We start from the raw sequence: 144,179 nt of genomic DNA, 5'->3' as shown, positions 1-144,179 counted from the left end.
CCCAGAAGTTGGTCCAGAAAAATCAGAATGAGGCCCCTGACAAAATGCCAAGAAGGAAAATGTCTGGGTCACTGCTGTGAAATATTAATGGAAAATGAAATAACATCTGGGACAGCAACGGTAATAAGAGAAATTTTTGATGTATGGCTTGCTGCACCTACATCCTCAAAAGCCCAATCATCAATCCGGCCATTAGCGTCACCACCCCTTGGAGACCATATTAGCCCTTCTATCATACCGGAAAACTTGTTTATCTTGTCCCCAAGAACAGCTAGCTCCCTCCACCCTCTCTGGCCACGCATCATCTCATCCATTCTGCAAAAGCAAAACCAAAGCAATCCCAGATGTCAACAAAACTATGCATGTGAGTCTGTCTCATATAAAATAAATGCAGCAGAACTAATCATCCCAGTAGAGCCTGTAAAAATTCAAACCGCATCTTGCAGATCTCAACATATATGAATCATCAGACATATTCTGCAGTACAGAAGCTCTACTAAGCGAACTTTAAACACAATCTGATCAAGCATTTATTCCAGAAGAAGCATTGAAGTTTTCCACCCATATTTGGTCAGAAGCTTTGGTTGATGATCTTGCCCACCATTTAGTCTGTTGATGTATTGTACTTGATTTACAATACCCATTTCTTCACAATTTAAGCTCTTAGAAATGGCTACATATCCTGGTATTTGAGTATGGGTCAAGTTTTGACACCACCACTCTGCCTTATTAAACTTGTCTTTTACTCTATTCATCCATTGTTCGTTTGACATGATTATGTACGTTCTGAGTTTTACATGTCACACTCAACTTACATAGAAGAGGCAGCACTACGATATCTTGACAGATTCTGGTCCAATCTATAGAACTTTTCTTTTTCTTTTCAGTTTGAAGCAGCGGCCCATTAGTGTTTTGACTTGTTAACTGTCATTAACGATACAATAATGACATGACAGAATAGGATGTCGTCCAACAGAAGTAATAACCAGCTGTTTGGTTAAAGTCAGATCATTGAGGACTCACGTCTTAAATCATAAAAAAAAAAAGACAAAACTGGACAGAAAGAAAGATTTAAGCAAGCAACTATGCCCTCCATTTCATGTCTTAACTTTTGGGAACTAACAGATTCAGCCATACATATTCTGCACCCCATCCATAAAAAAGCATGCTTGCAATGGAGATCAAGGCCACACAAGCAGTAACCGCAGACTAAAACTCAATAAACCATATATGCAGAAACCTTGCTAGAAAGCAGAAATGCGAATGCACAACAACACATTCAAACTCAAAAATTGATGAGCAGCACCTGAAAAATGCCTTCTGAACTGAAGTTCCAATTTCCCCAGCTGAATAAGCCTCCTCCTTCAAAACCTGCTGGTGAAGATATTTGGCACAAAACTTGGCAACCACCTTACCTGAAAGTCATGGTAAATTGTACTCTGTGATGCAAATATCGTTATTGCAAACAAATAGAGAATTCAGGAAAGTTGCTGATATTGAGAGTATACCAAAAGCATGTTGTTACCTCCGTGGCCATCGTAAACACCAAAGAACGAGGTGGAAGAGTCCAGATTGGGATAGGCAGCATGCTAGCGGCAACACATACAGTAGTAGTAACTAACCAACGTTAGTAATGGCATCAGCACCAAAACTCATCAAGTACAATCTCAAAGGCCAGATGGCAAATGATGATGAATTCACTCACGGCGTCTTCCATAGTGGCACGCCACCCTTGCATCGACGACAACCCATATCTAAGCCGGTCGCCCTCGCCATCTTCAGAGAATTTCTCAGTTTTGGGAGTGCTCAAGTATACTCCCATCTCTGCTGTTCACCCAAATTCAACACATCAGGGGGTTGTAAATTGTCGCTTTCACAAACTAATTATCATCGGCTGTAACCAGGACCTCCTTTCTACGGTTCAAAACTCTTTTAAGTCCACACGATTCAATCCCTCGTCAAAAACCAAAAAGAGAAATTTAACTAAAAAACGTTTTCTTGCTAGAAAAAGATGTACGATCCCGTAGCCCCTCAATTCTACAGAATATACAGTGACCAAAAGAAGAAGCCTTTCCAGAAAATACCACTCTTTACCCAATTCGAGAATTGCGATGCTCGCAACCGTACTCGTCACCGAACATTAAAGAACGACAGGAAAAGAAAATTCGAATCCCCGTACAGCAGAGCAGAACCCAGAAGCGCCACTCAGGGCAAAGACACAGACAGATCGGATGAGGTAAAAGCCACGCGATCACACACCACTTACCGACCCAGAAGAGGAGACGAATTAAGGCCTCGCGTACGGGCACCCGCCTGACTCACACGCTTCGAGTGAGCTCCGAACAGAGCCGGGGATTCCAGAGAACGAGACGGGTGGCGAAGAAAGCAGGCGAATTTTCCCCCACGAATCCGGAAAGTTCGAGGAGGAGGAGGAAGGGCCGAAAGGAGAGAGCTTTATAGAGTCCCCATGGGAGGCGACGACGAAGAAGAAGACCCAGAAGGGAGGAAGGAAGGAAGAAGGAGATGGAAGATGGAGATGGGAGATGGGAGATGGGAAGGGTCGTGTGTGTGTCTTGTCGGGTAATGAGTGGGGACTGTTTAATCAACTTCGAAACGTGTGTCAGCCAGAACTGCAAGACTCTCTCTCTCTAATGACTGCGTCGCAGTACAGCGACACGTATAAAAAGATTATTACTTTTGTCATCTAGGCCATTGAACCTATCCACTTACCTTTGAGTTTTTCCCCTTTTTTCATTTGTCTATGCTCTCTTTTTTTATTTCCTTTTCAAGGCTGTCTCCGTTTTACTACAGATTTCATGGTGAAAAAAAAATTGTATATTTTTCATGAAGATGGTTTAAGAAAGTAAATAGTTTTTCATGCTTCAAACGTGGATGAAAGAGCTGTGAAATTTTGTGGAATTATTGTCAACTTTTTTAAAAATTTAAGTTGTTATATGAAGATGTATTTTAACATTTGATGACTCTAATACTCTCCCACACGGATAAGTTGAATTTTGGCCTAAGCTTAACATGTGGAAATATATAATTAGAGAGGAGATTGGAAATGATTTGAACTCGAGATCTCCTATTTTGATACTATGAAAGAACAAAAGTATTTGATTCTTGATCTCAACGTACAATTATTGAGATGCTTTCTATTATATATGGATCTTATAAATGAATGGAAAAATAATAAATGAAGAGATCATTATATTATAAGAGTTGTCAATCCCTTGATTCTAGTATCCCAAGAAAGATTCTGATTGGATTTTCATTGATATTTCTAGATTATTCTTCTTTGCTTGATGAGCCGGTGCCTTTAAAAGCTAATATACCATTAAAAATCTTAAGTCAATATTCAAAATGACATGTTTATTTTAAAATAGTTTTCAATTTACAAAACATTCAAAATCGGTAATGTTGTGGCATATCTAATCCACGTGATGAATGATTGCAGATTAGACAAATCTGACGTGGAGAATGATAGATCCAAAATGAGTTTAACTAATGCTACTGGTCTTTTCGAAAGCAGAGTAAATTGTTATATACTCAAGAGTTATTTATTATGCTTCACTTCTTAAAAAAGCATATACTAAATAATGTCGCTTATTGAAGTTATAACCGAAAAAAACAGAAACTTCCCCAAAATATTCATCTATCACTTAATTCCGAGAACGGATTCTCTTTTTCTTCTGAATTTTCTGTGGTCCAGATAAGAATCCTAGTTAATCTCTAATCACTTCTTTTTATCTCCAAGAAAATATCCCCAATAGTTTTTCGGACGTGTTTCCTTTCCCATATTCCCCACAAGATCCATTGAATGACTGGATTTGGCCAGAGTTAGGCTCGTTCCTACATGGAAAGAAAATGATTCTCTCCCTTTCTTTCTCCATCTTTGTCTGGGCTAATCGGAAAGAAAATGATCGGTGCCCACCAATCAGAGAAAGGAAATTTAGACCTCTCCTAGATAATATTATCATGTATTTGAGCCACACGCTTTGCCCGACAAACTGCTAAAAGCAGCAGAAAAGGAAGGACCTTTCTCCATTGTCGAATTCACACTAATCGCCCTTATATGTCGACCATGGACCGGGATTCATGTTTGAGAATGCCTTACCAGCAGCAGAAAAAGGAAATATCTGCCCCCAGATTTTCTCGGGCAGAATTGGGTTATGCTTGTTCAGCTCCCCTTCCTCCCCTTCTCTCTCTCTCTCGAATTTTCAAGAGATTAGTCTTTTTCAGCGTCGTTTTCTGACTTCCCTTGTACTTCAGGAGATAAAAAATCTGGCTTCACACGTCACGGCCAAGCATTGCTGCGGCCTTATCATGTTTTGGTTCACATTTCCCCTTTTGTCCACACCCTTCCAAAATCCTTCTGTCCGCTTGTGAGTTACCAAACGCCGAGCAACCTCCAATTCAAGAAATAGAACGCATGAAGTATTCCATTTCTGTCCATTGTCTTTTCACTGCAAGTTCAGTCATTTTTAATCTTAAGCAACGTTTGCTTGCTTCAACTCAAAATCATAATGAATTGCTTATGTGATCGCCAGATTTGGATTGGGTTGCATCGGTAAAAGCTCCACGGTACAGGAATAAAGTCAGTTTTTTTGGGGTGGAAATTAAAGGAGGGACTTCTTTACGGGGGGGAGAGATCGATGGGTTATACCTGGAAAAGCGAACTGTTCAATCATGTGAACGAGATCTCTCGCATCGGAGAGGACAAGATTTGCCACGGAGGCTGAAAGAGTGACGTTGGGAGTTATCGGCTCCAAACGAAGAATAAATAATCTGGTACTAGTTAGGTGGGACATCGACTTTACAGGCATATTAGAATAGACATGAAGTGGTATGATGAAGTGTTAGACCAAAAAAAATAAATGGACATGAAGTGGTATGATGAGAGAGAGAGAGAGAGGGGGGGGTGAGGGAGAATTCAAGGATCAGAATTATTCTGTGTGCTCAGGATACTATTGCAGTGAATCCAAATGAATGGCATGGAGTCACTGAGGAAAAGTCATGTGTAGAGTACGATAGAATATTGCCATTCCTATGTGCGGATGGATCAGCCAAGCGGACTTGTCTCCTAACAAGATAATAATGAATATATTAAAGTAGCAGGAGCAGGAGCAGGTACAGGTGACTTGGACCGTATGGGCAACTTGGTTGACTTCAAGAAACTAGGAGGTGAAAATTCGACGAAAGGTTAAGGAAAATAAGAGGGAGTGATTCTAGCTAGACACTCCTTTGTAAGATAGACTCGGTCTAACCATATCAGTCTAATTTTGACCAAATCAAAGAGAGAATTTTGTAAGCTTGACAAAGCTGGCAGGCTATTTAGTCTTAGTCGGATTGGAAAATTACCACTTCAACGAGCAATTGCACATTACACGCACCGCCAATATCTAAGTCATGGATTGTACGGATTTTTAATAAGGCCTTGTTAACGAAATCCTTCTTAAAAAGCCAAATTTGACCCAATCAATTGACTTTTAACTGAGTTTTACTCTCTTATGTGTCTCTCATTTGGCGCAATAGTCATATTAAAAAATATGTCATCCACGACGGGAAGAAACTAGAGACATTTTAAGCTTTAGGGAAACCATAACTTACAAACGTTGGTAGTCTCATTAATGGGTTTGTCAGATGGTCACTTGATAATTTGCCAATCTAATTGGGACTGAACAAGTTTCCTAGGTCCAGTAATTATCTTAATTCAATGCTGCAGCTTAGCTCACGATGAAGCTTTAATAAGAACAGGACAGCTAGAACAGAGCGGACTCCCAATAAAATATTCAGCGATCCGCTCGTTTCAATTAGCTCACGAGGAACTACTCTACCGATCTCTTCTTTAATCTTACTCATTACAAAATCTGAAAAGAGGAACAACCGGCAAAGGAAAGATATACCAAATTATTGGCATCTCATAATTATTGAGTCCCCGAAAGTGACATAAATCGATGGCGATGAGGGTAGCTCAAAGGTACCTATGGATCTTGTTGCAGACTATGGTCCATCCAGCACAGATCAACCTCTCATCAGCCCAACTCAAAGGACTCAGGGTAAATCTGAACACTCCCATGCGCATGTTCATTACATAAGTTTGTACCGGGAAAAAGTGGATCAGAAGAAGACTCGCCAACACCTAGTGCAGCAAGGGAGAACATGGCAAGGAGACTCATCTTCACAAGCCCAAGCCCAAGCCCAAGCCCAAGCCTGATGAACCTGCTCAACAGGACCACACTTCTTTTTGGGCAGCTTAGAAACTCATTCCAGGCCCACTTAGGACATAATCCATTAACAAGATTGTGGGACTTCGACCGGGTTGGGCTGCCTATGATGGGCTGACCCCTCTGGCAAGGCCCCAACTTAGGACATCAGATTATTACTTTGGATAGATTTGAAACTTCTTCTTCTCGAGGAGAACAAGAAATTGGGTGAGAGATTACTAATTATTGATTAGTACACATTTATTTTCCTGATATTACAAAATTGCTAACCGTGTCAGCTACTGTAACTAGTAGATATATATTGATGTTTTTCATATGACAAGTTACCTTTGCTTTCGTTTTCAGTTGTTTTGACTAACTTGAACTCTATTTTTTACATCAACATGAAAAGCTTGAAAAGAAAGGCTCGAACGATACAAAATGAGAGGGATAATCTCAAAGTGCTTGGTCTGTAAAAATACTTTGATAGGTGCATAGATACTCCATTTTATCATTATTTTTTCATTGAGATGAAACCTTAACATGTGCTCAAGAGATAGTTGTTCATACACTAATGAGAAATTTATAGCTTCTCAAGAAGAGACAAGTTGTGGCATTGTGGACCTCTTTGTTGAGAAAGGCCATATCCTAAGAAATATCGAATTAGACACCTTGGGAAAGCCCTAAAGGCATAAGGAGCCCTTGCTTTAAAAAAGATTTTGCATGGATCTTGCTAATAAATAGATGGTTCTATGTGCTCTGACGCACTACTTTGGTTTCAATTCAGAAGCATTATCAATGTATTTAAAAGAAGGGTTATCTAGACGGGGTTTGCTTCTTATCAAGTGAATTTAAATCGAGAACCTTTTGTTAGGTTATTTTATTATTATTATTATTATTATTATTATTATTATTATTATTATTATTATTATTATTATATGGTTTGTTGTTGTTTGATATCACTGGTTTTGGATTTTGGATCTTTTAAATCATTTGTGCAGGAGATTTGGACCCATTTTTTTTTTCTCGAGATATGTTCATTGAAAATCCTAAAACTTGTCAAGAAAATACAATTGCGTTTTAAAACTTAAAAAAGTGTAATCAAGTCTTAAAATTTGTTAAGTTGGTTTAATTGAGTTCTTCAGTTAACACCGTTAATTTATACTAATGAAATTGCTGACATGGCTTATTTTAATCATTTCTCTCTCCTACATGGCAACTAGGGCAAGGAAAATTGTCCAGATCAGCAAAATGACATAGTTTTGGATATTGCTTACTTATCCAAAACGACGACATCTCTTCTCTCCTATTTTTACGTTTTCCTTCCATTTAACCATTCCCCTTGCGTTTTCCTTTGGTCCCTTCTTCTCCGTCCAAATTAACTCTTCATTCGTACAAACCCTAAGCCCTAAATCTAAACGTAGATCACGATCTGGTGTCTCGTGAGTTGCAGTTCTTCATCAAATGCAAGTACATGCAACACTCGTCCTACGAGAGCCTTGATGGTGGATTGAGCAATGTCGAAGATGGAGGTTGTGGCACCCCTCGACGGCCCCCGATCCGATTAGGGTCACCATAGTTCGCTTACCATTCACTATTCCTATGTCATGTTACTTCGATACCATTTCAATTGCGGCGGATCCATACAACATAGGGGTTTACACTTTTTTTGGATAGGTCCCTTGCGCAATTCATATACGGAAGCACATCCAACAAGCTCCCTTCCCTATATTCAGAAAACGATGCACGCCTACTAAATATCTTATATAAGTTAAAGCCGTACACTTTTATTTACATAAAGCAGATGGACATCTTTAGTCGGTACATCAAAATGCCATAGTTTCCTATACATGGCTATACTTTAAAAGATAATCGACATCCCCTCCAACAATCGTACACTTAAAGTCCATCGATCAGTGTCGGTGTCTAAAAGCTCATTCCTTTGCTATCCTCCTCCTCACGATCATATCCAATCACTCGATCCGTCTACTAGTAGCAATGGCAGCAGAGGCATCTTATCTAGTCTGAAATGTTGGTCCCCAAAAGGGGTGAGTACAACCACTCAGTAGGTAAATGACCAATAAACCACTCAATACATCATGCTATGCAATCATCACAATCATAGCATCACATGTCATACAAGCATCCATGCACAACATACCATGGCATCATGCACATGTCATCATATCTCATGTACCATCATCATCATATAGACATCACCATCATATCATACACTTACCATCATCATGTCACATATGGCATCATCTTTACCATGCATCCATGCGTATAACATCATCATCATATCACCATATCACATGTACCATCATCATTACCATGCAACCATGCACATCTCATCATATCATGCATATATCATCATTCATAATTCAATTTCAATTTCATTTTGGACCGCCACATTTCTCATTCCCGGGACCAATGTTTGCATCCCACATTCATCACTCGCGCCCAATCTTGGCATTGCGAGGAACCTCCGGGCATGTATCCAAGATACAACTGGGCATCGGGCACCCCCACATTCCGGGCATCTCGTATCCCAACTGGCATCACGAGGAACCTCCGGGCATGTATTCAAAATACAACCAGGCATCCAAAGGGCATCGACTCATTCAAACCTCTGGGCATCTCGCATCCCAACTGGCATCACGAGGAATCTCCGGGGCTTGCCATGAAAATGGTTACCCCTACCCTCCGGGCGTGCATCATGATACAACCCCTCACCCTCCGGGCATGTATCATAATACAACCGGGCATCCCGACACTCCCGGGGAAAACCTCTGGGCATGTATTCATAATACAACCAGGCATCCCGACACTCCCGGGGAAAACCTCTGGGCATGTATTCATAATACAACCAGGCATCCAAAGGGCATCGACTCATTCGAACCTTTGGGCATCCCGACTCCTGGGGCATCGTCGGCTCACACCTCCGACGGTATCATCATCACCACGATGCATGTTCTTATACATCTCATTTTCAATTTCACAATCACAATTATGGCTCAATTTCAACATGGTATGCGATGTGATGGCAACCAAGATCATATTCATCATTGAATTCATACATGCATCTCAAATCATTATCGTACATGCAGCAAGACACCATCATCCATAACAATACACTTCATGGAGTCCATGCAATTTAAAATGGTCCATATTTCATGCCTTTTTCAAAATTCCAGCATGTACCATTTTTTAAAATACTTAAATTAAATATCCATGTGCTTCTCAAAAGTCATGAAATCAAGGCATGTGATAGGCAAGACAATAAGATAATAATTTCATGAGAAATACATGCCCAATAGAGTTCCACACAAAAGATATGATTTACACCAACACAACATACAATTTCGGATAGAAACAGAATGTGCAGTTCTCGAAATAATTTGATTAAAATACCCGAACGACCTCCGAAAATTATGAAATTTTACCAGGTTATATTTAAGACACTAATTTAGATTTTTCATGAAGACTTCTAGGCCAGATTAGTTTTAGATAATTTTCTATAGTCATACGAAGCTTCTGGTTCTAGTACCGAAACGTTCAGTGTAGGTATCTCCGAAATATCGAGTTTTCACCTACCTATTCTTCTTATTTTCATCTGAAATTTGGATATGTTATATATCAAGATGTTATCTACAAGTTTCATGAAGAGATCTAAGTCAAAACTCCAGAGTATAGTCGTCGTTTAGGTCCATGAAGCCTCGGGTGTCCTGTACTACATCTCCAGAATTACCGTCTCCAAGATTTAGTCGATTTACTAGGTTATACTTGTTCATTTTGCTTCAAATTTGAGTATGTTGTATTTTAAGATGTCCCCTACAACTTTCATGAAGAAATCAAAGAGAGATTCTTAGTACAACTCAACATGCAACCACAAATCCATCAAGAGGTCAGTGAAATCGTTCCAGATCTGAGGTCTCCGTAGAATGAGAGTTTAACCCCTTAAATCTCTATCATTTTACACCAAAGTTTAGTATGTTGTAGTTTAAGACGTTAGGTACAAATTTCATGAGAGACCAAAGCCAAAATCGAACTCTAAACATGCATGCAAGCTCTCACAACATTCTGACTCGAGCGGATTCATGCGAAAACATTCCAGATCTGACATCTCCGTAAGATGAGAGTTTGACCCCACAAATATCCACCATTTTCCACAAAATTTTAGTATGTTGTAGTTTAAGATGTTAGCTACAACTTTCATGAAGATATCAAAGCCAAAATCGAACTCTAAATATGCATGCAAGCCCTCACAAGATTCTGGTTCAGGCGGATCTCACGAAATCAGCATGCAAAGTCAAGAACAGCCACATTCTAGCTCCGATTTTTGCCTTCCCTATGATCCGAAACCTACCACAAACAAATCATACATGCAAGGCACATATGCAAGGGTGTAAATCAGTCCCAACTTGCCTCTAAGACCGAGCAAACACGACCACACAGACGGCACACCAGCGACGGACGAACGGCGTGCGGACGGCGACGGGCGAGCTCCTCCTCTCTCGGATTCCTCTTCTCTCTCGCAACTCACTCTCTCTCACTTGGCTTGGCCGAATGCCACTCTCTCTCTCTTTTTGGTTGTATTTATATTGCATGCACCCCCTCTTTGCATGGGGGACACTTGTCCCTAAGAAGGAGACAAGTGTCTCCTTGTTGAAGACACTTGGAGGAAGCCATGCGGCTCCTCCTCCACCCCTCCATGCGTGACAGCCCAATGGGCTTCATGGGCCGGGCCTCTTGGCCCACTTTAGGCCCATCTCACTTGGGCCTAAAGCCCAAACTTAAATGGCCCAAAATTTTCTTAAATAAGTCCATTTTTACTTTTAATAATTTACCTTAAATCCCAACTTATATAAATACTAAATTACAATTTCATATGGCCATAAAACTTGAAATCATAAATCCATAAATTCCAATTTATAAAACACATGGCCAATGATAGAATTTTCTTTCCTATCACATAATTATCCATTAAAAGCTTGGCCATAAATCTTATTGCAAATTATGGATTAAATGGCTATAAAATAACTTAATGGTACTTCCATCACCTATTCATAGACTTTAATGTAACTAGAGGTCATTATGAATTTTGGGATGCCACAGAGGTAGCCCCTATGACAGAGCCACTCTTTTCCTCACTCGTTTGAGCTAGGTTTGTATCTTCACCGTCAATTTCACCACAGCTTGTTGATTCCAAATTTTGGGTTTTTAGTTTTTGAAATCTAAGCCCTAAATGTGATATGTGTGTCGACTTTCCCCAAAATTTCATTTTGAAATTCTTGATTCAAAAGAGATTGGTGAAGAAGATGAGCAATCTTGTAAGAAAGGAGCACAACCCCAAAATTTGTGTTAATTGTTGCTTGTTCTACTGTTTTTTTCTCTCTGTTGAATCGGTTTTTGGTGTCAAATTTTCCTGGTTCTCTTCACTTCTCTACCTAAATTCTGGACAAAAATCTTTCAAGGGCCCTTCCTTACTGTGGAAATAATCTAGAGATAGGAAAAAGTTTTTATTTGCAGATATCGTAGTTTATGGAACTTTTTCTTATTTATGAGAAGGATTCTAATGTGAAGTTGGTCTTCCTACAAGACATTTTTGTTTTTTGTTTTGTTTTTTTAATGATTGTTAGGGTGCGTTTGTTTGCGTTTCTGTTTAAAAATTGTTCCGGGGAACAGAAATAAAAAAAAAAAAAGTGTTCATTCTGGGAACAATTTCGAACAAAAAACGCGTTTGGTAAACTTGTTCGGGAACAAAAAATAAATAGAAACACGTTTGGTAAATTTGTATAATTTTTTTATTTCTTTTATTTTTTCTCTTTTTTTTCCTTTTTTTTTTTTTTCTTTTTCTTTTTCTTTTTTTTTTTGGCCGGTCGCGCCTCGGCCATGGCCGGCGACCGGCCGACGAGGGCCGGCGGCTCGCCCGAGCACGGTGAGGCTCGCGGCCCCCGGCGAGGCCGAGCTCACCCGGCGCCGGCGAGGCGAGCCTCGCCGTGCTCCGGGCGAGGCTGCCGGCCCTCGTCGGCCGAAAATAAGAAGAAAAAAATAAAAAAGTGTTTCTAAGTTTTGTTTCTGTTTTTTTTGTTCCCGGGAACAAAAGAACAAAAAGGAACAAACGCACCCAACGCGTTGTTCCTTTTTGTTCCCAGAACAAAAAAAACAGAAATTTCTGTTCCCGGGAACAGAAATAGGGTGCAGCCAAACGCACTCTTAATAGCCCACCAATTTGCACAAGTGGAAATTTCAAAATCGTTAGCCTTGAGATTTTCTTTCAATAGACTTTTTTTTGAGCTGTGAAGATTGGTAGAGTTTATTGGACTTAGCTTGGATCAAATTCTTTTCCTGGTGTACCATTTACGGTTGCGCACTCACATACAAATATTTTACAAAATGTTTATTCAATATATTAATATACTTGCGCAGCGAGGTAAATTATGTTTTGTTAGCTTCTTTGATTGCATTTAAAGATCTAGTTTTTGGTTAACATATTATATACAAGGGGGCTAGGAATATACAATACGGGAAACAATTCTAGAGCTTTTGGGAGTTGGATGGCCTTTCCAATGTCTAAATCTGAGTTGCAGATGGTGTACTATGGCTTAAAATTATTGTTAATTGTTTACAAATTTTGCATTGGTCAATCATTCGAAAGGGTAAACAACCCGTAAATGTCTGTAATTGAAATAATTCATATCAACCATAGCTTAATCAATCTCCATATATTTACTCATTCAACATCTTGCGAAATGAGTCCTTACTTGAATGAAGACACATTCTTTTTTGTGATTCAAAATGTGACATGAAGTTGTGGATTGAAAAAGAAAACGGCAAAATGTCATATTGATAAAAAGAAGTAGAAGAAGAAAACGACAAAATATCCTTACCCCATACTTGGCATGATTAAGAGCTTGGACCATAGTGATGAGAGCTAATCCTGCCCCAACTTCCTCGTATACACTAGTCAAATAATTGTGATGAATTGACTTCCTAAATGGGTTATGCTGCAATAAATTCTGAATAAGTTGAATGTTGTTGGTACTTAATGTATTCAAAGAATTTCTCTCATTATTTAAGATATCGTTTAATGAATTAACTTGCCTTTATTCTCTTGTGGTGTAGCTTCGCTAGTTTGCAACTGTGATATGTTTTTTTAATATGACAATAAGAAGAATGAGGGCAACAACTTCTAAATCAAGTGGTGTAACTCCTAATGAGGTCGAATTAAAGTTAACCTGCTATTGTGGTCTTCAATCACCACTTCTTATTGCAAAAATAAAGAAAAATGCAGGAAGGAGGTTTTATGGATATACTAAATTTGATTATCCAAGTTACTACAATTTCTTCATGTGGGTTGACCCAAAAATATCGGGTCAAGTGAGGGACATGATAGTCGACTTACTTGAAAGAAATCAAGCACTTTCAGAGTCAAGCCAATTGAGATGCAACAACGATTATGTGGGCTCATTAATAGCTAAAATGAAGGCGCAAAAGGCGAAAAATAGACTTTTAAAAAGGAGCTTGCACAAGTGAAGAAAGGAAAGCCGCTCTATCAATTGGCATTTTTTCTATGCATGTATTATATTATTATGGGAATTATATTTAATGTGAAAGCTAGTGAAAAGTTCAACTACCGAAGGGATGAGACCCTGATAAAAAAAGAAAAACAAAAACAAAACGTTAATTTTGGAAATCATTAGATACATTGTTACAAACAAATTCAAGATAAGAAATAATAGTATTACATACATTTTGTTGGTAACTTATTAAAGCCCAACCATTACCATTATCCATGTCAAGATCTTCTTTCAATAAGTTGATAAACCAGGTCCATGTGTTCTTATTATTAATTCTTACAACTGCCCATGCTACTGGATACATTTTGCTTGTTGGCATCCCTCCCTACACCACACAACAACTCATCTCTCATCAATCCCCTAAGAAAACATCCATATAATCTAATGATCTTCTAATACCCTGCCACAAATCATTTCTTGCAAGTATCAAAGCAAATATAAGCTTTATCAAATAATAGTAGGGAATTTGGTAGTGATCTTTCAATTTTCATTTTAAATGTGCTCACGTGGCTTGCAATGTAAAGCTCTCCTAAGTAATCGTACATTAGTGCATACTCCTTTTTATAATTGCCTTGCAATTCCTTGAACACTTTTAGTTTTGTTCTCCTGCATTGACTTAAAGTGACATTCAACCCCAACTATTCTCTAACTAATTTATTCAAATGAGGTGCATTGATTTTAGGTATTGCAGAAATGAGAATCATGAAGTGTTTAATTAAGAAAAAACTGTAAACTCTCTTATTCTCAAAAGTAATAACACATATATACTCATTAATATACTTTTTCAAATGAAATGATCTAGTTTTGCTATCGAGAACACCATAAATCATCCAGTTACAATTAGCTTGGACACACCTAGCTCTTACAAATCTAGTGGCATTCTTGGTGTATTTAATTGCTTTTTGTTTAGCCATTGAGTACCTCAAAATTGCATCTTGGAACTCACATGAATCTTCAAATGTCATGCCAACAATAAATATTGGATTCTTACCATTTCGATCATATAATGGAAACCTACTCCTCATTCTTGAAATAACATCATCTTCTTCTTTTTCACTCTCATCATCTAAATCTGAATGGAGACTGATAACTCTATAAAAATAGAGTTATTTTACCTATTTTAGGTAACAAATAATGTAATATCTATGAGAAAATATTTGGATTTCCTTTTGATTATTTAAATTTTCTTTGTTCATGCAGAATAATGAGATATGTAAAAGATAAGGAAAAGAATGGCAAAAATCAGGAATTTAAATCAAAAGGTAGTGGAAGATGGATATTAAATTAGGGAATCATTGATTTTGTTCCCTAATATTATTTGCAAGCATTGGGAAATAGATATCAAATCAAAGATCCTCTGATTTACTCTCTAATTTTATGCGTAATTGCTTAGGGATAAGAATCTTGGATATATCCTATGAATATGAGAACATTGAGAGCCTAAAGAGCAGTTAAGTTTTTGCTAGATTGTTTTTCTTTATTTTGAGAGTTTTTCAAGAATTTTCAAAAGAAGACAAAAGTTGTGACAGAAATCTTGTTCTTTGATTCAAGATGCTGGGTTTGATTTATATTTTGATTTATTCTTATATTTTTTTATAATTTTCTTTTTATTAGGTACGGTGTAATCTAACCATGATAATGTGAATTTCATGATTTTTATGTTTTGCAATTAATTTCATTCATTTGAGTTATATATTATTGTGCATGATGCTTTTAAGTGACTGACTACTACTTGAATGATCTGATGTGTATGTTTGAGATTGAGAAGTGATAATATGCGATTATTCATTATAATATATAACCATGAATTAAACGTGAATATAGATATACTGTGTTATTTGTGTAACTTTCGGTGATAAAGTGATCCAAAAGACTTATTGTAAGCCGGGAATATTCATAGTTTTTAATGCATTTATGTTTATTTTAATTTACATAGAGATATAATTAATTAATAAACTGAGTAGATTTGCCATACCTAGATATAGGATAGTAAATAGATTAAGAAATTTCGCTATCACATGTTTGATATCGTTCTTGTACTCACAACAATCTAAAATTCATATATAGTGGTTATGATAAAATCGGATGCTCTAACATATTTATCTAATTGATTTACTGCATTTAGTCTCCAATTTTTATTTTTAATTTATTCTTATTTATATTTTGATCTGTTAGATAAATTTTAGAATTAATCTATTTTAGTATTTAATTAGTTTATTAATCATCGATCTCCATAGGAAAATACTCTTTCTTATCGTTATATTACTTGTTCGATACGTTCACTTGTGTTTAGAATTTTATGAACAAAGACTTTCTTCTTCATTTAAATCATAATACTTTGTTTCGTACCTAAAAGCATCCACCAATAGAGGATCAATTAATAACTCTATTGAAGAGTTAATGTCTAATTTGGAAGTTTCTTCAATTTTAATTCTAATTTTGAGTCTATGTCTTACTAAAATTTCTTTAAATTTTTTCATACATTAACCAATTTAAAATCATTATTGTCACTCAATTGTTCCATATCCACCAAATTACATGCATCGTCATTCTCATCATCCAAATTCCTACTTTCACCCTCAACCCAATTCCCGTCACCATCGGCATATAATACATTATCAGCTATATCGTTAACACTTTCCATATTCACATCAAACAAACCTCCAGTTTCCATCTCAACTCCCCTTATCTTAGCAAGCGTCTCTTCATCGTCGACATGCTCAACATACAATTCAATATTTTCAGAATGAAGATAATGATAAAATTGATCTATCACACTAGAGTTGTCTCATAAGCACTTAAGAGTTACCCCATCTTCAAAAATATTACTTCCAAGAACTCTATAAAAGAGTTTTTCTATTTTACGTCCACATAAAACCTCAACAGATTCAATTATGTTGGATAATGAACCCTTACTTAAGTTTACTTTAATAACATCAACCCTTCCATCTATGTATTTTAAAGGTGGTCCAACTTGAAATTTACCTCCAAAGGAAATAGTGACATAAACTTTGTTGTTGCCGCCCATTGGACCTACAAAAGAACAAAAACAAATAACACTTTCAATCGTAAATTTCAACTAAAAACTACTAATCACTTCACTCGTAAAGAGACAAGCAACTGAAACCATTAAGAAAAATTATATTAAGAGGGGAGAATGAACACCATATAAATTGCATATATTAGAAATCAAGTCTTGTCTAAAATTGATGCACAACATGATCATTTTGATAGGTTAATGAATCACGGATCAAGAAGATTGACACAATTGGCACATGAAACTTCACCATAAGATAAGGGAAAATTGAGTGCATCTACTTTTATTGGATAAGTACTCTATGTGTGACATCCCAGGCCATCACTCTAGACCCTCAACTATAGTCTATAATTTCTATTACGCAAGCGGAAGAGTATACACTTTTCATATAAAGAGATTTCACTTAAGAATAATTTTAACATAATAATATCATGCTTCCATTCATTCATCATAAGCATGGATTACAAGAGGAAAACGACATCTTGACAATTACATCATGGCAATACACACATCAAGATGACCCAAACAAAACACCCGGGAGATGCCAAAAAGGTGCCTAACTCCTCTACCTAGTAGTTTTCCTCATCCACTACAATCCTCCATACCACGCGCCATTCCTACTCTAAGCTTAGAACATCACCACAGGATGGGGCCAAACATCCTCCCATTCACGTTGAATACACGGACACAAATTGCATAGGAATCTGATTAGGGTGTCCATCATCTATCCAGACTGTACAAATATAACGAGTTAAAACAATGCCAGAATCTCAATCCTCAAAATTCCTGTACACGCCATCTACTCGCACAAGCGTGCCATAAGTCGCCAAAGGTGTCACGTCCATAGTTAATGATCTAAGAGGAAAAATAAGAGGTGAGCAATAATGCCCAGTAAAAGATAAAGCATGGCATTAAACAATGAGATCCTAACTTCGCTCATTAGTGAAAATAACACAAATATAGTGAATCATCGTAACCATGGACTACATCAAATAGGACAGCATATGATACCGATAATATCATGTGTACTAGACAAGCTAAAGTGAGCATAATGAATAAAGACTACACTGCAATGTGCATACAAACTTCGTTCATGCATCAAACGGTACACATAATCCATTTATGCATCTCATGACACACAGCAACACCATCACATGTACTCACACGCCTTGTTGATTAATTTCAATGTGTGAACATTTCATATCCACCCTCAAAACAGATTGAACCCGGGACGTTGGCTGGATCCATTTGAGTTACTTTCGGTCGCTACCCAAACTTCCAAGGGACGCTAGCCCTAGGCATCTCCCTCTGAGGCATCCTGGTGTCCAAGGGTCGTTGACCTTGTGACTTCAACTGAGGCATCCCAAACCTCACTATTTGGGGCATCCTCTCCCCAAGAGTATTATCGGAATGCTATCCGATGGAATATCTCTTAATTTGATTCATCTACACATTCACCACATCAAAATCTTCCATTAGGGCACATTTTTGACACCTCTAGCACACACATGTATCACCACACAGCATACTTAGTGTGCTGAGATCACAATGCATCAGCATGCACAAAACAGAATTGCCCTTCACACGGCCTTACAAACTTATCACACATAATTTCGCACATATGATAAGCACCACTCACACACAGCCATCAAGCATAAATTCTCAGCATGTCAAAATCATCCAAAATCACGAAATATGCAATTTCCAGTAAGCAAAATACCAAGAACAACAACAAGACCACAACCGGCCCTCACTAGCAGAAACTGAGTTCACATGCACAATTCTAGGATTAAATCTAGAAACATAACCAAATTAGTTCAGAAAATTCTCAAATTTAAATATGTTTTAAAGAATACTTAAAAAAACATTTTTCATGAAGAAACTTTGATCTAATTATTTCTAGTATAGAAGCAGTAAATCACTCAAACAGTTACCAAAACAGTGTTTTTTTTTTTTGTGACTCGGGGAATCTCGTAAGCCGACATTACCAAAACTGTGTTTGTGTCCAGAAATCACATTTTTCAAAACTAGTTTGGTTTGAAATCCAAAACTCATCTATTTGCTCTAAAATTTGATTATGTTAAACTTCAAGATGTGGTGAAAAGCTTTTGTGAAGAAACTATTTTGAAAATCGAATCTCAAGAGTTGATAAAAGTTCTTTGAACACCAAAAAGTCATGGATTCCAGCATAGAATGAGATTTTAACTTGCATGCAACAAAGCTGAAAAGTTATTCCTTTAAATCCATAAAATCTTGAGTAAAATATATATCATAGATAAATATGTTTAAAACGTTTTTCAAGAGAAAGTAATCTCAAATTTGTAGCACATTCCAACCCACGAAAACAGAAAACACAGGGGGTCCGGTAAAACAGATTATAAGAAAAATCCAACCTCAGCTCCTTTGAGCACGTCTCTTGCAAGCTTAGCAACCAAAAGCCTTTGAAAAAAACTCACATGCAAAACTTCCCACACATCACAACATACATGCAAGCTAAAGTCATCCAAAGATTTAGCTCCTATAACCCAAAAATCCACTAGATCGAGCTAATCCACCATCAAGCATTGAGAGGATTTCGAAGTTTAATACCTAACTTATTACATTACCTAGTTTAGGACTCAAAAACTGCTTTCTTGAGCTCTCTTGAAGGCTGGGTACTTCTCTGGTCGTTGGTCCTTCGAAGAACAACAAGGAAACAAGATGAAAATGAGAGAGGGAGGCGTTAGGCGAGTGAGTGGAAGAAGGTAGAAGAAGAACAAATGAGAAGGGAAAAATAAAAGTAGAAGTTCCTTGGGAAATTTTCCCTTATTGCAGCCATGCAAAGGAGGAGATTGGCTAGGGAAATTTTAGGGCCATCATGAGGTTTAGGGGTTGAAGTTTCGGCTGAGGGAAGGGGAAGAATCGAAACTTTGCACGGGGAATCCAAGACTTGTTGCAGAAAATCCTAGATTTCGTCCTTTTTCCCTTGGCTTACATGCCCTAAACAAAGCTTAATCTAAACAAAATAAAAATAATCGTTCTCCTAGCCTAAAGAATTTGGCCACCTCCAATACCAAGCACTAATCAAACAACTTTATTCCAAGATCCTTCATTATTAACATGACCAAAAACTTAGTGGACTAGTACACATCTTCAAGTCGCAATTTCTAATATCCAAGGATCTTACATCCACAATCAATTTCATATACATCACAACATCACTAATTAAGTTATAAGAAAATACCATTGAAAATTCGAAATCACTCGAATTCACGCAAGATGAACATTGGCCAAAAATCTCGGCATTAATCCTCCTTAACTGGGCCTTCCGCACAAATCTAGCCCAAGGGCCTTATTCACGGTCCACCGTCCTCTCTCTCTAGTCCAAACTCAACCCAAAATTAGGCCCACTAGGCAATCACATGCCTAACCCACACACAAAGCCCATTAGATGATTCACCTATCCCGATTTCTCTTCCGTCGACAAGCACAAGCTTAAGTGGAATTCTAAGGCCGAAATTTCAGGATGTCACATTGTGGCTGATATGAACTACTTCAATTATAGACATCTTTGGGTTGTTTACCCTTGCGAATGATTAAACAATGCAAAACTTGTAATCAACCTATAATAATTCTAAGCTATAACACACTCGCTGCAATTCAAAACCAGACATTAAAAAGGCCATCCAACTCCTAAAAGCTCCATAAATTGTTTCTCATATTGTATATTACTAGTCCCCACGTATATGATATGTTAACCAAAAAATAGGTCTTTAAATGCAACTAAAGAAGCTAACAAAACATAATTTATTTTGCTACTCAAGCAAAATAATATATTGAATAAAAATTTTGTAAAATATATACACCAGCAAAAGAATTTGATCCAAGCTAAGTCCAATCAACTCTACCAATCTTCACAACGCGAAAAAAAGTCTACCAATCTCCCAAAAGAAAATCTCAAGGCTAACAATTATGAAATTTCCACTTGTGCAAATTGCAGGGCTATTGATAGTCATTAAAAATAAAAAAAAAACAAAAAAAGCTTTGTAGGAAGACCGACTTCACATTAGAATCCTTCTCATAAAGAAGGACAAGTTCCAAAACTACAATATTTACAAATAGAAGCTTTTTCACGTCTCTAGATTATTTCAACTGTAAGGAAGGGCCCTTGAAAAATTTATATACAAAATTTGGGTAGAGAAGTGAAGAGAATCAAGAAAATTTGATGCTAGAAACCGACTCAACAGAGCAAAAAAAAAAAAAAAAAAAAAAAAAAAAAGCAGTTGGACAGTCAACAATTAACACAATTTTTGGGGTAATGCTTCTTTCGTACAAGACTACTCATCTTCTTCACCAATCCATTCCGAATCAAGAATTTCAAATGAAATTTTAGGGATAATCGACACACATATCACATTTAGGGCTTAGATTTCGAAAACTAAAAACCCAAAATCTCATAATTAACAAGTTACGATGAAATCGACGGCGAAGCTACAAACCTAGCTTAGAAGAGTGAGGAGAAGAGTGGCTCGGTCATAGTGGTTGCCTCCATCGTCAATGCTGCTTGATCCGCCACCAAGGCTCTTGCGGGATGAGTGTTGCAATACTCGTGTTTGATGAAGAACTGCAACTCGTGAGGCACCGGATCATGATCTGCGTCTAGATTTAGGGCTTAGGGTTCATATGAAGGAAGGGTTAATTTGAACAAGGAAGAAGGGACATAAGGAAAATGCAAGGGGAAGGGTTCAACAGAAGGAAAATGTTTTGGAATGTAAAAATAGGAGGGAAGAGACGTAGTTGTTTTGGATAAGTAAGCAGTATCCAAAACTACGTTGTTTTATTGACTTAAACAATTTTTCTTGCCCTAATTGCCATGTAGGAGAGAGAAATGACTAAAATAAGCCATGTCAACATTTTTCATTAGTATAAATTAACGGTATTAACGGAATGACTCAATTGAACTCTACTTGATTACATTTTTTTGCAAATTTTAGAACTCAATTGCATTTTGATTTATGGAAATCAGTGGATATCAATTCGGTTTCGGTTTTCGTGCGATTCACCCACCAAGACGGATCGGTTATATTATAATAATATATTAATTTTTAATATTGAAAAAAATCAAAATCAATAAGTCTAAAATTTAGGATTCACGTTCTCTCTCAATTCTCCATCTCGTCGCTCTCGAAATCGCTCAAGCTCTCACTGTCTTTGTCTAGGGCTCACATTATGGTATTACCTAATTTGCATAATCATTGGATGCTTCTCAACTGGAAGGGTGGCAACATTCTTGAGGTGGATAGAGAATTTCTTTACTTTTGTGGTTGAATTATGAGAAGTTGCATTGTTAGTTTAAGTTAGTTTGAGAATTCATAATATTGCATCTTCGTCGAGAAAATGTTATTATGAGCAAATCGTGACTAAGATATGAGGATGACTTTTTTCTTGTGTATTCTCATTTTTATGCTAGAGTACCAAATTTGCCCACTTGTTCCTTGCAACATTATTAAGCACGCAGTATTTTTTCATATTATTTTACCAATTTTGGTTTCCCTCATCTTGGTTGCGCAAGTCTAGATTGACAATATTTAGTTAATGTTTGGTGAGACCGGTTTCATGAATCCACCTAGGAACTGAACTGGGTAGATCCATACAACCAATGGGCGGTTTTCGGTTTCAATTTTTCAGAATCGATTTTTAGTGGGCGGTTTCCGATTCTAGGATGGGAACTGCCCACCTAAACCATGCACACTCTTAGCCGAGGGTCACAGGACTTGTACAAGGGGCGTGCGATTTGGGTCACACGATCTCCATGGGATTTGGGTTGCAACGACCTCCGAGAGAGGCCACGCGACCTCCACACAATTTAGGTCGTGGCAACCTGCAATCTAGGTTGTGACGACCTTTGCATGAGGCCATGCGATTTAGGTCGTGGTGACCTCCGTGAGGGACCCTCGCCAAGGGTCATCTAACCCCAGACAGCCCTCACCAATAGTCTCTAAGCGCCATTTGAGATCTTGCAACCTCAAATGATGGCCACTTGTGCTTCACTGTTGCTGCACTTGACAAGCTAACTCTTTTTTTTTTATAATAAAAATTCTTTATAAATATAATTTCTTCAAATATTATTTTGCTCAAAAATATTTCACCATAAATTTTTAGAATGGAATTTATCAAATATGATTTATATTTTGAAAAATTCCTTCGACTTAAAGTTTTTAGCATTTTTTTTTAAAGACTTTTTCCAAAAGTCTGCAGCCACAATGTCCACGTGGAACAATGGAAAAACCCCACCGTACAAAAAAATTGACCACGTGGAACAACACCTCCCACTGCCCAAAGTCCACAAATTCCAGCCACCGTCCTCCTCCTTCCCCTCGCCGTTCGCCATTTCTGCTTCGCTTTCTTCCCCACTCCATCGATCACTCTGCAACTTCCCATCGATCTTCCCCTCGCGAAACCTCAATTTCGGCAAACCCTCTCCGAAGGAATGGCCTCGGCCCCTTTCTCGGCCGCTTTCTCCGCCCCTTCGTACGGCTTCCGTCGAGCCGGAACGAACGGGAACTCCCCCTTTCCGACCTCCCTTTGGTCGCCGGCCGCTCTTCGCGTGCCGTCATCGGTTCGATCCTCGCTCGGTTCGTGTAATTCGGCTTTTCTCGTTAATGGGTTGTCGTCGTCGTCCCTTCCGAGTTCGTCGCGGCTCAGCTTCAGTTCTCGCTCGTCGGGTGTTTATGCTAGAGCTGCCACTGAGAAGACCCTCTACGATTTCAGCGTGAAGGTATCGAATTTCTCTTCTGGGTGTAGCTGAAATTGGTATTTGGAGAGATCTTCTTTTTTGGGTCGTCAGGGAACTTTGTAATTCACTTAGATACGGTGTTTTTATGTATTTATTTATCTTCGGTAGAATCAAGCAATTCTGATGGCTTGCCCAAGCTACTTTGGAAATTAGAAAAAAAAATATATCTTAATTGTCTCAGCCGCCACACTGTTTTTTTGCATCTTCTCTGTTTTATTGTTACTTTTGGATGACGAGGAAGCACATTTTAGCTACTTAACATTGGTGCTTCCAATTTGGATTAAAAGAAATCAAGCTGGAGTTGAGGTCGCTTATTTGCTCTTTGTTCATGAATTGAACTAATTTGCAAATTCTCCACGGTATGCAAATCCTTAGAATTAAGATTCATGCTGTTGTGGCTAAAAATTCTTCGTTGTTTTGGCACCTGCTATGTTTCGGTAATTTATGTGGACATTATTATACTATTCATTTTTCGGTTTACATACTGAATTTTGGGTAAAGCTGCTTTATTCATGATAATTGCTAATTGCTGCACACATTTTTCTTCACGGTTCAGGACATTGATAGGAATGATGTTTCATTGAGCAAATTCAAGGGAAAAGTCTTATTAATTGTGAACGTAGCTTCGAAATGGTAATTGCTTTATCTCCTTCAGTTGTCTGATTTAATTTATCAGATGTACAGTCTCATTGAAGAATTTTCTTGTGATTCAGTGGTTTAACGACATCAAACTACAAGGAGCTCTCGCACGTATATGAGAAGTACAAGACTCAAGGTGAGATGAGATTGTGAGGAGAGTTATAGAATTCCTTAAAAGCTTCTCCTGTTTGAAGTTAGACTACTATCTTTGAACTAGGAGGGATCATTAATTTGTAAATATAGTAGATGAAATCATGATTCAGCAAAGGATGTGAATCACCTTATTATATCAGTGTCTTTTTCCAATCATCGGAAAATGTACAATATCAATGGAGTTTTGTCTGTCCTACACGCCAAAAGATTCAAGTGGAAGTTCTGTTCAAGTTCTCAAGACCATCTAATTAGGAGCTGAATTTCCCTTAACAACAAGTCACGTCGATCATTATGCTTCTCACTTATAGTTTTTTTAATGATATGGGCTCCAACCAGAATTTAATCTTCTCAAGCAAGCTTTGTTTAGTTTGTCCTGTGGTACTGGGTCTTACACAGATTGCTAAAGGGATTGTCCAATGGTCTTTGCTGCGGTTGAGTGTAACAGTGTGCTAGAAATCAGTTGTCCTTTATTTTTCCGTGGGACTTTTATCAGTGTTTTTTCCAGTCCATTTTCAGGTGTTATATTTTGTCAATCATGTTTGTTACATCTTCTTTTTGGTACTCTTGCACATTTACAAAGGGCACAGTTAGAGATGCTTCCTTTGTGTGTGTGTGTACGAGTGAGAGAGAGAGAGAGAGAGAGAGAGTAGTATATCCTGGATGGATGGATGAATGGATGGGGTGATAGGGGTAGAGAAAGAGAGATGTACCTCCACTGATGAAAAGGAAGGGTTCTTTGTTTTGATGCAAGGAGAGAGACATAGAGAGGGAGAGGCCTATTGCCTCTACCGCAAGGGTGGGATGGCTGTTTCTTTGCTGGGATGGAAACAGTGGGAGACCTCCACTGATGAAAGGAAAGGAGTTTTTTTTTTTTTTTTTTTTTTTTTTTGGTGGGGGGGAGCTATATATTTTGCTATATCCGAGAGACAGGAAGAGATCCACTTCTTAGAGAGTGAAATAAGTTCTTTGCTTTGATTCAAGGAGAGAGCTATAGAGAGGGAGAGACCTATTGCCTCTACTGGAAGGGTGGGATGGCTGTTTCTTTGCTGGGATGGAAAGAGTGGGCGACCTTTTTCTTCTGATCTAATGTATAGCTTGAATCTTCTATGCAGATTTGGATTTGGTTAGTCCTCTTTCTATATCTTTAAAATTGATAAGAAACACCTTGGGCTGTCCATGTTACAGGTTTTGAAATTCTGGCTTTTCCTTGTAATCAATTTGGTGGCCAGGAGCCTGGTTCAAATCCTGAGATTAAACAATTCGCTTGTACAAGGTTTAAAGCAGAGTTTCCGATTTTTGATAAGGTTTGACTTCCACACATACATTCTTTCCTCTATTTTAAGTGATGGCTGGAATGAACAACCAAGCTCAAGTCTGTTGGAAACAGGTTGATGTTAATGGACCAGGTACAGCTCCTGTGTATCAGTTTCTGAAATCGAGTGCAGGAGGTTTTTTGGGTGAACTGGTCAAGTGGAACTTTGAGAAGTTTCTGGTTGACAAAAATGGCAAAGTTGTGGAGAGATATCCTCCAACAACGTCTCCTTTTCAAATAGAGGTACGTTTTTTAAGCTAACTTGTGAAGTTCGGAGATATGCCTAAGTAATCGATGTTCTGAAGTATGGCAATTGCTTGCTATCATGACTGCATGGAGATGGTTACGGTCTTGTATGTTGTGTGACTGTATATCTGGTGTGCTTTTGTAATCGTTCACCATGCCGTTCCCATAGAAAAAGCTGGTCCCTATTCTTTCCCTTTCTGAGGCAGAGTTTTGTATGTTCATTGTAACTTCAGTGTGTTCTCAATGCACTAATTCCCCTGGGTCACCGACAATGATAAGTTTTTACACCTCCCATTCACCAGAAAGGGGGTCTATATGTCACGTTCAATAATTCTAGAAGAAACAGCTAACAAAAGACTTTGGTGCACATAATCTTTTGAAGAGCAAGCCTCAGAACGATTTGAGCAGTTCTTTCAATTAACTTTCTCGAGTCTTCTTGCAGAAGGACATTCAGAAGCTTCTTGCTGCTTGATTGCTTCTCCAACGGTGGATCTCTCACTGAACGAGTCGGGGTTAAAGGTTGTGCGGCACCTCTCCTTTACTATTAACATGTAATTGTGACGTACATTTGGACGTGCTGAACTGGAGTTAGTGGGTTGTTCGTTCATCTACAATTGCCTTTAGTGCTCTTACATCGTATGAATATGAATGCTGTAAAATCGATATCCGCCAGACGGGTAAGCCATGTAGCATGTACTTACGTTTGAGTCTCTGTACAGCCTAAGGATGTACGGTACTGGATTTAGTCTAGCAATTGAACTGCCGCTTTGCATTCAACCTTTTCCTAGAGACTGCATCTCTTTCTACATTAGGATGCCGGGGAAAAGGCAAGAAGTTTTAAAGAGTCGGCTCTCGACCCCGTGTGCATAGACCTGAAAGTTCGGTTGATGCGCGAGTAGAAAGAGACTCGAGTTGCGGCGAGTGCTTATGGTCCCTTCCATAGTAGTGAGAAAGATGCTCGAGACTTGACAACGGGGTCTGATTTGGTGTAGTGCATTGACCCTGTCGGGGTCTTGGAAATCTAGGATCATGGCACGATCCATTACCGACTTTTCTGTTCTTACTCGCGATACATTCATGATGCTGAGTCAAGCGTAATGGTTCAGGCGGCTTAAGATCGATTTGACATTTCTTCACGGATCAGCTCTCTAATCTTCTTTCAAGATGCTGCCAATCGCATTACAAATATGGTAACGATGGCAAGCTGCCAACGCCTATCAAGAGCCGCCCTCTTTTAATATTTTGCGGCAATGAGCACATCTTGAAAATCTTTTTATAAAGTTTTTTTTTCCTTTTAAACAAATGACATAAATGGTTCATGAACCTTGATCTAATGTGCAATATAGTTTATACATTTTTAATTTGTTAAATGTTGGTCTTGAATTTTAACTTAATGTGTAATGTTGTTTTTTGAATTTTTAGTATATATTCAATTTAGTTTGTAGAATATAATAAGTTTATGAATCATTAAAATTGAGGAACTATTTGTGTTATTATCTTCTTCTTTTTTTATTTTTTTTTTCTCCTTTTTCCTACCGATGCAAATCTCTCGACGATCAACATAGTTTTCCGTTTATTGACAAATAACGGATTTTGGACATTCAAGTGTTGATATACAAAATCAAAGGGAAAAGTGTCAAAAAAGTCCTAAATCTTTTGTCTTTGTGCCGATTTAGTCCTAAACCTTTTTTTGGTGCCGATTCAGTCCTAAACATTTTTAAGTTGTGCCAATTCAGTCCTTTCCGGCCAATTTTGGCGGATTTTTGCTAATGGATGCTGGCCGGTTGGCGTGGCCTAATCGGCGCGACGTGAATAATTTTTAATAATATTTTAATATTTTTAATATTTTTTTTCTTTTTATTTTTTATTTTTGTCTTTTTCCTCCGGCCGGTTGCCGAGGTCCGGCGACCGGCCGAGGCCACCGCCGGCGGGGCGAGGCTCGCCCATGGCCGGATCCGCGAGGCGAGCCTCGCCGGCCCTCGCCGACCATGGGCGAGCCTCGCCTTGCCGATCCGACGAGGGCGAGCCTCGCCCGACCTCGCCGAGATCAGCCATGGGCGAGCCTCGCCCATGGCCTGATCCGGCGAGGCGGCCATGGGCAAGGCTCGCCCTCGCCGGATCTCGGCGAGGTCTAGCCTCGCCGGCCCTCGCCGTCCATGGGCGAGGCTCGCCTCGCCAGATCCGACGAGGGCGAACCTCGCCCGACCTCGCCCTCGCCGGCGGTGGCCTCGGCCGGTCGCCGGACCTCGCGACCGGCCGGAGGAAAAAGACAAAATAAAAATAAAAAGAAAAAAATTTTAAAAAAATTAAAATATTATTAAAAATTGTCCACATCAGCGCCGATTAGGCCACGTCAGCCGGCCGGCGTCCAGTCAGCAAAATCCGGCCAAAAGGACTGAATTGACACAACTTAAAAGGTTTAGGACTAAATCGGCAACAAAAAAATGTTTAGGACTAAATCGTACAAAGGCAAAAGGTTTAGGACTTTTTTGGCACTTTTCAAATACGGTAATAAGGGCAAGCCAATGCCAATCAGAGCCGCCCTCTTTAAATATTTTGTGGCGATGAGCACATCTTGAACAACTTTCCATAGAGTTTTTTTATTTTATTTTATCTTTAAACAAATGACATAAATGGTTCATGAATCTTGATCTAATGTGCAATGTAGTTTATAAACTTTTAATTTGTTAAATATAGTTCTTGAATTTTAATCTAATGTGCAATGTTGTTTTTTGAATTTTTAGTATATATTCAATTTAGTCTATAGAATATAATAAGTTTATGAATCATTAAAATTGATGAACTATTTGTGTTATTATCTTCTTCTTCTTCTTTTTTTAATTTTTTTCTTCTTTTCCTACCAATGCAAATCTCTTGACGATCACTAGAGTTTTCAATTTATTTACAGATATCGAATTTTGGACATTCTTTAAGTGTTGACATACAAAATCTTTCAAGATACTGCCAATCGCATTACAAATACGGTAATGATGGCAAGTTGCCAACGCCAATTAGAGCCGCCCTCTTTTAATATTTTGCGGTGATGAGCACATCTTGAAAAAATTTCTATAGAGTTTTTGTTTTTAAACAAATGATATAAATGGTTCATGAACCTTGATCTAATATGCAACGTAGTTTATAAACTTTATTATGTTAAATGTAGTTCTTGAATTTTAACTTAATGTGCAATGTTGTTTTTTGAATTTTTAGTATATATTCAATTTAGTCTGTAAATATAATAAGTCTATGGATCATTAAAATTGAGGAACTATTTGTGTTATTATCTTCTTCTTCTTCTTTTATTTTTTATTTTCTCCTTTTCTTACCGATGCAAATCTCTCGACGATCAACATAGTTTTCTATTTATTTACATGATTTTGGACATTCTTCAAGTGTTGACATACAAAATCTTTCAAGATACTGCCAATCGCATTACAAATACGATGGCAAGCTATCATCGCCAATCAGAGCTGACCTCTTTTAATATTTTGTGGCGATGAGCACATCTTGAAAAAACAAATGACATAAATGGTTTATAGTTAAAACTTTTAATTTGTTAAATATAGTTCTTAAATTTTAGCCTACTGTGCAATGTTATTTTTTAAATTTTTAGTATGTATTCAATTTAGTCCGTAGATATAATAAGTTTATGGATCATTAAAATTGAGGAACTATTTATGTTATTATCTTCTTCTCCTTTTTTTTTCTTTTTCTTTTCTTTTTTCTTACCGATGCAAATCTCTCGACGATCAACACAGTTTTCTGTTTATTTACAGATATTAAATTTTGGACATTCTTCGAGAGTTGAAATACAGAATCTTTCCCTTTTTTAAAGTGGTGGTTGCATTTGATTATGTTGTACCAACTGTCCTCTCGTCCTTGAAAATTGGGGGGGAGGAGTTCCTCTCCACTTTCCAAGTTCCAAGCTCAAGAAATGATTTTTTTTTCTCATTTTCTCCGAATTCGACGTCATCGATGAGTCACTCAGACATGATAATAAATAACACTCATCAGTCCTCACCTGTGCTAACAAATTATCAATACATATTAATTGCAAGCATCATATTATAATATAAATGATTAGATCATATCTCATTCTAAGATACGGTGAACAAATATAAACGAAACATATATATTATTTAGCGAGCACTACTAAAAATTAGTGTAAATAAGTAGAGTCGTGCTCACAAGATCGCGATCCTTTCAATAACCAATTATATAGAATAAGCATAAAGTAGCGTGGTTGATAATTGTTATATAATTTTTTTAAATTATTTATATGTTTTTAACGTGTAATTCTAAACAACTAATAAAAGTTTTCCTGCACGGGACATAGGCTTGTGATGATATACCCCACCCCACCATTTGCGAGGCACGGGGCAGTGGCAAGGACGAGGAATGCGATCCCCTAGTCTTGGTACGTGCCGTGCCCATCCCTACTTTACATAAATATCGATATCTCTTTTGAGAGATGGATAGTTAGACCATTTTTCCTCTCGTGCTTTTCATATACAAATATAAACTACTTTTCAATTCTTTTCGACAAATCCTCCAAATCCCTCCTTCACATGTAGAAAGGAGCAAGTATTAGTGAGTGATTACTATATATATCAAAATAAATCTAGACCCATATGAATTTATACAAGTCAAAATTCGAGAGGAGAACTCATATAAAGAGCAGGGTGATCCTTGAACCAACTTTATTTATTTGATTTCAAATCAATCGGAGACGTGTAGCTTATGCCAAAAAAAATTATTCCCACAAATTGTATTCAGATGCACGAAGCACAATGCACGTCCGAACCCTAGTAGGTATTTTATTACTCTCCCACGAATAACTTTGCATATATGTGAAATTGTTTATATATGTACGTATGTATGTCTGTATCGAGAAGGAAAGGAACCTCCCTAAGTTCAACCTCTTTATTGATTAAAGAATTCAGTTTTGCATCTCAAACCTTGCACTGGCATCAATATCTCTCCCAATAGTCAACATTTCCCTATGAAAACTCTCTCTCTTTCTCCCTGAAACCTCCGCAATGGGTTCCCTAGAAACCGAGAAGCTGGTCCAAGACTCCCTCTCCGACCACCACAAGCCTCCGCCGCTGCCGCCATCAGCCGCCACCTACTTCCAACCGAAAGCTTCCAAGAACCGCCTCCTCTCGCTCCTCCTCGAGCCCATCCAATGGCTCCGGATGCTGTCCGACAACCTCAACCCGACCTTCGTCCTCGGCGTCTTCGTCGTGTACGGCCTCAACCAGGGCTTCGCCGGCTCCTTCTTCAAGGTCGTCTCCGACTACTACTGGAAGGACGTCCAGCGAGTCCAGCCCTCCGCCGTCCAGCTCTACATCGGTTTCTATTACATCCCCTGGATCATGAAGCCCCTCTGGGGCCTCCTCACCGACGTCTTCCCCGTGATGGGCTACCGCCGGAGGCCCTACTTCGTCGCCTCGGGGGTTCTCGGGGTGGCCTCGGCGATGGCAGTGGCAGCTGGGGGAAGCTGCTGGTGCCTCTGGCGCTGACATTCCTGACGGGGCTGACGGCTTCCCTGGCCATTGCCGACGTGACGATTGATGCGTGCGTGGCGCACAACAGCATCAAGATGGCGGCGCTGGCGCCGGACATGCAGAGCCTCTGTGGGTTGTGCTCGTCGGCCGGAGCATTGATCGGGTACTCCACCAGCGGTTTCTTCGTTCACCACATCGGAGCTCAGGTCAGGTCAAAGTTTCTCTTTTATTTTATTTTTTTTCCCTTTAAAAGCTTAGCATGGTCAAATTAGCTGGCCTTTTCTATTAAATTGCTTAGACTATCAATTAACTAGATCTTGGACAAACGGGGTTTTCTTGGCCCTACACGTGAAAGAAAAGATTGACCACTCACAGTCAAATTTAGCTACATGTAATCATATCTCTTGCCTCATAGAGTTTCTTAAAACTCTATGCTTTTATCAACAAAAGATAAATAGAATTACTGGCTTTTTAGCCTTCAGTAAAGAAACTTTAAGCAAGTGCGCGTGGTAATCAATCTCACATTTTGCAAGAAACTACTCTGTTCTTTGGGAAATTGCTAGTAATTATATGTGGATAATGTAATTTTTGTGGGCATTTGCAGGGAGCTCTGGGTGTATTAGCAATTCCGCCAGCCTTGTTGATAGTTCTTGGTTTTGTAATTCATGAAGTGAGAACAGACGTTCTAAATTCCGAGAAGAAGAAAAAGGTCAGCATCATTTTTCTATTTATTTCATTTTGCAACGCGTTTCTCATGGTTATATTTTTATCTATTTTTTGCGTAGCTATTCGTGCTATAAACTGACCCTAATTTATATCTGGGCCATACCAAAAAAACCATTAAATTATTCACTTCAGGCCTCTCTATTTTATAGCTCAACTGGGTGTGACCCTTGGAGCTCGGCTTTAGCTAATTTAGCCCTAAAGAATATCAAGTGGATGTTTATTTACTCAGACCTCATCTGGGGTTTCGTTGACATAATGACAGCAACCGATCCGAATCGGAGAAGTGCATAGCGTGAAGGTTTGGACGTTCAAATCAACTTTTCTTCCGGGGTCAGGGTCAACGAGGGTATTTAGGTAACTTCGGTTAGAGCGTCCTTAGCAAAATTCACCAGATTAGTGGGACAGGTGATGTAAATACGCGATGGCAACATCTGTTTTTTTTTTTTTGGAACAGGATGGCAACATATGTTAACTACTAACAGATCTATAATATTTTTGCCATCAAAGGTTACAACCCCAGAAGTAGCCTGCCTCAGAAACAGTTCCTTTATTTTACTTAAAATTATATCATTTGCTAGATAAAAATGATTCCATTGTTGACTGCTATAGCTCCATTTTTCTATCTATAACCTTCCCTGTGTTACTGTGACCTCCAGCTTGTATTATTCTTGAAAGAAAGCGTGTGATCTCTCTCGAGATCCTCTAGGTTAAATTGCTTAATTAAAAAGTTAATGGATGAAGTAGGAGATTGGCATAGATTGAATTAAATGAAATATTACAAAAAAGGTGATGTTATCTTCACCGGTGGATTCACCGCGACTCTGACCAGCGATCTCATTTTGCCAGAAGATCTTACGAACTAATCCTGTGACTTGACCACCGTATCTCAGGGTCTCTATCTGGGTTGTTTTCAGTAACTCATATGCTTTTGATCGTGTTAATGTGCGAAGATGATGCGAGCGACAATAATATACATAAAACTACAGAAAAATTAATCTGTCATGTGACGCTTTGATAGACACCCAAGAGGAATGGCGTGTAGATTATATGATGCTCTAGTCTCGACTCTCGAGGAAGTTTTAGATTATAGTTTGACTGGCTAAATGTCATTGTCTGTTAATATGAACAAAAATCTTATCAATCGTGATTGACGTTAGCTACCAAAACATATTCTTTCTTTATTTGATCTACAAAAGATGTTTACTACATGATAGCTTCCATCTATAATAGCATAATTGTAGTATTCGGTGTGTTTTTTTTTTTTTAAATATAATTCTCTGGGGTAGGATTTGGGTTTTTGGGTGGTAAACTCAATAGTTGCCATTGTAAATATCGAAAAAGGCTGGTGGTAAGATAAACGACCGGCGACTTTTTTTTTTTTTTTTTTTTTTTAAATGTAATTTGCTGGTTACTTTCCGACGAAGTCATTAACCTTTTTAATAGTTTGTAGGTTTAATGATTTTTGTCTTAACTTATCAAATATTATTTGCATAACCTCACCGGCACTTAAAATTTACTAACCGTTATATGAAATTACCAATCTAAATTGGAGTGATGTTCCACTTTTTTATCGGTTTATATTTGGACTGCCAATTCTCATTTGAGTTATCTACCTTGTGGTACATTAAGACGCTTTATTATTATTATTATTATTATTATTATTATTATTATTATTATTATTATCTATAGAAAGACCTACTTTGATTTAACCTTGCAACGTAATTTGCGCATAAGCATCGAAATCCAAGAAAGACATTTCATGAGGTGCATTAAGGTTAAATCAACGAACCAAGCATTCTGACTCATTCATTGCATATCAAATGAGAGTAAACTCAAAAGTTTGAAAAAAAAAGATCACTAGATATCAAAACATTGCATTATACAGATTTTCTTTCTCAAGGTATTGACTATGATCAATGTCCAGGCGACGGAGAAAATAGGAGCGGCGGTGAGAGGCATGTACGAAACGATAAAACTCCCCCAAGTATGGAAGCCATCTCTCTACATGTACCTGTCCTTCTCTCTCAACATCAGCACGCACGAAGGCCAGTTCTACTGGTACACCGACCCGAAAGCCGGCCCCGCCTTCTCCCAGGAGTTCGTCGGCATGGTCCACGCCATCGGCGCGCTCGCCTCCATGGTCGGCGTCCTCATCTACCAGAAGAACCTGAAGGACTGCTCGTTCCGGAAGCTCCTGTTCTCCGTGCAGTTGCTGTACGGCGTCACCGGGATGCTCGACCTCATCTTCGTCCGGCGGTGGAACCTGGCGCTCGGGGTGCCCGACTCGTTCTTCGTCATCGCGGAGGAGTGCGTGTCGCGGGTCGTGAGCCGGATCCGGTGGATGCCGATGATCGTGCTCAGCACCAAGCTGTGCCCTCTCGGGATCGAGGGGATGTTCTTCGCGCTGCTCATGTGTATCGACAGCCTAGGGTTCCTGAGCTCCAAGATGGGAGGAGGGCTGGTGCTTAACCTGATGCACGTCACCAGGACGGACTTCAGTAACCTGTGGCTGGCCCTCCTGATAAGGAACGTGCTGCGGCTCGCCACGCTGGGCCTGATCTTTCTGGTCCCGGAGGCGGAGCAGTCCGACGTCATCGTTGCCTCCGGCGCGTTGAGCAATAAGAGAGGACACGAGAATGGCAAAGACGCCGACGACGATGACGACGACGGCCACCACCACCACCGCCATGAAGGGTTACAACTTGTTCCTATGAGTGAGAAAAGCGAGGTTTAACACTAATCGATTTTGTACAGACATCGAGGCATCTATTACATTAATTGATATAAATTTTAAAAAAATTTCGTTGCATATCATTGAATAAGATGAAAGGCTCTCTTTTTCTTGGTTGTCCAACTCTAGGGTTTGGCATCTTATGCTTTAGTGCTGGAGAAAACGTGAGATTCTCTGAAGTAGAAGATAATTTCAATATTCTCATATTCATGTGCTTTAAGCGAGATTAATTTCGTTTTTTTTCTTCTTTTTCTTGGCATTTGGCCTGAAATACCCATTATCCACGAACTAAGTTCCGAAACAAAGGATAGTCCATTTTGACTTGCGGGATTCGGTCTCGCAAGGTTCATTGCAAACTCAACCTGGGAGCTCCTAGGGTGGGGGGATCCGACTCCCGTGAAATTAGAGGTGATTGATTTTCTATTCAATTCGATCTCACCTAGGAATTGAGAATCTAATCGGGAAAACCGGTTCTCTAGTCAATGAAACCGATCACTTAATAAATAAATTTATTACTATTTTAGAATTTATAACTATTTTGGACTAAATGCGTGACCTGGTGCCCCCTTTTGAGCTTTCGTTGACCAAGAGAGGGGCATATACGTCATTCGATCTTCCCTCTTTTCCATTGCGCAAACGCGTCATGGGACCCAGCCAGCTGCACCTCTCTCCCTTTCTTTCCCTGACCCCCCGGCTCCAGCTGCATTTTGTCGTCTTTTCCGTCCTTTTTAGCTGATTTAGAATCATCGTCGCGTTTCCAATGAGATGGATGAAGGAGTCTCCAAAATTTACCTAAACGTGACGAAATTAGATCTAAGTTGACTGAGTCGAGGTTTCTTTTTCGATTTTGTTTCCTCCACGACCTTGGACGCGAGAATCATGGCCGGAGGCCGAAAAGGGCAGTTGGCATCATGGAGTTGCAATTGATGCTGTGCGGAGTTGACTAGAATTGGATATGAGCGTGTTAAGATACGCTTAATGACCATTTTATTTCTATTCAAGAATTATGTTTCTATTCTAGAAACAAGTTTAATTTGTGGAAGATAAATTTATTTAATTATCATTTTTCTATTTCTGAAATTATTTTTTTTGTTCACAAATAGATTTAAAATATAATTGAAAAGTAAATATTTTCTACTTTTTTATTTCTAGAATAAAAATAAAAATAAAAATTCTTCTAATTGCTCACCGTCGCTACTGGTTGATTGCCCAGTTGCCACCACCCCTTACCCTGCCCATTGCCGCCTGCAGCTTGCTCGCTTGCCGTTGCCCATTAGATGTATGTCGTCTACCCACTCGTTTGCTCATCGTTTGCTCACCCCCTCATCGTTCGCCCACCCCCATCCATCGCTCTCTATCCACCTGCGCCCCCACCGATGCTTAGGAAGGATAAACTTTATATCATATTAAAACATGTATTTTTACTCAGAAATTTATCCATAAATAAGGATATGAAATTTATTTATATTTAGAAATCAATTTATGATATTTCTTAGCAAATATATAAGAAGCATGTCCTTACTTTCCACTTCCCAACACCCAAGTACTAGGGGTGTCCAAAAACCCGATCCAACCCGACTCAACCCGAACACGAAACAAGTTGAGTACATGTTTCGAGTCTTAAAATTATTTGGATAATTATAATGAAACGAGAAAACAAATATGTTCCGGGTCGGTTAGGGTCAAAACAATGTTTGGCCCGAACACATCATTGGCCTCTCACCCAAAGTCCTTAACTCAAACACTCTTCACTCTTCAGTCTTCACACTCTTCACTTCACGCAAACCCAAACACGAAACAAGACTCTTCACTTCTTATTAACTTATATATATAAATATCAGGTCAACATAAGAGTTTCGACTCCACCACCACCGAACTTGCCGCCGCCGCTGCCGCTATCAACGACTACATTGTCTCGTCGATTTCGCCGTCGCCCTCTTCTTTGCTCCTTGCATTCTAGGGTTCCTCTCGATCTGATCTCGCTCTTGAACAAGGAAGGTCTCTCGGTGTCGTTCTGGATCTGTTTCCTCCAGGTGCTCCGAATGTAGCTGGTGTTCAACCTGGTTCTGGAACGGTGTGGGTTCTGATCTGTCTACTTTGCAAGAGCAGGTTAGTCCTTAAGCAATGCCGGTGATATCCTCAAGCTAGCCAAATCCACTCTTGGGTTGAACCACGTCCTTGGCATGAGCGTCGCTTGGCTCTTAAAATCCGATCTTTTGAATGCCTTCATCGAGCTCAAGAGACAGAACAAGATGGATTTGGCCCTCAAGTTATGGAATTTTTCGCGCTTGGGTTCTTCCCTTGTTGGAGTCTGTGGTTCTAGGTCTTCGTTTTCTTTGCTTTTCTTGTTGGTTTTCAAATTCTCTCTTTGTAAGTTTGGCGTATGGTGGGAACAATATTTGCCTGTGAAAATAGGGATTGGAAGTTTAGAAGGCCATTTTTGCCGTCTCTGTGAGTTGCATTCTTTGATTAAATACTCTATACTTCTTGAAGTTTGACAGAAATTTACAAATGTAAGTGTGGGTTTATAAATAAGTCTACAGATTTTAAGTTTTGGGTTGAGACAGGTGATTGTTTGCTGTCTCCAGAAATTGAGTTGTGGCAATATTATTTTCCCTTTTGGATGTTCTTTCTACTTGGATCTTTGCAAGTTACTAGAGATGAACTGCCTCTTGATGGAATTGGTTAATTCTTTTCTTAACTGATGCGATTTATCTCGTCTCTAACCCTGTGTATGTGCATACTAGAGAAATTAGCTTGAATTTGGTCTACTGTTTCATGTTAATGAGTTTTATCAAAGATGAATAATTGCTACTTTGGACTGGCATAAACTGGCATTTAGGTTGTCCAAGTAAATTTTCCTTCCATCATTTTGTCTTCCAACTTTGACAGATTTTTTTTTTTTCATAAGAGTAAACTATTTGATAGGTCTATTACTTTTTCTGTTTCAACTTTTATGGATGAAGTCTGGAGGCTTCTCTTCCTCTGGTGCAACAAACTAATAATATTCTTAAAGTTATTGCTGTTACGTGGCTCATCATAGGTTTCATCTTCAAGTTTTTATTTTGTCTAGAGCATCTACCTGTGCTAACTTTTATGCAGTTATGTGATGGATCAATTGTTGCCGTCACTGTTTTCCATAATGTAAAATGTAATCGTGGGCTCATATATGTGACCTCATAGGTTAACGCATAGCGTTTTGCAGGCTGATTATGTGCAATATCAAGTTCAGAATCTCTTCCTTTTTTTTACCTCTAAAATGTTTCGACATTCCAAGGTGTTCTAAAAATTTGTCAAGTGCCATCTAATTCAAGCTATGACAACTATTGGCCAGTACAAAAGGTATTCCTTACTAAAATGCTAGTTAACCTTCTTGCTTATGATGCCAGGGATCATTTACTTTTTATCAGATTCCACTTAAAGGAACTCCACATGAAGTTACTTACTTTGCCGAGAAGAATCTGTACCCACTTATAGTTTCAACTCCAGTAAGTAATGCTTAAAACATTTTCTCATTCACATTCTTTTCTCCGGTATTATAGATGTACTAGAAGCTTATGCCTCCTTCTGCATAACATGTAATTTCCTCACTTGGCAGCATCACAATATCAAACTAGGATATATTTGTACATACATTTATAGACGACATTGATCATACCTTAGTTATTATACTCTCATTTATGATGTACCTGTGTTGTCCATTATTATTATTATTTTTTTTTTTGGTAAGGTAAGAATATATAAGCTAATAACCAAAATATACAAGAGGCTCGACACCAAAAACTTACACTCATAAAGACAACAAGTCAGGACGAGTGGAAGGGAGCCGAATAAAAGAAGAAGGACCGCAAGACAAGCGGACCAACCAATAAAAGCAAAGCAGCCAAAACAAAAGACAACAAAACTGTAGCTAGGACGGCAGCACAGTAGCAAAATGGCCGGAACAACTCAGGAGCAAGCAATCGCCAGATCGCCAAAAGGAAGACCACGAAGGAGTCGCAGCAGAAGAGCCCACCTACGTAGGCTCAAAAATATAAGTATCAAATCCCCAGCATCTTTGAAGTCTTCTATTCTTGTACGAGTTGGGCACATTCTTGTGAGTCAGAGCTTTGTCCTTGACAACCTTAATAAGATGGTTCTTTAACGCTGAGATAACCACAGCTTCACCACGAAAGATGACATCATTCCTTTTCTTCCAAATAATATGGCACAAAGCCCCAAAAGAAAACCGAGCCAAGGAATGGAAAAAATCATTTCCCGAGAGGTACTTCATAAGCCAAAGGAGGTTGTCCATCCAGGATCTATTTCGCCACGGAATGTTACATCTTGTGGCCCAAAAACGCAAGAGTTGTCGAAGTATGACATTCAAAAACAGATGATCTATAGAGTCGGGCTTATCTTTACAAAAGACACAACAAGTGTAGTCGATTCTCCCGTGAGACAGAGGCAAGCTTGGGTAGGTAAACGATTTTTAGTAATAAGCCAAAGATGGAATTGATACCTAGGAGCAATAGCGTTGTTCCAAACAAAGGAGGCCCAGGAACTCGGCTCCTCTTTCTCCTCATAATTTGCCAAGCCGATGCAACAGAGAAAACACCGGAGGAATCACCTCTCCAACGAAACCTATCCCGACTCAAGGAGAGAGCCGGAAGGGCTATACCCCAGCAATCCAAAAGGGATCTGAAACTACGACCCCGCGAATGGAAGAGGTCGGTGACAGTCGAGTATTCCTGGAGACCAGAGGCATCAATAAGAGATTGTGGGAATAAGTCAGCCAAAGGACCGATAGGAAGCCAGTGGTCAAACCATAAAGACACCGACAATCCATTACCAATTTTCCAAACAAAGTTCAACCGAAATTCCTTCCTCAATTGCAAGATCTTTTCCACGCCAAGAGCATGTGAGGGGAGTATGTGAAACCCAAAAGTTCTCATTCTTTAAGAAATTCAAATGGATCCACCTGCACCAGAGAGATTCCTTATCCGTGAAAATGATCCAAATATATTTAAGCATGGCAGCCTTATTGCATTCTTTAAGTCTCCGAATACCAATACCACCTTCATTCTTGGGGAGACAGACGTCCTCCAAGCTACTTTAGCCCTCCAGAGCCAAGGGAGGAACCCTTCCACAAAAACTGTCTCAATATCCTCTCAATACGATCCAAAACCGAGGCTGGTAAAGAAAAAACACTGGCCCAAAATGCCTGAATAGCATGGAGGACTGATCTGATCATTTGAAGTCTGCCTGCGAAGGAGAGAAAGCGGTGGGTCCAAGATTGGACCCTGGCAGTAATACGGTCAATTAAGGTAGTACATGCCGCCTTTACCCACTGGAAGAAATAATAGGTACCCCTAAGTAACGAACCGGAAGCTTACCTTCCTGAAAACTAAACGCCTAAATGATACGGTTCCTCAGGGAAGGCAGACCACCTGAGAGAAACACTTCACTTTTATTCCTATTCGGTGATAGACCACTCCAAGAGGAAAATATATCCAGACCTCTTTTCAGTAAAGCCACTGAGGCCCGGCCACTGACAAAAGGAATACATCATCGCGAAGAAGAGGTGGGACAAGCTAACCCGTTTGCATCTCCAATAATACTTAAAGTCCTTCGCAGAAGTGCGATCATTAATAATCCCCGAAAAAATCTCCAACACAATGGTGAAAAGATAAGGAGACATAGGGTCTCCCTGCCTAAGGCCTCGCCTCCCTGGAAAGAACCCATGTAGCTCACCATTAATAGAAATGGAATACTTTGGAGTTCGAACACATACCATAATAAGATGGACCATCCACTGAGGGAAGCCAAATGCCAATAGGGTTAACTCTAGGAAATCCCAATCTACTGTATCGTATGCCTTTTGGAAGTCCACTTTGATTGCACACTTCGGCGTATAAGGATCCAAATGGAAACCAGCAAAGAGTTCCTGAACCAACAGTATGTTATCCCTAATTCTACGACCTTTCACAAAAGCGTTCTGAGAGGGACTTATCAGGTCACTCAATACAGAAGCTATACGATTGGCCAGAATTTTGGAGATAACTTTGTAGATGGTATTACAGCAAGCAATAGGTCTAAAATCTGTCACTGAACAAGCATTCGGAACTTTAGGCACAAGTGCAAGGATAGTATTGTTTACCTGTTTAAGCAACTGTCCAGAAGAAAAGAAATCACGCACCGCCTCTAACACCGAAGGCCCAACAATATTCCAATTGGTTCTATAAAATTCAGATGTGAAGCCATCCGGCCCCGGGGCTTTACCACGTGGAAGGGAAAATAATGTGTTACGGATTTCTTCATCAGAAACAGGAGAAGCGAGGTAAGCCACCTGATCTTCCATAAGAGGACGACGAATAAACTCTTTTAAATATTGCATAGAAGGCGTAGCAATGGCAGCCTGCGAAGTGAGGAGCTTCGAAAAGTAAGAAACAAAGACTTGCGGTACTTGATTTGGGTCTGAATTGAGGAGACCAAAAGAATCTCTAACCGAGAGTATCCGGTTTACCAGTTGCCTTCTACTAACCGAGCGATGAAAGAATTTGGTATTGCGATCGCCTTCCTTCAACCATCGGATTCTCGATTTCTGTCTATAAAAAGACTCCTCCTCTCTACGCAGGTCCACAAACAAACGACGCTGAGTTTTTTCAATGTCCGCGAGGGCAACATTATCCGGGTTTTGCTGAAATTCCACCTGAGTACGATATAAAGTCTCCCTTGCTTCCGCTGTTCTAGAAGAAATATTAGAGTAAGCATCCTTGTTAAGTTGTTTCAGCTGGCCTTTCAAGATCTTCAACTTGGTCACAAGTCTGAACATGGGTACTCCATGAACAGGGCTACCCCAAACTTGGTGAATAATAGATTGAAAATTCGGATGTTCGGACCAGAATTCAAAGTATTTAAAAGGTTTCCGCGTATTAAGAGGGTTAAGAACTTTGACCACCATGGGAGAGTGATCTGAAATGCCCGGATTGAGAAAATTTGCTTCCGAAAAAGAGAACTCCAAGTTCCACTTCAAATTCACCAAAACCCGGTCTATCTTCCTCATTTTCGTTGAAGTAGACCAAGTGTATCGAAAGCCAATATACCTAAGATCCAAAAGAGCTCCGTTTGCGCTAAGCAATTAGCAAACTCATCAAAATAAGGAATCCAAGAGTTTGAACTACCAACTCGGTCAGACGGATCTTTAATGACGTTGAAGTCTCCCACAACAAGCCAGGGTGAGTCCTGCAACAGATTATTGAAATGGAGGAGGTTCTCCCATAAAGGTCTTCTCCGCACAAAAGTATGCTCTCCATAGATTGCAGAAATATAACAACTCAGCCCCGAAAGGTTTAATTTTAAACAACCATGTATAGCCTGGGAATTGGTAGAAATAGATTCATAACTAACCAAGTCCGGATTCCACCCAACCCAAATTCTACCACCAGGGGCATATTCATAGTTGGCACTCCACCTCCAACCCCTTATCAAAGTAGAGGAGATAGACTCAAATAAGGATTCGGGAACCTTAGTCCCAATTAAGCCGACAAGGCATAAACCGTTAGCGTGACATAAATCTCTTGATTTCAGCCCGCCTCACGGGATTCATGATACCTCTAACATTCCAAAAGCCTATATACATATTTACAAAAGCACACGGGAAATCACCTTCTTTTGGAGCCCTACGACGGCTAGCAGCCGCTTTAGGCTTCACAGAAGGAGGTGGGTCAGGGTGAAGTAGCAGAAGTTGCTCTTGGACGGATTCAGGCCCTACACTCTTCAGGGGAGCCTTTGGAGAAGGGAATCCGACAGACAAGAGGTCTTCATCATCCGAAACAGCTTGAATGCTGGAACTACAAATATCCTTAGAGCACTCACGGGATATTGAGGCAGTAGAAGTGTCCATCTTCAACAGGTTTCCCGTAGGTTCCCGATTTAACAAACCATCCGGCTCTTCAGAGTTTTTTAATTTCAGGGGCTGCCCTTCTTCAGCCCGGCGGGGCCGGCCAAGACAAGCATCATCTTTGTCCACATGCATGTTCTTTTTGCCCTTTACTTGCTTCCAACCCCGATCAACATCCAGGAAGAGCTCAGCACTAGCAGGTACAGAATCCAACAAAGCCAAATCACGCTCACCACGAGACCCGGAGCAATCATCACCACCCTTCTCCAATTGTGGAACATTATCCTTAGGAATCGCATCCAACAAAGAAACCAAAGATCCGGGAAATATCCGACCTTTATGAATTTTGCTTCAGTGATCCAAGGCTCCGCTTGGAGCAGGAGAAACAAGGGTTGTTGCATTTCCTTGAGAAGAACAGAGCCATCAGCCACATGCTTTGTGGGATAACTCTTACAACATCAGATCTAGCATCCAGAGGAGAAGGAGCAAGCATTTCGAGTAGCTGCAGGTCTACACTTATGTCCAAACATACCACAGCCGGAGCATGGAAAGGGTCTCCATTCGAATTCCACTCCAACTTCACACGATTCTCCATTATGCACCACCTGGATGGAGTCACAGATAGGTTGATCAGCTGTGATTTCCACACACACCCGAGCAAACGATAGCATATCCATTTGCTCCGTTCTCTTGTCTACATACAATGGCTTTCCCACAGAACTTGCGACTTTCCCAATCGCTTGGGCAGACCAAAAGGTTGGAGGAAGATTCCACAATCTCACCCACACTGGAACGGATAAGTGGGCATCATTTCTCGCCTAGCGCCGGTCTCCATTGTTGAAGAACCGAGGGACTCTAGCAACTGTGATAGGTCCCCCTTCGAGCAACTTTCTGCGAAACTCACTATCCGAAATATGAATGAAGAAGAACCCTTGTCCATTAGCCATAACTTTCGAAATATGCAGACCCCAAGCCTTCTTGAGAGCCATCTCGTGACTCGAAGGTAGACGTCTGCCTATATAGTAGCCCACGAGGCAATCATAAAGCATAGGATCAGCAGCTTCTACATCCGAGTCATTCATTTGGACCACAGGTTTGTTATTGATAATAGTTGGAGGGGAATAATCCAAGTCATACCCCTTCGTCACTACTCTCGCTACAGCCGCCCAAGTGCGGTTATTCGGAATTTTTGATTGACCCCTAGGCTGAGGCCGTTTAGATTGCGATCTCCCCCTGCTTCTAGCGCGCTGACCGGCAAGAAAACGAGGGGTTTCAACAATTCAGATTTCTCCTTCGACCCAAATAGAGCCGGGTCCTTACGACCAAGGTTCACATTCAAAGCTTCTTGTAAGGTAGGAAAACCAAGACCAGGGAGGAGAAGTGTTGCGAGAACTAGGCCCTTCCCCTCCATTATGGGCCCGAAATATTGCAGATTCCATCAGAACAGCAGAAGGCGCATCAGCAGCAAAATACCGAGCGAAACCCTAACCATATTCAGCCATCGAAGCCCAAAAGAGAGACCGCACCAGGCTCTAAGAAGAGGGGTTTTGAAGAGAGTCACCGACGCTCGATTACCCCAAAGCAAGGCCCCAAACTTCGGAGAACGGCAGCGCACCAGGACCCCGAGACGACCCACTCTGAAATCGCAGACGCAGACCCAGGGCTCACGGAGATCAGGCCCTGAACCTTGGCCTCGTCCTCGTTGATCCTCTGGTCGAACCCTCGCGGACCCGCCCTCGCCCTGACCCTCCCTTCTTCCCGCCTTTCTTCTTCTTCCCCGCCTCTTCCTTCTCAGCTGTGTTGTCCATTATTTTTTTGAAGCTCTCACTTCAACAAACTTTACTTTTATAGCTAGTGATACTTCTACCAGCTATTCTTTTCTTCATATTTTGCTACTTCATTGTCTCCACAAGCCTGTAAAGCTAATAGAAACTGTGAAGAAACGTTTTGAAGCACTTGGTGGAGTCATCTTCGAGGGTTGCTCGGTGTTTGAAGATTTTCTGAGCTAATATTACTAGGGGCAAAAGGAAAAAAAAAAATGTGCTAAATCAGAGGTACAAACTGATCATGTGTTTCAATTTTGCAAAGAAATAGTAATGCTTGTAATCTGCAACAGAGGATGAACTCATGACTATTTTTTTTATGCCTTCCAAATGCTAGCTTACTATAAATTATTGAAATAATAATTTGCACGCTCTAAGTGTTCTAAATATAAGGATTGCTAAATCTCTTCAGTGGGTGGTTCTATTGTCACAAATAAAAAGAGGAGATCTACAATGTGGGAACATTTTAAGGAGATTCTTGGTTAAGAAAAGGTTGAGTGTTTATATTGTAGCACCCTTATTGGTTATGCTAGTAGTCAAGAGACTAGCTCAATGTATCATCATCTAGCTAGATGTAAGGAATATTCATATGTTAACGTCGGAAAAAGGCAAAAAAGTGCCTCAAGTCAAGTTGTTGGGGGTGGTCAAGTCCTTGGAAATTTGATCAAGATGCTAGCAAAAAAGAATTAACGATTATATTTATTCTTAGTGAGTTGCCTTTTAAATTGGTGAAGCATGAGAGATTTCATCGATTTGTGAATAGAATCCAGCCAAAATTCTTAATCCCGCCGCATAACATATTGAGGCATGATTGTTATGATTTATACATTGAGGAAAGAAGCAAAATGAAAAAATATTTTTCCGAGACATCTTCTAGAGTATGTCTAACAATTGATACATGGACATCTTGTTAAAATCTAAGTTATATGTGTCTGACTACTCATTTTGTTGATGCCGATTGGAAATTGCAGAAAAAGATATTAAATTTTTATCATATCTCATCTCATTTTGCTGAGATAATAGGAAAAACAATTGATAACTGTTTGACTAATTGGGGGATCCAAAGTGTTTTTTCTATCACTGTAGATAATGCTAGCTCGAATGACTTGGGAGTTCAATACCTAAAAAGAATACTTAACTCTTGGAACTCTCTGTTATTGAGAGGTGAGTTACTCCATGTAAGATGTTATACCCATATATTAAGTTTGATTATTAGAGGAGGGTTAAAGGACATAAACGATTCAGTTGCTAGAATATATTCAGCCGTACATTATATGAGATCTTCCCCTAGCAGGCTAAGAAAGTTCAAGGGTTTTGTTGAGTTAGAGAATATTGAGTCAAAGAGTTTTGTGCGTTTGGATGTGAAACTCGTTGGAACTCAACATATACGATATTGGAATCAGTATTGAAGTTTGAAAGAGCTTTTAGCAATATGGAACTTTGGAATAGCAAATATGCCCAAGAGTTTTCCAGGGGAAAATGGTTGCCCACTAGTGAGAATTGGAATTATGTACGCCATTTTCTTCATTTTTTGAAGTTGCTCTTTGATACAACTATAAAAGTTTCAGTTTCTTCTTATGTTACTAGCAATAATACGGCAAAGGACGTGTACCGATTTATATGATGATTGAGAGATATTGTGGAAATGAGGATCAAAACTTGCGAGAAATGACTCAAAACATGAAAATGAAATTTCATAAGTATTTTGGCAACGTGAACAACATAAATCTCACTTTATTCATTGCTTGCGTACTTGACCCACAACATAAGTGGGACTATGTGAAGTGGATGATTAGTCGTGTTTATGAAAGCAATGAGGCAGAAAATTTACAAGAAAAAGTGATAACATCTCTGACATTATTGTTTGAGTAAATATCGCACGGGCATATGCCCTCAAAGCAACTTGAGGCTAAAGAACACAAGAATGGTAAGCATGTCGAGGTCCCATGATTGGTCATCATGGTTGGTGCTAATATTATGACTGAAATGTATTTTAGCCAAACTGGACAACAATATTTGGATGAAAAATCAGAACTGGACAAGTACTTGGAGGAAGCATGTGAATGTTATAACTCTAAATTTGATATCTTAAGTTGGTAGAAAGGAAATTCATCGAGATATCCTATACTTTCTATTGTTGCTAGAGATATCTTGGCCGTGCCCATCTCGAATCAGAGACGGCATTTAGCACGGGGGGTCGTGCGCTTGATGTGTTTCGTAATTCCTTGACCCCAACCATAGTGGAAGCTCTTATATGTGCTCAAGATTGGTTACAATCTGCGCCACTTTTACGTTCGATTGAGGAGGACTTAGAAAACCTTGAAATCTCTGAGTCAGGTGAGAAAATATGATTATAGAATATTTATACATTTCTTTATTTTAATGCATATGTTAATTCTCATTTTCGTCGTGAATTTATTGTAGAATTGTCAAATACAACCACGGAGTCAAGCTCAATGTTGACTTCTCTCGACGATTGATGTATTAGAGGTAAGTATTTTATAATATGCAATTTAAGTAAGTCCTATTTCGCTTTTTGCACTCCTAACAATATCTTTTGGCTCGTCTATGGGTAAGTTAACATCGAGCTTGACTCCGTGGTCGTATTTGGCAATTCTATAATAAATTCATGATGAAAATGAGAACTAACGTATGCATTAAAATAAAGAAATGTATAAATGTTCTACAATAATATTTTCTCACCCGACTCAAAGATTTCAAGGTTTTCTAAGTCCTCCTCAATTGAACGTAAAAGTGGTGCGGATTGTAAATCTTGAGCACATATAAGAGCTTCCACCATGGTTGGGGTCAAGGAACTACGAAACACATCGAGCGCATGACCTCCCGTTTTAAATGCCACCTCCGATGCTATAGTCGAGATGGGCACGGCTAAGATATCTTGAGCAACGGTAAAAAGTATAGGATATCTCGACAAATTTCCTTTCCACCAACTTAATATATCAAATTCAGAGATATAACATTCACATGCTTCCTCCAAGTACTTGTCCAGTTCTGATTTTTCATCCAAATATTGTCGTCCAGTTTGGCTAAAATACAGTCATAATATCAGCACCAACCACCGGGGACCTCGACATACTTACCATGTGCTCTTTAGCCTCAAGTTGCTTTGAGGGCATATGCCCGTGCGATATTGTTCAAACAATAATGTCAGAGATGTTATCACTTTTTCTTGTAAATTTTTGCCTCCTTGCTTTCATAAACATGATTAATCATCCACTTCACATAGTCCCACTTATGTCATGGGTCAAGTATGCAAGTAATGAATAAAGTGAGATTTATGTTGTTCACGTTGCCAAAATACTTACGGAATTTCATTTTCATTCTTTGAGCCATTTCTCGCAAGTTTTTGTCCTCATTTTCACAATATCTTTCAATTATCATATAAATCCCGTACACGTCATTCGTCATATTATTGCTAGTAACATAAGAAAACCGGAAACTTTTATAGTTGTATCAAAGAACAACTTCAGAAAAGGAAAAAAGTGACGTGAATAATTCCAATCCTCATTAGTGGGCAACCATTTCCACTTGGAAAGCTCTTGGGCATATTTGCTATTATGAAATTCCATATTCCTAAAAGCTTTTTCAAACTTCAAAACTGATTCCAACATCATATATGTTGAGTTCCAATGGGTTTCCACATCCAAACATACAAGACTTTTCAACTTAATATTCTCTAACTCAACAAAACCCTTGAACTTTCTTAGCTTGCTAAGGGAAGATCTCACATAAGGTATGGTTGACCGTATTCTAGCAATTGAATCGTTTATGTCTTTTAACCCCTTCTAACAATCAAACTTAATATATGTGCATAACACCTTACATGGAGTAACTCACCTCTCAATAACAGAGAGTTCCAAGAGTTAAGTATCTTTTTCAGGTATTGATCTCTCAAGTTATTCGATCTAGCATTATCTACAGTGATAGAAAAAACACTTTGGATCCTCCAATCAGTCAAACATTTCTCAATTAATTTTCCTATTATCTCAGCAGAATGACCTGAGATCTAACAAAAATTTAATAAATTCTTCTGCAATTTCCAATTGGCATCAACAAAATGAGTAGTTAGACACATATAACTTAAATTTTGACAAAATGTCTATGTATCAGTTGTTAGACATACTCTAGGAGATGTCTCGGAGAAATATATCTTCAATTTGCTTCTTTCCTTCATATATAAATCATAACAATTATGCCTCAATGTGTTGTGTGACAGGATTAAGAATTTTGGTTGGATCTTATTCACAAATCGACGAAACCCTCATGCTCTACCAACTTAAAGGGCAACTCACTAAGAATAAACATAATCGCTAATTCTTTTCTGCTAGCATCCGATCAAATTTCCAAAGATCTGATGAACTACCACCCCCAACAACTTGACTCGAGGCACATTTTTGCCTTTTTCCGACGTCTGCATATGGATATTCCTTACATCTAGCTAAATGATGATGCATTGAGCTAGTCCCTTAACCACTAGCACAACCAATAAGGGTGCCACAATATAAATACTTAGCCTTTTCTTGACAAGAAATCTCTTTAAAATGTTCCCACATTGTAAATCTCCTCCTTCTATTTGTGACATTAGAACCACCCACTGAAGACATCCAGCAATCATTCTATTTATAACACTTAGAGCTTGCAAATTATTATTTCAATAATTTATAGTAAGCTAGCATTCGAAAGGCATAAAAAAAAAATAGTCATGGGTTCATTCTGTTGCAGATTACAAGCATTATTATTTATTTGCAAGATTGAAACACATGGTTAGTTTGTACCTTTGATTCGGCACAATTTTTCTCTTTTTGCTCCTGGTAATAGCAACTCAGAAAATCTTCAAACACTGAGCAACCCTAAAAGATGACTCCACCAAGTGCTTCAACTCATTTCTTCACAGTTTCTATTAGCTTTACAGGCCTATGGAGACAATGAAGTGGCAAAATATGAAGAAAATAATAGCTGGCAGAAGTATCACTAGTTATAAAAGTAAAGTTTGTTGAAGTAAGCTTTAAAAACATAATGGACAGCACAGGTACATCACAAATGAGAGTATAATAACTAAGACATAATCAATGTCGTCTATAAATTTATGTACAAATATATCCTAGTTTGATATTGTGATGCTACCAAGTGAGGAAATTACATGTTATGCAGAAGGACACATAAGCTTCCAGTATATCTGTAATACCATAGAAAAGAATGTGAATGAGAAAATGTTTTAAGCATTACTTACCGGAGTTGAAACCATAAGTGGGTACAGATTCTTCTTGGCAAAGTAACTTGATGTGGAGTTCCTTTAAGTGGAATCTGATAAAAAGTAAATGATCACTGGCATCATAAGCAAGAAGGTTGACTAGCATTTTAGTAAGGAATACCTTTTGTACTGGCCAATAGTTGTCATAGCTTGAATTAGATGGCAGTTGACAAATTTTTAGAATACCCTGAAATGTCAAAACATTTTTTAGGTAAAAAAAGGAGGAGATTCAGAACTTGATAATGCACATAATCAGCCTGCAAAATGCTATGCATTAACTGTGAGGTCACATATATGAGCCCACGATTACAGTTTACATTATGGAAAATAGTGAAGGCGACAACTGATCCATCACATAATTGCATAAAAGTTAGCACAATTAGATGCTCCAGACAAAATAAAAACTTAAAGATTGAACCTATAATGAGCCACCTAACAACAATAACTTTAAGAATATTATTAGTTTGTTACACCAGAGGAGGAGAAGCCTCTAGACAAACAGAAAAAATAATAGACCTATCAAATAGTTTACTCTTATGAAAAAATCTGTCAAAGTTGGAAGACAAAATGAGGAAGGAAAATTTACTAGGACAACCTAAAGTGCTAGCTTATGCCAGTCCAAAGTAGCAATTATTAATCTTTGATAAAACTCATTAACATGAAACAATAGACCAAATTCAAGCTAATTTCTCTAGTATGCACACAATATTATGCAAAGGCATTTGTTCCCAAGGACAATTGAAATCTTAAGGTAAAGCCCGAAAGGCTTAATCAAACTTAAGTACAATTCTAAATTGAAAGGGTTCCTATTTTAGGGGAAAATTACTCTAAAGATTAATTTCAACCTTTTTGAGGAGATTTAATTTTTAATTTTTGATTTTTTTATATTTTCTGTTCTTTTAAAACAAAACATTCGAATTTTCCAAAAAAAAAAGGGATTTTTTAAAATTTTTGAATTTTTTTTAAAAAATTTAATTTTTTTTAATTAATTTTTTAAAGGTCGAATTTTCAATGTTTTCTTAATTTTTTAATTTTCGGAAAGTTTTTTTGAATTTTTACAATTTCTCGAAATTTTTATTTTTTTTTTGAAAATTTTTGAATTCTTGAAATTTTTAATATATTTTTATATTTAATATTATTATAATCGGATAAGGGGTTCGAGCGAGTAGATCCGACCGGCCATTGACTCGACCCAAAACCAGATTCGCCCTTTTGGAAAAAAAAAAATATCATTTTCAATTTTTCAATTTTTTTATATTTAAAAAATTTCTTTCTTTTGTCTTTCTCACTGCGTCGTACTGTGTCCTTTTCCTGCACCTCCTGTTCAACAGCCATTCCCGAAGCCCACTTTCATTTTTATAGTTTTCTATTTTCATTTTGCTTTTCTTTTCTTTCTTTTGATTGATTTTTTTGTTTTTTTTTTTCTTTCTTCTTCCCTTCTGGCCTTTTCACCGAACATCCCCATCTAATGTCTTTTCCTTCCCTTTTTTTTGGGTTTTCCTCTTTCGTTCTTTTTTTTATTTGCTGGTTCTTCTCTTTTCTTTGTTCTTATTTTTTTTATTCTTTCCTTCCTCCCTTCTGACCTTCTTCATTACGCTTTCATGCCCGACTCTTCACCCAGGACATCCTTCAAACGAGACCTCACCGGCACGACAACACCAGTGAGCAACCGCCGTCCTTTCCACCCGCCAAAACACCACTAACACACAGGGTTACAGATAAGATAAATCGCATGCACCCTACGACACATACTAGAATAGCTAGCAGCTTTCAAGGAGGACCGGCTCAGACCGAAACTCGCACGAACTAGTCGGCACGAGCTCCGGCCTAACGCTTCCCGAAAAAACAGGTACACACGGTCGAGACAAAAGCCTACCTGGTTCGAGAGGAGGACCGCGGCGAATCGCAACTGACGAACGAACCTCCGGCAACGACCAACCACTCTCTCGAGCTTGCACTTTCTCTCTAGGTCACTCACTCGCTCCCTCTCCTCCTCGGTCTCTCTTTGTCTCTCTGTTTTTCTCCTTCTTGGGTCCGCCCCCCTTTTCTCTCTATAAATCTGCCGTAGGTTGCCCCCTTTTGGCATCCCTCCAGAGCGGTTCTGGATGGCCAGCGAAGCCAGCTGCCTTTTCCTTCCATCTCCATCTCAAGACTGTCGTTAATCAGCCTCCTCTCCCTGCCTGTGTATGTGCCTGCAGCTATTTCGGTTCTTGGGGGCGAGTTAATGGTATTTTCGGCTAAGTAGTTAAGAAAAGAATTAGCCAATTCCATTAGGAGGCAGTCCATCTCTAGTAACTTGCAAAGATCCAAGTAGAAAGAACATTCAAAAGGAAAAATAATATTGCCACAACTCAATTTTTTTGGAGACAGCAAACAATCACCCTATCTCAACCCAAAACTTGAAATCTGTAGACTTATCTATAAACCCACACTTAAATCTATAAATTTCTATCAAACTTCAAGAAGTATAAAGTATTCAATCAAAGAATGCAACTCACAGAGATGCCAAAAATGGCCTTCTAAACTTCCAATTCCTATTTTCATGAGCAGATATTGTTCTCACCATACGCCAAACTTACAAAGAGAGAGTTCGAAAACCAACAAGAAAAGCAAAGAAAACGAAGACCTAGAATCACAGACTCCAACAAGGAAAGAACCTAGGCGTGAAAAGGGCCATAACTTGAGGGCCAAATCCATCTTGTTCCGTCTCTTGAGCTCGGCGAAGGCGTTCAAAAGATCGGATTTTAAGAGCCGAGCGAGGCTCGTGCCGAGGATGTGATTCAACCCAAGAGTGGATTTGGCCAGCTTGAGGATATCGCTGGCATTGCTCGAGGACTAACCTGCTCTTGCGAAGTGAATAGATCAGAACCCGCACCGTTCCAAAACCAGCTCGAGCGCCAGCTACATTAGGAGCAGCCAGAGGAAACGGATCCAGAACGACACCATCTACATTGGGAGCAGCTAGAGGAAACAAATCCGGAACGACACCGAAAGACCTTTCTCGTTCAAGAGCGAGATCAGATCAAGAGAAACCCTAGAATACGAGGAGCAAAGAAGAGGGCGGCGGCGGAGTCGACAACGAGAGAAGTGAAGAGTCTTGTTTCGTGTTTGGGTTTGCATGAAGTGAAGAGTGTGAAGATTTGGGTTTTGGACTTTGGGTAAGAGATCAATAATGTGTTCGGGCCGAACAATGTTTTGACCCTAACCCGACTCAAAACATGTTTGTTTTCTTGTTTTATAATAATTATCTGAACAATTTTAAAACCCGAAACATGTACACAACTTATTTCGTGTTCGGATCGAGTCGAATTTTTGGACACCCCCAGAAGGCAACATATTCTTGATGAGGCATGATGACTTCTTGTTTTCTTCCTTAAGAGATAAATCACAAGTCTTTTGAATTTGGTGTGTGGATCCAAAGTTGGGTTTAAATAACCCCTAAGAAGAAAAGGTAAATAAAAAAAAAACCTGACTCAAATTTTCAATGAGGGTCTAATGTGTTTCGAGTCGGTTATGATTCGGGTCAGGAAGGTAACATAAAAACCTGACCCGACCATTGACACCCCTACCAAGTACGACACATTTCCATGATTTTTCCAAAAGATACGGGAGGAGGCAGTTTAAGCTCATTTAATGTCGCGATATATTTGAGAAAGAAAGACTAAGGGTGCGTTTTTATTTTCACTTTAAAAGTATTTTATTCCAGGGAACAATTTTTGAACAAAAAAAACGTTTGGTAAACTTGTTCCGGAATAAAAATAAATAAAACACGTTTGGTAAATTTATATAATTTTTTTTTTTTTTATTTATTTATTTTTCTTTTTTTTTTATTCTTTTCATTTTTTCCTTTCTTTTTATTTTTTCGATGAGGGCCGCCAACCCCGACGAGGCCAAGCTCGCCGAATGGGCGAGATTGAGCTCGCCCAGCCCGTGAGGTCGGCCTCGCCTTGGCGACGAGGCTTGGCCTTGCGGATCTAGGCAAGCTCGAGTTCGCGCGCCAAGGCAAGGCCGAGCCTCGCCCAGTTACGGTGAGCTCGGCCTCACCGTGGCTGGGTAAGGCCACAGGACCTTGTCTGCCGGTCGCCGACCATGGCCGAGGCCAGCGACCGACGAAAGAAAAAATAAAGAAAAAAAGAAAAAAATAAAAAAGTGTTTTTAATTTTGTTTTAAACAAAGAAACGATTTTTTTTTTATTTCTTATTTCATTCCGAGATGTGTTTAAAAAAAATAATAATTTTGAAACAAAACGCACCCAAACGCTTTAATTTTTCTTTTTTGTTCAGGAACAAAAGAAATTTTTGTTCCTGGAAACATAAACAACTTGCAACCAAACCAACCGCAGCCTAACTTTACCATTTTTTTATTTACTATATAAATCATAATAAAAGAAACAGAGAAAAAGACAAAGAAAAGCCCGGCACATAAAAACACAAACAAATAACACTTAAAAATAACATGAATGATCAATTTAAAAGAAAAGAAAAGCCCCATAAAATAATTCGTCGCAGTTAGGAAAAAAAGGGTAAAATAATTCGTAAAAGTCAGGAAAAAAAGAAAGGCCAAAACGTTAAAGTTAATTTCATGAAAAGAAAGCGAAAAATCGAGCAGGGGCGAGAAACGAAAAATCTTAGGCTCAGACCAAGTTTGCAGGTTACGATCGAAGCCGAAGGGCAGAGACACCACCCAAGAAACGCCGCACCGCCGCACCGCTCTCGGCTGCGACCAGACGGTTGCCGGCGAAAAACGAGGACGGAACCGTCCGTTTCCGTTCACTGGCCATCCGGGTCGCCCCGCCGGAGGGCAGAAAATGCGGGAGGTGGGCGAGTTGGGCGCTCCCTCGATGCCCCGACCCGACCCGACCCGACCCGACCCGATCCTCCATGTTCACGCTCTTACAAACTTGGGAACAACCGTCATCACGGCCTCTATCGTGCGGTCCGGTTCGGGGCCGCGCGGTCGGAGTCCGACCGCGGCGGGGGGGCGATTTTTAACATCATCAGAAAAGATGAGGAACAACAGCGAGAAGCCAAGAAAAGGAAGAAGAAGAAGAAGATTCTCAACCAGCACAGGAACACAGAGAGAGAGAGAGTCCATGGTTCATGGCGTTTCAGGGTCGCCCGTGAAATCACAGGCTTCGCCATCGGATCGCGGAGGAGGGAGAGAGAAAGGAATGGTGCCTCATTCGAGATCGAGCGCGTCCGACGAACCCTAGAAACGATGGGTTTCGCTTCGGGGGAGGGTTGGGTCGATGATCTTTGCGGTTTCCGTAGATTTTACCTTTCGAGGCCCTTGTGGATTTTACCTTTCTGCCCTCCGTGCCCTCCGAAAAGGACAAATTTGACCGGAGGGCATTTCGGTCTCCACGGTGGGTGGTTTTCCTTTTCTGAACCGGGACTCAGCGACGGTGGTGATCATCTGATCTTAAACGGACTGGATTTTGTCGACATTAATTAAATTAGCTACATTGAGAAATTCATGCAATTTTTTTAAAATGTATTAATTATTTTTCTTGTTACTTTTCAAAAATAGATCATGTAATGCGACTGTATTCACTGAGAAATATATCAAAAACAACCCTTGGAAAAAAAGGGGTGAAATTTCAAAGAACATAGCAATCTGCAGGCAAGACTTTTCTTGTTTTTGGGTCATATGCAGGCCAGATTACATAGGGTAAAGAAACAATTTTCTTTTTACGATGGAGAAATAAGAAAACTCTGCAGTAGATCCAGATCTTCAAACAAAAAAGATGGAAAAAGAACCCAAAAAAAAAGAAAAGAAAAGCAAGCTCGTGAATAACAGAGAGAGGGAGAGGCTCAGATTCGTTCAATGATCAGGCAGATGAATAAGGAACCCCGCCATGGCTGCGGCCGGCTCTGGCCGCCCCGCCAAGATACGGTCGGTTCTCAGCGCCTGCCACACATTCATTTCTCCGCATTTCGTCACAGCCTCTCTTCACTTTACCCTTTTTCTCTTCTTTTTTTTGCCCTAGCAAACCCAGAATCTGCGGAGATCGGAGTCGTAGTTTGGGGGGTTGGTGCTGGCGGTGGTGTGTACGAAAATGGAGAAGCAGATGAGACGGGATCGGGAAGCAGCTATGGCGTGCTTTTGCTGTTAATGTACATTCCCCTTTGTTTCACGGAGCGGCTGTTTCTGACGGGCGGAAACGTGCGCGGAGGCACGCTCCCCGTCGCGGGCCGGCGAAATCATCGGCTCCGCCGTCGACCGGAGAGGCGGCAACCGCCGCCGGGACACCCAGGAGCCTCTCCGGGAGGCAAAACCTCATTCTCTCGAACTGAGAGAGTCCAATGCCAGGCCCTGCTCCTCTCGCCTCCGGTTTTGCCCCAATATGATGATGATGATGATGATGATGGCATTATCGACGACCCGGGTCCAACCGGTTCTTAATTTCGATCCGGTTCACATCTCTTCTCCTTTTCTTTTCTTTTCTCGTGATTTTCTAATTTTATTAGACAATTTCTCTCAATTTTTTTGGAGCTAAATTTCTCTTAATTTTTAAAGAAATTTATTTGTCGTGGCAATAAACACGATAAAACACCCAAAAAAGGCCAAAAAAGAAAGAAAATTAAACACCCCTGCAACTGAGCAGGTTGGAAAAAGAGTTTTTTTTTTTTTTGGTAAGGAGCAGGTTTTTTTTTTTTTTGGACCAGAGTAAGGAGCAGGTTGGAAAAAGAGTTTCTTTTTATTTTCCCAAGAATTAAAAAAAAAAAAAAACCCCGTTTTTGCAGATCAACAAATTGGGAAAACCAGAACTGAGCTAAAGAAAAGAAGAAAGAAAAACAAGGGAAGAATTGTGGAAGACGGAGGCTCAGATTCGCCTTTGATCAGGCAAACGGAGGAGGAACCCCGCCATGGCTGCGTGCCGGCTCCGGCCGCCCCGCCAAGATACGGTCGGTTCTCGATGCCTGTTACTTTTCCGCATCTCGTCATCGCCTCTTTTCTCTTAGCGCTTAGACGCCGCACGCTTCGCCAGCAAAAGCCGGGAAGATCGGCATGCGTCGCCGTCGGTGAATCGTGGTGCGGGTGTGTTGAGGTCAGATCAGAAAGGAGCTGCATCGTCGTCGTCCCCGTCGCCGCCGTCGTCGTCGTCGGTCGAAGGTTTAGAACATTTCGTGGCATTTTCCCTTTTGTATTTTCTGTTCCTTTTCTTTCTGGAACCGCGGCCGTTTCGAATCACCGGCTCGTCGTCGTGGGCCGGCGAAATCACCGGCTCCGCCGTCGACCGGAGAGGGGGCAACCGCCGCCGGTACACCCCGAGATCCTCTCCGGGAGGCAGAGCCTCATTCTTAAACTAATGAGTGATGGAGACCGAAACCCTAAAGCTGCATTTTATAGCTCCGGCGGTGGGTGCCTTCGTTGAGGTTCTTTTACTCTTTTACCCCTTTGTGATGGTGGCTGGGCTGGTTTTATGTTTGTTGATAAGGTATTAGCCCGTCCTACAGTGGAGAGCAAAACAGACAGGAGAAAAATTGGGTAAAATAAGTGAATGAAAGATTATCCAATTTTTTTAGGCTTTGTAACAAGGAAAAGGACAAATTGGAAAGAAATAATTTGAGAAAATCACATGGAATTGGTATCTAGGCTTGGTTTGTTTCGAGAAAAATGTGACTTTTTTTAAAAAATGAAAATCATTTTTAAGGAATATACAAATGACAATATTTTCCATCGTTTGGCCGAACTTTGAAATGAAATAACGTACGAAAAATCTAATTTGATTTTCTAGAAGAGAATTACAAAATATTCAATAATTTTAATTATTTTTTTCTTTTTCCTTCTTCTTCAGTCAGTCATAAGCCACCCGATAGCCAATAACCAACCATAGGCAAGAGACAAGCCCATCCAAGCTTGGCAAGTCCAGCCCTCCTTCGTCCAGCTCTACATTGGCCTCTAAGGCCCTATTTGGTTTGGCTTTGTGAGATTAGGCTAAAAAGGTTTTTTAAAATGCAAATAGTGTTTAGTGAATTGAAAGTTTTAAATATATTAGAAAACAAATTTGACTTAAATCGTTTTGTAAAAGTTGCATTTGTAAATGATTTTTACTAAATTAAAAAATAAAATATGCATTTTCTTTTTTTTTGGTGGCCAAATCTAGCTGCGAACGGTCTCATCTAATTCTAAGGTTGCCCACCTCGACAAGGGATGCCTAAGGTCGCACAACCCAACCAAAGGTCTAGTAGTAGTCGCGATGTCACGACCACTTAGCCAATGGTTGTTGGTCCTCGATTGGCTTTTCTATGCAATGGTTAAGAAGATGAATATTAATCGAGGACATGGGCTTCAAACTTGCTTTAGGCTAAAAGTCTTAAGAGCCATTTGAAGATACAATTGTATTTTTTCAAAATTGAGTAATAAAACGAATTAAACGCATTTACATTTGACTAAGAGACTTTAGAGTCCCAAAGCCCATTGCAAAGGTTGAACCAAAAAAAGCCTAAATATGGAAAGTAGGTTAAAGAGACTACTAGTTAGATGCGACCAATTCCCAGATGAGCCAATTCTCACTCTAAAACCAGGAACCACCTACGAAGTTGGGAATCGAGAATCATCTATTGACTCATGGACCCAACCTTGAACCGAGCCATAATGGTTCGATTTTTGGATGGGTCTATGGAACTAGCCATATCATGTCCCGCATTGTCTTTCAGCTTCACATATAAGAGAAAATATTAAATAACTTAAAAAGAACCCCATCATTCATACTTTGAACTATTCAATAGTTGACAGTTGTCCATATGGATACCTAATATTTTCTCCACATATAAGGATTTTTCGCTCCTGTTCCAAATCCGGTTCTTCTCATCCCTTGTCTCTCTATCTCTCTCTTAATTCCATCGAGTTCCAAAATACGATTCCCCCATTTCTCATCCCTTCTCTCTATCTCTCTCTCTCTGAACTCTCTGTTATGGAATTTTAGGAACTTCTGGCTGGGCCTCTTAAGGAACGTGCTAAGGCTCGCTCCGTTGGGCTTGATCTCTCTGGTTCCGGAGGCAGAGCAATGCGACGTATTTGAGCAAATAAGAATGGAAGCGCGAATCACGACGAACTTGTTCCCCCGAGTGAGAAAAGCGAGGTTTAGCCACGAACAAGATCCTACATCACGAACGACGGCCCGTTAGATTTGCCGGATTCGGCCTCACAAGGTTTGTCACAGACCCGACCTAGGATGTCTGTCTGCAGGGTCCGACTCCTGCGGACTGGTTCCAAAAGATTCAGATGGTATACAGTTTAGGCTCATCTTATATCATTACATGGAAAAAAGAAAGAACACTAACCTAGTGATGTATTCGAGAAAGTAAGATCGAGTTTACTAAATCTTTTACTTAATTATATAAATAAATATGCTGTCTTAGTTATAGTTTTTAATAACGATGAGTTTTGGAGATAGTAGTGAATGCGCATCTCTCGGGCACTCAACTAGTAATTAAGAAAAAGGAACAGAGAAAAAAACAATGCAGGAAACATGTTCCCAGCACATAAAAAAGCAAAAAAATTGACACTTAAAAATTTTATAAATTTTGAAAAGGGGAAGAAGAGAAAAACCAAAGTTGGAAAAAGAAGGGGCCAAAATGGTTAGAAAATTAAAGGAATTTAGCGCAGAAATTCGATGGAAAGATAATGAATCGAGTGTGCAGAAGGTGAGAAACGCGCGATGCTTTAGGCTCAGACCAAGTTTGCAGGTTACGATCGAAGCCGAAGGGCAGAGCCAACACCCAAGAAACACGCAACGCCGCCGCACCGCCCTCGGCTGCGACCAGAGACGGTCGCCGGCGAAAGAGGAGGACGGGAACCGTCCGTTCTCGTTCGCGGGCCATCCGGGTCGCCCCGCCGGAGGGCAGAAAATGCGGGTCGGCGGGTGAGCCGGGCGCTCCCTCGATGCCCCGACCAGATCAGATACACGCTCGTCCAAACTTGGGACCAATCGGTCATCACGGCCTCATATCAATCGGGTCCGACCGCGGCCGGGTGGGGGGCGATTTGAGATCATCCGAAAAGATGAAGAAACAACAACAAACCAGAAGCCTCTGAAGAAAAAGAAGAAGAAGAAGAAGAAGAAGATTCTCAAGCAGCACAGAGACAGAGAGACTGCGAAAGAGAGAGATCATGGTTGGTGGCGTTTCGGGGTCGCCGTGAAATCACAGGCTTCTTCGCCGTCAGATCGCGGAGGAGCGACCGAGGGAGAGAGAGAGAGCCTCATTCAAGATTCGAGCGTGTCCGGTGAATCCCCAAAACGACGATCTTTGCTTTGGGAGTTTGGCTGATCTTCTGGCTTCTGTAGGCTCCGGTTTTCGAGGTCCTCGTCCGATTTTACCTCTCTGCCCTTCGTCCTCCCCGAAATAGGACGAATCAGACCGGAGGGCATTTCGGTCTCCACGTTGGGTAATTTTGCTTTTCTAAACAGTGACTCCGGTCAGTGACTGTAGCGATAAATATGATGTTAAACTGACCAGATTTTGTTGACACTAATTAAATTTGCAATCTTGAGAAAAGCATACAGCTTTTGATTTATTAATTATTTTTCTTCTTACTTTCAAAATAAATTATTTAATGTGACTATATTTACCGTGAGAAATATATATATAAAAATCTTGGAGAACAGAGGATGAAAATTTCAAAGAACTGGGCGATCTGCAGGCAAGATTAAATAGGCAAAGAAACAAATTTTTTTCTCTTTTTACAATAGAGAAACAAGAAAACTCTGCAGTAGAGCCAAATCATCAACCAAAAAGAACGAAAAAAAAAAAAAATTTTGCAAATTTAGGAGGAAATTCGTGAAGATAGAGAGAGGCTCGGATCCGTTCAGTGATCAGGCAAAATACAAAAAGGAACCCCGCCATGGCTGCGGCCGACTCTGGCCGCCCCGCCAAGATACGGTCGGTTCTCAGCGCCTGTCACACTTTCATTTCTCTCGCCCCGCATTTCGTCACAGCCTCTTCACTTTACCCATTTTCTCTATTTTCTAGCAAACCCAGAATCTGCGGAGATCGGAGTCGTGGTTTTGGAGTTGGTGTTAGGCGGTGGCGGTGGCGGTGGCGGCGGCGGCGGCGGCGGCGACCATGGAGACGGAGATGCGATCGGATCGGATCGGGAAGCAGCCGTGGCACCGCCGTTGTTTCAGTTCATTTCTCTTTGTTTCGCAGAGCGGCTGTTTCGGACGGGCGAAAACGTGCGCCCAAGGCACGATCGCCGTCGTGGGCCGGCGGAATCATCGGCTCCGCCGTCGACCGGAGAGGCGGCAACCGCCGCCGGGACTCCCAGTAGCCTCTCCGGGAGGCAAAGCCTCATTCTCGCGATCTCAAAAAGTTCAACACCAGACCCTGAGGCTGCTCCTCTCGCCTCTTGGCTTTTATCTCGTGGAATTTCTTTCCCATTTTACCCCGGTCCAACCGGTTCGCTGATTTCATTATCGATGACCCGGGTCCGACCGGTCTCAATTCCAAACCAGCTCAAATCTCTTATTCCTTTTTTTTCCATGATTTTCTCATTTTCGTTAGAGAAAATCTCTTAATTTTTAACCAATTTATCTGCTGCTGCAACAAATACGATAAAAACGCACAAAAAAAAAAAAAAAAACGGCCAAAAAATGAAGAAAATCAAACACTGAGGGTTGAAAAAGGGTTTCCTTTTCATTTTCCTAACCCAAAAAACCCGTTTTTTTTTAGGAAAACGCAAGAGAAATCATCATCAAATGGGAAAACCAGAACTCAGAACCAAAGAAAGGGAGAAAGAAAACCAGGGGAAGAATCGTGGAAGAGAAAGAGAGAGAGAGAGAGAGAGGAGGCTCAGATTCGCCTTTGATCAGGCAAATGTAGGAGGAACCCCGCCATGGCTGCGTGCCGGCTATGGCCGCCCCGCCAAGATACGGTCGGTTCTCAATGCCTGTTACTTTCACATTTCCGTAACTCGCATCTCGTCATCGCCTCTTTTTTTTATCTCAGCGCCTTACCGCCGACCGCTTCGCCAGCAAAGCTGGGAAAGATCGGGCAGGCATCGCCATCGGTGCATCGCTGTGCGGGCGTGCGAACTCGAGGAGGGTCAGTTCAAGATCAGAAAACAGAAGCAGCATCGTCGTCGCTGGGACGAGGGTTTAGGTTTAGGACTTTTTCGTGGTAATTTCCCTTTTGTGTTCTTGTTCTTTTTTTTTTTTTTTTGGAAGGAGCGGCTGTTTCAGAAAAGATGAGCGCGTCCGCGAAGGGCGCGGGCGAAATCACCGGCTCCGCCGTCGACCGGAGAGGCGGCAACGGCCGCCGGGACACCCTGAGAGCCTCTCCGGGAGGCAGAGCCTCATTCTTAAACTAATGAGTGATGGAGGAGACCGAAACCCTAAAGCTGGATTTTATATCTCAGGCAGTAAGTGCCTTGGTGGGAGGTTCTTTTACTATTTTACCCCTCTTCTGATGGTAGCTGACCTCTTCTTTTTATCTGTTGATAGGACATTAGCCCGTGCTGCGGTGTAGGGCAAAAATGGACAGGAGAAAAATTGGGTAAAATAAGTGGATGAAAGAATATCCGTTTGCTTTAGGCTTTGTGAAAAGTAAAAGGAAAAGTTGGGGAGAAATAATATGAGAAAATCACATGGGATTAGATAAGCCGTTTGGTAATGTCACACAAGCTTTCCTAGGATGGAGAAAAGAAACGAGGAAGATGCTTTCTTGAAAAAGATAGATGACCCATTTTCCTTGTTATTGAGCTACCGTGCTTAGTTGTTCTTCTGGCCTTTTCTTTCTAATTTGAAAAGATGACAGTGAATGATCCATAAATTTTAATGTGCAATGTGACATTTTAATTGTCCAATATGTTCCTTAAAATTTGATCCAATGGTTCCATGGACACTATAACATGAACTATATTGGACAAATTGGAAGTCTAGAGGTGAGATTACATATTGAACCAAAATTTATAAATGCATAGATTAAAATTCAGAAAAAGCATTACATATTGAACAAAATTTGATTGACTGTTCATGTCACTATCCCTTCAAAGTTTGACTTTTGTCCTCGGAAATGATCCATAGAGAGGATGCCCGATAGGCCTCTCTCAAGCCCAAAGGGTAAATGGGCGGACGAGCCCCAACATTTGTACGTGCATTTCAGTTCATGAATTGGATTGGACCCAACCTGCAGGCGCAATGCTCCTCGCCACTAAACATTCTCTTAGTTCGCCAGTGCGTTGTACCATAAATCAACATTCGAGACCAGGCCTTGGGCAGGAGGGCATTCTGGCCGATTCATGTATATTGCCAAGGGAATACGATGAAAAGACTGCATTTTTTTTTTTCGGGAGCACCGTCGTGAATAAATCGTATACAAGACACTTTCTTTTCAACCAGAAACGACACAAATGTGCAAAGATTGGACAAATTCTACTGTTTTCTCTTAAATTAAGGCCTTGTGAGGCTTACGATGTCGCATCGATCTTCTGTCCCTCGAGCTCCCCCAGAGCCTGTCTCCACGCTCCTGCCTCCTTAGCTGGAACTTCTTCCCCCATCAATGGCTTCTGCACCAAGCTCAGTGAACACAAAAGAACAGACGATGAAAGCCAAAGCATGGAGAAATTAATCGAAACGAAAAATGGGTTTTTGAGAACGCGAATACGGAGAGGTGGGTAAGGATCGTGCATTAGGCTCAGATCAAGTTTGGGACTCGGGTCGAATGCCGACCACCGCAAGGGACGAGAGAGAGCGAGCAGGAAGTCCCCCGCCGTGGCTGCGAACGCCGGTTGCCGGCGAAAACAGAGGCTCGCCGGCCGTCCGGGGTCGCCCCGCCACGGCGAGCAATGCGGGTCTCGCTCGGCCCCTCCAGGTGCGCACCGACCCGACCTTTTCCTCTGGCACACGCGCGCGCTCTCCTTCCAAACTTGAGCGAAAGCGAACGCGATCGATCATCACAGCCTCAGAAGATATAACGTGGGGGGTTCGGGTCGGAGGTCGCGGCGTTCGATCCGCGCCTTGCGGGTGCGGGGGGCGATTTCGAGAGAACAAAAGAAAAAGGAAAAGAAAGAGAACAGATATATGTATATATCCATCAGTCATCACATACACACACCCCCACAACCCAGCACAGAGAGAGAGAGAGAGAGTACAAGTCCAGCCAAGAAGATCCCGGCATGGACTTGCAGAGCGCGAACGAGCGAGCGAGAGAGAGAGAGAAAGAGAGAGAGAGAGAGATGGAGGGGTTGGTTCGGGTAGAGGGTCGAGCGGAAATCACAGGCTTTCCTCTTCTTCTTCTTCTTGGAGCCTCATTCGGAGCTCTGGAGCGCGTGTGCCGAAACCCTAGTCCTAACCCCTCCTTCCTCCTCTCTCGTTTTCGGCCATGGCGCTGCCAATTTATGGCAGGAGATCTTTTCCCGTTCTTTCCCACTATGCCCTTCGTCTCGCCCCGCTATCTTTGCCCGACCCATGAGGAGGATCGATGGCGTTTTGGTCAGTTTCGTGGGTTGCGTAGCTGGGTTGAAAGATTTTTCTCCATTGGTTTGTAGATTTGGAAGGTAGGAACTTGGAACGGAAATCACGTACATTTAGGAGGATAATCGGAGATTAAGATGGGTTCTGAGATGCGATTTGATCACGCAGTCATCCAAATCGTCTATCCAGAAACTGGAAATTCCCGTGTGTTCCGCATCGATTAAGCCCGTTAGGTCTAACCTTTTGAAAAGACCGGGCACCCAATTTGACCCGATGTGGCACGATCTCTGATTTCGTTTGGCAAATGTTTAAGACTGTTTCGACATGTTAAGGCTGGAAGTCAACTTATGGAGCAAATCCGACAGTAGCAGCGATGAGTGGTTTAAATTTTGAATTGCATGACAGGTGCCCGCTCGGGTCGCCTTGCTCCTTCCTAAGCACATGAACGGCCCAAAGGCTGCTGTTTATCCCCTTCTAGCAAAGGCCAATGTCTCTCTGTTCGAGCAAACTATATGGTCGATCCCGACTCAAGTACCTTGGTCGCCTAATAACTTTTCCAAAACTCGGCCTATTTCATGCGACTTGCAGAGCCAGAAACCCAAGTTGATATGCAAAGCAACCTATTACATCAAAGTGCGAAGAAGAAACAGAAGAAGAGGACCCCTGATGACTTCAGAGATTCCATCGGCTCGATACATCATTTAAGCTTGTCAACTGACATTGGAACAGCTCCGAAGAATGTCTACTCCGTCGTTGGCATCTATAAGTCCCTCCCAAATAAGAACTGAATTGCTAATTTTTATTCACTTGCTGCTAGAAAGGAATAGTATTTACCAAAAGAAAACATGACTCTTGACACGGTTTCTTTCTGGCTTTCAACTGCAAATTAGATTAAATTCCATAGTCATCTACTTAATATGCCAAGCCAAAGCCAATTTAAATGCTACCCAAGGTAGAGACAAATGTGTAACTGTATATCATAACTCAGTAGTCTCAAGATCAGCCATAACTAATCCTACAGAATTTATCCTCACAAATCAAGGGGATGATCATCATCCTACCTATTGCTTACAAACACGTTTTCATAATGCTGAACATCTTTTTCAACCAGGACGCAAATGACAAATGGCAAATGGCAAATGCTGAACATTGGAGTAGATACAAATGGCCATCAGTTTGTAAAAGCCAGTAGCTCACCCATTGCAACAACATCAAACTAAAAGAACTAAACTTTTACCAGGAGACAATATAACGGAGGATGCCGGAGTAGCAGAAAGTTGCAACATAAGCCAATAATTTGTTGCACAAGATCTACCTGCTGCACTACTATGATATCCAAAGTTCCAGGTCACAGTTGGTAAAATTTAATAATATACAAGACATGGGAAATTTCTTTAAGCAGTGTAGGTCGTCTGCTCAGAATATAAATCAGCATATCATGACTGCATGATGATTCGACACCACTTCCAGACCAAATTAGACATTAAAAACAGAAAAGACAAGGAGATGTGCTGAGAAATGTGTGATTCAGGCATAAAAGAACAAAACCTGCTCCAAATAAAGACCTGGCATTAGCTAAATATCCATACCAATATTTGAGGAGCATATGGATAACACAGTAGAAGGAGCTGGGACACAAAGACAGACCGAGAAACTGAACACCTAACATGATTAAGCCTTAAGTCACATAGCAATGATCCGAATGGAAAAGAAGAAAAAAGAACTTCACGGGCCACGAACTAAACAATATAGCTTTTCTCTTCCTAGGTAACGCAGGAGAGGAAGCAGGCGGGAATTGAACCAGACCTACTGGATGTTGCTACAGGCGAACCCTCCCCGGGTCACGCCCATGTCCTAACCTAGCATTAATACTAATTAAAATTATAGATCAAGGCATAATGGGTGACATTGCAAGGTATAGTCAAATGACCCAAAAGTAGTCGATACAAAAGGAGATGCGCATGCAGTGAGTGAGTATTATGTCTGCGCCATGTGTGCGTGCATCCTGCGCGCAAGCATGCACCCTCAGATTCTGTGCACTATAAGGTTCATCCTTCAAGACAAGCTCTAAAACACAACAAAGGTCAGTCATCTTGTCTGCAATGTTTCGATGTAAAGCAAAATGAGAAGTATAAATGCCGTTTCCTAGGTAAACATGGCTATTCTCCTATCCTCACTACTTGCTAACATTCTCAAGGACTTCAAACTATGTACCACGTCAATCCTGGAGAGTGACCAAAAATCCAATCGACCATACTGTGCCCAAAAAAAAAAAAAAAAAAAAAAAAGAATGATGTGAACGGGGAACACACAATCTGGCAGAGAAATTTTATATTTTAAATTTTTATTTCAGATACTATTTTTTTTCCTCATCTTAGTAACCATTTTGTCCATTCTCAACACCCAGACCATACAAAACCCCAGCATACTTCTCAGGCGAGCCATTAAAGAAGTTCTCCTTCAGTTTCATGAAAGTGGAGCAAGTGAGCAAACTATCAGAACCCGCTTGATGACATATGCCAACCCGTTCCACTTCCAACAACTCGGCAACCTTATTCAAACCCCCATGAAGGCTATTGCAAAACTTCATCAAATGCTTGATATCGTAAAGCACGGGGAAGTACATCTTAATCAGATCAAAGAACCCGGACTGTGTACTCGGCAGACTCTGGCAGGTCAGCACCTTAAGCAAGTACCCGAAGTCATACCCGCTGTGGAATGTGACCCAGTGAACAGTATCGTTCAACACTATCCCGGACGACATCAATAGCTCGCTGAAGCGACGAGCATCGACGCCCACCTCGTTGTTCTTCTTGAAGTTGATCCCACTTTGAGATAACAAGTCGATCGAGTCATGAGCATAAACATCCTCATTCAAATTGAACTCGCGGAAATTGAATTGCCACACGTAGTATTTATCGGTTCCGCAGGTCGGGAGATTTCCCTTCTCATCCGCGAAGGTCAGGCCCAACTGGATTAGCTTCAAAAGATCGACATTGGCCTTAAGGGTCTGGTAATTATACTCGGAGCTGCTCTTGAAATTCCCCACCGGGCGAAGGACCATCCCAGGGAACTCGGTGTCCATGGCAATGTAGGGATAATCATCCACGATCTCGCGAATGAACGAAAACTCGTCTTCCAGATTGTATTCCCAAACCTCCCTAATCTCAACAGAATCGCTTTTCGACAGAACGGACATTCTTGAATTTTTCCCGTCCTCCCAATGCGCCCAATATACCAAACCCGATCCGAAAGACAACGATAACCCAGAATCTGCGTCACAACAAAACACAAACCCAGAAAATCAAAAGAAGCCATCACCACCCCCACACGCATACCCATCTCAAGGCAAGAACTTGAGAAAGGACCCGACAAAGGAGAAACACCCAATTGGACAAAGATCTTTACCTGAGGATATTCGAGCCGAGGACCCTTCGTGGGCGCACGAGGAATCACCAAAAGGGTCGCGACCGAGGAGCTCCCAAATGGGATCTGGACGTTTTTTTTTTTTTTCTTTTTTATTTCTGTCGGGGTGGGAAACGATTCTTGACTTTTTGAAGGGGAAAATCTTGTTGTTGGAGGGGGTTTTTTCTGTTCGACAGGCGATAAAAACTGCGTCTTTTTTTTTTTATGGTTTTTTTGGATTCCTGGATTGAGGGCGGACTGTAGAGAATGGGAGGAGCTCGCAGAGGAAGGGCTCAAAGGCACTTGCAGAGAGCAATGGCTGCCTTCCTGTGCTCACATCGTGAGGAGGACATGAGATTCAAGGCTGTATGGGGAGATAAGTCGGTGGTTGTCGGGTGATGCCTCTCTCTTATATTGCCAGACCGGACCGGGCCGCCTCTCCCTCTCTCTCAAATTTTTTATTATTTTTATTATTATAAGGTGTGGAACATGGTTTTTCATGATTGAATGTCATTTCACTGTTGGATGTAACAGCACTTCCAATTCTGAAAGAGAGAATGGCAAGATATTTTTTTTCCCCATGAACAGGTGTTTAATGAGTGTCCTTAGGGTTTTCGTTAATCATTGTCTGTTAATAAATTAACGCGTAATTCTTTTGTTCTCAAAATGTCTTGATTAAGTTAATTTAATATTCTAAAGGTGCTTGTCTTAAAGGCAATTGTTAGCAAGATTTATTCAAATTATCAAAAGTGTTGTGATGAGAAACGAGGCGCGTGTGCAAAGCGGGAAAAAAAAAAGCGGTGTGAATGCCATAGCGATTATAGCTGGATAGACCGGAAGTGTTCGCAATAATCACTCTTTCAAGATAAGGTTATCTAAGTAATGCTATAAAGTAAGGAGTACAAAATGTACAACCAATGCATTTTTACCGCTATCCTATACCTTTTATAAACAGTCGGACCTAAGCAAGTCCTCAAAAGGCCTACAGGAAAATAGAATGGAGAAGCTTCGAGAGGAGGTTGACCCCTTAATGTCCTGTTCCTAAAGGATGGGGCTGTCTCCAATGGGGGAGGCAGTCAACTGATAGGCATCGGCCCCTCTCTGTAGGGGGAGTTAGGTGCCGTGTTCCCGTGGCATTGTTTTGGGAGAATCCAAGTAGCCCACCACCTCTCCTTAGAACGTGGACAGGCATTGGTAGACATACCCGGAGAGGCTAGACCTCTTCTAAGTTGTTGTAAAACCTTCCTAGGTGAACCTTTAAACCTAACTTAGGAAGGTGAGCAGGCAATAACACACCCTCATTATTCAAGTAATGATATAAAATGAGGGGTACAAAATGCATGACCAATGCATTTTTGCTGCTATCCTTTACCTTTTATAAACAGCATTTAGTTAACTCGATCAGCATAAAAAATAAAATAGTTGCCTTCTCCCAATAAAGAGATTCACATTCTCATCATGAAATATAATGAATTTATGCTTTCGAGATCATAATTTATGTTCCCAAAGAGTATTTTCATGTAAAATATGCTTAGTTCATGAAAACGTATTTGAACGGCCTCTACATAGATAGCCTTTGTTGCAGGAATTATGTACCTCAAGCTGAGCATTTTGCACTTGACCTATTCGAAACTTGAGTGGTCGTGCATGACCATATTCAATCTAATCTACAGGAGTTCTTATTCTAAGAAAAGCAACTATGCTCTCAGTGAGAGTGAGGGTGAATATCGTGTAATGCTGGAATGGTTGAAACCAAAGAGTCGCACGCGACGAGTACCAATGCAACAACGACCTTACCAAGCACACTAACGTGACAGCTACAAGTCCCGAACAACAACAGCTATTGCCAGATAATGGTCAATACAGAGGAGGAGAAATGGAGATGGTCTGTCATGCAAAGTCCAAGTTCAGTGCATCCGTGAACCCAGCTCCGAAAACCGTGCCATGCTTCGAATTGTGCATCCTCCGTTTACATGCGACTGCGCATGAGCTCATAATCAGATGGCTGATTACCGGGAGCCCAGATGTCCGCAGCTTCCTACATTTGCATACTCTTCTTCAGTGATCATCAATCTGCGACAGAGTCATTATGCATCCCGTTCCAGTCACTAGTTTCGCTTTCTTTCCAATCAAAACTTCTCCAGGCAACCAGTGTAACTTCTCGAGTGTCGATTTAGTGTGAGCAATAACTATCATACAGCAAGTGAAAACTTCTTGAAGGATCAGATGGCCAATTACCAGAGGCTGGATGTCTGCGACTTCCTACATTTGCATACTCTTCTTCGGTGATCATCAGTCTGGCAAAGGTCATTATGCATCCTGTTCTGGTCACGAGTTTCTCTTTGTTTCTAAGCAAAACTTCTCCAAGCAACCGGTGTCAACTTCTTGAATGTTGATTCAGCATGCCCAATAACTATCATAGAGCAAGTGAAAGCTCCCCATAGGATCATTTTCAGTCCATCTTGAGACGTTGTTTTGCCTGTGATAACAATGAGCCCTTGAAAACAATGTGCTGAGAAAGTTCTGTAATCCATTAGGTCTTCAAAAAAGTAGCAAGTGAAAGCTCCCCATAGGATCATTTTCAGTCCATCTTGAGACATTGTTTTGCCTGTGATAACAATGAGCCCTTGAAAACAATGTGCTGAGAAAGTTCTGTAATCCATTAGGTCTTCAAAAAGGTAGCAAGCCATAACATGGCAAAACGGAAAAGAGGAAGCTATTCACTATGAAGCCAATTAGTCAAAAAGACATTGTTGAATGTTGATTCTGCATGCCCAATAACTATCATAGAGCAAGTGAAAGCTCCCCATAGGATCATTTTCAGCCCATTTTGAGACATTGTTTTGCCTGTGATAACAATGAGCCCTTGAAAACAATGTGCTGAGAAAGTTCTGTAATCCATTAGGTCTTCAAAAAAGTAGCAAGCCATAATACGGAAAAGAGGAAGCTATTCACTATGAAGCCAATTAGTCAAAAAGACAACTACATATACTTAAACCTGTGCACGGTGAAGGGACCCTACCAATCCTAGGAGCTGTGAGGGCATAGAAAAAGAAAACGGTAGCAGGGAAAGGGCTAGTGCCAGAACTATCTGCACTATCATGGTTGAAGTCTGGACGATCGAATGAATTTGAGCATAAGAAAGAACATCTAAAAAGTGCACAAATAATTGACAGTCATGTATATACTTCATCTTGATAACATCAAAGAAATATATAACATATGATTCATATCCAAAGTCAATTACACAATTAGCCCACGATCCCATTGAGTCGATCATTATGAAGCCTGAACCTGTCTCAATTAATACTCCAACTCGAACATTCAAACTTGACAAGAATGAACTACACTGACATATACAATTTTAAAGAGACTTAAGAAACATCTTACATACATAAACCGAATGAACAGAACCTCAATTTTATTTCCATTGCAGAGAACAAAGACCACAACAAAAATGAATAATAGCAAGTAAAACAGTCATCAAAAACTGCTGCAGGAACACGAGCTTGCATGATATTATACTATCATATACTGAGAAAAAGTTTTAAAAGAATACTCAGCTCATGTGCATAGAGCAGATGTCCCAAATAGCACAACTAACCCGAATTCGACAGTCAGCTTAAGAGTATTTCTGAGGGCATAAATAGCAAAGAAGGGCCATAATGTTACAAACCACTTCCCCATAGCAATATTGGTAATCCACAGTAATAGGAGTCTTTCTCCAAGGGATCATTTCAAGACATCCCAGCCCTTAAGGAATCATGGCACACAGCAGGTACGAATCTTCCTTGGCTGAAATTGGTTTATAATTGTGTCAATTGGTCACACATAGTTCCGCTCCGATCCACTGGTCAACAAATGCGAAATCAATGCATTCTTTGACATGTGTGGAAGCTGAGGAATTTGTTCTACCCATGGCTTGGTCCTCCACTAGGTATTGCCCTAATTTCAACCTACTCATGGTTAGCTCACCGAGTTTGGGACTAAAATCACTGACTTAACAACCATTCACTTTCACTGCAGCTCTGTTTACCAATCACAACTTGCAGGCTCATTCTGCATACAGGTTTTCACATCTTGTAAATGCAGGTGCTTTTACCCTTTCACTCACGGTCACCATCAGTGACTAAGTAGTATTTCACCTTGCAGGGTAGTCCCATCCTAAGACATAGCTAAGGAGTAACATTGGAGAAAGTTATCCTACCAATGACGCTATAATATACACAGATAATGCACAAACCTGGGGAAGTTACATGCTTCAAGCTCTGAAATTATGACATAACAATATCAAGAAGATATAATATAGAAGAACACTATACACAGCCATGCTTCTATAAAAGACTTCATGGACTACAGAACCAAAGCATACACAGAACATATAATTTGCAGGGAATTCTGTAAGGAGTGAGAGAGTCTTTATAATATTCGTAAAGTTCATAAAAAGAAAAATATATGGCTCAATATAAATAAACTACTTGCATTTCATGGTTAGGTACAATGTTCGTCAACGAGACAATCTGATTGTAAACATCAAAAGAATTCCACAGTAAGAGAATCTCAACATCAACAAACAACTAAATCATCTATGGCGAACCATGATTTATAATAAAACACCCAGACTGGCCAAAGACAACTCATCAAGGGTGCTCAAGTTTCAGATCCTTCCAGAACTAATTCCTATTAAGCGGGAGGGATCTGCAAGAATACGTCTCTTTGAAGTCACTTTTACTCGAAGACGTAAAAATCGATGCATAAACATCCTTTGTAGCATTACGGGGGACTATATCTGTCGCCTTAAACCTCTTCGCTCCATCAGAAGGCACACCATTCACTCCACGTCCACCATTTTTCAGTTTCCCATTTTCATCAACTTTAACAGAGGCTTTCTCAACAGCCTTTACCTCAATGCCGCGTTTAGCACCAGTTAACTGAGTAATTTCTTCTCCACCAGCAACCACCTCCCCATTCTTCACCTTCTTCGCCTTCTTATCTCGCAATTTTGCCCTCTCCTCCTCCAATCTCTCCCTCAGGACCGCCACCTCCTCCTCGCTCCCATTGATCACAATCTTATCCAATTCACTGAACTCCTCATGACACACCAAACAAGACGACGACTTCACCTCCTTCAACGCCTTGGCGCTCATCACATGGCCGCAGGTCCTCAATGCGAAAAACTTGTACATCCCATTAAACTCGAGACCGGCAATCGGGCACTGATACCGCGCGCCCGCGCCCCCGCTGACATCATCCTCCAGGCCCGGAATCTCCGTGAGCTTAATGTTGACCATATCCTTGAGACCCTTTATGTACCCGAACTCCCGGGGCAATTTCTTGCCCAGAAGAGCCTCCACCAGAGCCTGCTTATTGAAGATATTCCCCAACTTGTCCACCACGCAGGGTTCCCTCAAGGGCTCGCTGGACAAGGCGCAATTCACCCACTTCGAGATCCTCTGCTCGTTCGGGTCCGCCTTGTCGGGCTTCTTCTCCGCGTACATGTTCAAGTAGCAGTCCCGCGACTCCGCCCCCGTCGCGCCGCCATCGCCGCCGCCGCCCCGGAGCCTGCACCGCAGTACCAGGGTCGAGAGCGGCGAGACCCCGGAACCCACGATTGGGGTCGAATCGTCGAGGGCCTTCCCATCGAGGGTGAAGTAGAGATCGGGCGGCGAGTCGGCGGCGGGGAAGAGGGAGCGCTTGAGGTGGCGGAGGGTGTCGGACGGCGCCGGGGCTAGGGTTAGGGTTCGAGTGGGGATCGGAGGTCGTGCGATTGAAGGAAGATTTGGAAGGGTTTCTCGGATTCGAGCTGCATCTTCGAAGATCCTTTCGGCTGCAAATCGAAGGGAAGCTCTCGGATTGAAGAAGGAGAAGGAGAAGGAGAAGGAGAAGGAGAAGGAGGAGGATCGAGCTTCGTTGCAGGAATTCCTGATCGCTCACCGCCTTCGTCGAGCAGGGATTTTCAGTTCGCCTTCGATTTGACCGATTATAGAGCGGATAAATGCAGACGGAACGATGGGCAATCAGATGGGCCGGGGAGGGCGGCGGATCCATGGGCTTTCCGCAGGAGGCCCAACATCGATCTCTGGACTTTATCCCTAAGTTTCAAGCCCAGGCCCAGGCCCAAGCCCATCTCAAGTGTTGCGAATTATCTGATGATTCCCCCGCCCCGGGGGGGATTAGTGGAAGTCGGGATGGAATGTCATGCGGCTGGCGCATGCAACGACCTCACGGTTGTTATCGGCGTTCATAGCGCATCCAGCATTGACAATAGTGGAAAGAAGGGGTTCGTTAAGTGGTTAAGTGCATGGTTTGGATTCGATAGATAACATGTTGGCCTTGAAAATATGCTCACCACCTTATGAGCGGAGTCTTACTCGATGCACGTGGACAGTGCGGTTTGCATGTATCTATAAATATAAGTTGAGCCACGAAATTCGAATGCATCACGTAAAATACTATGGATTACGGAGCAAGAGGACGTGTATTCCGAATTGGTCTTTTGCCTTTGACTGCAGGGGTGCTCAGGTAACTACTAAAAGATGCTGCTTCTATGCTATGAGCACTCGTGCTGAGCAATGTCCGCCCTGTCCTAAGTAATTTGGACGCGGGACCAGGATCTTGGGCAAAATCCCAAAGCGCGAGAACGGAAAGCTACCCTTGCCATTCGATAAAGACACCATCCCTAATCTTGGTTTATCTTAATGCAGGTTTCGTAGATTCCACAAAAGCAAGCTACATGGGTCATGCTATAAATCTCCAGCCTTTAATGTCCGTTTAGACAGATGTCTCTCTCTCTCTCTCTCTCTCTCTCTCGTGAATGGACAAGACAGGGACAGCAGGAAGAGAGGGGAAGAAACTGGTGGGCGTAGTGAATTTGACAGAAGGGAATCGTGCTCCACGAAAACCACGGATGGGGTGGGGTCGTGGGCTTTTCTGGCTATAATCGATAAGTGGTCCATTCTGCTGTCAAGAACATCCCCACAGCATCGCTCACGGCCACGGCTTGTGGCTCCAAGGAGAGAAACTGCAGCCAGACCCGTATGTCAAAAACAGCATGTGTGGACACAAAAGCTTCTTTGACTTCACTCGGTTAGGGGTGATTGGTCTAGAGTGGGTAGGTTCAAATTTGGATCCTATATCCGACACTGTTATAACCGGTTCCCGTTTTTTGGATTATATACCCAACCCTATTTATATTGAATACTATACCCGACCCACTCTATTTTTCCGATTTGGTTCCACAGTCAACTCTATTTCCACTAGAACTTGTTTTGCAATTTCTTGATATTCTATACGACTTCGAATTTTATATTAATACACGAAAAAATAACATAATCCTCAAACATTAAGCACTTGTAATAAATAAATACACGAACTTTTTGACTAAATGAAATATTAAGGATCCACAGGGCTAATTATAATAAATAAAATCATAAGACAAAGAATTAGCAACAAACATGGGTCTAATATTAGTCTTATTCCCACAATTATTACATGAAGCTACTTATTTATGTAAGCATAATTCCTACAAAAGAGGAATTAGGCGAGCCAATCCACATGATACACAAGAATTTGGTGGCGACGAACACCGTCCGTCTAGTGGACGGTGCAAGAGGAATCGACGAGGGAGGGAAACAAGTGAGGAAGAGGAACAATGAAGGAGGAGTGCTGTGTGTGTTTAAGAGAGCCAAGAGGAAAAACGTTGTAGGAGTAAGAATAGAAATAAGAGGAAAAAATAGGATTTTAGACCTATATTACAAAACCAGTTCCAAAATCAGTTCGGGAACCGGTTCCTGGGTGGGTAATCAATCGGACCCGATTTTTGGACTCGTTTAAACCGGTTCCGAATTTTGAGAACCGGTTCTCAAACTGGTTTCAATGAGAACCGGTTGTTGATACTGTTTTCCGGATGGACTGGTCTGGTTCCCAGGCACACCCCTAACTCGAGTTAAGTAGCCTCACCAAACATTAGGTGATTTGTGTCAACATGTTAAGGCTGCACTACTAGTTAGTTAATCTTGATGAACCATTATTTAACATGCCAGTGCCCATGCATCCAATACCCCTACTTGTTTCCCTCTATATATTTGTCTTCCTCAAGAGAAGGGAATACCTTTGAAGTGTTTTTCTACGTCCTGAAGTCTCAAGATCTAGATTGAACTAAAAATAAAGCCTTTTAAGGATATGTTAAAGTACATCCTAAAAAATGGCATGTATGTTCATGAAAGCTCCTTCCAAGTACCCTCGAGCTGAAGTAGCTGCGGAGCTTTTCTCACTGAAAATTTCTAACAACCCCCAGCCGGATCTGTGCTGCTTCTGGCGCGGAGCTACTCTTCCTTTTCTCTATTTTGACCCTTTATCTGGTCCTCAAGACGTGATTAAGCTGCCTATAATGTTCTATGCAACACGTGAGGAGATTAGAAAAGGGTGTGAGAAAATATGCACTTCTAGGTGGGAAAACGGTAGATATCGGTGACATTTATTGACTATAATTGATAGGAGAGCGCCCGTTACCCTCCAACCAACCCCTTTGAAAGAGAGGACATCGAGAGTACATAATAGCGATATGCATTAAAGATTACCAACATGAAGAATTAAGACATTAACAACATAAGAAAAAAAGAAGAAGCATGACAATTAGAAAAAGAAAAAGAAAGGCCTTTCATTGAAAAAAAAATAGGAGTCAAATTCATTAAATTGAGAATGGAATGTTTAAAAATTTATGTTAGTATTTTCGTTGAGATTAATATTAACATAGAAAAGTATAAAATGAAAAGTGGGGAAGAATCTAAAAGAATAAATTAATATAATTAGAGCAAAATATACATGACGAATTTAAATTCACTGACTACAAGAAAAGATCGCATTGAGAAATGGAAAGAGAAGGGAGTTGGCCATGTAATTAAAATCGTGAAAGTCAACTTGAATTTCGTGATGAAACAAGCATAATTATTGTTATTTTGGTAACTTAGGGAACCCCGTGAGGGAGCGATTGCAAGACTCATCACCACGGTACTTCAGGTAAGAATCCCTAATGACATCTTTGGGATTTGAATTTCTCCCCTTCGTGAGGGGGAGAGAGCTCAAGCAAGCTGCGCCGCTGAGGGCGGTGGTAACAAACTTGACATGTTAGAGAAAATTAATAAAATTATTGGAAAGCATCGAACATAAACTTTTTTTTTTTTTTTGGATCCATCAAATGTTTGGTTAATACCACCAAAAAAAAAAAAATCTTATATTGATATATCCATGCTGCATTTGCCCAAAACAAATTTTTGTGTTTTAAAAAAAATCCCAAACTAGTATAATGTCCCACATTTACTTCAACTAATTTTCATGAAAAAATTTCAAACCGATAATACACATATACTTCATTTATCCTAAACTAATTTTTTTTATCACAAAAAATTTAAGGTTTTAGCAAAATTTTGAAACTTGAGAGAGCTCTTAGGAAAAAACTTAGCATATTTCTTAATCTAAAATTTTGGTGATTTTGGATTTTTGTGACTTAAAAACTAATTTTGGGTAAACATGGAACTAATGTACCAATTTATGGTTTTTTACGATAGGAAAAGGAGTTGAGGATAAATGTGGTACGAGTGTATCGGTTTGGAATTTTAGTGGCAAAAAAAGTAATTTTGGATAAATCGAGAACATATATATCATTTGAGATTTTTGGTTATATTAGCTCTTAAATAATTTAACAAACCAAGTTATATTAATGAAGCATGACGTCAATTTATGTTTTTCTTTGGTTTAACAACCAATTATCAAATAGTGCACAAAATCATACATGAGAAAATTGTCCAAAGAGCCTTAAACCTATTATACTTTGATCAATTCAGTCTTAAATATTTTAATTGTGTTAATTCAATCCTAAATTTTTTCATGCTTTATCAATTAAGTCAATTGGGCTAATTTTAGTGGAAAACGCTAGATGTCGTAGCCTAGTTAGTGATGATCATGCTATATGGCGTATAGTCACTGACTTGCACAACTTTGCAAAAAAAAAAAAAAAATCGACTTTTTTTTCTTTTTATGTTTTCTTCTTTCCTTTTTCCTGGTGGTTGGAGAGGGCTAGACAAGGATACTTGCCATTAGCAGCGATCATGCTATATGGCGTATAGGCACTAGCATGCACAAATTTGATTTTTTTTTTTTTTTGAATTTTTTTCCTTTTTATGTTTTCCTCTTTCCTTCTTGCTGGTGGTTGGAGAGGGCTAGACAAGGGGACCTGCCATAAGCGGCGATCATGCTATATGGCGTATAGGCACTAACATGCACAACTTTGCAAATTTATTTTTTAGAATTTTTTTCCTTTTTATGTTTTCTTCTTTCCCTCTTGGTGGTGGTTGGAGAGGGCTAGACAAGGAGACCTGCCATTAGCAATGGCTGGAGAGGGCTTGATGAGGCAAGGTGACCCTCACCCAGAGCTGATGAGGGTTGATCGGCAACTCTGGCTAGCACTCAATAAAAAACTTGTAAAGAAAAGAAAAACCAAAATTTATAAAAAAAAAAAAATTTAAAAAATTAAAAATGTTTACATCAACGTTGATCATGTCATGTATAATGGTTAGTGTCTACGTCATTTTAGTTAAATTTGACCGGATTGACTCAATTGGCAAAACATGAAAATGTTTATTATAAATTGACATAATTGAATAATTTATGACTGAATTAACTAAAATGCAATAAATTTACTTTATGGACCACAATTTTCCTAATCATATCGAGATCATCTTTTATCATATGATATTATAAATTCACACATCCTGACTCTAATATGCAAGATAAATAAATTTTTAAGGTAACGTTAAATGGCAATATTCATATGTTTTCAATAACCTCAAGGTACTTAACATCATATAAAATTTTCTCGACCAACAAAAGAAAACATCGCATAAACTTCGATTAAATCTCTAAGGTTAAAGAGAGAGATCAATTCATAAAGTAAAATGAAAACTCATACGGCCATACCGGACATTCCATTATTTCTTCTCCCTCCCTTACCTTGTTTTAGGACGGCGCTAAGTCCACCTCAGCTTTGGCTATGTACACAATTGGGGAATTAGAATGATAAAAAGACCGATAGTTCGATCATTTTTGTTATTCTAATAAGTATGGAGCCAAAGTTGGTGTCATTTAGTGCTTCCCGTTCTATTACCACAAAGGAAAACCAAAGTATATTTCGTCAATATAAAAAATAAAAATTACACAAACAGTCTTATTCACTGCTGATTTGAATGTTATAACTATGCACACACTCAAATTAATATTGTATGAAATTGTTCAAGTAAAATAAAGAAAAAAAATACGTTGACAACATATTACATAATCACCCTATCACGATCAAGTCAAGATCACTTACAAAATCAAGTCGAGGCCACAATGGTATTGTTGGTACATGGGATGTGCGGCTGAAAATTCGATGGAATGTCTCCATTAAATTATAGTGACAACGATGGCCTGCACCTTGATAGAGCATTATATTCTTACAGATAGAAATAGTGACAACAAGAGAGCGAATCCACTGCAAGCTCATAAATTGCCGGAGTAGGAAGTCCTTTTCGAAATTTTCCCCTCTTGCACTCGCCCTGCTAATAAATTTTTTTGACAGGACTCAGCACAAGGGTAGATTGATTTGGTATAAACTTTTTCCACATATGATGTAACACAACAAACTACATTCGAAAGTTCGTTTAGTGATTTGTAACTTATTTATGGCACTAGAATTTCACAAAATGAGTAATATCGCATTCGGTCAATTCGGTACTAGAAACTTATTGGCATTTGAGCCTTCCTTCTCCTTTCAAGATTTAGGAAAAATTCCAAATAAGGACATGAAATGGATATTATTTCAAATAAGGCTTGATGTGGTTATGGTTATCTCAAATAAAGGCTTAGTCTCATCGCCCGACAAAATATTCTAGCCGATCAAGAGTATTTTTGTCCAAACACATTTTTAATTTGAATTTTAGTTAAGTTAGTTTAAAAACAAAATAAAAAAGACAAAATTTTTATTAAAGCAAAAATATAGGTCGCTCCATCACCAATGGGGCAGTACTGACAGCCGATAGGGTTGCTTGCCCTCATCTCGGTCTTGGCAAGGGTCGTCCACCCTTGTGTAGATCCGACAACCCTTGACTCGTCCTCACTAGACCTACGTGAGGGCTGTTGGCCATTGTCATTGCCCCCACCGATGATGGAGCAGCAGCCACAGGCGGGAGGGAGCCATCTCTCCCTTGTGTTTCTTTATATAAACATACATACATATGTATGTATGTATGTAATTTTTAGTTTTTTTAGTTTTTTTTTCAATGAAAGAAGAAAGAAGAAAGAAAAAAATTTGAAAGACGAAATTGTCCTCCACTTGATGGCGAGGTCAAGCCATTTTTTTGAGACTAATATAGCCACTTCATGCCTTTATTTGAGAAAATGAGGGCACTTTGGATTCTTATTAGAAATAATGTCCACTTTAGGCTCTTTTTTGAAATTTTCCTAAGACCTATCCAAAAGAAAATAAGATATTTCTTGGTTGTGAATATCATAATAGCATGAATCACTCTGTGGATATCTTTGCTTCATTATAAATTAATTAGAACTAGATTCAATCAACTGGTATGTGTATATATCCATATAGGGGATCTCCAATCAAGATGATATATGACTTGCGATCAAAAGAAAAGTCTATATATTTTATTTTCTATATATTTTATTCAGTTATTTATTTAAATTTAAACCAATGATTGGTTATTGAAGTAGATAGCAACAACAATTTCATTTGACATGCGTAGTGTTGATTTTCCAGTGAATTCACATGTTTCTTTCATGGAAATTCTTTGTAGTGAGTAATAAAACTGGTTATCCTCTATATGAAAAGTCTTATGTAGGCAATTCATACCATTTATATATAATGTCTTGATCAAAGATTTCAATTCTTCCGTATCTGGATAGTAGCCAATTGTTTCGTGTTAATAAGATCAAATCATGGATGGCTGGTAAGTATGATGGTCCTAAAAATGATTTTGCATGCATTTTCGTGTGCATCTCGCGAGTGGTTTAAAAAAGACTTCATAAATTAACGTAATTTACAAGTGTGATTCTGGCTGTATCTACATCCTTTTAGTTATTGGTTATTTCTTGCGTTGGGATCAAATTGGTTGGGACCAAATTGGTTATTCGCTAGTCAAAGCAGTAACACATGTACCGAAAGCTATTTTTGTAACAGGATCCCTTCAATAGAGTTATTACATGGAAGTACTTGTGTAGGACAATTCACTATAGTTATTACATGGAAGTACTGTGTATGACAATTCACGTGAACTCATTTTTACAATTTACAAACTTCTGTATTGCCTCTTCTTGCCCTCATGTTTATGTTAATGGATTCAACTAATGATAGATAAGCAAGTATACATGGTCCTTTACAGAGATTATAGATCACATATATTTGTAACCAGTCATTTCTTCCTTAAGGGTAAAAAATAGTGCTTCATTGCTACAAATATGGATTATTGAAAAGAATAAGACATGTATATGGATATTTCCCTTCCATTATACAAGGATGAATTTTTTATTTGATACCAATAATTGGTGCGAATTCTTTCGAGATAAAATGGATTTTTAATGTGCATGATTCGAACTATTAATTAGGCCTGCAGATAGATAATATGCGTTTTTATTGCCACATTGAAATTCACAACCAAATGATTGCACAGTTGGGGGATTATGGACATTAGGTATGGGACATTCCCCATTCCTTCTTCACGAAGTATGGATAAGACAAAATAAATATTATTTCAGAAATATTCAATGATGCCCATAATTTTTTCAGAAGAAATTATCGCTCGAATTTGTTTCATACTTCTTTTGTCCCTTTTTCTGTGTCATGGGCATGCCAAGATATTTCCAAAGCTTCGAACAAGACCAGCAAATGAGGGGGGAAAAAAAGAAAAAAAAGAAAGAAAAGGACAGCATGTTGGCATTTTGAATGATTTACGTTTGTATATAAATGGAATTTTTTTATTCCACACTAAGTTTGGTGTGCTCCTATAAATTTGGTCTGTGATGGTGTGCGCATATGAGTTTGGTGTGCACATGTTTAAGGAGTCATGCGTGCATTTTAAAAGTTATTTTGAGAAATGGGATCTTCTGAGTCACAATCAAAATTTACATTAAATACAAACACGAAATTTAATTCAATGACATCGAAATGGTTTAACATATAAAAAAATGGTAGTAGAGTGGCCAAGACGAATGCAAAACCATTCCTTATTGCCACGAGAACGGGTCTTGAATTAACAAAAAAAGAAAAAAAGGAAAAGAAATTTGACCTAAGTTCCTGCTTTTGGACCAAGGATGTGCTCCGAGGATCGGTGCAACACAGACAAAAACTCAGGTCCGTCTCCAAATCCCACAATTTTTAAATGCAATCTATTTATTATCATTTTTTTATAATTCCGGTCATATGGGAGATGCGAGAGGATCTTCTTTTTCGGCCATTAACAAAAGTAGGTATCTCACGGCAGCTGTTTCGTTTGCTAAGCTGTAGAAAAGAAGGCTATGAAAGTGTCGTCGCATCAATTACATAGCACGTGTGTTGACGCTCGATCATCCAATTAATTCAGTTAGAAATTCATTTATCGGGTTTTTTTTTTTTTAAATTCTTTTTGCTAGTAACTAGTGAAAGAATTGTTCAGCAAAAAGAAAAGGAAAGGAAAATGACGTTGATAGTCCCTAAATCTTGGCCCACCGCGAAGTTTTGGGCATGCATGTTTTTATTCCTCGTTTCTGTTTCTGAACATTTTTTTTGTTTTTTTTGTTTCTGAGAATAAAAAAGAACATAAACGCGTTTGGTTGCGTTTCTGTTTTTTTTTTGTTTTTTTGTTTCCGGAACAAAAAAAACTTACTTCTAGAATCCAGAAACACTTCTTGAAGGCCTAAAATGAACAAAAAAACATATGTTCTTTCTTCTTCTTCTTTTTTCTTTGGCCGGTCGCCGGCCTCGCCATGGCCGGCGACCGGCCGTTGAGGGCCGGCGACGCCGTCGAGGTCGGCCTCGCCGGCCCAGGGCGAGGCCGAGCTCGCCGCCACCGGCGACACTTGGCCTCGTCGGAACTGGCGGAGCTCAGCTCGCCCGAGCGGGCCAAGCCTCGCCCAACGACGGCAAGGCTCGGCCTCGCCGGGCCGGCGAGCCTCGGCTGTAATGCAGGCTAGGCTCTTGGCCCCGTCGGCTAGTCGCGGAGGCGGCGGCCGGCCAAAAGAAGAAAAAAAAAAAAAAAGAGAAAGGAAAAAATGAAAAATAAAATAAAAATATTAAAAAATTACAAGAAACAAAAAGAATATAAAATCTAACAAACGTGTTTCTATTCATTTTTTATTCCCGGAACAAGTTTCCAAACGCGTGTTTCGATAAAAAATTATTTAGAACATAAACACTTTTTTATTTACGTTAGGAACAAAAAAGAACAAAAGTGTTTCCATGCAACCCTTTAATTTTTTTTTTTATGGGAACCTTAAATTATTTCTGTATGTTTAATGTAATCTTTCAAGTTTTTGACTATATTGGATTCTCCAATGTAAATAAAAGAGTTAATATCATGAAAAAATTCAAATTGTTACATATGTAATAGATTTATCTTAAATTAATTTTTTGATCACGAAAAACTCAAATTGATATACATATAATAAATTTAAACCACAAACTAGTATTTTATAATAAATTTATCATCCGTCAGTTTCTATTAAATTATATCAATATCACGAAAAATCATAAATTAGTATATTTATAATAAACATACGTTAAAATTATAATTTAACAATTTAAAGATAAAATTGAATGGAAACTAAATGAGGATAAATATGTGGCAAATGTATTTTGAGATAAATTTATTATAAGCGTATCGATTTAAAATTATCGGTGGTATTAATGCAAAAAAAGAAGGAAAAAGAAACAGAATTTGGTTGACTTCCCGACAAAAAGTGGAATAAGATTTATTTTCAACGGTGGAGGCCGCGGGAAGAACGAGGCTGTAAGAAACTTCCCGTTTCCTTGGGGAAAGGGGGAGGGGGATCTTCATGGAATATCCCAAAAGGAAAGAAAAAAACACGAAAGAAAGAAAGGCTTAAAAGTCCTGTGGAAGAAAACGAAACGTAAAAAAGCCAAGCAATGCCATGCGCAGATGAATGAAGGAGACGCATCTAACGCTCTCCCAGCCTAACCTGGCACGCTTTGAACCACCACCCCACCAACTGCAAAACCAAACGTGGCTCACCTTTCCCCTATTTATACCCGCAGAAGAGTCATCACTTCATTCCCCATCACTCCCTCCTTTCCTCTCCAGACCTTCACTTCACCACACAATCCTCTCCCTCTCTCTCTCTCTCTCTCTCTCTCTGGGGTAGGGAAGTGGGAGTAGGTGTGTGGCCTTGTCCGTGGAGTGTGTGCCGAGTGAAGAGGCCTTGAGTGGCACGGAGAGACGAGAGAGCTGCTGCAATGGCGGGGACCGGGGTGTTTGGGGAGATCTTGGATGGGGAAGTGTACAAGTACTACTCCGACGGGGAGTGGAGGAAGTCGGCCTCCGGCAAGAGCGTCAACATCGTCAACCCCACGACCCGCAAGACCCAGTACAAAGTCCAAGGTACCATGCTCGCTCCCCCTCGTTCGGTAACAAGTACAGAAACTTCGGTTTAAGTCCTGCGCGTTATGATGTGGAAGCTCCCTGTTCCATCCGCTGTGGTGCATTGGGAAAGCGCTAGGATCGTGGGGATTGTGGGGTCTCTTTGTTTCCCATCGAGTTTTTAGTCGTTAGTAGAGCGCGAATTTACTTAAAAAAGGTACTCTGGCCTGTGACAAAGCCGCCGGTTCTACCTAAGAACTGACGTAGTTAGCCCGGTTCCAGGGTAGAATTGGCGGGTTTCGATCCTCAAACAGGAAGCTAATCCGAACCTGGTTGGCAGTTAAGTTTCTTTCTCGGAATTGGCATCGAACTGAGCAGCGAGGCCGGTTTCTGGGTTGAAACCCGACCATTGTTCATACCAACCTAAATCTAAGGCATAGAGCTTGCATTTCTTGGTAGTACTCCTGCCGAATTGATTCTAAAAAGGGTTACTTTACTGAACTTGGACCACCGATCACCCCTAACTAAACTTGAAACGGAGCTTGCATTTCTTGGAAGTACTTCAGAATCGATTCTAAAAGGGGTTACTTTACTTAAGAGATCGGTGTTTAATTAATTGCTTGCAATTGAAAGGGTGAGAGCTTGACTTGATTATGTGGTCTTGTGATGTGAATTGGCTTTTGTGATGGTGTGTTTGTACAGCTTGTACACAAGAGGAGGTGAACAAGGTGATGGATATAGCCAAGAGCGCACAGAAGGCCTGGGCAAAGACTCCGCTCTGGAAGCGGGCCGAGCTCCTTCACAAGGCTGCCGCGCTCCTCAAGGAGCACAAGTCTCCCATCGCGGAGTGCCTTGTGAAGGAAATTGCCAAACCAGCCAAAGATTCGGTCACTGAGGTATACAGAGAAAGAGAATGTCTCATACATTAATCCTGCTTTTTTGCGATGAGACTAACTGGATTTATGCCATTTTTTTTATGTAATCAAGGTTGTGAGATCTGGTGATCTGATCTCATATTGCGCTGAGGAAGGAGTTAGAATCCTGGGACAGGGGTCGTTCCTGGTCTCCGACAGTTTTCCTGGAAACGAGAGGACCAAGTACTGCCTCACTTCTAAGGTAAAATTTCTCTTGGTTATATGCCATTTACTTGATCAAGTGCACTCCATTACTCAGTGAAAAGTGATAAAAGTTTGGTAAGGTCCACCTATAAAATTTGTACCAAAAGAAAGAAAGGGTCCATCTATTTATTATTAGCTCGCAACCGGCGCTGCTTCTTGCATTAGTTTCCCTAGTATCACAAATAGAGATCCCAATATTAGGGGAAGTCACATTTTTAAACAAACATTTCTGTGTGGCCATTTACTTGATCAAGTGCCCTCCATTACTCAGTGGAAAGTGATAAAGTTTGGTAAGGTCCACCTATAAAATTTTTACCAAAAGAAAGAAAGGGTCCACCTATTTATTATTAGCTTGCAACCGGCGCCGCTTCTTGCATTAGTTTCCTTAGTATCACAAATAGAGATCCCAATATTAGGTGAAGTCACATTTTTAAACAAACATTTCTGTGTGGCCTTCTTTTAGCCTAAATATTTTGTTAGGTTATTTAGTAGCAGGCTAACAATGTGTATCAAATTTATGTTAATCGTCATCTTTCAGCCGGAAATGTATGATGTGAATGTAGAGCAAATGGGAAAAAAAATATGGAACAATGATGAGAGTAACGGACAAAACAATCTAGAGGTAATGCCAGACTTGAACAGATGACCTATGCCCCAGTTCCATATTAGATAGCAGTTGTCCAGAAAACTTAAGTTGTGAAAAGAACCTAAACAGGCACTGCAAAGATGAATTTGGCCATTGAATCTCTGAAGTATATGATACTCAGGAGAAAAAATGAACATGAATTGTCTTATTAGCCCAACATGAAGGGCGAACATAGCAGCAGGAGCAACATCGTTGCCTTTTTGCATTCCCTTTTTGACTGGTAGAGGAAGATCAGCAGAAATTTTAGGCCATCCAATCCATGTGCTTCCGTATCTTAGATCTGCTACCGTCCATGTCTGTGTGTGGGTGTGGGCACGGGAGAGAGAGAGAGAGAGAGAGAGAGAAGATGTTTGGCTTCTAATGGTCGAAATGATTTGTGACGTGCTTCAAATGTTTTTGTTTTGAACTGCAGATTCCACTTGGCGTAGTGTTAGCCATTCCACCATTTAACTACCCAGTTAACCTGGCTGTCTCAAAGATTGGCCCTGCTCTGATTGCTGGAAACTCTCTTGTTCTAAAGCCTCCCACCCAGGTATGTTCTTGCCATCAAGTTACTTTCACTAATTATTAACTAAAGAAGCTCTAATTATGGTGGATACTCAGTTTTCATGCTATTGGCCGAGCCTATTGTAGCCCATTCAGTCTTGTGCATGTTCTCATTTGTGAGTTTGTGTCTCAGTGTGTAGTGTTATGCGTGCGTGTGGAGTAGAAACTTTTGCATACTATAGGCCTTGCGTTTACTCTTCTGAGCCTCCCATTAAAATTTGCGTTTCTTTTTTCTTCTGTTAGATCCTGATCAATTTGGCTATCCTGAAAACTGTACATAACTCCTTGTAGGGTGCTGTATCTTGCCTTCACATGGTGCACTGCTTTCACTTAGCTGGTTTTCCCAAAGGTCTCATCAGCTGCGTCACCGGAAAAGGCTCTGAAATCGGTGACTTTCTCACTATGCATCCGGGGGTGAACTGCATAAGGTAATTCTTGTGGCCATCTTCTCGGTATTCATGATCTCTTTGCCTCTTGCAAGGTTTGTGATTACTAACATGAATTGCCTTGTCCTATTCAGCTTCACTGGCGGAGACACTGGAGTTGCCATTTCAAAGAAGGCCGGCATGATTCCACTTCAGATGGAGTTGGGTGGCAAAGATGCTTGCATTGTGCTTGAAGATGCCGACATCGACTTGGCAGCTGCCAACATTGTGAAAGGAGGCTTTTCTTACAGGTGACCCAAGTGATCTGCAAGCATTCATAACTTCCTTCATAGTTATACTCTTTCCCTTAAGGCCACCAAAATTGACGGTTGCTCACATCACCCGCAAAATCTGTTACCCGCTGCGGACACTAACCCGTATTCATACTCTCCTTGTCCACAACAGCGGTCAAAGATGCACAGCGGTGAAAGTCGTCCTGGTGATGGACTCCGTTGCGGACACTTTGGTTCAAAAGGTGAATGCCAAAGTGGCGAAACTAACCGTGGGGCCGCCCGAGGACAACCGTGACATAACACCGGTCGTCTCAGAATCGTCTGCCAACTTCATCGAGGGGCTGGTGATGGACGCCAAGGAGAAGGGCGCAACCTTCTGCCAGCCATACAAGAGAGAAGGCAACCTCATGTGGCCAGTGCTGTTGGATAACGTCAGGCCCGACATGAGGATCGCGTGGGAGGAGCCATTCGGGCCAATCTTGCCAGTCATCAGGATCAACTCTGTCGAAGAAGGGATTAACCATTGCAATGCCAGCAATTTCGGTCTCCAGGTATGATTTAATCTGGTATCTGCGACAATCCCTTGCACTCTTGTCAAATTATAAGCAGCCACAGGATAACGAATTAAAATCAAATCAAGAAAAGAAGTACGTACACAGCATTACTTGTGTGTCGAGGTACCCGCTTGTCGACATGCACACAAATTCTATCACTAAGCTACCTATCTAAATGTGTTACTAGTTACACTTATGGTTTCCACGAAATCCCAAAAGCCACAGTTGGATGAAATCAGAGGAGCATCCTGTTGGAGACATCATCATGTCTTCTTATAGATAACAGTCAACAAAATTTCTTTCTTCCCAGTAGTAATAAAATGCCTTAAAAATTGCAGGGTTGTGTCTTCACGCGCGACATCAACAAGGCAATGTTGATCAGCGACGCAATGGAGACCGGTTCAGTTCAAATTAACTCTGCCCCGGCTCGAGGGCCAGACCATTTCCCTTTCCAGGTAAACTTGAAAATCATAAGCATCTTATAAGATTTCTATCACATTGTAAATACCATATCAATTTTTTTTTCTGCAAGCACAGAAGAAATGACTGCTGAAATGCTTGATGGTGCAGGGTTTGAAGGACAGTGGAATAGGTTCACAGGGAGTCACAAACAGCATCAATATGATGACGAAGGTCAAGAGCACCGTCATCAATCTGCCTACCCCTTCTTACACCATGGGCTAAAAAACTTAGTAATAAAGCGTAGATAATGACTAGTTTTAGAGAGTACGTCGCTATGAAAATAGCTCCAATTCGATTCCGTTCTCGAAGTTCTTTTGCATCAACCTCCCCCATATGTTGGGACGAAATAAGGCACATATATGTATGAGTGTATTTTGATGAGTGGCCTGGTGAGTATGTTATTGGACAATGTCCACTAAGAAATATGAATTAAGACTTCCCTTACTGCAAATGTTTCAAGTTGTTGCATGTACCTATTTACGGAATCATGAGGTTTTATATGTTTCTATCTTAAAAGAGAGGTTCGATGTATGTGTTGCTCGGGTTAAAGTCGATCACGATCTGGCATTGTCCTTGAGGTCATGTGTCTTGTCTAGTGAGGGAGGTGATAATGTGTGGATTGATTTCTAGCATGAAAGATTTCTTTGGTTATGTTAGTGGAAAATCAGCCATTATACCAGATGTTGCGAGCATTTCAAAGATACAGGAGGAAGATTGTGAAAATGGGACGTGGATGAAAGTAGAATTTGGGGAGTTCAAGCCTTCTGGAATGTTTTTCACGGTGAAGAGTTTCGTGGAGGTAATCCAGTAGATGAGGAAGAAGACATGGAAATGGGAATCGTTCCCTTCGAGCCCACTGGCCAGGCGTCTGCCTCTTCTGGGCAGGGATCCTTTGGGGCCCAGGAAACAGGCGTAGGCTTTAAAGAAACTAACAAAAGCTTGGATCCAGAAAGGGGAAGGATCCTTTGGGTCCTGAGAAAAAGGCTTCTGAATAAAACAACTTGGGAACCACAAGGAACAAACAGTGATTTGAGCCTTATGGTGTTGGAACATCAGGAGAATTCCCTGGGGCCTGGATGGCTCGACACTTACTGAAACTCCAATCTCGTTGGAGTTAATACTCATAGATGGGATGAGGTGGCTGGCCCGAAACAGCCGCCACGGCATTCGTTAGTCTGATAGGTTGAGAACTGTCAAGGGCTGGGCGATCTCTTGAGAATTCAAGAACTTGAGAACCTCATGGTTCAGCTTGGGCCCAGTGTTCTTTTTCTGATTGAAACAAAATTTCTGGATGATTGCTATTCGATGGATCTTGAAAATAAAGGGTATGTTTTTACCGGATCAAATAATAAAGATGGAGTTGCAAATGCACTGGAACAGATCGATTGGAGAACTCGTTCAAGTTTGGGCTAGCCGTGCAATTCACCCAGATCACAACCCTCTACTATCACCATTGTCAGTTGAACGCACAGGGGGGACGAGGATTTCGCTTTGAAGCTATTTAGCAAGATGATGAGGGATGTTCTGGCATTGTTGACATAGAATGGACTTCAGCTTCAGATCCCAGTAATGGTCCAGGAAAGTCTTCCTAGCTTTATCTGCTGGGAGCAGGTGAATGCGAAATGGAGCAGTTTCAGCAGCAGAATGGAGCAGTTTCAGCAGCAGTTTAACTAACGTGGGAAACAGCACGTCAGGCCCCTTTGATCAAGACAGACAGAAAGCTGCCAAGGCCAGAATCGATCAATTATGGTGACCGCAGAACAACATTAAGCACCAAAGATCCCATGTTTGCTAATTGAAAGCAGGTGATTGGAACATTACATACTTCATAAAAGGAACAGAATTCTTGACAATTGCGATTACTCTGGTCCCGGAAGTCGCTTCCTTGGAGATAATATTTCAATTTAGACCGATTAGCTCATGCAATCTTCTTGCAAAGTAATTTGCTGAAGTGTTGACAGATCATTGGCAGCCCATGATGTCCCAGTTGATTATAACATTGTAAAGTACTTTCGTGCTGGGGAGACAGATTCAAGACGACAGCTTTTTGTTATAGGAAGCTCTCTGCCAGATGAGAATGAGGTTACGAAAAAGGAAACTCCGTGTGATGGTGAAACTGGACGTGTAGAAAGCTCACGAGTCGTGTTGAATGGGATTAGACTTGCTTGCGGATGGTTCCATCCTTTTCAGGTTTTGGGCTGAGCAGATTCCTGTATTTTAGGGACAGAACCCATAAATTGAGGGCTTGACCGATTGTTGAAGCGCACGTTATGAAGTTCAATAGAAGACGGAGGACCGAAGCTGGTCTAAATGATCTTGTAGCCAAGAAAAAGGGCAGGCCTAAATGATCCTGTGGTCAAATCTCATGGAAATGTCGGTGGCATTTGATACCGCGAATCTAATTGGGTTTAACGCTAGGATAAATTATAGGTAAAGGTTCTCTTTTAATCCTAGGATAATCCATTAACTTCAATTGAGTACTTTGAACTTTTAATTTGTCATATCAAGTTACTGAATTTGTATAATGTTCTAATTTAATACTCGACTCCAATTTAAAATAATCAGAGTTGGGATGTCCATTGGAACTGACAAGAGTATGATGTGGAAGAACTTTTGGTATTAGGAATGGTTAACGAATGTATGCGATTAAATCTTAAAAGTGAAAAGCTATAACCAAAAACCTTAAAGCAAAGAGAACTTTTAACAGAAACATTGCACTTGAATTTTCTAGTTTGGATTCTCACCGACTATACCATATATTTTAATCTTCCAGTAGTTAGAACCGGAGCTAAAGATGCTTGATTAGAAAAGTCAACCAACCTCAAAATCTTGATTAAACAAATTAAAAATCTAAAGAACGCGATCGAAAAGATACACAGGAGCTTGTCTGAACCTCGCTACCCTTTCCTCAAGAAGGGATTTACATCGTCTTTTCTGATTGGTGTTAGAAAACAAATTTGGGTAGGATTCCAACGATTCGCATTTCCTTGTGTTGAGAGCTTCTCAATCTCTTACAGAAGCCTGCAGCCACACCACACAAAGGAAATAAAAATGAGGGAAAAAAAATTGTCCACAACAATTATGGCAACTTACCCACTAGTCGTGGATTTTCGCCTAAACCATATTCTGAAGTGCTATTATGGAAAATTCCGACCTTTTTCTAGATACTCTTAATCTATACGAATTCACTCCACATGAACCGTTAGATCATATTGACCTCACATAATAGATAATTAGATAGGCAGTTAACTTCCCTATCCAATTTGACCTGGTCTCCTCCCCCAAAACAAACCCAATTAGCAGTTATAATCAGATCCCCTGTAATATTCCCCCTTTTTTTTTTCCTTTTTCCCATAACCTTTTCTCCATAAAATTCAATATAAATTTTTTTTAAAAATTCAGGTTCGCTCGTCCGCTTCACGCGCTGTGGACAACTAGCACACTCAAAATCAACTCAAATGCATAAAAGGGAAAGCACACGCACACAACCCCCAGAAAAAAACTGAAACGCCAACATCATCTCTCTTTCAGATTCACTTCCCCAGATCACTCCAACCACTAAATCCAAACAACACAGAAGTAGAAGAAGAAGAAGAAGAAGAAGAAGAAGAAGAAGAAGAAGAAGACCTCTCTCTCTCTCTCTCTCTCACATCCATTCCCTTCTCTTTCTCTCTCTTCCTCTTCCTCCTCCTTCTCCTTCTCCTTCTTCCAACATGCAGCCCTGCAGCAGAGAGATGCAGACCCTCAGCTCCCTGCTGAACCCTCAGCAGGTCTCCCTCCACGACCTCCAGGGCAGCAACGGCAGCCACCCCCACCACGGCCAGATCCAGGCCGGCGGCGGCGGCGGCGGCGCCGGCCACCACCACTTCGACCCCTCCTCCTCCTCCGGCGACGACTTCCTCGACCACATGTTCTCCGGGATCCCCTCCTGGGCCGACCACCTCGGCACCGGCGGTGACCCCGCCGCGGCCCACCACCTCCCCATGGGCCAGAACGGCGACGTCACCGTCGACCTGTCGGAGGACGTCGGCTTCCACGGCCTGGACGAGGCCACGGTCCTGGCCGCGAAGCTGAGGCAGCACCAGATCGGCGGCGGCGGCGGCGGCGGAGGCGGCGGAGGGGGCGCTCAGGCCGCGGCCGCGGCCGCCAAGGCGATGATGCTGCAGCAGATGTTGATGGCCGGAGGCGACGGGTCGCCGTCGTCTTCCCATTTCAAGTCTGCGAATCTGGTAAAACTTTTCGGGATGCCATTTTTGCTTTTGTTGTTTTGAAATTTTTTTAGAGTGTTAGTGCGGGTCAAATTTCAAGTGCTCTGTAATCCATTCAAAAAAGTTTGAATTTTTTAATAAGAAAAAGCACGATGGTTCGAATGTTTCATAGAAGTTGAAATTAACAGTGAAGTGGGTGGGTTTTGATCGCAGGGAGGCGACAGCTCAGTTCAAGCTCTGTTCAATGGCTTCGCCGGATCTCTGCATGGCAATGGCCAAACTTCGAACCATTCACAGCATTTTTCTCTACCTCAGGCATTTCCCCCTTTTCTTTACGTTATCTTTTTCCCCCACTTGGTTTTTTCCTCTTCTTTTTGGGGGCATAACTTTCTGACAATCTGTTCTGGGAAATCATCACAGGGGGGATCAATGCAAGCGTCACCGAATTTCAGCGCTCAGGCGGCGGCGGCGGCGGCGAGCGGGTCGGGCGGCACCGCGGGCACTGCGGCCGCGCCGGGCCAGCCGAGGCAGAGAGTGAGGGCGAGGAGAGGCCAAGCCACCGATCCTCACAGTATTGCTGAAAGAGTGCGCTCCAACTAATCCAATTTGTTCTTGCGAAAAAGACATGATTTTTATTTTTTTGGGGGCCTGCTCAAAATTTTTTTTTTTCCCCACATTTATTTTTTAAAATAATTTCTGGGTTTTGTACTTATCGAGTTCCTAAAATTGGAATTGTGTGGTGGTGGGGTTGCAGCTGAGGAGAGAGAGGATAGCGGAGAGAATGAAGGCGCTGCAGGAGCTGGTTCCCAATGCCAACAAGGTGCAAGAAGCTTCATTTAATTCCACTGCCTGTTGCATTTATTGTCTTCTGATGTTTCCCCATTTTTATATGATGTTTTAAAAATACCCTAAATCATTTGTTTATTCGGTTTGCTCATTACCATGAAGATTCCCCTTCTTTCCTCAGTTCCCATCTGGGAACTCTGTAACCGCTAGTCAGAGAGGCTCTGCTCTGGCCATGAATTGTGTTCAGTTCAGTTATTCCATTTCGAAGAAGATCAGTTTTTCATTATGGGGGAAATTCTAACCTTTTCTTGTTTTGTCTTGGGGGTGTTCCCGATGGGGCGGTGCTGGTCTTGGGGAATGACAGACGGACAAGGCATCAATGCTGGATGAGATTATCGACTATGTGAAATTCCTGCAGCTTCAAGTCAAGGTTCTCTCTCTCTCTCTCTCTGTCGCATTAAAAAAAGGGAATGATTCCCTTCGTTGACATTGTTGTTAGGGACATAATCAATACCGTGAATTGAATATTAGTAGCCAAGAGCCACTCCATCTCCGTATGGCGTATGAGCTTATGAAGAACATGGATGAGCTGCTGATTTTTCTCTCTCTGTGTGTTTCGTTTTGGCACAGGTGCTGAGTATGAGCAGGCTGGGCGGTGCGGCTGCCGTTGCCCCTCTCGTTGCCGATATGTCCTCTGAGGTACCACCAAAACACGGGCTACTCATACTCCAATAGAAAAAACTAATTCAAAAGTACCCCCGAAATTCCTCAATCAACACAAGACGACAAAACCAAAGCAGCACGCGTGCCTCCTTTTTCAGATTCCACTCTCTCGCTGTCTCTCTCTCTCTCTCTCTCTCGATGGGAAATTATAGAAAAATCGCTCTCGACCCACTTTCCGACTTACCTCTTTTCCCCACTTCCCTGTCCCCTCCCTTGTCCTCTTTTTGGTGAATTCTGTATGCGTTTTGAGATATAATTATGAGAGATTGAATCGGGGTCTCTTCCTTGTCTTATCTGCAGGGAGGCGGTGGCGGCGACGGTTCTCAGGCGAACGGCAGCGGGCGGAGCAGCTCCAACGGCGGCGCCTCCGGGGACAGCCTGACGGTTTCGGAGCACCAGGTGGCGAAGCTCATGGAGGAGGACATGGGGTCGGCGATGCAGTACCTGCAGGGGAAGGGCCTCTGCCTCATGCCCATCTCCCTCGCCACCGCCATCTCCACCGCCACCTGCCAGTCCCGCATCCCCCTCCCTCCCCCTCCGCCCACCACCACCACCACCACCACCAGGGCCCCGGCGACGGCCCCACCTCCCCGAGCGTGTCCGCCCTGACCGTCCAGTCCGCCGCGCTGGCCGGCGGCGCGGCCGCCGGAGGAGGCGTCGACGCCAAGGACGCGGCCTCCATCTCCAAGCCCTGATCCGGAGGGTGGGATCCCGACGCGTGGCGCTGACCGTTGACTGCCTCCGGGTCTTTTTCGTAATTTCGTCTTCGTTTTTTCTCTCCCTTTGACCAGCGGAAGAAAAGGTGGGGCCCGAGGAAAAAGTGGGGGAGACGTGGGCTGGACGGGGTTTTCTTTTCCGTGTGCGGAAGTCTACGAAAATAAGGTGGTCCTGCATTTTGGTTGCTTTTGCGACGCCGTATTTGGGTAGACTTTTGGCCCAAAAAGAAAAGCTAACTTCATCAGAAATCGAAAAGCAAAATACTACATGGAGGAGAACCATATCCCGAGGAAATTCCCTTTTTTTGGGATTAGTTTCCTCTTTTTTATCGTTATTTTTTTTTTGTATTGTTTTTTCCTTCTCTTTTCGGTTGTAATATCTCTTTACGTTAATTAATTAATCTCACTTTCTAGTATTCTATTGAGGCAATTATTGGGAGATAATTCCGAAATTACGTGCATTATTGTCTCTCTGTGTCTCCCCCCCACCCCCTCGAAAAGGTGCGACCGTATGATTTTTAATTGGGATTGTGATTATATATATTTATATTTATACATATCGAATTTAATATCTCAAGGCCTTTTCCAAAAGGGGATCCAAATTCAATTTGGGATGAGATCAAACGAGTCGGCCAATGCTTGAGGAGGATTTGGTCTAGCTACTCTTTACCGAATCTCCTTCCTTAGCATCCAATTGTTACCACAAAAGTGATTGTTAGTATTCTTGAGAATATAACATCCATGAGCTCAAGTATCTTATCGGGGGATCCCTTTCTTCTTTTTATTACAAATTGTAGGCCATCGTTTAATTAAGGACAGGAAAATAAACTAATTTCTTATAAAAAAAATAAGAGATCGATAGTGTCACACTGCATCGGGTCGTCATCATTGATAGTCGACCTTAGTTTTGTCATTGCCGACAGTCGACCTTAGTCAAGATAATTATTTGCAGCATCTTATAAACCCCTAGTAGTCTTTATATTTATGGGGAAATTATCCAATCAATCTTAAACTTATTGTACATATATTTATTCAATCATAAACTTTCCGATCTTATCAATTTAGTCTTAAACTTTTGTGCAAAATTTCAATGTATTCCTTCTAGGCGATTTTTACCGGAAATTGTTGATGTGACAATATGCCACATAGGACGGCTCGAGGTAATTGGACTACTGCGTCAGCGATTTAAAGGGAAAGAAGACTCCATCGAGAATTTGATATGGGTCTAATCACATCTTTTTAGTGTCGTCCAAACTTATGCCTCTTTCAAGTACTCATTAGGGTTTCTAAGTCAATTGACCGATTTACTTTCTAACTTTGTTCAAGTTGCTCATTAGTGGTGGACTAGTCTAATCAGTGTTCTTGATTTTGGACACCACTTTGACCACACCTAAAGTCGGGCACTAGCAATGTACCCGATACCGCATACTCATTGTCCATAAACATTGTTAATCTTGCAAAACCACTAAGGTAAAAACTATGGACTCTCCTTAGCTAATGATCACGCTTGCGTTTAGGGAAAAAGTACTAGAAAAATCTTATCGGATAGGGTCTCCGAGGGAGGGATAGTTACGGCTCTTGCAAAAGACGATGTTCGGGTCCATCTAAATCGAAATTTTGGCTGAAAAATAAAAAGATTAGTTGCACTTAGGTGGTTTACTTGATCGGTGGAGTTAAAAGAAAGTTCGCACCTATGCTCACCATGTGACAACTGACTTTACCTTGGTTATCGTCACGGAGCATAATGGTGCTGCTATATGGCCCATATAGATGTATCTTATAACATTTGAAGCAAATTTGTTTTGCCAAAAAGTGAAAATGACAATAGCTTTTCCAAAATCCAGATAATTTGAAATTGAGATTTTTCTTTTTTTTTAAAAAAGCCATATAAGAGATGCATTCATGAGTTTAAATTTATTATTTGGAAAATAGTCAATTACAAAAATTAAATTGACATGCATCTAATTCACATTTGAAATAGATTGGATATTTGTTTAAATACAAAATTATGGATGGAAAATCTTGATTCGACCAATCAGGTTCAAGTATGAGGAGCAAATACTCCTCTCCTCATCTTTAAGATTAGGAATCACTTCCGTTTGTTTTCACTTCTCTGATAGAAGAAGACACATCGAAAATAAAGAATGGGATATTTTGTAGGATTATTATTTATGAAGAGGTTTTTTTTTTTTTTTTTGGACGAATATTTATGAAGAGGTTGTGATGTTCATTTTGAGATTAAGCTATCAAGGCTTTGAAATCGCGTTCAAGAGAAGAAAGAATTAGAGGGTCTTTACTTTTTTGTATTGTAATTAGATGTTGTACTTTATTTGTTGAAATTAATTCGATTAGGAGTCTCTTCTGTTTACTTTCACTTCTCTAATAGAAGAAGACATATTGAAAATCAAGAATGTGATATTTTGCAGGATTATTCTTTATGAAGAGGTTGCGATGTTTGATTTGAGATTAAGCTATCAAGGCCCTAAAATCGCATTTGAGAGAAGAAGAATTAGAGGGTCTTTACTTTTTTGTATTGTAATTAGATGTTGTACTTTTTTTTTGTCGAAATTAATTTGATTTGGTGTGCACTTTATGATCTAAATTCATATTAGAAATTTGATATGTGTACTAAACACATGAAGATATGTTCACAAAATATGGCCGCACGAGGCACATAATAATTTTTTGCCTCATTGTCTATATAACAAATATTTCTTATTACCAACTTCGGTCTTACAGTGTAAAACTTCATAAATTTAGGCAAAAATATCTCGAAATGCATTATCAAAAAGCATACTCATTTGTCATTTCTAAATTTCTATCTTTTATTGACTTTAAAATTTCAGAAAATGGATAAAGACTCGGTAAATTTAATCTCTTACTAAGTTTAAACTTGAAACAATTGATAAATTAGAGAGAGCATTCATATTCTCTTGACTGATATGACTTATTTTGAATATGGTGTCTTAGATATATTCTTACAATTTAGTGATTTATAATAAAGAAAAATCCCTCTAAACAAGATAACAACGAAATAAATTCAATCAAAAATTCTAAATAGAGAAAACGCGGATTAAACTAGACCGAGTAGGAACAAAGTAAAAAACATACGTTCTCAATGCAGAAATAATTGCTAATTCAAACTAAAACTTATTCTATTCACATAATTAAATTTTATGCATTTATAATCACAACAAATTAATAAATCCATTTAATTTAATATGTCAAAATTATGGATTAGGACATCAGGAGCTCTAATTTTTGCAATGACCCCTTTTTTTGTCTAGCGACTAACTTAAAAACGGAGAATGTATAATTTATCAGTTTTGTATTTTGCTTTTTGAAAGAACTTAGTTTTTAATATAGCTTTCATTGCTGCACTCCTTTTTGGTCGAATTTCATTATTGTACCCTGAAAGCCCACTTTTCTAATTTTGTTTTACATGCTTAGAAAACATAACATTGAAACGTCTTTTCTGCCTCAATCTTAAGCATCCTTAAATTATGATATTCTTCTAGAAAGCTACCAATATTATTATCAAACGAGGTCTTTGTCTTCTCCTATTGCATATATAATATTATTGATATTTCCACGCAAAGCGTGGATTAGATAACCAATTAAAGCAGATAAAAACAGAACCATCCCTACCTAATCACGCATCCTTCGGAAAGCAGAAAAAAATAATAATATTCTTGGGATGCCACGTATCCTATTCCTAGCATGTTAGGGCATGTTGTACAAAATTAAAGTATAGTGAAACTCAGTGGCTCAAACTACATTTTTACAAAGATTGGCATTAAAAAAAATAAAATATTGTGGTTAGGTCAAGAAGCATCGAGCTGCATCTGCTTTGGCAGTGAATTGAAACCGATGGGATGCCAAAGAGTGGGAGGCGACTAAGGTCTGTCCCCGTCTTTGGCTCTGATTTTATTTCCTAAATGAAGTAGCAATAAAGAAAGAATTAGAGAAGCTCATAGATCGGTCAACGGAAATGGATGACAATTCCATGTCGCAGTTCTTGATTTTATTTTTGTAACCTTCCCTAAGGTGAAAACTCTTGTGTAGACTCGGTTTTGCGATCATATGCAATCACAGATATAGATTTCACGATGTTGATATGCGATCCTATCGATGACGATTGTGATTAACCCACTCCGATATTCTGTTTGTGAGTTCGGCCGACACCTGATCGATCAACAACAGGGTACATTTGGTGCGCATCCAGGGTGATCAGCATCAGATGCTCACTTTGACAACTAGATGGTATTAGAAGCCAGTTAGGCTTCAGCTTGGTTAATCGGGTTCCCGGCCTGAGAGATGGGAGATGAAGGTTCCGATCATGGCCACTCGCGATCCGCCCTCAAGGGCGATGCAGGCGAGCGGCGGCGCTGCTCTGATCTCACCTTCGAGTGCCGAGTCGGAGTTTATCAGTGTATGCAAGGATGGCAGGGTTCTCCTCGCGGTCATTAAGAAAAGACTCTTGCTTACAACAGACCACGCTTTGTTGATTATAGTGAACGCTGTGCTAGATGGATGATTAGCTTGAACTTCACTTTGTAAAGGATTTTCAACTTTGAGCATAAAACCTTTTCTCTAGCTATAAGCCAAGGTCTAATTTCATGATAAAACAGCCAATCACAGTTCCTCATATGTAGGAGTTAGATAGTTCATTCTCGGGCTTGGGCCATCCATTTCTCATCAATATGATGCAAGTACTCACAACTGGAAAATCTCCAAGTTATTCTGAAGATGACTTTAAACATTCTTGTTGTTCAATGATTAGAAAACAGACCCTGCCAAATCAAAATCGCGACCTATCAAGCGCAATCTTCGTTGCACAAAAGGAAACTGACCGTAAATTGTTCTTACCGTCCTTTCTTTACAACATGTTTTCCTGAGAATAAGTTTCCGAAACTCTAGCATAGGACCTAAAAGTATTGCAATCTGCCAAACTCTAGCATAGGACCTAAAAGTATTGCAATCTCCCAACATCGTCGCCATATTCTTAGCATGAATTTTCCCCGACTGTACTTTCCAAAAAGAAAAAGTGAGCAACTGGTGCTGAATGTATGGAATAAGAGAGATCTCCATCCAGAAGCAGAATCATCTATTAAAGAAACTAGAGAAAGAAAGAAGGAAATGTAGGAAACCAAGCATACCCGGTTCCTTGTTTATGTCGCAATGTGATGGAACAATAATTTTTTCCCTTATAAATCAATGTAGATCGAGAATATTCACATAATAAGTCGTCTGACTTAACATCTACTGCTCCTAAGCAGGCAATTCATGTAGAGAAAATTTTCTGCATCCCTTCTTGCTGATTGTTAGGGTTGCGGCTATCAATGAAGCTCCCTATCACAGCATCATACAGAGCAATTAAGAACTAAGAGGAAAAGAGCAGCATATGATCAGCAATCAGCAATAAAAGAAGCTTGGAATCATGAGTTCATGCAAGTACGGTCCAGAGAAAACATATGAAGAACCGTGTGAGGCAGCAAGAGTGGTGATAATCTGTCCTGTTGTAACATGAGCACAAATGATGTTACAGTTTCAAGTACTAAAGATGCAAGTTACTTAAAACTCACTCTCTTTTTTAATCGGCATAATAAAAAATTAGTGGCAGCAGATGAAAACAGCAATAACACAAAGCATGTTAGTTTAATCAGCCATTCAAACCGAATAAAACTGATCCAACATGGAGAGTCATAGAACACTCGGATTTTATTGACAGTTGGCATTGCCCCAACAATCTGCTGTCCTGTTAAAACTACATAGTTGCACATCAATTGTTTGATAGCTAATCATATAAAATTTTCAGACAAAGATTCCATGACAATTCTTTGAAAAAGACTGAGATTGTATCTCTCACAATCACAAGGTATTAATTATTGTACTCTCTTTTCAGCACTCAATGTGTTAAATGAAAGTGCACTCTCTAGAGCCAGTACAGAAAGGTAGAATGTCTCAGTTAATGGATCAGAACCCAGATGAAGTTCCATCCAGGTTTGCAAATTGATCTGAGGCTCGAGTATAACACATAAGAAAGAAAAAAGTACTTGAGCAATCTGAAGACCATCTGATCTTCTCATCCATCACACTCAACTCCTCAGACCTTGTAAATTGCTACTCCAGTACTATACTGGCCAACCAATTGATGGTGATTTGACATGTCAGCCTATGAGTCTGGACAGGGATGAAATGCTCATTGCCTTTTCATAATTTAGCTCAGTGGATTCTCTTTTGACTTGGCAGTGAATTAGCTTCAAAGTACTTCATAGCAGCCCAACACATAAGAAAAAGAACATTACAAAGGCTTGGTAGAGGGTAAAGCAACCCGAATTTAGGTCGTATGTTCCTTAGCATCAATAATGGGTATGCACTGCCAATCTAGGCCATGCCTTTGATCAAATTTCAACTCCCAGGTAAATAGCTACTATGGTGGATATGTCCAATGCACCGTCCCATCTCAGATTCTCAACAGACACCCATTGGTTGATAAATCAAATTAAACAGAGAAAGTTGGACAACTGTGTGTAGTGGAGATGACTATAATAAAAGGATAACAGTTTGATAGAAACTATATTCAGCTTTCCCTCATCTGCACTCATGTTTCAAAACACAACACTTTACGTCCTGAGATTCCGAAAAAACCTAAAATTTAGACCTTGGAGTCTTAAGACAAATAAATTTGTAAGAAAACTTAAAGAAACTATGGAGTCTATAGAATAGTTTTCTTGATATCATAGGGTGCAACATACGGTCTTGAAAGCAGAAAATGCAAAGTATAGGCTTTGGAATTAGCAGATGCCAAGTGTAATTGAGGAGAAACTTGAGAATGAATTTTGTTAATTACCAACCCTTAGGGGATTTAAAAAGTGAATGCAAGGAATAAAAAAAGTTGAAGTCTGATAATTAAGTGTAAATAACCCAAAAATGCATTGAGTCTTTGGAATTTACCCTGAGATCATGAAGTCAATGGTAAACAGAAGCATGAGGTGAAAGTCAACCTATCCCAACATTGTATACTTCAGTCTCCTTTGTGAGCACTTCTCATCACATACATCTATGATCCTCCACACCACTGAGTTCAGATTCCACAATTTACTTTCTATTTTTCAATAACATTCATGAGCATTTTGATGAAAAGCCTAAAGAAAGATGTCAAAATTCTTTGTTTGTGGCATTTCTGATAACTAAGCAAGGCCCACTACCAAAAGCAGGCATTTCTATTCCTAGCTTTTACCAACACAAAATCAAATCTATCCAAGATACTTCATTCAACTGGTAAGACCTGGATCAAAAGAAAGAACTGCTGCAACTAGCCGATCAAAACAGGCCTTTCTCTATCAAACAAATTTGATTTCACAGGGTCAAAGTTGCCATGTCTAAAAAGAAGGTAACATAATATATTTTAGCCATGTATTGCTTAATTACACTCAATTTTGTACCATCGGGCATCTGTCAATCACCTTCTTTAGATATAGATTGGTACATAACATCTACAGTTTGTAGTGTAGCAAAGAAATTCTGCCATTTTAGTATCCAAGGTTGTGCTCTTCTAGTATTGTAAAATCATCAATTAAAAACACCGAAGCAAGAGGGCCACCAGACAGTGGCAATGGGATATGTTGGGGGATAGGATGTTCTGGGTTCAAAACCTTAAAAAAGCAACAACATCCACACGCACGCGTGTGCACATGCACAGAGAGGGGGGAGAGAAGGGGGGGGGAAGGAGAGAATATTAGTCCAAGAAAAGAAAAAAGACACAACCATAAGGCTTTTTTGAGTCTGAAGACATGACATACTGAAGGAGCTGAAGGAGCAACTAAATTGCTTATATAGAGCATTTTGTGGTAAAAAACACACACTCTGGGGATACTCTAAAGCAATCAAACTCTCCGAAAATCTTAATTAAGCATCTTCTCATATGGGGTTGATCCTAGTATCTAAACTCCTCAACAAAACCATATGAAGAGAACTTTCAAATCTTTGTACTGAAGAGATTCATGATTACTGATCTCCAAAAAAGGGGAGCACTATAATTCCACGATAGTATAGGCATCAGTTGGCAAATTTTCCTCACAAGAACACCCAATAGTCTCATGTACACATGGATTCTAAAATATTTTACACTGAAAATCTTCCCAAGGCAATAGATTCAGAAGGTGAACTCTGGAGAGTCGTTCAGGGACATATTCAAATATCAATATTCGCCAGTGATACATATGTAAAGAATAAGTTTTGATCAAGTTCAATTATCCCAAACTGCATTGAAGAAAATAATTTATAATTGACAATGACAAGAGGAAAGCAATTGAATTAAGCATAAAACAAATGCAGCCTTAGACAAAATTTTCCCCGGTAGCAGTTTCAGCGCAAATTAACAATAGATGTCGGTATATACAGACTTCAATTCTAAGACTCATTGCATGGGAATACAATTACCGAAACAGAAACACATCCCACCAAGCAAGGGAATGCAGAGCAAATCTCAACTGGGGGTCTTGAACGTGGACGGCTGCGGGAGCGTCAAAGGCCCGCGCTTCGCATCCTTGTCGTCCAAGAGCCTCTTGAGCGTCTTGTTCCTACAGTACTGCCTATCGAAATGCTTCACCTACACATACCAACCGAAACCAACAACAACAACATCAACCCACAAACCACAAAAACGAAACGAGCGAAAGCAAAATCACAGCAAGAATCCCAATTCACACTTACCCAGGAAGCTCGGCATCGATTCTCGTACTCGGCCCGCGAATTCTTGCACTCGGCAGGGTACAACAGCCCGACGGAGCCGATCTCCGTCGGCTTCTTGCTCGATTCCTTCTCCAGGCAGGCGTAGAAAGCGTCGCGGGCCTGCCCAGAAAGAGAACGCGAGTCACGTCGCGCCCCACCGTTCGTCTCTGAATATGATCAAGAATTCTAGAGAGAGAGAGAGAGAGAGAAAAGGAAGAGGGCGACCTTGTAGCAAGATTCGCGGGCTTTAGAGAGGACGTCGGCGTGGACCGTTTCTGGGTCTCTTGCTCCGTAGGTCTCTGCAGCGGCAGCCATGGCCGCAACGCCCGCCCGAAGCTCTCCCCTTCGCAGCTGCTTCGATCGGTTCGCTTCCGCTTCGGCTTTCGGCTGCAGATTCTGGCGGACTCTGCGGGAGAGAGAAAGAGAGAGGCTGGCTTGGATCTTGGGCTCGCGATTGGTGGTCCGGTCCAGTGAGCAGAACCGCAGCAAATTCATCGTCCCATCAGATATTTTGGGCCCAAGAAGAACATGCACTGCCATGTATCTCCTTAGACGAATCAAACTCGAGTCTTGATTTGGTGAAAATTCTCGTATTGTACGCACTCTCTAATCGCAAGAATTGTCGACAAGTATCTTTTCAAGAGGATAAAGTGCACTAGAAGTAGGGGTAATTGGTTCTAGGTCCGGTTTGGTCTAGTTTGGTCCAATGGAACCGATCATTTTTTTTCCTATTACTTGAAGCATTCTATTATGTAGAATATATAAGCTAGTCATCTTATTTTTATAAAGAAATTAAAATATATATGCAATTAGTCCAATTCCCAATCCGATTTTCTCTTGGAATTGGGAATTGGACTGACACACCAAATTGGCAAGTTTAGTTTGCTTTGAATAATTCTCGATTCATATGGTCCAATTTGACAATTCTAATCGAAGTTCTAAAACTCGTTATGAAATTCTAAAACTCATTATGAAAGCATAATCAAATCCTAAAAATTTGAAAATGTGCAATTAAGTCATAAAATATATCACAAAAAAGTAATCGAATCTTAAACTTTTAAAAAGTATAATCAAATTCTAAAAGTTGTCACGAAAGTGTAATAGAGTGTTAAGAATTTTAAAAAGTACAATTGAGTTCTAAAAACTTTTAATAAATGCATTCGAATTCTAGAATTTTAAAAAGTGCAATCAAATCCTAAAAATTGTCATGAAAGTATCATTGAGTGCTAAAACTTTAAAAAAATGCAATTGAGTCATAAAACTTATCAAACGGGTTTAATCAAGTTCATTAGTTGCACTTTTGTGACAATTTTAGAACTTGATTGCATTTTATGAAATTTTTAGATTTTGATTTTACTTTCGTGAAAAATTTTAAATTTTTTCAATAAACTTAAAAATGTTAGACAAGTTTCTATCAGCTGTCCATATTGAAAGTAGTAGCTTATCAGAAGATCATCATCGAAATCAGGCACGAGATGCTGGCCCGGCAGGCCAAGAAGCCCAGTACTTCAACCTTAGCGTGCTCGAAAACCAATGTTGGTCTCTGTGTCGGCCCAAGCATCCCTCTCGAATAAAGGTCTTTTCAGCCTTCGGGGCGAGCTTTTCTGCGTACACAAAAAATGAGCAAAGAGACCGGGTTATTCTCTCCCATTTTTGTGAAGTGATTATTCAATAATCTTCTTGAGATCAGGACAAGATATAAGAGAGAGACATTTCATGTCAATCGTTCTCAATATGTACCTCGAGGAACTCGAGGAACCCCCCATGTGTTTAGTTTTTTTGGCAAAAAAAAACTTATTAAGTGTGTTGATTAGGCGCATGACACTGGTTCGATTCTCTTACAAGTTTATATTTGTTTTACTCGACACGTCTGAGATTCGTTTCTTACTTGGTCCATGATGTTTGCAGGGTGCTTCCTTGGCTGGGAACTTATCTACACAAGATGAGAATCTTCACTGTTAAAAAACGGAACGTAACACGACTCACTCCAAACCCTAAACTAAGCAAACTATTCAAGAAGATCATGATCCGTCACATAATCAGAGAGAGAGAGCGTAAATCAAACCAAACATTAAGTTAGACGGTCGAAATCGAAAGCAGAAGGCATCCATGGTTGTTCTTGATTTGAGGCTTCACCTACACAAAGCCACGTTCCACAAGCCTTTCGGTTAAAGATTAGACAAATAATGCTCATCTGGGTACATCAATAAGACACCAGAAAACGACGCTGATCAGCAAAGGTTGTGGGTTGAATGGCCCCTGGTTTTGTCATCAGTCTCTCTACCTGTAGATTTCGGGGAGCAATGACCATTTCTTCTTCCTCCTTAGCAATGATTGATCAAGCTGAATCTTAGTTAAAGTAATAAACATCATTTTAGCAATTATAGAACAAAGAGGACACCTGGTCATATGGCATATGGCAGCGCCCGGTGGTTGAAGCTGACTAATCAAGAATTATAGAATAATTCATATAATTGGCCATGCCATGATTACCTTATTTAAATCGAAAATTTATAATGGGGTCTAATAGAAAGATGCCAAAACAAAAATGATGTCCTTTACAATAATTTGATAGACAAAACCCAGGTGCCGCTCTGGATCTTGAGAACCTCCCCCACATAGATACTGAGGAAAGAAGGAAGGGAGGAAGAGGTGCATGTTGCCATCTTTTCGAGCTGACTGTCAAAATCTTTATTTTAATTCCCTAAGTTACTAAACGCGGTGATCATATCATGTCATAATGCATATTGAATTCCGGAATTAGTATGGTCGGCGTACGAGGTTGCTTTCCAACGCGATTAGCGGGGGATTTGGAAATGCTTCTGCCCATGTTAGGGTTCTATGAAAACCCTAATTTCGTTTTGACATTATGCGTAGGTAACTGTTGTTGGATTCCAATCGGCACACTCCCATGTCGCTTGTCGTCTCTTCATATGTATTCGCCTGCGCAATTCGAACCAGGGGGAGGTCCTATGCGGCTGGCGTCTGTTTCTAATGCGGAGTATCGGCTTCCCATGCGTTTTTAGGACAGTGCTGCAGAGAGAATAAGTATTGTCCAGATTCATTTGGCCAGATCAGGCCGGTTTTACTATGCTAAATTAATGGGTCATCGCATCTTACCGGGTTCTGTGGCGGTTTCCCCAATCCCGCAGTTGGATTAGGAGAGGATTTGTGGAGGGTTTCGGAAATTGACACTCGTTCCTAGTCGAATCACCAGCTTGTGCGATTACACGCGTGTTCTTTCATTGACAAGATGTTGACTAGACAGCAAGAGAGCTGGCTCCTATCCTCGCGGTCTTGGATTCGAGCCTTGTTGAGAGCGCTCCATAATTGAAATCTTGAATACACTATGTCAACATTTAATATTGTCTATGAAGGTGGATTTATCAAAGATGTGCAAAAGATTCATATATTGAAGGCTTCATTAAGTTTGCGGAAAATATAGCATTTTCGGACAATGTTTTCCAAGAAGCTAGAAATCATCATATTTTCCGGTATTTAGTTAAAATATCATAATGAGTTAGAAAATATATTTTGTAGTTCGGTAAGGAAAATCTTTTTCTTTATGCACCAGTGTAAATAAATTTATTATTATTATTATATTTTCTAATTTATTATTTAATTATTTTTATCCTCCCTTGATCATGTGAGGAGTTCAATGGCAAGCTTGAGCCCCACCAGATTTGGCTACTTGGGCGAGGCTCTAACAACCTCAGCCTCGCCCAAGTAGTTTGATCTAGCGAGACTTGAGCTTGTTGGCATCGAGTAAACTCGACTTCAGCAGGTGAGACTCCAGCTTACTTATGGCTAGTTGCTGACCACTGCCATTGATGGTGACTGGCTAATGAAGAAGAAAATGAACCAAAAAAAAAACAATTAAAAAATCTATTTTAAGAAAATTTAAATAATAAAAAGGAAAAATGTATTTAATGAAAGAAAGTGAGTGGAAGAGGGTGTGGAAAATATTTTCCTCTTTCTCAAAAGTGAAAAACATTCTCCCTGTCTTAGAACACTTTTTCTTCACGAAAAATGTTTTTCCCAATCAATTTATTTTTTGTGAAACGAATATAAGAAAATCTAAGAAACATTTTCCTAGAATTTTTTTTATACGAAACGAATTGAGCCTAAATCTGTATGTTTCTTGTTCATCCCCCTTTTAGATAGGATTGCTAGTGGTCTACGTTCATATCGCACCTGAAGGCTAAAGTGTTTGATCCTTGGTGTTCCATCTTTCTTATTACTCAACTTGATAATCGGTTTACACGAAACAACCTTGTAAAACATATCCTATAATGAGTAAACTCCGCTAGGTACATTGAGACAATTCTATTCGGATTGATTGTTCTATTATAATATTATAACAGATCACAATATAGCATCTAAATAAAAAATATCACGAGCCGATCATAGTACACTTGGAGTGCTCCAAGTTGATTCCATCTAACCCTGCCTAGATACACCTTAGTCTAGCTCAATTCATCAGAAAGACAGATTATTCAACGGACCTTAGCAATTGCTGCTCAAAATGACTTGTCCAATCGCAACAGCAGACACTTCAGAGAAGGTTTAATTAATTAAATTAATGTTAGTGGATTATCATATTTCTTCTGGAGGTAGGCCAGCGGACAAGAACCTAACTCAGAATAATCAGCAAGTGGTCTTTGAGCACACTCGTGCCGGCTGACGTCACATAGAAACTGGTGCAACAATTTCCGGGGTCGCTATCCGGGAATTAAATTAGATTACCTGGTGTCCCATCTCCTTGTCCCTGTGCCCAATGATTTCTGCGGTCATGTTTAACCTTAACCTTCTTAATCTCCGATTAATTAGTGCAGTTATGCAGATGATATCTAGGGATGTTCCAAGCATATGCAGACAAAGATCTGGTTTGATTCTTTAATCAATGTTTCCGCATGAAACTTGTCTTCAGGAAATTTTTTCTAAAAAGTCTTAAATTTGTTACACAACAGCCAATTCAATTCTAAACTTTTCAATTATGTTAATTTAATCATAAATATTTTGATAATTGTCAACTCAGTCCTAAGTTTCGGCAACAAGTAGGGCACTTGAGTTGTTGCCGAGGGACTTGGCTTTCTTTCAATGGCCTCCAAGTTTTTGTAGGCTTATTTACCGATTTTCTACGCTCTTCTTTTGTTCATTTGAAAATATAACGTGACATTTCAAAAGTAGTTTAACCTGACACAAACCAGTCTGCTCTTCTAAAGCTGCTTTCTTTTAACGCTTTACAAGATTTACTGCATAAGCACAAAGAAATTGAAAAACGAAATCTCCTCACTTGAACGAGTCACGGGATATTATTTTATAATAATGACAAATATAGAATCTCTTCGCACCCTATGTTTTGCATGTATAGAATTAGCAATAGCATCCTCACAAATCTTTTTAACCAATTGATAGTTCTAGGATCTGTTTAACAACCATTCCGTTTTTCTATTATTTTTATTCTTTTATTTCCTGAAATGGAAATAGAACATAAATCCATTTAATAACGTCAATTAATTTTTCTATTTTCGATCGGGGAATAAATTTGAAATAGAAACACGAAGTAATTTTTTTTTCTTGAGAATAGAAATGGAAAGAAATCATTTCTAAATAGACATAACTTCCGAGAACAGACTTGTTAATAAACGAATTTGAACATAAATTTGGGGCGGACCAAACGAAGGGCAAAAATATGCAGAGGGCTTGTGACATTGCAGGCCTTAGTGCAGCTAGTGCAGCTAGTGCAGCGGGGAGTCAGAAGAAAGAGGACAATCATGGAGAGCGAAGCTAGAAAGAAGGGAGACAATCATTGAGTTCTTGTGAATAATTGAGAGAACCAGACGTGGTTTCGTTCAGTTCGTAGACGATAAAGGTCGTGACGTACGGTGTGCTGATCCCGTGGGCATGCGCAGGATCCTGGCGGGGGGGAGTCATCGTATGGAAGTAGATGTCTACTCGGCCCTGATCGTATTGTCGTGTTTTGTATGGCGCGTTCGTGTTAGGAACTGCTCCGTTTGATTCTCCCGGAATAGGGAGAGATCGAGCAATTACTCCTCAGATACTCTACTTTCTCTGCCGAGAACATGACCACCGTGCCGCCGCTCCCTCCGCCGTTGCTGCTATGTCCATCGGCTCTGCCACGGTCGGAGAACCCCGTGGCCGGACCACCACCAGCATTCGGGTTCAATGCCCGAACACCGTTATGCCATTGATCACCTCCCCTCGTCCTCCTTTCCCCTCCACCTCACCACCGTGCCCTCGATCGGCGTTGCCTGCCATCACCTTTATGTTGACATACATTAGTTACAGTCATATATAGAAGTATAGATTATTATGTCAAATATATGTGTGTGTTAGTAAGTGAATAATACAGACAAATTACTATAATAAGAAGAGTCACGGTCATTTGGTTGTGACACGTTTGGTAAACATAGAATACGATTAGATACGTGGTAAACATAGAATATGATTAGATACGTGGTGATTAAGGTGTGTAATAGAGTTGTAATTGACGTGGGACTATGGACTGTTGTGGCAGTCTTACAATCGCCAAGTGTCTCGACCGATGAGTAACGTGAGTAATTCTAACTAGAGCTATGTTTTCCTCCATCGTTGAACGTTAGGAAAACTTCCCCCAACTATGCCTTCCATAACTGTATTTCAATTTATTGACGTTACGTACATACAAATTTGGAAAACATAGACAAATATGAGCGACGCTCATGTTCGTAACCCATCACTCTGAAAGGTTGACCGGATGATAAGTAATTCTTCTGGCAAAAGATGTATCTAGAGGCTCCCAACTAAAATAAGCATGGAAGGAAATATAATCAATTGGACACGAGAAGTCAACCAAATTAATAACTTACGTTAAAGATTTGAATTTAATCGCCACCTTCACCCATAAATGCGCACGTACTTACTTCAAACTTCAATGTTTCCTTATGTTTCCTTATGTAAATATACCGTTATAAATACCCTCCCAAGTGAATTGAAGACATATTCTATCAGAGTTTTTCTATCGACATGTTAGATCTCCCCAAAGCTCACGTAGAATCTAAATCGATTGCACGACCTCTTCAATTAACCCCAAGAAAAAACCACTCCCTAACTCTTCATATAGATGCTGAATTAGACTGTAAATCTCGGACCCTTTTCTTGATAATTTGAATTTCTAAGATCTCAAGTTCAATTCCTCATCTACCCGGACCGTCGATCCCTCTTTTTCCTCCGAACCATCCACGAAAACGACATCGGATTTGAGCTTTTAGAATCGAAGATTTGCTTTTTACTTGAGACAGAGCACGTCTCACTTGGAACATATTCACAACCGAAAAAAAAAAAAAAAACTTGGAGAACATACAAACCAACCACTGAATTTACCAGCAGAGCACAGACCGGCGATCTGCTGCTCCTCGGCTGACAACTATTCCAACATAATAATCCGATCTACATGTACAGCCCCGCTCTCTCTCTTAAGCAGGCAACGAATCATCGCCGTCCGGCGATGTCCAGACGATGTCCTTGAGCGCCGGTCTCAGCTCCTTCCGGCAGAACTGGTTGTACTCCAGCGTGTCCCCGCGGTCCTTCTTCACCTCCACCATCAGCACCGACGGCGCCACCGCGAATATCTCCGCCTCGATCGACAGCTTCCCTTTCCTCCCGGCCTCCTCCCCCTGCAGCTTCACCCTCGACTCGGTCTTCTTGATGCTGAATTTCCCGGCTGCCTTCGCGGCCTGCTCGATCCTCGATATGATGCTGCTCGCCGGCCTCGTGGTCGCGAACCGCAGCTCCTCCTTCTCCTCCCGCTTCTTCTCCTCGAAGAGCGGCGACAGGTCGAACCCCTCGGAGAGGGAGATGATGTGGAACGCGTTCATCGTCGCCGGCGGCCGCACCTTCGCCGCCTTCTCCTCGTCGAATTCCAGGTCCTCCTTGGGGACCAGGGTGGTGGGGACCGACTTCTTGAACCAAGAGCTGTCCATGACCTTGGAAGTCGGGATTCGGGTGTTCGGGTTCGGGTCTAGGAGCTTGGTCACGAGCCGCCGGGCCTCCGGCGAGAACCAGGGCGGGCACTTGAAATCGCCCCGGTAGATCTTCCGGTACATGACCATGATGTTGTCGTCCTGGAAGGGCAAGAACCCGGCCAGGAGGACGTATAGGATCACGCCGCACGACCACAGGTCCGCCTTGGAGCCGTCGTACCCCTTCTTTCCGATCACCTCGGGGGCGACGTACGCCGGCGTCCCGCACGTGGTGTGCAGGAGGCCGTCCTGCCTCAGGTGCTCTGCGAAGGCGCTCAGCCCGAAGTCGGTCACTTTCAGATTACCGTTTTCATCCACCAGCAGATTCTCCGGCTTCAGATCCCGGTGGTACACCCCGCGGCTGTGGCAGAAATCCACCGCCGAGATCAGCTGCTGGAAGTAGGCCCGGGCGACGTCCTCCCGGAGCCGCCCCTTGGAGATCTTGGCGAAGAGCTCGCCGCCGCGGACGAGCTCCATGGCGAAGTAGATCTTGGACTTGCTCGCCATGACCTCGTGGAGTTCCACGATGTGGGGGTGCTTCACCATCTTCATGACGGCGATCTCGCGCTTGATCTGCTCCGTCATCCCCACCTTCACCACCTTCTCCTTCCCGACGACCTTCATCGCCACGCTCCCGCCGCTCTGCAGCTCCCGCGCGTGGTACACCTTCGCGAAGGTCCCGTGCCCGAGGAGGCGGCCCAGCTCGTACTTCCCGTGAAGGATCGACGAGCTCCCGTCCTCCCCCCTCTTCGTCATCCTCCGGTCTTCTTTCTTCTCCCGACGTCACTCGCCGACGGCAAGAACCGGAACTCGATTGCAAGAACTTCGAAAGACCCACGTCAGTTCCCGAACTCCGGGTCCTTTCTTCGACCCGCGGCCAAGATATTTTGAAAAAGAGAAGAAGATTACACAAAGTAAAACTGGGCGGCCGAGGTCGGAGGCGAAACCGTAGGATCACCCGTCCTCGACGTGCTTGCGGTGGCAGGTCCGGCCGCCGATGCGCGAGTTGGCTCGCCAACACGACTCAGGCTTTGCTGGGGAAGAAGGGCGGCGGGCTACTACCATCATCTCTATGCATTCCCTACGAGAAGGTGGAACTTTCCCTTCTTCGATGTGAGATCTTTTCTTGGGGAAATTCTCGAGGCGGCCTCGGGATCGAAGAGCCGCGAGGTTTTGGAGGGGGAGGAGGGGCGTGGGAATGAATGAATGAATGATTGAGTTTGAGTTCTTGTTTTTTTCCTCCTCTTCTTCATCGTTCGCTGCGCATGGAACGACCATATATAGCGGAGCCGGCGCGAGGGCGAAATTACGCGCTTACCCTTGGGGATTTAGGGAGTTGCCTGACAAATTTATTATGCCATATGATCGGGCAAGGTGAGGAATTCCAAAAGAATTGACCCACTTTGTTACGGCAAAGGTAAAAAAAAAAAAATCAGGCTTGCCAAATCGATCTTGAACTTACCAATCAACAAAACGTTATGGCCCTTTGCTAACATAATTAGATTATTATGAGAAGAAAAGTTTATTGTGAGTCATAAATTATTAAAAAAGTGGATCGCACAATAATTTATAATTATTTATTAAATAGTTTTTTATAATTTAAAACATGCTGTTATTCTCACAGTAAATTAAAGACTACCACCCAATTATTTCTCAAAATTATAAACTGAAAATTAAATCAGATATTTGGTACTTGGAAACTAGATTAGTTTATGTGGAATCTGAAGAATCCAATCTAATTATCTCATCTATAGTACCCAAAAGACAAAAAAAAAAAAAAAAAAGTAGGTCGAAAAGATGATGAGAATATACATCGAATCTTATGAATATTTCGATTTTTTAGGGCAGATAATGAAATTATGATATACGAATCCTATGAAGTCGACACGATATTTGGAATGGCCTAATAAAAAGCGACTCGCTCGGCCCCTCGGCCATCCCAAAAGGTACGCAGCGCGACCGGGTCAAGCAGCTGCCGCAAAGGTCAGATGCGTGCCAGGCGCGTGGAGCGTCGGTGTGGCGCTTCGCCCTCGACCTCGGCTGTCACTACAATTTCTCATTCGGTTTGTCCTGACTAGCAAAAAAAAGCGCCTGTCCTCACTAGCAAATTCTACGCATCCCAGGGGCCCCTCCGGCAAACCCCGTGGGGCCCGCCTGAGTTGCACTTTCACGGAAATCGTGGCTTTTTCGCTCTCCATGAGCTTCTTACGACGTCATTCGTGGGTAGAGAGAGAGAGAGTGGGGGTAGTCAATTGATATTTGATAAGATCGAAAGTCGGATTACTTTTGCCGGATAAGCTTAGGTGGGAAAAAAGGTAGAAGCCCCCCAAAAATTGTGAAGAATCTTACGTAGGTACTAACCCTAGGCTTGGTAGGCAGTCGACTTGAATTTGTAGCCCAAAAAAGGGCAGCCGACTTGAATTTTCATTTCCTTTTAATTTTGACTTTTGACCTGCCATCACAAAATCACCCCAAAAAAAAAAAAAAAAAAAAATCCGAGGGCCTTTGTCTCGGTTAATTTCTTCAAATTGAAAGAAATACAGAAAATGTTGCTTGTAAAGTCACTTCAATTCACCGACCAAAAAGAGAATGTCCCTTCAATTCTTTACAAACTAGAATACTATTTCTTGATTGAAGCATAATTTTTGGAGTAGGTTTGTGGGACTTTTTATGGCAATGAAACAACAAATCGTTTCTCATGATAACTTTGTTTTCCCTTCAAATATAAGACAAGTAACTCAATCATGCGCAAATGAAATAATTAAAACTTTAGCGATAAATAACTCGATATTAAGTGGATTATGCATTTCTCCCATTTTGATCAAATGTGGGACTATTTACCTTTAGTGTGGATTAAACTGAATATTTACGGGCCTTTAAAGACAACCTAGGACTTCTTGGTGTGGGAAATTTAATAAGAAACGAATGGGGCGATTGGTTAGATGGTTTTCCTGTATTCGTATGAATATATTCATCTACGCAAGCAGATTTTTAATCTTATTAGCTCAGAGTTTATAATTGATAGTACCGATCCTACTTTGTTTAAAGATATGAGAAAATTATTGTGCTCTCATCTTGAGTTTAAAGTGCAACATAACTTTATGGAAGAAAATCATTCTACAAACTAACTTGGTAATTTTGGGATTGATAAACTCTTAGATATTAGATTCTTTTCCATACCACCTAGAAAGTTACTTCGTTTTATTAGGTAATAAAAGAGGGATAGTAGATTTACAACGTTAAATTTATGTTTTCAACTATAACCCATTTTCACACCCCCAAAAAAAGTGAGTCTGCCCAAATTTATTTGAAATATTTTCCACTGTTATATTTTATTCTAATATTGTAGCTTCGATAATTTTCAAAAATTCCGAAGCGTAAAAAATATTGATATATATATATATATATGTATAATATGTTCTTCAGTCATTTTTTAAGTATTTGGATTAACTTTTTTAGATTTGGCAGGGCAAATATATAGGCAACTTTCTGCCTAAAATATCTGAAAAAAGTAGGGTCCCTTAACCTAAAATTACAAAACCACCCTCAACTCTTTCTTTTCTTAGTGAAAATATGGACCACCTCATTTCAAAACCCACCATTTCTATTCTTAAGTCTGAATGTAAAACTGCCCACCACATCCTGTAGTGCGTGATTTCAATGCAAAAACGATTTATGCTTTATTCATTGCTTTCTCATTTGATGAAAGAAAAGCATAGGTGACCCGCTAATTAATTAATCCCTAATCACAAGACTTAACTGTCAAAGTTCGAATTATTAGCTAGCAATACCCTGGACATTTGACACGAGATTTCGTGATTAACGTGGCCAGACCTTTCTTCAGTTTGTGGTTAAAACTTAGACAATCACTAATCAAACTCGAATTGAATTTTGGAATCATAACGCGCGCGATCATTGTGTGGGGGAAGGAAAACCGAACGCTTCATCGTATTCGTTTTCGTGCATGATTCTCACGGGTTCAATGCAACGAATAGCAGCTCATCAGCCGGCCAAATAGAAGAAACCCTACTGAAATATCTCGAAGGAGAGGTGGGCTCGCGTACTTCGTGACGCTAGCCCGGAGGTGGCTTGTTCGCGAATTTAGTTTTAATTATGGACTTGTTTCTTTTGCTTTTAGCATTTTAAATTCGGATGTTTTTATAATGAACTGAGATAATTGCCGGGTGGGTCCTGGAACTCATCATGAACTTCACAACTTTTAGGATTTGTGCTGTTATTTTGTCTACTGAAATTATTAGAAATATACATATGGTAGCCTTTTGTGCTATTTTAAAATCTGTGGGATTCTCTATAGTTGTCTATATCAATTTTTTTTTTTTTTTTTTTTTTTTGGGGAGAGTTTGGCACCAAATAAATGAGTTTTAGGCTAACTAAAAGATATATTAACTCATCTGCACCACCAATTTTTTGACGTAGGAAATTCTGACACAACTTACACAAGAATACCATCGGGATTGGTTACCAAACTCATATTCAAGAAACACAAAACAAATTGGGACATAGAAATCGCCAAGAGGGAGAGGGAGCGCAACCTGAACTTGTCAACATATCTAATTAGACCTACCTTTACTAAAAATTTAAAACAAATAAATTATGGCCCAACTAGGTAATATTAATTATTCTACACCATACCAATTCTTTGTTGTGAGATTTTCTAACACTACTCATAGATATAACTCAATAATATTTATCTTAGTTCCCATCCATAAATTGATCAAACGTATTGAGACGCCTGTGATATCTGTTCTCGAGCATACTTCGTACTTCACTAGATATACGTAGTTGTGTCATTCTCAAGTGTACTTCATACTTCACTCGGTATAGGCTATGACTATCAGAAACCATATCGTCGCAAATCTCCTAATTAGTCTTGACACGAATGTCCCACTTCTGATGGAATTGTACAACACCACTGTTACTATGATTATTAAGACCGATCACCAGCTTAGAGGCATCGGCAAGACAAGCTCACATGTCACTGAAGATAAAGGAGAATCTCTAATGGCACTGGATAACTTCAAATGCTCTGCTGGGTTGTACAATCTCGATAACGCTTGGGAAGTCTAATCAACATCAAGAATTTAAATAAGCTTCTAACCACATCTCCAACAGCACCTATTGGAAAGGTGAGAGCTGCCCATTTTGGAATTTTTGCCAAACATCTTAGAAAATCCAAAATGAAACCTAATGTCCCCACGTTCACGCGAAAAACATTATCGTAAGTGTCCTATGCAAAATACCTAACTTAGAATATCATGCGGCACGAGGAGATATAGACATTGGAATCATCCTTCATCGGATCAGCTTAAGAAGATCCTGCTAGTAAAGGAGATATAATCCCATGAGTAATCCCGGTGGATCACGCTTCTTCGTGCTTATCCACTCCACGTGATGAAAAAGCCGAGATTTTAGAAAAAAGCGTGTGGGAGGGAAGTTACTCGGAAGGGCGGGACCGGACGGCGGAGATTGCTGCTGGAGAGAACTGAAGAAGTGGATGGCCGTTGATCTGAAATTCTAGATGAGCATTGACTCCAAGTCAAGACCCACCTTCGCTCAGCTTCGGCGGCTGGCTACTATACTTGGCAGTTGGCGGGGCACCTATATATATTGTTTTTTTTTTTTTTTTATTTCTTCAACCTGTGCTCAATATTTCAATTATTTTTTTCCATGGAAATTCATTTATTTATTTATTATGAAGATGGTGTTAACTGGAATTAATGCCAGCACGTTTCATGATGGAGGCATTGAGATGAAGAAGACAAATGTGGGTTTACTTTGAAAAAAAATGGTGAGTATGTGAAATGAGAATTTGAGGGAAGAAACATAGGAAAAAAGAAATTGAAATTTTTGTGATATGGACTAGAAGGAAACACATGGTTTTCCTCCATCACATCCTCAAACTTAACTTAGGTTTCTTTTTTCTTTTTTTGTTACATTGGTACAAGTTCGAGGGTTTTGATGAGACAAAAAAGGGTTTAAGGTATTGGTACGACAATGTGCATAGTTAATAATTTCTTGTGACATGACAAAGAATTTAAGATATTAGTGAGATAATAAACATAATTTAGGGAGGGAAAGTACCAAAAAAGTTATAAACCTATTACATTAATAGTAATTCGGTTTTAAAAATTTAAAACTAAATTGACTGAATTAATACTAATATAATAGGTTTAGAAATTTTTTTTTTTGGGTACTTTACCATAATTTAGGGTCGTCGGAGGTGTTAACTCTTAATATATTCATGTTTGGGCGATTTCTCAAGAAAACCCGGTAAAAAAGGAGCACGGTCCTCTCATAGATTTAGACGTACGAAATTTTTACCGGTCTATCGAATTCTTTTATCTTGTTTTAACTTTTTGAAAATCACATTCAAGTTACATAATCGTCCACACTTTACTACCTGACAAACGCGATTAAAAAGGGATGGAGGACCAGTGGACCACCCACGTATGATAACTTTTTACAGTTAGACAAATCAAACGGTCGCACATGCTTCACTAAACTCCAGTTCTTCATTAGATTCCGTAGGGGTTTTCCTTCACATAACGATTCGAAAAATCAAGGCTAATTAACGGCCCCCCGTAACTTATGAAATAGGAGATTAATTGACATGTAAGTTTCGCCACTTAAAAAAAATCAGACTATAACAGGATGAAATCGCAATTTTTTTTTTCTCTAGGTTAATGGTAAATTTCACGAAATTGCAACCGCGTACCAAAAAATGCTCAAATAATAGATAGGAGGTCCATGTGAATATGACTATCGTTTTCTTTCTGTTTTGCTTCAAGTTGGCTTTGAACCGTTGTTTGCCCATCCCAAATGTCCGTCCGTCCGTCCTTTTATTCCTAGGACAATGGCCCCATGGCATGATTCGGAATCTAATCTCATCTCACCCACTTTAGCACTGGACCTAAGGAGAGTAGTAATAGACTTGAACTTGACTTGACTCGACACGGCTTCAAAATTGAAAAGTGAATTACATATGACAACAAGCACAAGTAGATCTCGAGCCTTTATCCAATGTCAAATTTCAAAAAAAGTATTAGTATTTCAATTAACTACCATGATCATCATAATACATAATTTTGACTCAATTATAAAAGCAAAACTCTGGCTCAATTTACTCCCTTGATATAATAAATAATATATAAAAGTGACAGTTTACATGCAAATCATTTGTAATACCTTCGACCTTTAACCTTTCTTTTAGTTGATCAATCGAAATCTATCAAAATGCATGATTCATGTCTAAACAAGCTCAGCATTCTAATGAGTTAAAACAAACAACCTAGATTGAACATTGCTGACGAAGTAATAAATCAAATCCTCTATCAAGGCATGATTCTTTTCACACGCTTCTTTCCGCCCTTGGATTTCGTTTCCATCTCATCAACATGCATGTCAACGAATGGGGGGTGGGCAGCAGAAAGGGCAAATAATTCGTGACGTTAGATAAGGCACGGACATTGATGTAACTGCAGAGACGCGTGTCGAGATAGCGGTTTTGGCAGTTCGTACCCGGTGGTCCGAAGGGAAACCAATAATGAGATACAACGTACGGGCTGTTCCGTCGTTCAAAACCACCCGTCGTCCCATCAGCAATTCCTGTCGAAGAGACTGATGACCGCTCCTCGAGGTCTAAGCGTAGCCCACGGTTTGTGTACTCCCCACACGTAAAAATACCAAATTCCTGCTGTTCTTCTTGGCACGTGTTTCGGGGAAATTAAAGCTTTTTGGCTCCTTTAGCCAATTTGATTAGATCACTTGTTTGAACTCTTCTTTCTTCTTTTTTTTTTTTTTTTTTCTTTTATCCATGTTTTTATGACTATTGTTTGAGCAATTTTGCCCGAATGAGTAGGATAAAACACATGATATGCAAAAAGAAGAAGAAGAGGAAATTATCAAGAAAGTCTCGAACTTATTATGCTTATATCGATTCAATTATAAACTTTTTAATATGGTCAATTTAATAGTAAATAATTTGACAATTTAATTATGTTGGTTTAGGCTTAAACTTCTTGACATTTGTCAATTTAGTCTTTGGTTGGAAAAATAGTGACGTGGTGTTCTTGTTAGGGCTAGCCATTCTACATGGTAAAGTGATAATTTTTTTTTTTTTTGTATTTTTATATCTTTTCCTGAATTTTTATTCTTTTAATTTTTTTTCTCTTTTTCTTCCCAACTTTTGGCCAATGAAGATGTGGCAGTTGCCCACCCTTGCTAGGGGTGGTGAGGGCATTCCGGCTCTCACTGGCTACGGTTGAGGGCCTCGACGCCTTCACCCAAACTAGGCAAGTGCACTCTGTATCTCTCTATACATCGCTCTATACCATGATAACCTAAAACTAATTTGAATTCCTTATCTCCTTCCCTTTGACATTGCCATGAGCCACATTGCTCAATTGTTCCATGGTCATGTCGTTGTGTTGTGGCATCCCGGTCGACCCAAAGCACCCCCTCCCCCTCCCTCCCCCCTCCCTCTCACACACACAAATTCGAGATAGGAGTTCCTTAATTGCAGCTCTCACGCATCACAATGACAGTGTGAGTTAACTCTTACATCGACTGTGAACTTAATAAAACTCCAATTTATGTTCCACAGATAGACCGGAAAAATTGAAGATAATGCTAGTTTATATTGCTCATAGTACAACCCAAGAATATAGCACCGTATACAGTCTGCAAATTTGTATAAGTTTCTACCGACATAGGGACAAATTAGAGGCCGCACAAATCATGCTCAAATTTGCAATCAGTGACACGAATCATTTGTATGTACAACACGATCACTAGGGATCATGATGTGGTCCGACATGTTTTGGCAACTTATTTGCCCGCATAAACTAACCAAAATCATTGTACCCAAGGGGGTCAGCGGTGCAATTGACATCCCACCAGATCCGATCGTTCCGGACGTATTCAATGCCCCGATCCAATCCACGTTACAAAACTTAAACGGGACTGTCGTTGATTAGGGTTCATATGGCTACATGTGCGTAGATCCCCGTGATTCCAGCTTGTTCCTTCATTATCATTGTTTTCGAAGAAAGAAATATTTTCCATTTCCATATTCCTTTTCATCCAATCCCGGCCTTGCACTATCGACATGGTTTTTCGTGAGAAAATTATTAAAAAAATTCTTAAATCTATAACATTTATGGCAATTCAATTTTTAATTTTTTTATAATGAATTTTAGATATTTCAATTTGACTAATTGAATTCTAAATTTCATGAAAATTTGTTAATATAGTCCATTTGGCTAATTTTGACTAGAATTTGCTAATGCTGATGCCTATTACGTGGTATAATCGATTGACATGAATAATTTATTATTATTTTTTTGAATGTTCAATATATTGTTCTTTTCCTTTTTATTTATTTCTTTTTCTGTCGATTAGTGGGCCTTAGCAACTAGCCAAAGGGGCAACCAGTGAAGGTTGCCTTCACCAAGGTACACCGCCGAGGGGCAAGGTCGAGCCTCGCCTGAAGTTAGCAAGGCCGACAAGGTTGCCCTTTGGCAAATCTCGATGAGGGCAACCCCCTGGCTGGCCATCAACAAAGGCAAAAGTAGAAAAATAAATAAAATAAAAACAAAATGCGAAATATAATATAATTATAATAGCAAAAATTATTTAAATTATCCATGTCAATGTTGGATAAATTATAGTGTTTAATTGTCAAAGATTTAGGATTTTATTAGCTAAATCGGAATTTTGGGCCAGAATAGGAGCAAGTATAATAGAGTTATAACTTTTTCCGTAAATTTCTCGATTGTCGGTCACAAACTATATAATAACAGTGACTCTGCGGGTCAACCTTACAAACCTAGTCAATGTTCTCAACTTCTGTGCATGATGATGGACAGGAACGAGTTTGACTGAACAAGACAGCGAATGGATACGTGATGCATGTGCTTGTTAGAGAGTACTTGCGAATTTTTCTGACTTAGTGCGGAGGAATATTCACATGTGGAATTGCTTTTGAGATTAATCTGCTTTGATTTCTACTTCGAACTCTAGATTACATGGATCTTATCATTTTTTTTTCTATGTGAAACGGTACTTGTGACTTTGTATAGATGGAGTCTGCCAGGTGCATCTCGGCTTCCTTCGCAGTAACTAAAAAGATGATGTACTAAAGATGCCTATCCCAATAACGAAAAGAACAAATCATTGCGATTCTTTTAAAACGTTAAGTTTTTATATGAATTGGCACTGCTATTGTTAAATTAAAAACAAAAATAGTAATCAGTAATACAGATTAATTGAAGTGATATAGAAGAATTTGATACTAAATGGGAAGAGAATTTGAATGGCGGACCAGGGAATTTCTGCATCCAATTGAAGCTCTCTTCTGGATTTTATGGAAGGTGTGATTTTCCCTTTGATTTTTGGGCTAATATTTATTATCTTTGTGAAGTCGTTTTAATTAATTCTCGAAATGCTTAACCGATCTTTGAGAAGTTTGGATCTCATGAAATTGAAATATCGATTTGGTTATTCTCCCCTTCTACATCAAATATAATTTTCATTAATTTGAAGTATGTTTTCACGGTCTCATTTTTGTAGACAATACAAAAGATTAACTTTTAATCGTGATTATTTGAGAAACAAATGCACCTAAGAGAATTGACGAATTAAAGGACTGTACTTCTAGATATCCTCGATTCAATCTCGATAGGCCGTCCAGCGAAGTGTCCTATAAGTAATCTTTCTTCACATTATTAGCTCGATTTTTTTTATTGTTTGACTTTGTTTCGGCCATAATGAAATCGTGCCATAATGAAATCTCAATAAACATGTTCAAATTTTGCTCCAAATTTGCAGCTAAGTGCAATGTCTGGGGGAGGATTATACGCTAGTGATGAACAAGTCGTAATTGTACACTATACCCACTTCCACTATAAAGAATTCATGGTTGGTCTACTAGTTCTCTTCGATATTCTCTTAAGGATAAATTTATTAAAATCCATTGCACGTCCGAGAAAACGACAGCCCGTTTGTACGCGTGTATCTTTATAATAATAATTATTTATTCGTGTATATTGACTAATTATACATGTGTAAATATATAAAAGTTTATATAAAAATGTTTATGTTGTTAGATTGCTTACTTGAAAACAAAGAAGAAGGTGTTTATGTTCATGATGGAGACGTAAATGAATAGATGGGGACATCCGATGGCGACTCATACCTAGAAGTAATATTGCCTTCTCTCCAATTTGTGCTCTTGAAGAAGGCAAGTGAATGACCTTTGAGAGGTAAGTTGACTTATGATCAACTGCCTCGCCTCTCTCGTTTCGGTGATTTAGCGCCGCAAACTTTGAAATTTTGGTTTTTGAATTGTTCAACAATCGAAAGCAATCCTCATCTTGTGAAAGCACCGGCTCGAAGAGGACAAGAAATTTGGACTAATAATGTGCTGTTGTGATCAAGGTTATTGTCCTGTACGTCAAAATAAAAAAGAAGTTACTGTCCTGTACCATCACGCCCTAAATCTAACAATAATTGAGGAATGACATAGCCATTATTCCTCTCGAATGATGCAGTCTCAAACACAAACTAATAACTTATTATCAAAATACATATCACCACGTATATATATTTCTGATAAACAAACAAGTTGGTTACAACATTAGAATTTTTATCATTCATGAAAAAGAATGTAGACATCTCCATTAACAACTAAACTCTTCAAACTCAACTCGTAAACTCAAAATCCATATCCAAGATATAATATACATATTACATAATATGAGTTGTTTCATTTAAACAAAGTTTTATTAGAAATACTCATTTAATCCACCATTAGCATTCAAATATCAACAATCAAGTGCATTGATCGATTCTATAAAATCACACGTCGATGATCCATGCCATTAACCAATCTATTGTTCAATATCTTACCACGGTCATGACACAATGTCCGATGATAAGATGACTATGATTTCTCTCTTGGCAAGCTCTCTCCGCTTATTATCAACCAGTGGCTTAGCCTAGAAGGACATCCTAAATTTAGTATGCATACCTAGAAATCCTTAACCTGGTTCACAACATCATTGCAATATCATACATAGAAGATCCTTTTTTGGCCGTCATCCTTCAATATTTGAAATCAAATTCAGAATTAATATAAACCATAGCACATTTCACAAACCAAATAGATAAACATTCACAACATAGCTCATCCACCAAAAATATTTCTTGTAAAACATTTCTCAAATCATTTCAAAACTTATTTCATAAACGGAGACAAAGCAATACATATATCTAAACTTTCACACTACTTTTCATAACACGTTCCGAATTTCATAAGTAACCAATAAGCAAGTTATGCTTGATCTAGATTTTACATAATAAAAATAACAATTAATCCATATCACTTTTGAAATATGAGTTTACAAACTCGAAAAAAAGAGATAGCACAATTCATCTTGAAAAGCCTAAAACAAAAAACAAAACTCATTCGAACCGATGAACTATCAAATAAGCAAGAAATAACATCGAAATCTAGTAAACCACTACCTCAATCACAAATTGACTAAACTAAACTTAATCATTGACAAAACGACATCTACACGCCAACAAAAAACTTCCTCAAAGAAGGTATTAAAACTATTTGCAATGCGAAACTTGTGTGTGAAATTTTAAAATTTCACATGGAGTAAAACATCAATTTGACTTATGTAAAATCCCATAACTTCATAATGCTATAATCTATGATTTTCATATAATTTCATAGCTTAATAACTTCTGAAACTAATCTCGCAATTCTGATTTTATCTAACTTCAAAATTGTGCCCTAAGTCTAAAAATTACACTGATTCAATGAGCGAAGGGCTTTCTCTCCTTTCTCTCTTTTCTTCTTTGTTTCCCGTTCCTGAACGTGCTCCTTCTCTTTATAAAGAGAGCCCACTTTTCTTTTTCTTTTTTTAATCTAAATTTCAACCCACTTTTGACCAAGTCAAAAAAGACAAAAAGGCAATATGACACACACACCACCAGACTCGCTAAAGCATGCACTCAGCTCGAAATGCAACTTGAGCTCGATTTAATATTTACGTATCTTGCTTGCACTCAACTAGAAAAGTAATTGAGAAATTCAAACTTGACTAGACAACTCTGCTGGAGTAGCTTGAACTTGAACTTGACTTGGAATCAATCGAGTCAAATTCAAGTATTTTTGAAGTTGAGCCCAAGTTACTCACGCGTAGTTCAACTCACTCGTACTCCTAGTTAATCAAATTTTAGAATGAAATATCATTAAATTAGCTTTGAAAAGCTTTAAGAGATGCTCCATGAAAAAATAATTGTCTTAATTTTCACATAGATGATTACTTAAGGCACTCATTTGGTTGCAGTGATGTTGTAATGATGTAATCCAATAGTCATTACGTACAGCATAGGCGGGCATGAAACTTCTACAGCATATAACTTGACAGTAAAATAATGATGAAATAGAGATAGAAAACCGAAAATCTTCTCTCTCTATCAAAGTAATCATAATCATGCGACAACTGTCTAATGCTTGTGGAAGTTTATGCTCTTTGTACGGTTCTAGGCATGGTTCTGATGGACCTCTTGTACTCTTTGTTCACATAGATTTGATTAGGAGATTCTGACACGTATACATCCATCATATCCGCCTCAAATGTATCTGCTTATTGCTGATAAAAGCGAGACGGAAAAAGAAATTTCACCAGTTTTGCTCAAGCACGCAAAAGACCCATCAATCAGCAATGAGTGTTGTTATCTATATCCAAAAATAAAGAAAGCTTCTTCAATATAAGTGTGATTATACGTATATAGTCCGTCTATGGCTATCGTGTACAAAATACGTGGCAGAAAAGTGTCCCAAAACGTGTCCTCAAAGGGCAGGCGTTTTAACTAAATCAAATGCGTTATCATTCGAAATTCTTATCCACCGGTCAAGACTCAAGACTAGGAAAGTGACACAGCAACAGCCATGTTAAATTTGATGGCCAAAAAAAGAAAAAAAATTGGAGCAACTCTGTATTAATATTTCTTTGGAATCAATGCCGTTGTTTTTCATTATTTTTCACCAAAAAGAACGGCTGGTCCAACAGAAGAGGACAGGTGGAAAATTTCTTGAAACTTCTCCACAGTGAGTTGCCGCGTATACTTGAAACTTCACGGTCTTATTTAGATCAGTCATGAGGTCACTCAATCTCAATTCAGACTCAATTCGCATATAATTAAAATGTTTATTCTTTTTTTTCTTTATATATGTATTGCAAATACAATGTATATAAAGGACTCTAGAAGATAAGATATAAAAGGTAACAGAATAACAAGTATTCCCTAAATATTTACTAATTCTAAGAGATAAGATACAAAAGATAACAGAATAACAATATTCCCTAAATATTTGCTGAATATTTTCTATTCTTAACACATATGATTATTTTCTATGATATGTTAAAGCAAGTTCAAGTAAATACTAAGTAGTACCTTGCACTGTAGAATAGACTAGAATTCGATACTGTGGTCATATACCACAAGTAGTTAAAATATGCATCGTTAGCATCACTGCGCGAGTAAAATCTTAATACACTAGCTTTGATATGAGAGAGTGTGCCCTTAAGATTGCTCGAGAGGTGGATTAGTCGAGTGTGTGAGACAACTAGCTCGAACACTGCCTGACCATTAAACCCTAAAAGTTAAATAAATAACGAGTGCCGAGCAATATTAAGGAGATTTAGCTATCCAAATGGTGCGTTCGATGAGCATAGGAGGTGGGAGCAGTACCATGAGGATGAGGATAGGGTCCCTCGCTCATATAACTCAATTGCAATAAATACTCGCTTGTTTGGTTATCTATAATAAACACCCAATGGCCGATACGCATGTCTGAGTATCGGCATTGGATGGCCATCGCAAGTGAGGCTTGGCGAAACATCTCTTCCATTAGGAAGGAGAGAGAGGGAGAGAAAGAGAGGAAGAGAGAGAGAGAGTCTCGCATGACAATTGATTGCCACTATACCATCTTCTCCTCCCCAGAAATGGGTTGCCTAACATTATGGATAATGCATACACTTCGTAATCCCAAAACCGTTGATTCTCCGAGACAGTATTCGGTAGACATGGGAACGACACAAACGTCCGTCGTGCGTTCAAAGAACGAGAGCACGAGGTTGCCCCCACCGGCCTGTCAAAGAAAGCGAGAGAAACAAAAGAAACATCGTAGGCACATGGGAGCAGCGTCGTCCTCTTGCCCAATTCCATCACAACATGTAGGTCGAACACATGGCATTCTTGCCCTCATCCTGCAAAATTTCGTATCGTTGTCGCGTCGCATAGCGTAACAGATGATGCCACTTTGGACGCTGAGCATTCGCTAAGCCAGTGTCGCCAAAGGTTAGAGGACCGGTCATTACGAGGTGACACATCGCCAGCGATTGGTGTGATTCATCCTTGAAAGTTGGGCGTGGGGCAGTGCACTTTTCTATTCTCTTTTTGCTGAATAATTGCCTTGTCATTATGTCTGGTCATAGAAAAAATAACCTATCGCCACTTTGGCCACTTAACTCGGGCTCTCAATTAACAAACGCCTCTCAATGATGAAGCTTGAAGATAAGGTGGTGATAACAACTTCTACTTACCAGCAGCTCCACGTTCAAACCAGTAGGATTTCATCTTTTGTTTTATACGTGTCGAGTCATTAGTCAAGAGGGCAAAAAGTTCTAAGCTCCGGGGAGAGTACTTTGTAGAACAGAGTACTCTAGGAAATACTTGCCGCGTTGCCTGAAGAATGATTTGGACACTTTTGGACTCGTTTTAAGTTCTGTTATTGCAGCTATGTGTGGTTGTTTTCAACGCATAGGTCCCCTTAACCATTACTCTGTTTGATGACACGGCAAAGGGAAAAACAAATAAAGAAAGAGCGAAATGGAATTGAATATATGCCGTCGAAACCAATCCATCCCATTCCCGCCCACCCTTGGTGGGTAGCGGGTGAAGTTCTAACAAAAACTCATAAGGTGATTACCTACCTCCATGTAAAAGTTGAGAGATCTCTGTGTATTCCATGGATGGAAGAGACAAAAGTTTCTATATGTAGACTAATTACACGTGTCAATACATTATTTCAATTAGAATGCTTTTGTTGTTAGATTTCTTGCTGGAAGAAGGTGTTTATGATCATGAGGAGACAAAAAAATGAAATCAAGAGATGGCACATCCGATAGCGACTTATACCTATGAGTAAGAACAACTTCTCTAATTTATCCTCTAAGAAAAAAGCAAATAAATGACCTTTCGGGGGCTAAATTTTTTACTTATGACCAATTATTTTGATTCTCTCGTTAATGTTGAATTTGAAATTTTTGATTTTGAATTGTTCAACAATCACCAATAATATTCATCTTTCATAAGCATCGTCCCGAAAATGACGAGGAATCCATGCTTCATATATTTTTGGTCTCTACAATAATTTGAAACGATCGAGAGAGGTTATTGTCCCATGCACTATTAGACTTGAGCTCAGCTTGGCTCGCACACACTTGATGCTTGAAATGCGACTCGAGCTTGATGTAGTATTACATATCTTGCTCGAGCTTGACTAGAAAGGTAATTAAGAAACTCGAACTTAGATTTGAGTAGCTTGAACTTGAAATTGACTTAGAATCAATTGAGTCGAACTCAAGACTTTATCGATTCAAGCCTGAATTACTCAAGAGTAAGTTGACCCAGCTTGCACTTCTAGTTTGTCGAAATTTTGGATGAAATATCATTAATTCGGCTATGAAAAATCGAAAAAAAATGATTTTTTTTTCTTCACATGGATGATTACTTGCGGCACTCATTTGGTTGCAGTAATCCTGTAATGATGTAATTTAATAGCTATTACGTATAACTTAGAGTGGAAAGAACTATATTATTTAATTTGATAGTAAAACAATAAAGAAATAGAGATAGAAATTCGAAAATACCTTGTCACTCTCTAACAAAGTAATAGTAATTATGCAACAACTGTTCAATAAATAAAAAATATTGTGATTATAATTTCTTAAGATAGTTATATTTTAGTGAATGTTTTTTTTATATATTGAAAACCATACATGCTTGGTACTATAATTGTGATGGCTCACGTTAGGGTAGCAACGTGGCGTTGATATTATGAATCATCTGTAATATAATGCACCCCTTAGATGGGATTTGATAGTCATTGCTGTACAGTACAGTTAACAATTTATAGTAATATAGTCACGAAGATTATTGCATATATATCGTTGCCCATTAGGAGGAGAGCGAGTAAAGAGAGAACGGTACTTGATGATATTTATTACGAATTAAAGCCAAATTAAAATGAAATTGATATCAGACAGACAACCATCAAAATTCTATTCACAGATACACCAAAAAAATCCCTCGGCTAGTGCACATTTTGCAATTCAGTGATTAGAAGGAAAGGGGCGACAATTGACCTGAGGGCAGTTGAGGTCTGTAATGTCTGATCTTATGTGGGAGGTCACGATCTTGTATCATGTTCGATCGAGCAAGGCAAGGAAGGCAAGGAAGAAGGGGAAAATGAAAACAAAGTTTTGTACTTTGGTTTTCTACAATGAGATATTATCTAGCTCGTGGAAGGAGCTTATGTTCTTTGTATGGTTGTTGATATGAGTCTGATGGACCTCCTGTAATCTTTCTCTTGGGTTATTGTCAACAAAATCGAGATCCAAACCAAATTAAACCACTTTTTTGATTCATGTCATATTCAGATTTCGATTTGATTTCGATTAAAACAAGCAAGCATCTTATGTCATATCCAAATTTTGATTTGATTTCGATTAAAGCAAGCGAGCGTCTCATACCATACGATTGAGTTTGGGTATTATGAAAATTTGAACCGTACCACTGATACTGGAGAGCTGTCCCAAAACGTGTCCTCGTGGGACAGGCATTTTAATTAAATCAAATGCGCTATGATTCCAAAATCTTATCAACCGGTCAAGACTCAACACTAGGGAGGTGACCCATCAACAGCCATGAGAAATTTCATGGCCACAAAATAAAATAATATTAAATTAAAGCAACTCTATATTTGACGGGAAAAATAGCTGACACATGGCACTCTGTTAATTTTTACAATTTGATATGATTACTTTGTAATTAACGGCATTATTTTTTTTATTACGCTTCCCCTAAAAGGGGGGAACTGCTGAAGTCGATAAGAAGTGAACTCTGAGAATTGCTTCATGCTAAATTTTCAGCTGACACGTGGAAAATTTCCTGAAACTTCTCTACAATGAGTCGCAACATATTTTTAATCTTCCCGGTCTTTATTTAACATATTTTGCGTAGGTTAGCAATAAGGTCCCCCGATCTCAATTCAAACTTGGCTCGTACATAATTGTTTCCTAGGTTACATTAAAGCAAGATCGGGTGAATAATGCCTTGGACTCTAGAATAGAACAAATGTTTGAGATTGTGGTAACATATCATATATAGTTCAAGTAAACCTTGTTCGTGTTACTCCAATTATAAATTCATCAAACCGATACGTGATATTTGCGCTTTTAAGATCGCTCAAAAAGAGGGATTTGTCAAAAGTTGTGGGAGAATTTACTCGAACACCACCTAATTGCTAAATTCAATGAACATCAATAAGAATCAAGCACACATGATTTATGGGCTCCGAAACCATCCTCTCGGTTTAGATCGTTTTGCTGTTGCAAAATCTAGATTGTTATGGTTGAGAAATGTGAACAGTGCGGTTGGACTTGCTTCTGAAGCATTCTTTGGCTAATTAACTCACCTTCTAGAGTTGATCTATATAAATTCCATACTTACATGCATTTCGCAAGGCGCGGTCGGATTGTGCGATAGGGCCATGACCAGAGAACTCTTTAAATTTGGCTTTTAGGCTGATCATTAGACACTTGATATAAGAGATGATCTCATATACTCCTAATCCTAACCACAGTTACTCCATTCCAATGCGAAACAACACAATTAGAGAGTAGATTATGGTTGCGTTTGGTTCGGCTTTGAAAATGGGCCTTGGGGAAATGCAAATTGCGTTGATAAAAAATTATTTGCAAAACTATTTTAGTGTAAAGAGTGTTTGGCAAATCTTTTTTAATAAAGGGCTTTTGAATTTCATTTTTAAACTCTTTGTCAACTCTGATGAAGGTAAAGGTAGTTTTGAAACAATGAGGGGAAAAATCGAAAAATTAAAATATTTATGATAGTAGTTTTAACTGTGTATATATATATATATATATATCTAGTTTCAACATTTGGCTAAATGCTAAAAGCTCAAAATTGGTTCCTATCAGCATTGGACTTTTAGCTTTCCCAATGCAACCACTTGACTAAAAGCCCCTTGGACAAGCTTACCAAGCACCCTAGCATTTTCCCATGGGGCTTTAGAGGTTAAGAGCCCATTGGAAAAGCTCAATTAAACACTCCCTATATTGTTAGATTTGAAGTCACCTCTTTTGGGTTGGCATATACTAACTCCATCCGTTCCACGTGGCCAAATCTTCAAGTTGAATTCACAAAACGGTGATCTTTGGGATGATCTTTAGGGGTAAGCGTCTTCTTATTAATCAAGTTATTAGTTCTCTTCCACTCTATGATCTCTGGGGTAACTCTCCACTTGTATATCAAGTGCCCGTATATATGAGGGCTTGCATGCAGGGAGAGGTATCCCGCCCGATAATTAACTAGCACTATACCTTCTTCGCGGCCCAAAAAAGGGTTGCCTAACCTTATGGATAATTGCATAGACTTCATTTTCCCAAACCGTCATTCCGCGAGACAGTATCGCTGGAATGTGAACGTAGGAACCAAAAAGTAAAGGATCACAAGGCTAGGCCCCATCAACCTGTCAAAAAGTGAGAAACAAAAGAAATGTCATACGAACAAAGAGCAAGAAGCACCGTTCACTGCCGTACTCCATCATAACCAGTACATCATGTCATAGTACCCTAATGTGATCACACACTAAGCAATATCGACATCAACACGTGGTATGGCACAATATGCTGACACGTCATTTCTTATGTTATATAGAGACATGTTGTATAATAAATGCATATTTTTATATATACATGATAGATTATCTTTTTTATAATTATTTCAATCAAATTAATTTGTTTCAAATTTATAAATAAATAATAAAAAGAATGTAAAATGAATTTACACTAAAAATATTAATTCACATTTTTCAATATCATTCATTATTTCAATTTTGAGCGACTCTTGCCAAGAAGAGGGGGGAAGTGTATGTCATGGGAAGTGAGAGTTAGAAGAAGAGAAGATTAGATTTTCTTCTTTCTCCCTTTATTATTATTTTTTATTTTTTACATATTTATATCTTGACCCCCCATTTATTGAAAATTTTTAAAAATTGACGCATGTTTGTAGGAGCGAATTGGGAGAGTTGATCATGTCTTGAATTTTTCAACACCTATTAACTGTGGGGAAAATTACCAAAACAATCCTAAACATATTGCAATTTTTCTAATTAAGTCATAAACTTTTTTTTTTTGCTAATTCAGTCTTAAACCTATTGCAATTTTGCTAATTCAATTCATCCGACCATTTTTTTTATTGGCGTTGACATAGATGTCGGCCAACTGGCGGACATTGACATGGACAATTTTTAATAATATATATTTTTTCTAATTTTTTATTATATTTTTCTTCACTTTTTTCTCCTTCCTCTAGCCGATCGTCATGCAAGGCTAGTGAGGTCCCTCGCCAGCCTTGGGGAAGCTTGGTTGTGGCCAAGTGACCTCGCCCGGGTTGCTCACTGGGGTGGTGGGGGCTGAGCCTCACCAAAGGTCGCTAGGTAGAAGACTGCAACCTCGCACAATCTCTTGTAAAGGTTGACAGTGGCCAGGCAAGGCTTGTCGTTGCCGAATCTGGTGAAGTTTGAGCCTCACTGGCCATGGGCAAGGCCTAATCTCTCCAGAGGCTATGAGGTCTAAGGCCGCTACCTCATATGGCCTCTAGCAATGATTGCCTGTGTTTGGGTGAGCCTCATCCTCACCTGCCATGGAGATGCCTAACCTTGCTAGATTCGGTGAGGTCGAAGAGCCCAACCTCGCGCGGTCTCTGGTGAGCCTCATTGGCTATGAGTAGGTCTTGGCCTCGCCATGGCTAGGCAGATTCGAAAAACATAAAATACTATTTAAAAACTATCCACATTAGTGTTGACTAGCCAAAAATGATTGAATGAACTGAATTAACATAATTACAAAATGTTTAGGACTGAATTGACAAAAAAAAAAAATGGAATTACAACTGAATTGCAAAAATTATAATAGATTTAGGACTATTTTGATAATTTTTCCCACTGACCGCGTATCGGAGTATCTAACATGATACAAAGGCTATGCTTCCTAGATTGCACATCCTATTTATTTTTCTCACATTAATTTCATTAATATTTATTGTCCACACTTAAGTTATGTGGTGACCACCCAAAGGTACGACTTCTTGACGGAACAAGTTGTATGACAGAATGGATATAAAAGGGTTTTTAAGCCAAATCCTCTCATGATTAAGAAAAATATATAATCGATATTGAGAGGGCAATTAGCTAGTAATACCCATTCATCAATTGTTTAATGCTCAATTATTTAGGTTCTCAATCAAATTTCATTAATAGTTGAAGGTACAAAATAATTCACGTTTTCACCTTAAACTCTGATTATGCAAATCTTCAATCCCTTAGACATATGGCATTCTTGCACTCATCCTACAAACTTCCTTGTCTTGGTCACATCAAAGAGCATGACTAATGATGCGTTAAGCATTTGGTAAGCCATAGTCGCCAGATGTTAGGCCTGGGACTTCTCAAGAAAAAAAGCCACAAAAACCCTAAATTTTACCCAATATGATAAATTTACCCCGAACTTTTTTTGAAACATAAAAAATCACAATTTTTATCAACTGTGACACATTTACCTCAACTTTATGACTGAAGGGAATTTTCGTCTTTTAATTTTATTTTTTTTCCTTTTTTTTTTTTTTTTTCTTCCCTCCACCGAGTAGAGGGAAGCCGGGTCAGGTGGCCCTTGTCAGTGTTGGGTGAGGATGGCCCTCCCTTGGGTCGGGCAAACCCTCGCCCGGCACCAACGAGGGCATTCCTAGCCATATTCAGCCCAAGCAAGGGCCACCTCGCTTGTGTTGAGCAAGGGTTGCCCTTGCCTAATCTGGCGAAGGCTATCCTAGCTCGACCTAGGCGAGGGCAGCCCTTGTGGGCGTCACCTGAGTTTGGCTTCTCTCTATCATGGCTGGCGAAGGGAAGAGAGGAGAAGAAAAAAAGAAAAAAAAAGCAAAAGAAAAAAAATTAAAAGACAAAAATACCCTATAATTTGATATAAATGTGTCACGTAAATATAAGTTTGGAGTTTGTTGTGTCATGAAAAATGTTTACAATGTATCACAATTAGTAAAGTTTGAAGTTTTTTATATCACAAAAAAAAAATCAGGATAAATTTATCTTATTAGATAAATTATTTAAGATTTTTGATGATATTTTCTCTCATTGCGACGTGACGCATCCACAGTGATTGGCGGCTGCAAATCCCTCCATGAAATGGCATCAAGGAACGGATTTTCCACGTGAAAAGTGGATTAGGTATGGTGTCGTGCACTTTTCTATTCTCTTTTCTCCGAGTGACCGCTTTTTTCCCATTATGTAATGTCTGGTTATAGAAAGATACGCTATCACCGCTCTGGCCACTCAACTCGGGCTCTCAGATAGCAAACGTCTCGATAATGAAAGCTTCTAGACGAGGTGACTGACGGTAAATTCTACTCACCAGCAGCTCAACGACGTTCAAACCTCAGGGGTTTGGTCATTTGTTTATACTTAATCATCGAGTTCTTTATATTTATTAGGGCAGAAGTTCTCAACTCTCTAGGGACTAGGGACTAGGGAGTACTTTGCAGAACATTTTCTAGGAAATAGTTGCCACTTCGCGTGAAGAATGATTTGGACGCTTTCGGACCATTTTAAGTTCTTTTATTTCAGCGACGCGTGATTGTTTTCAACGCATAGGCCCCCCTCGGCAATTACTCTATTTTATGGCACCCCGAACGAAAAATCACATCAAGACAAAGAACCGAACCCTAGTCGGTACCATGTGAAAGCTTTTTAGAAAAGTAAAAAGACGGTTATCTTTTTTCAGGTAAAAGTAGAGAGATCTCCAGGCGTTCCACGGATGAAAAAGTGAAAATGTTTATCTTTTAAAAGATCATCTAAGAACATGATTAATTGCAAACAAATAGTCTCTTTAGTCCCATCCCTCCAATCGCCAGGAAAAGGAAGGGGGATGTAAAGAACGTCATTGGAAAAAGTTCTTTTGGATCCATAAAACTTACACATTCTTTAAAGTATATGTTGATCTAAAAACATTTGGTTTCGTTAATTGGAACGTGATAATGCAATGCATGTTAATATATTGCTAACATATTTTGTCATATTACTGAAGCCAATGTCAGTTTATAAGTAATAAATTTTTTAGGCTAATTTCACAATTGCTTTTGCAATGATGTAATTGACAGAAATGTACTTTAAAAAACATATTTGATATACTTTTTTTCATCAGTGCATCATCGAGTTTACCTTAGGGTGAACTATTTCTAAAATTTAAAATTATATATTGTAATTTAGCCTTTACTAAGCTTAACAACAAGATCAAGTTGTCAAGCTAATATTCACTAAACATTGGCTATTGCGTTTATATATTTTTCATTGATCATATATTTATTTTATAAAATCAGGCAAAATATTTTGTCATTATGGGTATCCATACATCATTCAACTCTTTAAACGTTTCCCAAAGACTTTGCATTTTAGATCTCCAATTAGACAAGTTAGAGTGAGAAACATAATATTGTAGACATTTAAGGGCCCGACAATAAAAAATCTAAGATCCTAACAATCCTAAAAGAAGAAGTTAGGCCTTAGGCCCGATACAGGGGTTGTTGCTTAGAAATGATAGATTATAATTAATTTTGTGTTTAGGCTTCACGATTAAATTATATAACTAACCTAAAGTATTAACAAAGTAAGTTTACTTCGGTAAATGACTTATCAAGTCAGATCTCTAATTACCCATTAAGTAAATCCCCAACTTGATCATCGCAAATCTTATTATCTTATTCGGTGTTTGACGATATCATATGACAACATAACAAGAAATGTCTTATAAAAAGCCTTTTTGGAATCACAAGCAAGATCAACTTGGAAAAAAGGAAGGTGATTGGTTCCATAATCAACGGACATGGAGGCACAACAAACGACCACCGTCGATTGGTCAGTACTCGTAGGTGACCCCAGTGGAGATCACAGCTTTTGGTCGACTACCCTCCCTAGCAATTTAACTGCTTTTTTTTTTTTTAGATCTGTTTTATTTCTACTCTAAAAGTGTGCCAAATACTTGATAGGATTAGAATCTACATGTACAATTTAGGGGATTTCTTATTCTATCTTGTCCTATCATGTAGGACTTTGTGAATGAAATCCCAAATCCCTTTTGCAGTATGTGTAAGACCTATTAGGGTAGGGATGGGAAGGAATCCCTCCTATATCTCAACCCTATGGTTCTAGAAACAAAGAGAGAACAAATATGGACCCTAGTAGTTAGCTATTGGAGTTATTAAAAACACGCATGATAATCATTTTATTTTTATTTAAGAATTATTATTTTATTTCAGATTTGTTTCTAAAACAAAAATCAATGTAGTAAAACTATTTCGTTTTTATATTTTTAGAATAGATTTTTACTTCAGAATTAGGTTTAGAATAGACATAAAAAAATATATATATATATTTTTTTTTTACTTCTCTATTTTTATATTAGCAATGAGAAACAAAAACTCTTATTATCGTTTGTCCTTGCTACTAACCGGTCGCAGTCCACCATCCCCCTGATTGCCATTTATCGACCACCGCCCACCATCCGCCACCACTCGCTATCTGCCACCATCTCGCTGTTTGGGAAAAGAAATTTTATATTGTTATCAAATACATATTTTTACTTATAAATTTATTTAAGAATAGAAATAGAAAAAATTATTTCTCTTTCAGAATTCAATTTCTGATTTGAAAAGTTATCATTTGTGTCCTAAGTAACGTGACTGGTCTTGATTTGCTCTAAGTCTTAGTTTGCTAGTAAGCTCTGCTTCCACAATGCACCTCTACCAAAACCCATAACCCGGTTGGTCTTCAAATCTACCGCATTCTCGTCAAAAATTAGGGTTCAGGCTAACCCAAAAACTCAAGGTAGAGAATATACAGCTTAAGAAACTGGTTTAATCAAACCAAAAATCATGTCCGTAAAAACCTCTCGTCCCTCTCTACGTCTCCACGAGGAATATTTGAAGCCATCGATCTTCGACGGGGAAAGAGAGATTCCTCTCGACATGTTACTGCGCGAATTCGGCGGATCCGTGAAAAAGAGCTATGCCCACAATACGGACTGATTGTGAAGGATCACTCGATCTTTCACATCATCGTCCACCCTCTAATTAGATGTAGATGGAAAACTGAGAAGTACGTGGATGTGTATCTAATTTCATGCGCTTCTGCTCGAAAACGAGGTGCACGTGAAGTTTCTCCATCCTCGATCGTTTCTCAAATCGTTGATTTGATCATAAGCGTCCTTTCCACGTGTGGAGAGGGTTTTGATCCGTCTGCTTTCCATGTTTTGTCCATGTGCATTGGGTAAAGGACTGCTTGCTCTATCACTAAGATCATGACACATCACAATCGATTTGAGTTTGGGTGATATAAATCACGTCTTCAAGAAGTAATTGAATCAACCTATGTTCTTTCTTACTCAAACTCACATTAGTGATGTTGAATAAGGCATCCTCCTCGCATGGCATGTGATGAAGTGTTCCATCCAATTGTACTGCTAAATGGCTCTTAGTCGCATGACATGTGGAAATATAGTCGTGAGCTCCACTAATTTCATCACCTCTAGATAATTAAGAGAGAGAGAGAGAGAGAGAGAGAGAGAGATGGTTATGGAGTCGACGGTGAGCTATTGGTACGCTGCAAACAATGAGGTGCAATGAGTGTGACGAGTGTCGACCGGTACAACAATAATAGCTTGAAATTGTGGCATATTTGATACAACTTGTAACCCATCAATCAGAAGAGTGATTGGAAGATATAGACCAATAAAAGGAGAAAAAAAAAGAAAAAAAGAAAATTCAACACACTAGAGTTCAATAACCGCAAAATACATTAGCACGCTGCAAACAATGAGGTGCAATGAGTGTGACGAGTGTTGACCGGTACAACAATAATAGCTTGAAATTGTGGCATATTTGATACAACTTGTAACCCATCAATCAGAAGAGTGATTGGAAGATATAGACCAATAAAAGGAGAAAAAAAAAGAAAAAAAAAAATTCAACACACTAGAGTTCAACATCGCATACAAAATACATACATCACACACACACACACACACACACACACACACACACATGTATATATAGTCTCTAAGAGTATGAGTTTCACGTAAATGGCTATGTATATGTCGCATGTGGACTCTACTGCGCAAAAGCATTACATGAATATATGTAAACGGGCCTTAGGAATGTTTGAGCTTCGATTCTCGACCAAGAGGCGGATTGGATCAATTTCACTGCAAAATGAGAGTTTCAGGACATTATAATTAGAAGAGCTCTATTAACATATTGGAACGGCGGTGGAAACGGTAGCCTTCCGACACAGCTGGCTACGCAAGTATTTGTACACAGGCAATTCGCACTATCTCTTTGTAGACGCCAATTGGATTGCACTGATTTAGCCAATTCATATTGCATACAACGCATGTTAAAAAGAGAGATTAGTCTCACAAGATGTTATGGATGTTCGAGTTCGAGACATTGCTAGTATCCGTAGACGAGAGATATGTCACGCACCTAGTTCGCACGCTCACTTGTTTCTTGTTTAGAATGTACAAAGGATTACATTTTCTTTTTTGTGCTTTCCACCTTTGGTAGGAGCCCTAATCAAGTCAGAGAAGGAACTTTCTCCAATGTAGCTATTATCCTTATATCTGCTTTAATTTTGGCTAATCACGCCGTGCCCCAGATGGCATGTGGGCCGCCACAGCCCGAAGGAGTGATAGGCCACCATGTCTGCTCGAGGACGACCCACTGACCAGCCCTAACAAAGGAAGAAATGCACCTAAAAAAGTTTATTATTGTGTTATATGGGCAGCAAAGATAAGAGAGACATTACCACCGGCCATGGTGGCTCCGCTGGATAAGAGCTCTATTGATCCTTTCCCAAAGGTGAGGGGTTCAAAACTCAGTTGAGACATTTGGTCTGTTAAGCGTGGCGCCGGGATTGTGGGTCTTCTGCTAGTGTCACCCCTTGGGTTTGCTCGCCGACTATTGGCTGTACGGGGTTCCCTGTGTCATAAAAAAAAAGAAGAGAAGAAGATAAGAGAGACATTTTTTTGAGAGAGAGACGTTGAAATGAAAGAAACGACCGAAGGGGCAATTTGGGAATTTCGTGAAAATGGCAGGGCCAAATTTCTGCACCTAAGTTTTCCATAGCCATTCCAGAGAAAGGGAATGTCCAAAAATCCCAAGCCAACAGTTTTCCTAAAAGCTATTCTGCCACCACAGGGAGGCCAGCAAGCAAAACTAGTAGACTTTCATGCATCAGAATAGAACCAGCTAATGGAATTTATCAAAGTCACCAGGGCCCTATTTGTTAACGTTCTTTATTTATGTTTATGAACAAAATTTCTTTTTTTTTTTTTTCCAGGAACAAAAAAAGAATATAATCGTGTTTGTTTGTATGTTCCAAATCTATTTTTTTGTTCCTAGGAATACATTTGGAAAAAACAAAAACAAGAAAAACGTATTTCTTGTTTCTGAACAATTTTTAAGAACAAATTTTCTCTCTCCTCTCTTTTTTTCTTTTTTTTTTCTTTTCTTTTTCTTTTTCTTTGGCCGGTTGCTGGCCTTGGCCATGGCCGGCGATCGGCCGTCGAGGGCCGGTGACCTTGCCGGAGCGTCGCCGTGCCATGGTCGAGGCCGGCGACCGGCCAAAAGAAGAAAAAATAAAAATAAAAAAAAGAAAAATAAGAAAATAAAATAAAAATATTAAAAAATTAAAAGAAACAAAAAAAGAACACAAATTTATCAAACGTGTTTCGTTCATTTTTTATTCCCGAACAAGTTTACCAAACACCTTCTTCTATTCAAAAATTGTTCCCTAGAGGAGAAATAGCTTTTTCTATTTCTGTTCCCTAGAACAATTTTTGAACAAACGTTATTAAACATGCCCTAGATAAATCTGACTACAGGTGTCTTTCTACCCAAATCCTCGAATCGATGAATACTAACTACTAGCTTTTTGGTCGACAGAGAAGCTCTCTTCTGGTTGCCTCTTCCAGAAATAGTAGGAAGCTTTAATCCACCGCGAATGGACCAGCAACTTCTTTTCCTTGACAACCCAACGCGACTTCTCTGTCCTGGCATCAGTCGCAACCACATGGGTCACTAAATCATCGAGGTCCACCGTGCATGTGGCTCCCAACCGCTCCGCCATCTTCCACAAACTGGTGTTGCCTCGGGCAGAAAGTGGGTTGGAAACACGTGGCTGAAGATGATCTTATAGCCTTCAAGGACTTCCTTGTGAAGCGTCTTCAAAACCTGCTCCAACCAAATGCACAAGATTACACATCTGAAGTGAAATGACCGGTTCCTTAATCTAGCTGCTGGCTAGACCATCACTTCATGATGTTCTCAAATAGGGTAGTGCAGGAGAAGTAATGTACAATAAGGCTCTACAATCTTTCCCTTGTTCCTATGCTTTTTTTTTCAACTGCATATTTATTTTGATCATAATCACAGCTCCAAAAACCTTGTTCGAGAGAACCTAAGGCATCACTCTGAAAATCTCCCAACTTTTAAATCAAAATTCCCAAATTCCTAGCCGAAGCAGCATATTCATTTCAACAGAAGAGTTTATATACTTCACTGGGAGTATTGGAAACTAGTAATGCAAATTCAATCATAAATGGTCAGTGAACCATCAGCAGGAAAAATACCTATCTAATGTCTCCGCTAGCAAGCTCGTCCTCGAGTTCCTGCAGTGCAAAATTTCACACATAATTAACAGTATTGACTTGGTAATTACCTCAATTATATATAAAGAACACAGCGCCATAGCAAGTGCACAGGCCATACAATCCTCCTAGGATAGGGAATTTGTTGTCTTGCAACAATAAACACCATAACCACACTAAGGTTACAAAGTTCTTATACAGTTAGAGAAGGGAGCATACATGAAAAAATATGGTATGGACCCGTTTGAGGACTCCAATAACAGTGGCAAGGGCTCCATCACCCTCGCTTTCATCTGTCTCCATCTCAGAAAGTGATCTACAAGAGAATCCAAATTGTTGACAGCTTGAAGCAAGGTAATGATATATTTCCATCAGTATCAAATTGTCCTTGTGCTTTGTCCATGCCTAAAATAACAGGAGAATTCATATATTTAAAAAAAGTAACTCAAAATAACTATAGAGAGATTCCATCGAAGGAACAAATACTCCTTTACCTAAATAGGGAAAGCCAATATACACAAAATCCAGGGCCAAACATGCAGGATAAGTGGAAGGGAGCCAAAGTAAAAGAAAGGAAAAAAGAACAGCTGAACAACCAGCAGCACAAGCCTAGGCAAAAAATGCCACAAGGCAAAGAAAACAACCCAGCAAACCACCTAACTAGGTGAGATGAGTGTTGATTCCGTCAAAAATAGAAGGGTCGAAGCCCCATCCACGTTGAAGCCGCTTGTTCCTAGGGTTGTCCGTCACGTTGCTGAAGGTAAGAACTTTATCCTTAATGACTTTAATAAGGTACTTCTTCAAAGCAGAGACCTCAAGCCCTTCGCCTCGAAAGATGATGTTGTTCCTTTTGTTCCAGATTAAGTGGCACATGGCCCAAAAAAAAAAAATTGGGCAATGGAGTGGAAAAATCCTTACCATAGAGGAACCTCAGGGCCCAACGGATGGTCTTCGCCCAAGGCCTATTTCGCCAAGGAAGATTACACTGCGCAGCCTAGAAGAATGCAAGAGTTGTAAGGACATGGCACTCGAAAAAGAGATGATCAATTGAGTCCGGAGTGGCATTACAAAAGGCACATACTTAATAGTTAATTCTACCATAGGATAAAAGAAAAATCTGAGTAGGTAGGCGATTCCTGGTAATTAACCAAAGGTTAAATTGAAACCTAGGAGCCATTGACATGTTCCAAATGAAGTGGGCCCAGGGAACTCGGTCCTTCTTGGTTCTTAGAACCTTCTAAGCTGAGGCTGCTGAGAAGATCCCGAAGGACGATTCACGCCAAGAAAACCTATCAGGGGCCCAAGCAATGGTTGGAAGAGAAATATCCCAACACTCCAGAAGAGATTGGAAATGCTGGCCTGCCGGTGAAAGAAATTCAGCAATCGTCGCTTGTTGAAAAAGACCGGAAATAGCAATAAAAGACTCTGGAAGGAAAAGGCTCAGTGGGCCTTTCTATTGCCAATTGTCATGACAAACTGAGATTGACCGACCATCTCCCACTTTCCAAAAGAAAGAGAGCCTAAAATCCATTCTCAATTTTAGAATATTCTTCCATGCCCAGGAGCACACAGTAGGAGTAGTAGAGACCCAGAAATTATCCCTCTTTAAGAAGTTAGAGTGGATCCATTGGCACCAAAGGGATTGTAAACAAAATCCATATATATTTAAGAATTGCCGCTTTGTTGTATTCTCGCAACCTACGTAAACCGAGCCCACCCTCCTTAGGAACACAAACATTTTTCCAAGCAACCTTAGCTTCTCCACGACCAAGGGATGAGCCATTCCAGAGAAATTGCCTCAAAATACACTCAAAATGGTCTAATACCGAATAGGGGAGGGTAAAAACACTAGCCCAAAAGACTTGAATAGAATGAAGCACTGACCTGATTAGTTGAAGTTTTCCTGCAAAAGAAAGAAAATAGTGGGTCCAGGACTAGACCCGAGCAGTGATCCGGTCAACAAGAGCAATACAATCCGTTTTTCCAAGCCTAGAGGAAATGATAGGCACACCAAGGTACCGCACTTTGGAAGTCTCCTTCCCGAAACCCAAAAGCCATGATGATATTCCTTTGTACGGAAGGAGGTCCACCTGAAAGAAAAACCTCACTTTTGTTCTTATTAGGAAGCAATCCGCTCCAAGATGAGAAGATATCAAAACCTCTCTTAAGGAGAGTCACCGATGTCCAATCAACCTGGCAAAATAGAAACACATCATCAGCAAAGAAAATGTGAGAAAGATTGATGGCTTTACATCTTCAATAATGCTTAAAATCCTCCTGAGCTGTGCGGGAACTCAAAATTCCAGAGAAAACCTCCATGACAAGGCATCTAAGACCAGCGGCCCAATTAACTCCCAATTGCTCTTATAGAATTCCACCGTAAACCCATTTGACCCCGGAGCTTTGCCGCAGGCCAAAGAAAACAGAGTATCCCTAATTTTAAAATCCAAAATTGGCAATGAGGGTACGACTTGGTCGGCCAAAAGCAACCTTCGGATAAACTCCTTCAACTCCTGCAACGAAGGCTTCATAATAGCATCTTGCAGGCGACAGGAGGCTAGAGAAGAATGACACGAACACCGAAGGCACCAAGGCTAAATCCGCGACTAAGGAGCCTGAAGGATCTTTGATTGAGAGGATCCGGTTCCTAAGCTATATTCTATTGACTGACTGGTGAAAAATTTTGTGTTTAGGTCACCTTCCTTGAGTCACCTCACTCCGGATTTCTGTTTGAAAAAAGATTCCTCATAGGTATGCAACTCAACATAGACACGGCGCTGGGTCTTCTCCAACTCAGCAAGCATAACATTGTCTGGATCCTCCTAAAGATCGAGTTGGGTAGTACGTAAGGCATTCCTTGCCTCATCAGTTCTCAACAAAATGTTAGAAAAAGCCTCTCTATTGAGTCGCTTGAGAGCCTTTAACTTACAAACTAATCTGAACATAGGCACCCCATCCACTGGAATTTCCCAGACTTGTTGCACAATAGAAGAAAAATCAGGATGCTTCATCCAGAAATCATAGAACTTAAATGGCTTCCCTCTTGAAGTCGGGCTGAGAAATCTAACAATCATGGGGGAATGGTAAGAGATCCCCGGGTTCAAAAAGGAAGTTTCAGAGAAGGAGAATTCATCGTTCTACTTAGTATTAACCAGAACTCAATCAATCTTTCTCATCTTTCTACTATCGCCAAAAGAAGTGGACCAAGTATATTGAGGACTAAGTATATCGAAGACCAACATACCTTAAATCCTCCAACTCGTTCTAGTCTAGGCAATGGCTAAATTCATCAAAGCAAGGTACCTAAGCCGTAGAACTCCCACTACCAGCACGATCCGACGGATCTTTGATAGCATTAAAGTCACCAGTAACCAACCAAGCCGAGCCTTGCATCGGGAGGCTCATTCGAACAAGGTCCTCCCAAAGGGGACGACGATGAGCAAACGAATGTTCACCATAAATGACGGAAAGACCACAAGTCAGCCCTATCTGAATAAACTTCAAGTGCCCATGAATAGCTTGAGCATTAACTGATGAGACTTCAAAACTTACAAACTCC

General features: G+C 40.0%; 9 protein-coding genes across 13 annotated transcripts in view; 4 read left to right on the top strand and 5 right to left on the bottom strand.

The window, feature by feature from the left end:
- The window catches only part of LOC104437562 (probable protein phosphatase 2C 60), a 4,803-nt gene extending 2,233 nt beyond the window's left edge, over positions 1 to 2,570 (bottom strand). Inside the window, exons 1-6 of one of the 4 annotated variants that reach the window (XM_010050535.3) lie at positions 2,260 to 2,570; positions 1,706 to 1,827; positions 1,526 to 1,589; positions 1,307 to 1,415; positions 162 to 315; positions 1 to 36 (exon numbers count right to left, since the gene is read on the bottom strand). The exon at positions 1 to 36 is cut by the window's left edge and continues 90 nt beyond it. In XM_010050535.3, coding sequence (XP_010048837.2) covers positions 1 to 36; positions 162 to 315; positions 1,307 to 1,415; positions 1,526 to 1,589; positions 1,706 to 1,822 — 480 coding nt within the window. In that variant the 5' untranslated portion in view covers positions 1,823 to 1,827; positions 2,260 to 2,570. The remainder of the gene's footprint in view (positions 37 to 161; positions 316 to 1,306; positions 1,416 to 1,525; positions 1,590 to 1,705; positions 1,828 to 2,259) is intronic. The other 3 variants (XM_010050536.3, XM_010050533.3, XM_010050534.3) reach the window with 3 other exon arrangements.
- A 20,562-nt stretch (positions 2,571 to 23,132) lies between these two features.
- Positions 23,133 to 26,732, top strand: LOC104437561 (probable phospholipid hydroperoxide glutathione peroxidase). Its single transcript, XM_010050531.3, has 6 exons — positions 23,133 to 23,583; positions 24,158 to 24,234; positions 24,315 to 24,376; positions 25,579 to 25,697; positions 25,781 to 25,948; positions 26,394 to 26,732. The coding sequence occupies exons 1-6, from the start codon at positions 23,296 to 23,298 to the stop codon at positions 26,421 to 26,423; spliced, it is 744 nt and encodes a 247-aa protein (XP_010048833.2). The 5' UTR covers positions 23,133 to 23,295; the 3' UTR covers positions 26,424 to 26,732.
- Positions 26,733 to 30,923: 4,191 nt separating this feature from the next.
- LOC104437560 (probable folate-biopterin transporter 6) lies at positions 30,924 to 35,002 on the top strand. The gene is given in 4 exon segments (XM_010050530.3): positions 30,924 to 31,441; positions 31,444 to 31,664; positions 32,063 to 32,167; positions 34,109 to 35,002. Coding segments are annotated over 4 exon segments (1,587 nt in total). The 5' UTR covers positions 30,924 to 30,990; the 3' UTR covers positions 34,919 to 35,002.
- A 30,428-nt stretch (positions 35,003 to 65,430) lies between these two features.
- Positions 65,431 to 68,107, bottom strand: LOC104437559 (probable CCR4-associated factor 1 homolog 7). The gene is made up of 2 exons (XM_010050529.3): positions 67,720 to 68,107; positions 65,431 to 67,584 (listed from the first exon to the last, which is right to left on the bottom strand). The coding sequence occupies exon 2, from the start codon at positions 67,508 to 67,510 to the stop codon at positions 66,686 to 66,688; it is 825 nt and encodes a 274-aa protein (XP_010048831.2). The 5' UTR covers positions 67,511 to 67,584; positions 67,720 to 68,107; the 3' UTR covers positions 65,431 to 66,685.
- A 4,065-nt stretch (positions 68,108 to 72,172) lies between these two features.
- Positions 72,173 to 73,843, bottom strand: LOC104437557 (replication termination factor 2). The gene is made up of 2 exons (XM_039309666.1): positions 73,720 to 73,843; positions 72,173 to 73,645 (listed from the first exon to the last, which is right to left on the bottom strand). Exons 1-2 carry the CDS (start codon positions 73,841 to 73,843, stop codon positions 72,390 to 72,392), a joined length of 1,380 nt encoding a protein of 459 aa, XP_039165600.1. The 3' UTR covers positions 72,173 to 72,389.
- Positions 73,844 to 84,026: 10,183 nt separating this feature from the next.
- On the top strand, positions 84,027 to 88,847 carry LOC104437556 (NADP-dependent glyceraldehyde-3-phosphate dehydrogenase). Its single transcript, XM_010050527.3, has 9 exons — positions 84,027 to 84,353; positions 85,035 to 85,228; positions 85,320 to 85,448; positions 86,509 to 86,628; positions 86,934 to 87,070; positions 87,163 to 87,318; positions 87,473 to 87,851; positions 88,193 to 88,309; positions 88,425 to 88,847. The coding sequence occupies exons 1-9, from the start codon at positions 84,209 to 84,211 to the stop codon at positions 88,536 to 88,538; spliced, it is 1,491 nt and encodes a 496-aa protein (XP_010048829.2). The 5' UTR covers positions 84,027 to 84,208; the 3' UTR covers positions 88,539 to 88,847.
- Positions 88,848 to 91,795: 2,948 nt separating this feature from the next.
- LOC104437555 (bHLH transcription factor RHL1) lies at positions 91,796 to 95,204 on the top strand. The gene is made up of 7 exons (XM_010050526.3): positions 91,796 to 92,545; positions 92,738 to 92,839; positions 92,945 to 93,109; positions 93,279 to 93,344; positions 93,675 to 93,740; positions 93,941 to 94,009; positions 94,334 to 95,204. The coding sequence occupies exons 1-7, from the start codon at positions 92,030 to 92,032 to the stop codon at positions 94,640 to 94,642; spliced, it is 1,293 nt and encodes a 430-aa protein (XP_010048828.2). The 5' UTR covers positions 91,796 to 92,029; the 3' UTR covers positions 94,643 to 95,204.
- A 4,635-nt stretch (positions 95,205 to 99,839) lies between these two features.
- Positions 99,840 to 103,912, bottom strand: LOC104437554 (cytochrome c oxidase assembly factor 6). 2 transcript variants are annotated; one of them, XM_010050522.3, is made up of 4 exons: positions 103,711 to 103,912; positions 103,468 to 103,605; positions 103,246 to 103,363; positions 99,840 to 100,101 (listed from the first exon to the last, which is right to left on the bottom strand). In XM_010050522.3, the coding sequence occupies exons 1-4, from the start codon at positions 103,798 to 103,800 to the stop codon at positions 100,034 to 100,036; spliced, it is 414 nt and encodes a 137-aa protein (XP_010048824.2). In that variant the 5' UTR covers positions 103,801 to 103,912; the 3' UTR covers positions 99,840 to 100,033. The 2 variants fall into 2 exon arrangements, with proteins under 2 accessions (XP_010048824.2, XP_010048825.2); XM_010050523.3 differs by lacking the exon at positions 99,840 to 100,101 and having other exon boundaries at positions 102,970 to 103,363.
- A 6,834-nt stretch (positions 103,913 to 110,746) lies between these two features.
- On the bottom strand, positions 110,747 to 112,754 carry LOC104437553 (CBL-interacting serine/threonine-protein kinase 6). Its single transcript, XM_010050521.3, has one exon. It carries the CDS (start codon positions 112,263 to 112,265, stop codon positions 110,964 to 110,966), a length of 1,302 nt encoding a protein of 433 aa, XP_010048823.1. The 5' UTR covers positions 112,266 to 112,754; the 3' UTR covers positions 110,747 to 110,963.
- Between the last annotated feature and the right edge of the window lie 31,425 nt (positions 112,755 to 144,179).

Source organism: Eucalyptus grandis, chromosome 3, assembly GCF_016545825.1.
Source record: "Eucalyptus grandis isolate ANBG69807.140 chromosome 3, ASM1654582v1, whole genome shotgun sequence".
Taxonomy (NCBI): Eukaryota; Viridiplantae; Streptophyta; class Magnoliopsida; order Myrtales; family Myrtaceae; genus Eucalyptus; species Eucalyptus grandis.
Note: the sequence above shows the minus strand (reverse complement) of the source record. Positions and strands in the feature narration are given on the sequence as shown.

What these genes read in the sequence shown, in the direction of transcription:
- LOC104437561 (XM_010050531.3), top strand. Translation starts at nt 23,296, where the DNA reads ATGGCCTCGGCCCCTTTCTCGGCCGCTTTCTCCGCCCCTTCGTACGGC. An exon ending in TGAGAAGTACAAGACTCAAG is followed by an intron (nt 24,377 to 25,578) that starts GTGAGATGAGAT and finishes TCCATGTTACAG; the next exon opens with GTTTTGAAATTCTGGCTTTT. An exon ending in CGTCTCCTTTTCAAATAGAG is followed by an intron (nt 25,949 to 26,393) that starts GTACGTTTTTTA and finishes GTCTTCTTGCAG; the next exon opens with AAGGACATTCAGAAGCTTCT.
- LOC104437559 (XM_010050529.3), bottom strand. Translation starts at nt 67,510, where the DNA reads ATGTCCGTTCTGTCGAAAAGCGATTCTGTTGAGATTAGGGAGGTTTGG.
- LOC104437557 (XM_039309666.1), bottom strand. Translation starts at nt 73,843, where the DNA reads ATGGGCTTGGGCCTGGGCCTGGGCTTGAAACTTAGGGATAAAGTCCAG. An exon ending in ATCTGATTGCCCATCGTTCC is followed by an intron (nt 73,646 to 73,719) that starts GTCTGCATTTAT and finishes GAAGGCGGTGAG; the next exon opens with CGATCAGGAATTCCTGCAAC.
- LOC104437556 (XM_010050527.3), top strand. Translation starts at nt 84,209, where the DNA reads ATGGCGGGGACCGGGGTGTTTGGGGAGATCTTGGATGGGGAAGTGTAC. An exon ending in AGTACTGCCTCACTTCTAAG is followed by an intron (nt 85,449 to 86,508) that starts GTAAAATTTCTC and finishes TTTGAACTGCAG; the next exon opens with ATTCCACTTGGCGTAGTGTT. An exon ending in CCGGGGGTGAACTGCATAAG is followed by an intron (nt 87,071 to 87,162) that starts GTAATTCTTGTG and finishes TGTCCTATTCAG; the next exon opens with CTTCACTGGCGGAGACACTG.
- LOC104437555 (XM_010050526.3), top strand. Translation starts at nt 92,030, where the DNA reads ATGCAGCCCTGCAGCAGAGAGATGCAGACCCTCAGCTCCCTGCTGAAC. An exon ending in CTCACAGTATTGCTGAAAGA is followed by an intron (nt 93,110 to 93,278) that starts GTGCGCTCCAAC and finishes GTGGGGTTGCAG; the next exon opens with CTGAGGAGAGAGAGGATAGC. An exon ending in TCCTGCAGCTTCAAGTCAAG is followed by an intron (nt 93,741 to 93,940) that starts GTTCTCTCTCTC and finishes GTTTTGGCACAG; the next exon opens with GTGCTGAGTATGAGCAGGCT.
- LOC104437554 (XM_010050522.3), bottom strand. Translation starts at nt 103,800, where the DNA reads ATGGCTGCCGCTGCAGAGACCTACGGAGCAAGAGACCCAGAAACGGTC. An exon ending in CCCGCGAATCTTGCTACAAG is followed by an intron (nt 103,606 to 103,710) that starts GTCGCCCTCTTC and finishes CTTTCTGGGCAG; the next exon opens with GCCCGCGACGCTTTCTACGC. An exon ending in ATCGATGCCGAGCTTCCTGG is followed by an intron (nt 103,364 to 103,467) that starts GTAAGTGTGAAT and finishes TGGTATGTGTAG; the next exon opens with GTGAAGCATTTCGATAGGCA.
- LOC104437553 (XM_010050521.3), bottom strand. Translation starts at nt 112,265, where the DNA reads ATGACGAAGAGGGGGGAGGACGGGAGCTCGTCGATCCTTCACGGGAAG.